Consider the following 144,179-nt stretch of genomic DNA (forward strand, 5'->3'; position numbering starts at 1 on the left):
GGAGATAGAAAAGGCGTGTAAGAAAGGCAAGGTTACAGTGATCATGGGGGATTTCAATATGCAGGTAGACTGGGAAAATCAGGTTGGTAGTGGATCCCAAGAAAAGGAATTTGTGGAATGTCTACGAGATGGCTTTTTGGAGCAGCTTGTGGTGGAGCCCACTAGGGAACAGGCAATTCTAGATTTAGTGATGTGTAATGAGGCAGATTTGATAAGGGAGCTTAAGGTGAAGGAACCCTTAGGAGGAAGTGACCATAATATGATAGAATTTACCCTGCAATTTGAGAGGAAAAAGCTGGAATCAGATGTAACGGTATTACAGTTGAATAAAGGCAACTACAGAGGCATGAGGGAGGAGCTGGCCAGAATTGACTGGGAGATGAGCCTAGCAGGAAAGACAGTGGAACAGCAATGGCAGGAGTTTCTGGGAGTAATTTGGGAGACACAGCAAAAATTCATTCCTAGGAAGAAGAAGCATACTAAAGGGAGGACGAGGCAACCATGGCTGACAAGGGAAGTCAGGGACAGCATAAAAGCTAAAGAGAAAGCATACAATGCGGCGAAGAGCAGTGGGAAACCAGGGGATTGGGAAGCCTACAAAGACCAACAGAGGACAACTAAAAAAGAAATAAGGAGGGAGAAGATTAAATATGAGGGTAAACTAGCTAGTAATATAAAAGAAGATTGTAAGTTTTTTTAGATATATAAAGGGTAAGAGAGAGGCAAAAGTGGACATTGGGCCGCTGGAAAATGACGCTGGAGAAGTAATAGTGGGGAACAAAGAAATGGCGGAGGAACTGAATAGGTACTTTGCATCAGTCTTCACAGTGGAAGACACAAGTGACATCCCCAAAGTTCAAGAGAGTCGAGGGGCAGAGGTGAGTATGGTGGCCATTACCAAGGAGAAGGTGTTAGGAAAACTGAAAGGCCTGAAGGTGGATAAATCACCTGGACCAGATGGATTACACCCCAGAGTTCTGAAGGAGATAGCTGAAGAGATAGTGGAGGCGTTAGTGGTGATCTTTCAGGAATCACTGGAGTCAGGGAGGGCCCCAGAGGACTGGAAAATTGCTAATGTAACCCCCCTGTTTAAGAAGGGAGTGAGGCAAAAGACGGGAAATTACAGGCTGATTAGCCTGACCTCGGTCGTTGGTAAGATTTTAGAGTCCATTATTAAGGCTGAGATTTCAGAATACTTGGAAGTGCATGGTAAAACCGCGCAAAGTCAGCATGGTTTCATCAAGGGTTTCATTGAGGAGGTAACAAGTAGGTTAGACAAAGGAGAGCCAATGGATGTTATCTACTTGGACTTCCAGAAGGCCTTTGACAAGGTGCCGCACAGGAGGCTGCTCAGTAAGATAAGAGTCCATGGCGTTAGAGGCAAGGTACTAGCATGGATAGAAGATTGGCTGTCTGGCAGGAGGCAGAGAGTCGGAATAAGGGGGTCCTTCTCAGGATGGCGGCCGGTGACTAGTGGAGTTCCGCAGGGGTCAGTGTTGGGACCACAACTTTTCACTTTATACATTAATGATCTAGATGAAGGAACTGAGGGCATCCTGGCTAAGTTTGCAGATGATACAAAGATAGGTGGAGGGGCAGGTAGTATTGAGGAAGCGGGGAGGCTGCAGAAGGATTTGGGCAGGTTAGGAGAATGGCCAAAGAAGTGGCAGATGGAATACAATGTGGGAAGTGTGAGGTCATGCACTTTGGTAGGAAGAATAGAGGCATAGACTATTTTCTAAATGGGGAGAGAATTCAGAAGTCTGGAGTGCAAAGGGACTTGGGAGTCCTAGTCCAGGATTCTCTTAAGGTTAACTTGCAGGTTGAGTCGGTAGATAGGAAGGCAAATGCAATGTTGGCATTTATTTCGAGAGGACTAGAATATAAAAGCAGGGATGTGCTGCTGAGGCTTTATAAGGCTCTGGTCAGACCACATTTAGAATATTGTGAGCAATTTTGGGCCCCATATCTCAGGAAGGATGTTCTGGCCCTGGAGAGGGTCCAGAGGAAGTTCACGAGAACGATCCCAGGAATGAAAGGCTTAACATATGAGGAACGTTTGAGGACTCTGGGTCTATACTCGATGGAGTTTCGAAGGATGAGGGGGGATCTGATTGAAACTTACAGAATACTGAAAGGCCTGGATAGAGTGGACGTGGGGAAGATGTTTCCATTAGTAGGAGAGACTAGGACCCGAGGGCACAGCCTCAGAGTAAAGGGAAGACCTTTTAGAACAGAGATGAGGAGAAACTTCTTTAGCCAGAGAGTGGTGAATCTATGGAATTCATTGCCACAGAAGGCTGTGGAGGCCAGGTCATTGAGTGTATTTAAGACTGAGATAGATAGGTTCTTGATTGGTAAAGGGATCAAAGGTTACGGGGAGAAGACGGGAGAATGGGGTTGAGAAACTTATCAGCCAGGATTGAATGGCGGAGCAGACTCGATGGGCCGATTGGCCTAATTTCTGCTCCTATATCTTATGGTTATGGGTGTCCGCTCTGCTGAGGAGTCCGTTCTGTCTGTGTGTCCGCTCTGCGTCCAGACACCGGGCACCATCCAGCCCTCTACGTGTTGTGAATGAAGCTGATTTTCCGCCTCCTGCAGTTTTGTTTTCTCACTCTTCATGTATAACCTCTCCATCCCGCTGGGCACGGTGGCGGGAGGGCACATTGTAGAGTCACTTGAATCCTGTGCCTGGTATAACACCAGGGGTGCAGCATTGTCATTGGGACTGTGCCTATCCTGCACCATCTCAGGGCCGGACAGGAAGACACTTTGACCCTCAGAGTCAGCAGCAGTGCTGGGGAAACTCCCTCCAAGTTTGTTTAAATTTTTGGATTAACGAGCACCAAGAACTGGAGAAAATGAAAGTGAAAATAAAAGTGAAACAGAGCCCGAGGGAGACTGAGAGAGAGAGAGAGAGACTGATGGAGAGAACAGAGAGAGAGATCCTGATCTAAAGGTAAGATATTGAGGCATCAGAAATTCAGTCCCTGGATTATATTTTAAATGTGTTAAAAGTACAGAACCCTCTACAGGAAGTGGGCCTCGTAGTGACAACAATGAGCCTAAACTCTGAGATCTCTGAACTGTGCTGAGGAAACACAGTAATCACATTTTAAAAATTCTTTCTTGGGATATGTGGGTGTCACAGGCTAGGCCGGCATTTAGCGCCCATCCTATCTCTGCAGGGCAGGGGGTGGCTGTGTGCCACCTTCTCAAACTGCGAGCAGGTTTGTCAGGCCTAAGAGAGCAGTTCAGAGTGAAACATGTTGGTGTGGGCCCGGAGCCACAGACCGGCCCAGGCTGGGGAAGGACGGCAGGTTTCCTTCCCTAAGGGGCATTAATGAACCATTTGGGCTTTTACAACAATCTGACTTCACGGCCACTTTGACTGAGACCAGCTTACGTCCAGAATTTTTTAAAATGGAATTTGAATTCACAGCCCGCCCAAGTGCTGTGCCCTCACGCCCTCCAGGTTATAGTCCAGATCTCCAGATTATAGTCCAGATCTCCAAATTAGTTCAGCAATGTAGCTGCTACACTTCATACCTTGTTACTGTGTGTGACTCTGCTTTGTAAGTTTATATAAGTGCACACACTTATACGAGTGTGTGCGTGCGTCTGTGTGAGACATGCTGGCTGTGAGCAGATGTGCAGTTCAGTGTGAATAGTGCATGAGTGTGAGTATTAACGGTAATGTATAGGTGTGAGTGTGTGTGAGTATATGTATGTGTCAATGTCTATATGTGTGTGTGTTTTTATACACTTGCATGCTGCTATGTCCTGATATCTGCTCATCCTGTTTTGTGCTGCTTGGTGTCAGGTTCTGATTGTGTGACCAGTGCCTCCAGTGTGTCACAGTGCAGCTGAGAACGATGATGGTGGTGGAAGATAAGGAGACAGTTTTCTGCAGCAACTGGTAAGGAGGTAGATTGATTCAAATTCTCACCCATTACCTGTGACACTGTGCGACTCTAATACCCTCTCACAGTGTCGCCTGTGAAAACCAGCCAGACCTTTCTCATTTCCCCCTCTCAGTCAATAATATCACTGCCAACATCTGGAGACCGGATTCATCAGCTCGATGATGGCATAGATTATCAAATGCTTTGAAAACCTGGAATTGTGTGTGTATTGAAAGTACCAGAATAGGAACGTTGCGGAGTTAGAATTAGCAGGCGGTGTGATGCTGTTTCTGTGACATAACCTCTCCCTCCGACTGTCTGCTGCCTGTATCCTAACTCAAACCAAGTCTCATTCACCCATTACCCCTGTGCTCGCTTGACCTACATTAAATCCCAGTTAAACGATGCCCCAATTTTAATATTCACATCCTTGTTTTCAAACCCCTCCATGCCCTCACTCCTCACTATCTCTGTAATTTCCTCCAACCTCTGAAATCTCTGCGTTCATCTCATTCTGGCCTGAGCATCCCTGATTTTAATCGCTCCACTGTTGGCGGCCGTGTCTTCAGCTGCCTGGGTCCCCGCTCTGGAATTGTCTCCCTAAACCTCTCCTGCTTTATGTCGTTCTTTACATTCTATCTCTCTGACCATGCTTTGGGTCATCTGTCCTAATATTACCTTGTGTGGCTAGAGATTTTGCTTTATACTGCTCCTGTGGAGCATGTTGGGACATTTATACATTAGAGGTGCTATATAAATGCGGCATGTTCTATGAACAAGCAATGATTGCCTGTCAATGGGCACTTGTTCCATATTCTGTCTCCAAGAGATTAACAGTTCCCACAATTACAACCAGAACCTTTACACTGTCTTAACAGACCAGAGGGGGAGATGAGAATTATTTTTACAGCGAGTTGCAGTGATCTGGATCACGATGCCTGAAAGGGCGATGGAAGCAGGTTCATTAGTAATTTTCAAAAGAGAATGTGATAAATTCTTGAAGGGGAAATATTTGCAGGATTATGGGGAAAGAGCTGAGGTTTAATTGGACAGTTCTTTCAAAGAGCTGGCACAGGTACAATGGGCTGTATCATTCTCTGATTCTTAATACTCTGGGACATTCTGAGAAACGTATTGACTTAATTTTGAATTGTAGTCAGTGTTGTTATGTTGATCAATGTGGCAGACATTTCGTGCACAGCAAGCTCCCAGAAACAGGAAATGAGTGATCAATCATTTTTCAAGCATTTGGTCAGGTGAACTCTCTATTCAATGAGCAAGAGCTCGAGATCCCTACTGTGAACTGGAGCCAGTATTACTCTGACCAAGAGCCAGCAGAGTCATAGAACAAAAACAAAAATACCTGGAAAAACTCAGCAGGTCTGACAGCATCTGCGGAGAGGAACACATTTGACGTTTCGAGTCCTAATGACTCTTCATCAGAGTCATGACAGATGGCCTCCCAAGATTGACATCACTGTGTTTACTCTGTTGTTCTGTCTCTCACTCTTCCTGCATGTGTATCTTTGTCAATATGGTTCTCTCCCTGTCTCTCTTTCACTCTTTCTGACTGTCTCTCAAGCTCTATCTCTATATGCTTCCCTCTTTAGGTCTTATGTCTGTATCTTCACCCTCCCTCTCTGTCCTGCTTTCTCTCTCTCTTTCTCTCTCTGTCTGTGTCTCTCTCACTGCCTGTCTGTCTCTTGCTGTCTGTCTGCCTGTCTCTCTCTTACTGTCTCTCTCTCGCTGCCTGTCTTTCTCTTTCCGTGTGTCTCTGTGTGTATGTATGTGTGTGTGTCTCTCTCTCTCTCTCTGTATCTCCTTCCCCCTCTTGGTCTCTCTCTCTCTTGACTGTCTCTCTCTCTCTCTTTCTGTCTCTCTCTCTCTCTCTCCTTTTGGTCTCTATGCGTGTGTGTCTCTCTCTCGCTGTGTCTCTGTGTGTATGTCTGTCTTTTTCTCTCTGTGTATCTCCTCTCTCGCACGCTCTCTCCCTCTCCGCACGCACGCACTCACTCTCACACGCTCGCTCTCTCTCCTGCTCTCTCGTAGGGGTTCCCCTTTGCCCTCAGAGAACCTCCCCATACTCAAATTTGTGACACCAGATTCACACGTGTATGACTTGAACAGAATGACCAGCAAGACAAGTTTCTTCTGATAATTCACAATTGCTTTACTGAATCACCCACAACACCACAGTACAAATCCCAAAATTTAAAACAACCTGTTCCCAGTACCCAACACAAAGACACCATGACTCGGTTAAAACTTAAAAAAACACAGACAAAACACCACGTCCTGTCCTGAAACCTTAAGAAAAAAATCTTCAGACCAATATCACCCAAGGTATGGCTGAAACAAGTTACAAGGTACTGGCAAAAAACACCAGATTTTTGCCCCAAACCTTCACAAAACCCTCAGACCAATATCACTACGATTTGGCTGAAACTTACACAGCTGGTCTGTACGGTGTTGACTGTAGGACTGAGTATTTTTTTGGAAAAATATACTTTATTCATAAAATATCTGGAAGAACATTCCAAAACATTTCAAAATCACCATCACAAAAGTACAATCAGATTCAACTTTTACACATGGATCACGAGGTGCGTCAATACAAACTGTAGGACTGAGTCAAGGTGACCAAACTCAACCCTTCTTCCAACTGCAGCCCAGATGCTCAGATCTGCTCTCCTTTTATAATAATTTAACTCAGACATGTCAAAACATATTTCCTGTTGTTCCAATGTCCATTCAGCTGATTCCATGCAAAGCCCAGACAAATGTCATCAGCTCCTGCTGGTTGAAACAATACAGGGTTTTCCTGTACTGCAAACTGGGCGACCGCTTTGCAGAACACCTGCGGTCTGTCCGCAAGAAAGACCCAAACCTCCCTGTCGCTTGCCATTTTAACACTCCACCCTGTTCTCTTGCCCACATGTCTGTCCTTGGCTTGCTGCATTGTTCCAGTGAAGCCCAACGCAAACTGGAGGAACAACACCTCATCTTCCGACTAGGCACTTTACAGCCTTCCGGGCTGAATATTGAATTCAACAACTTTAGATCTTAAACTCCCCCTCCCCCCATCCCCACCCCGTTCCTCCCCCCTCCCTTTTTTTTCAATAATTTATATAGATTCTTCTTTTCCCACCTATTTCCATTATTTTTAAATCTAAAACTAAAACTTTGTTAGTCTTTCCACCCCACCCCCACTAGAGCTGTACCTTGAGTATCCTGCCATCCATTCTTAATTAGCACTTTTCTTAGACAATATCACCACCTTCAACACCTCTTTGATCCTTTTGTCTGTGACATCTTTTGATTATCTGCTCCTATCACTGCTTGCTTATCTCCACAATCACCACACCCTCAACTTCTCTCTCCCCCCGCCCCCCCACCTTAGACCAGCTTATATTTCACCCCTCTCCTAACTATACTCAGTTCTGCCGAAGGGTCATGAAGACTCGAAACGTTAACTGATTTCTTCTCCACCGATGCTGCCAGACCTGCTGAGTTTTTCCAGGTAATTCTGTTTCTGTTCAGAGTTTTCCATGGAAGATGTATCCAGAAGGATATTATCAGTTCTCATTATATGAGCAATTCTCCTGCTGTTTGAAGTGGCATGGTAACAGCACAGTGACAGCACAGTGACAACACCTGGCTCCAAAGTTAATGAGGGTTTGAATGACCCTATTCCAGTTCTATTGTCTGTGGTGGTTGAATAATTCTTTGAGTGTAAAAGTAAAAAAACTGCGGATGCTGGAAATCCAAAACAAAAATAAAAATAAAAATACCTGGAAAAACTCAGCAGGTCTGGCAGCATCTGCGGAGAGGAACACAGTTAACGTTTCGAGTCCATATGACTCTTCAACAGAACTAAGTAAAAGTAGAAGAGAGGTGAAATATAAGCTGGTTTAAGGGAGGGTGGTGTGGGACAGGTAGAGCTCGATAGAGGGCCAGTGATAGGTGGAGATAGCCAAAAGATGTCATAGACAAAAGGCCAAAGAGGTGTTGAAGGTGTGTTGCATTGATGATATGCCCTTTGTGCCATTGTATTGTGTAGTCAGACTTTCTTGATCGCATTAGTCAATGACCAAACCCTTTTGATGAGTCACTCTGTTTTCACTAAATGTCTAAATTAACCTCTTGCTGTTCAGCCCTGTACTGCTGACTGCAGCTTGTCTTTTTGAAAGTTATAGTTCCAATCATGAGGTCAACACATGTCCATGGGTTTGAAATGATGTTCCATAAATTACCCAGTCGGTGGGGATTTTGATCCTACACGCTCTCTGTGTGTCTCTCCCGCTCTCCTTCCCTCTGTTCCTGCCTCCCTGTCTCTTTCTCCCTCACCCTCTTTCTCCCTCGCCCTGTAAGTATGTCCCTGGGAGTGTTACCAGATAGGAGACAGATGCTCTCTCAATCAGTGGGAGATTCAGCTCAGGTTCCACAGATGCTGATGGTCAGTTGCAGGGTGTCTGGGTCAGTGTCACACACAATTCCTGCCCGAGTGAGTCTGGGAGTTTCACAGGAGATCGAGCTGTACCGGAATGTGATGACCAGTTAACCTGTGTTTTCACTCTGCAGTAAGAAGGATGTGGCCGCCTCGAATTATCCCATTCACGAGATTCACTGCAAGCGATTCATCCAGCTGTGTCCACTCTGCAATGAAGCAGTGCCGACAGCAGAGTTACAGGAGCACAGAGAGAGAGAGCACAGACAGGTCAGAGACCAATAACACACACATGGCCAGCGAATGACAGCTGACCAGTACTCAGGCCAGAATTTTATGTCTCGTGGGCGGGCGGGCAGGCGGGCACACGCCCTGAACAGATGTGCAATAGCGTGAGAAGACGTTGGGCAAGCGTCCTGATGTCATCCCATATGCAAACAATCTTCAGGTCGGTGGGCAGGCGTGGGTGTCGGAACTGTGCCCGCCAACAATTAAAAGGCTATTAAAAAGCCAATTGTACTCGATTTTAGGCTGCCCACGCGATTTCACACTCGTCTCATGGGCAAAACAGGCAACCCGCTTTTAACAAAACCTCGTCCAAGGGCGGGATAAAAAGGGTCAGCAGCATTGCTATTTTGAGTAGTGAGGAGTTTGGGAGATAGTTTGCTGCTGGTTGCTTATTTGAACTTGACAGCTTCTTGTCTGTTTTGAGCTTCATTCCTAGGCTTCATTTCAGGACTCATTGGTGTCTCCAAGCCCCCCGGAGAATTTTGACCATGTGGATCCTTCCAGGTATCAGACAGCTTTCTGTTATCCTGGTAATGGGGATTGCGGTCTCCACTAGTGGCACCTCCTCTGAGGAGGAAGAGAGGGGCAGAAGGGAGAGGAGGCCAGGTGCCCCTATGCGGCTTCCAGGGGAGCGACCTGTGGGAGGAGAGGCGCAGGCACAAGGGGCACAGGGCCAGCAGGTAGACCAAGGCAGAAGGGGCCGCAGAAGACGCCACTATCCTGCTGCCAGGGTTTACAGGCGGCAATGCAGCTATCTCAATTTGTTTGAAGTAGGGTGGAAACCCTAGGCCAGTGGCTCTGAAGGTCACAGTGGCCCTCAACTTCTATGCCTCCGGCTCTTTCCAGGGGTCAGTGAGGGATCTGTGTGGAGTGTCCCAATCAGCTGTCCACAGTTGTGACAAGCTGGTGACTATGCTCTGTTCAGGCGGATAATGACATTTATTCATTTCCAAACGGACGAGGCCAGCCAGGCTGAGCGAGCCGAGGATTTGTAGTGATTGCTGGGTTCCCCGGCATCCAGGGTGCAATCGACTGCACAGATGTGGCCATCAAGGCGCCAACGGGTCAGCCGGGTGCCTTCGTCAATGGGAAGTGATTCCACTTGATGAACAAGCAGATAGTTTGTGACCACAAGACGCAGATTCTGCAAGTCTGTGCAAGGTACCCTGGCAGGTCCCATGACGCTTATGTCCTAAGACACTCACAGGTGCCAAGGCTGCTCTCTGCTCCAGCCCAACTGGATGGATGGCTGCTGGGTGACAAGGGTTATCCATTGAAAAGGTGGCTTATGCCGCCTCTCTGTCACCCAAGAACAGAGGCAGAGCAGCGTTATAATAAAAGTCATACATCCACAAAGGCGGTGATAGAGAAGGCCATAGGTCTTCTGAAAATGTGCCTCCGACGTCTAGACCATTCAGGGGGAGCATTACAATACCCCCTAGAGTGGGTATTACTGATAGTGGTTGCATGCTGTGCTCTCCACAATCTAGCTGTGGCAAAGGGGGACCCACTGGAGGAAGAGGCAGCTCCACAGGCCACACAGGATGAATCCAGTGGTGAGTCAGAAGAGGAGCATGGTGAGGAGAACACTGAGGGCATGGAGGCAGTCCTCTGGATTCTTCAAGGAGGCAGGGAAACCAGGGATGCCTTGATCCAATGCTTCTTCAGCTAGGCTGCCAAAGATCTGCTTCCACCTCATACCAGGGGTGCCGTCTCCATCCCAGATGTCTGAAATGACCCTTTCATTTGAATCCAAAGTCCACTCAGTGCCTGTGCAATAAAGTTTAGAGCCATTCATGTCTAGCATGAGATACTGGCATGCCCTGCATCTACAAAACAAGTGAAGCATGCTCAGGCCATTAAGACAAAAGCAAATTCATATCAAATGAACAGAACTATATATGGTGTTAATGGCCACACCAGTAAACATATCTACAAAACATGGCAGAACAGAAGGTCACCTGTGACCAATCCCTCTTATGCTCATGGTGCCTTAAACTTGCGTTTGCGAGTGCTGCGTCTTGGTGACCCCGACACCCCCTCGCTGGCAGCGGCATTGGAGGCAGCCTGCTGATTGTGCTGTCCTGTTGGCCTTGATGACTTTGGCAGTCGTCCTCTGGCCAGTGGAGCCTGTGCTGGCCCTGCCTGGGAGGGAGCAGCCAGTGCCACGGCTGGCATCTCCCCAGTCATCGCAGCTTCATCAGATGCCACGGTCACTGGCAGAGGGGTAGAGGAGGTACTGCTGTCATCCAGGGCACCCTGAGAGGAGCCTGCAGAGATGACAAACAACTTGTGCACCAACGTGAAGTTGCTCTGGACCTCCCTGCTTGCCGTTGATGGACAGGCACCTAGCTGGGATACTGGGTGCCTCATCCATCTCCCACACTGGCACTGACCACCTGAGGTCATTGCCTGTGTGAGGGCTTACAGGTCCAAGGACAACCCCAGGAACCCCTGATTCTGTCCCTGGAGCTGCCTCTCCATGAGTGTCGTCACTCTCTCAATGAAGGAGGCAGTGGGCTCAGCCACGAGGGTCAACACAGTGCTCATGCTCCGCATAGACTCCTCCAGAGACCATGGCACACAGACCCTCATGGATCTCCGTAGATCCTCCCGCGCATCTGCTGGACATCCAGCATCTGCCACCTAACGGATGACTCCAGAGGCTCATCATCTACCTTCGGTTCAGCATGGTCCTGGTCTCCAGCAGTCCTCCGACTGCCGGCACACTGGGCACTCACTGCCTTTGCCTGCTCCTCGAGTGAGTGTGAACTGCCCTCACCACTGTGCAATGACATTCTAGCCAACAATCAAATGTCTACCGAGGTGCTGCTGTCTGCGCTGGTGCCTGGTTCAGAGAAAGGGTGTGACGCAGGTGCATCAAAAGCCCTGTGGTCCTCTGGTGTCAAGGGTAGCTCTTCGGGGTCCTGCTTTTGAGTGCATGCTGGCAAATCTAAGGGAGAACAACGACATGTCATTAGTTTAAGTCATCACACTGTCACTGTGCATGCCAGGCATCTTGGTGGCACAATGGAGATCTGCATCATGATGCCATCATCTTTCAATGATCAATGGGGAATCCAGGTTTCAGGCTCCCATTGATGATGAGATTACAGAAGAATATTTGCACAATCCGACACTCTCACCTCTGTGCACTGCACTGTTACCTTCGTCAGGGACCCCTGCCTCTCCACGACCGACTGAACAAGGTGGGTGGTGGATTTCCAGCTCCAATGCATCTATTTCATACCTCATCAAGATTAGGAGGTTTGGGGAGCCTCCACTTTATCTTGACCTCTCGATGGCGTTATGGCTCTTCTTCTCCTAAAAGGACAGAGGAGCATTGATTAGTCTACTCTCTACCTGCAGCGCCATTGCAGCCTGGCCAACCCCACCTGAGGAACACCTTGCAAGGCACATCCAAATCGTGGCCCTCAACCCGAAAGGCACTCAGTCCAAGCAGCCAGAGCTCACCTCCTTGGCTGGCGCCAGTGTCTGTGACAGTTGCCGCTCAGATTCTAACAACCCTGAGCTCCACTGGGGGGGTGGCCAGTCCTTAAAGCTTCTCCACACTGATCCATGCCAACTCGCAGCCAATCGTTGAACCTTTTGCAGCACTGCACCCATGTGCGCTGCACAACATGTGGCCACTGGCCTCAGCTGCCACCTCCTCCCAGGCTTTTTTGATCAAGTGTGGTGGCCTCCTCCTGCCATCCCTGGGTATGCGAGAGTCCAGCCTGACACCCACTTACTCCATGAGGACCGCGAGGCACTCGTCCGAGAAACGGGGAGGGCAAAGTGCCCACTCGACTTGCCCTCCCGCCTGATGACTCCAGCCACTGGTGAATGAAATGATTTCCTGGACAGACGCCAAAGATTCTCCCCTAGCAGCCTTCAGGGAGCTGCCTCTGCCAGTTTTAAAGCACCCGCCGGGTCGCCATTGGACCCGGCACCCGACAGGCCCCCTCCCCCGCCCCCACCCGGCCTTCCCGACCATTGAGAAGACACGTTTCACGCTGGGCGGACCTTAATTGGCCACCCAGTGTGAAATCACGTTTGCAATGCGACTGCGGCTCAGGAGCAGATTCCACGTCCACTCCTGCTCCCGCCGACTTGGCGCACACGCCAAGCGTGAAATTCAGGCCCCTCTGGGTCTGGGATTGGCAGGATGTGTGTCCATGTCTCACTCTGATTTCCTTGTTCACTGCAGGTTCAATGCTCCCAGTGTCACAAAAAATTGGAACAGTGCAAACTGAAGACTCACGAGGTGAGGGATGGTTTTCTGCTCTCTTTATCTGTGATGTATCTGTCCTGGGAGTGTTTGATGGGGACAGTGTAGAGGGAGATTTACCCTGTATCTAACCCTGTGCTGTACCTGTCCTGGGAGTGTTTGATGGGGACAGTGTAGAGGGAGATTTACTCTGTATCTAACCCTGTGCTGTACCTGTCCTGGGAGTGTTTGATGGGGACAGTGTAGAGGGAGATTTACTCTCTATCTAACCCCGTGCTGTACCTGTCCTGGGAGTGTTTGATGGGGACAGTGTAGAGGGAGATTTACTCTGTATCTAACCCCGTGCTGTACCTGTCCTGGGAGTGTTTGATGGGGACAGTGTAGAGGGAGCTTTACTCTGTATCTAACCCTGTGCTGTACCTGTCCTGGGAGTGTTTGATGAGGACAGTGTAGAGAGAGCTTTACTCTGTATCTAACCCTATGCTGTACCTGTCCTGGGAGTGTTTGATGGGGACAGTGTAGAGGGAGCTTTACTCTGTATCTAACCCCGTGCTGTACCTGTCCTGGGAGTGTTTGATGGGGACAGTGTAGAGGGAGCTTTACTCTGTATCTAACCCTGTGCTGTACCTGTCCTGGGAGTGTTTGATGAGGACAGTGTAGAGAGAGCTTTACTCTGTATCTAACCCTATGCTGTACCTGTCCTGGGAGTGTTTGATGGGGACAGTGTAGAGGGAGCTTTACTCTGTATCTAACCCCGTGCTGTACCTGTCCTGGGAGTGTTTGATGGGGACAGTGTAGAGGGAGCTTTACTCTGTATCTAACCCCGTGCTGTACCTGTCCTGGGAGTGCTTGATGGGGACAGTGTAGAGGGAGCTTTACTCTGTATCTAACCCTATGCTGTACCTGTCCTGGGAGTGTTTGATGGGGACAGTGTAGAGGGAGCTTTACTCTGTATCTAACCCTGTGCTGTACCTGTCCTGGGAGTGTTTGATGAGGACAGTGTAGAGAGAGCTTTACTCTGTATCTAACCCTATGCTGTACCTGTCCTGGGAGTGTTTGATGGGGACAGTGTAGAGGGAGCTTTACTCTGTATCTAACCCCGTGCTGTACCTGTCCTGGGAGTGTTTGATGGGGACAGTGTAGAGGGAGCTTTACTCTGTATCTAACCCCGTGCTGTACCTGTCCTGGGAGTGCTTGATGGGGACAGTGTAGAGGGAGCTTTACTCTGTATCTAACCCTATGCTGTACCTGTCCTGGGAGTGTTTGATGAGGACAGTATAGAGGGAGCTTTACTCTGTATCTAACCCCGTGCTGTAGCTGTCCTGGGAGTGTTTGATCCTCAGTACTGAATGGTATCTGGGATCTAAATGCAGAGCGAGGTGTTAGAATTGTGTATAAATTGGTGTAAGACACAGTCTGGTGCCCAGGGGGAGGAGAACCTTCCCTAGCTTGTGTCTAGCCCTCGGTGTAAAGAGGTTCCACTGCCATTTATATCGTGTCTTAAATATTTTTTCATGTCCCAAGTGATAATCGCTTCACTGGAGCGATTATCAAATAAAACTTGACACTGAGTCACAGAAGCAGATATTCGTACAGGTGACCAATATCTTGGTCAAAGAGGAAGTTTTATATTGTTACGATCGGTCCCCGGGCGAGGTCCCCAATTTGTTTTCTTTCTGAATGGGACCCCAATTTCGTTATGTTCCCGGCTGAGGAGGAATGAGCTGACTCCCCCTCTTTATTCAAATCAATACCCCCCCACCCTCGGTTGGTCACAACAAGGTTAATTTAAAAGATCCCTTCCCCCTTGGATACCTTTTCCCAGTCCATATGTATTCTTTCTTAAGAGGAGCCAATTTAACCAGGTTTTCTTGAGTCAAAGAAAGAGTAAGTTTATTAATTATTAAAGACCCCAGAAAAATAATAATAACACAACACACATATACACGGATCAGAAATGAGAAGTCCAAATAAAAGTTTTTTAAAAGATATACAAATCAGTCTTTGGCTTGTCCGTGAGGCTTAGATAGCGAAACGCTGTGGCCACTAAGCTGGGTGATTCCAGTAGAGCTGGCTTTGTCAGTTTCACAGTGGGCTTGGAGACACTTGGTTCTGCAGGTTGGCTGAAGAAGCTGTCCTATTTCCTTTCTGATTGTGGCTTCCGCTGCCTTGCCTCCAGCAACAGACAAAGATAGAGAGAGAAAGAGAGAGAGAGAGAGAGACTTCACCTGCACCTGCTGGGGTGACTAGTTGGTCTTTTCCTTGCTGTCACACACACAGCACACCACCACTTAGCACACTAGCACTGCTCTGCAGATAGCTTTTAAATCCATTTTCCCCCTGTGTATTCCCGTAAGAGAAAAAAACCACATCCTGCTGCCAGAATCTGTTTCCTTTGCTCTCCAATCATTTTACACATTCTGAGATGTGAATCAACAAGAGATGAATTTTAGATGACTGCTGAGACGTGGTAATCAGTCTTTTGTCTCTGCAACCACAGGAGATTAAAGTTCAGTCTTTTGCATCTTTTCTATCCTTCTTTCAACTGTCTCTGCTTGAAGAAGGCCATGACACCTTTTCAGGTGCGACATTCCATGTTCTGTCAGGACAGGTCTGTCAGTATAATCCACACAGGAATTTTCCAGAAAGTGGTCACTTTACATTATCAGCCACCTTTAGCTCCGTGTCCTTGCTTGTATTTCTTTAAAAACACACACGTCTTCCTTAAAAGTTCAATATGCCCATTTGTGGCTGTAATCGGCTTTCCCTGACAGTATCTTAAAGGAAGAGAGAGTTGTCTGCAGGCTTCGGAAAGGAATTCCAGAGCTTAGGGCCCAGACAGCTGAAGGTACAACTGCCGATGGCGGAGTGATTAAAATCAAGGATGCAGAAGAGGCCAGAATTGGAGGAGTGTAGAAATCTCAGAGGGTTGTGGGGCTGGAGTGGATTACAGAGATAGGGTGGGGTGAGGAGGGATGACCAGGTGTCTTGCTTCCTCAGGATGAAGAATGCGCCGAGCGACTGCTGAGATGCCGCTTCTGTGATCTGGAGACTCCATGTCGCACTTTACCTGAGCATGAAGAGGCATGTGGGAGTCGGACTAACCGCTGCCCAGACTGCGGCAAGTACATCATGTACAGAGACCAGGAATCACATGAGCAAAGTTGCCCGGGAGTGCAGAACGCAGGACAGGGTACGCAAAGAGTTTACATTTCTATAGCGCCTTTAACAACTAAGGGACATCTTGAAGCATTTTCCAGCCAATGAAGTATTTTCAAAGTGTAGCCACTGTTGTAATGTAGGAAACACAACAGCCAGTTTACTCATAGCAATCTCCCACAAACAACAACATAATAATGACCGGATAACCTGTTTCTTCGTGATGTTGATTAAGGGATAAACATTGTTCCAGACAGTAAGGTGAACTCCCTGTGCTCCTCGTCGAAATAGTGACCACGGGAACTTTTACAACCACCTGAGAGGACGGACAGGGTGTCAGTTTAACACTTTATCTGAAAGATAGCACCTTCAACAGTGCGGCACTCACTCAGCACTGACCCTCTGACAGTGCGGCGCTACCTCAGCACTGACCCTCCGACAGTGTGGCACTCCCTCAGCACTGACCCTCCGACAGTGCGGCGCTCCCACAGCACTGACCCTCCGACAGTACGGCGCTCCCTCAGCACTGACCCGCTGACAGTGCAGCACTCCCTCAGCACTGACCCGCTGACAGTGCGGCGCTCCCTCAGCACTGACCCTCCGACAGTGCGGCGCTCCCTCAGCACTGACCCTCCGACAGTGCGGCGCTCCCTCAGCACTGACCCACTGACAGTGCGGCGCTCCCTCAGCACTGACCCTCCGACAGTGCGGCGCTCCCACATTACTGCACTGGGTGTGTCTGCCTAGGCCATGGGCTCAAGTCACTGGAGTGGGATTTGAAACCACATCGTTCTGTCACAAAGCTGAGAGACGGCTACCCACTGAGGCCTGGCTGTCACCCTCACAGGGAGTTGCCATCAGGGTCTGGGAGCTTGAACGCCTCCTGGAGGAGTCTGCGGGGAGCTGCTCCTGTTCCAGTAGGAAGCTGAGAGAGCCACTTGCCTTGTGGAGCTTGAGGCTCCCGCCAGCCTGTCACTGCCCATTTCAAACACAGTCGCAGCAGATTTCAGTGAAGTTGAAATGCAGCTCCTAATTGCCCTGTGGGTGTCCCATTTGAAATGAAGGTTAAGCATCCTGTCTCCCCACGGCGGGACACTCCGATTCTCACTGCTGTTAAATCGGACTGCGCTCATGCGGTAGATTGAAGCCACTGTCTATCCCACTCAGAGCCTCTCCTGACCACCGCCACAGGCGTTAATGCAACACAGAGGGAGAGCAACAAAGGTTCGCCTGACTCTTTCCTGGGACGAAGGGATTGTCCTCTGAGAATCACGGACTCTTAACGGCACAGAAGGAGGCCATTCGGCCCATCATGTCTGTACCAGCTCTCCAAATGAGCGTTATGACCCAGTGCCACTGCCCTGCCTTTTCCCCGTACCCCTGCACATTGTTTCTATTCAAACAATCATCTAATGTGAATATTTGGAATTCTGTAGCCCAGGGAGCTGTGAATGTTCAATTGTTGAGTATATTCAGGGGAGAGATGGATGGGTTTTTGGACATTAAGGGAAGCAGGGATATGGGGATAGCGAGGGAAGGTGGAGCTGAGGTAAAAGATCAGCCCTGATGTTATTGAAAGGCGAGCAGACTTGGGCTGAATGGCCTCCTTCTGCTTCTAATTCTGATGTTTTTACGGCTTCTGCCCACATTTAATTTGTCTGTGATAAAAGCAAAAGACTACAGATGCTGGAAAAAAGAAATAAATCCACTCCAAAGAAGGGTCATACGGACTCGAAACGTTACCTCTGTTTCCGTCTCCACAGATGCTGCCAGACCCGCTGAGTTTCTCCAGCATTTCTTCTTTTTATTTAATTTGCCTGTGTTTCCTCTGTTTTTAGTTTCTGCCCCTCTGACGGGGGAAACCTCCAAAATTCCATGCGAGTTCTGCACAAAGATGTTTCCTGAAGATAAGATCCTACATCACCAGGTGAGAGAGGCTGCAGCCAAATAGCAGGGCCAGAATACCCGGGGCAGTGAGACTGGACATGGCCAGAATACCGGGGGGAGTGAGACTGGACATGGCCAGAATACCCGGGGCAGTGAGACTGGACATGGCCAGAATACCGGGGGGAGTGAGACTGGACAGGGCCAGAATACCCGGGGCAGTGAGACTGGACAGGGCCAGAATACCCGGGGCAGTGAGACTGGACAGGGCCAGAATACCCGGGCAGTGAGACTGGACAGGGCCAGAATACCCGGGGCAGTGAGCCTGGACATGGCCAGAATACCCGGGGCAGTGAGACTGGACATGGCCAGAATACCCGGGGCAGTGAGACTGGACATGGCCAGAATACCGGGGGGAGTGAGACTGGACAGGGCCAGAATACCGGGGCAGTGAGACTGGACATGGCCAGAATACCGGGGGGAGTGAGACTGGACATGGCCAGAATACCGGGGCAGTGAGACTGGACAGGGCCAGAATACCGGGGCAGTGAGACTGGACATGGCCAGAATACCCGGGGGGAGTGAGACTGGACAGGGCCAGAATACCGGGGGAGAGTGAGACTGGACCGGCCCAGAATACCCGGGGGGAGTGAGACTGGACAGGGCCAGAATACCGGGGGAGAGTGAGACTGGACAGGGCCAGAATACCAGGGGAGAGTGAGACTGGACAGGGCCAGAATACCCGGGGGGGGGGGGGGAGTGAGACTGGACATGGCCAGAATACCCGGGGGGCGGGAGTGAGACTGGACAGGGCCAGAATACCGGGGGAGAGTGAGACTGGACAGGGCCAGAATACCCGGGGGGCGGGAGTGAGACTGGACATGGCCAGAATACCCGGGGGGGGGGGGGAGTGAGACTGGACAGGGCCAGAATACCGGGGGAGAGTGAGACTGGACAGGGCCAGAATACCCGGGGGGGGCGGGAGTGAGACTGGACATGGCCAGAATACCCAGGGGGGGGGGGGGAGTGAGACTGGACAGGGCCAGAATACCGGGGGGGACGTGAGACTGGACAGGGCCAGAATACCAGGGGAGAGTGAGACTGGACAGGGCCAGAATACCAGGGGAGTGAGACTGGACAGGGCCAGAATACCCGGGGCGAGTGAGACTGGACATGGCCAGAATAGCAGAGGAGTGAGACTGGACATGGCCAGAATACCGGGGGGAGTGAGACTGGACAGGGCCAGAATACCCGGGGGGAGTGGGACTGGACATGGCCAGAATACCCGGGGGGAGTGAGACTGGACATGGCCAGAATACCCGGGGGGGGGGGAGTGAGACTGGACAGGGCCAGAATACCGGGGGGGACGTGAGACTGGACAGGGCCAGAATACCAGGGGAGAGTGAGACTGGACAGGGCCAGAATACCAGGGGGGACGTGAGACTGGACAGGGCCAGAATACCGGGGGAGTGAGACTGGACAGGGCCAGAATACCAGGGGAGTGAGACTGGACAGGGCCAGAATACCCGGGGCGAGTGAGACTGGACATGGCCAGAATAGCAGAGGAGTGAGACTGGACATGGCCAGAATACCGGGGGGAGTGAGACTGGACAGGGCCAGAATACCCGGGGGGAGTGGGACTGGACATGGCCAGAATACCCGGGGGGAGTGAGACTGGACATGGCCAGAATACCCGGGGGGAGTGAGACTGGACATGGCCAGAATACCCGGGGGGAGTGAGACTGGACATGGCCAGAATACCCGGGGGGAGTGAGACTGGACATGGCCAGAATACCGGGGGGAGTGAGACTGGACAGGGCCAGAATACCGGGGGGAGTGGGGTTGGGCCTAGCAACAGGATAAGATTTGTCAAAACTCCAGGTTTGTCCTGGAGTCTCCAGATATTGAAGGTTAATCTTCAGGACTCTGAAAACAACCCAGGAGAAACATGGTAGGGGCTTTAAAAAATATTTTTAAATAGTTTAATTTTTAGTTACTAAATACTGGCACTGGGAGAAGACTGAGAGTGGAGAGTCAGCCAATCAGGGAGCGGAAGGTCTGTCGACAGTTGACCCTGGGAGGTTGGAGCAGGATGATCAGAGATTTGAGGCAAGGGCAGGTGAACAAGCTTTAGTGAGAGGCTATGGATGGCGTGACCTGTGATCCAACTCTCTCTCTCTTCACAGGATGGATGCCGGCCTCTCTCGGGGTTGGTGGAAAGGTTTCGAACTTCCCTATGCCAAGACCCTCCATCCTACACCCCCTCTACCTCCTACTCCCACCTCCCCTCTACCTCCTACTCCCAACTCCCCTCTACCTCCTACCCCCAACTCCCCTCTACCTCCTACTCCCACCTCCCCTCTACCTCCTACTCCCACCTTTTTGATCCCCCTTTCTTTAGCCCCTTGCCCCCTCACCAGCTGGGTGCTCTTCCCCTCTCCTCACCAGGTAGCACCACCTTTGGCGAGAGTGAAGATTTGGATGAGATCGGTTGCTGCCAGATCTGTGACTGTGCTCTTCCGTTGGAGCTCCTTAAACAACATGAGGTAAACAGTTATCGGGGCTCCTATATCACTTTGATACTGTTTATAACTCTACTTTAGAGGAATACATTTAATCTCCAAAATTACTCAAATCCCTGAAAACTGGTAAAGGTGAAAGAAAGATTTGCATTTTTATAGCACCTATTGCAAGCTTGGAATGTTCCAAAATGCGTCACAGCCAATAAAGTATGTTTGAAATGTAGTCATTGTTATAAAGTAGCAAAGGCAACAGTCAGTTCATATAGAGCAAGATCCCACAAGCTGCAATGTGTTAATGACCAGCTAGTGTTGTCCTCTCAAGGATAAATATTGACCAGGGAGATCTCCCCGCTCCCCCTGCTTTTCTTTAAAATTGTAACCGTGGGGTTTTTACTGACCCTTTAACAGTGCGGCGCTCCCCTAGTACTGACCCTCCGACAGTGCAGCACTCCCTTAGTACTGACCTTCCTCTGACAGTGCGGCACTCTCTCGGTACCGACCCTCTGACAGTGCGGCGCTCCCTCCGTACTGACCCTCCGACAGTGCAGCACTCGCTCAGTTCTGCATCGGAAGGAATCCCAGTCACCCAGTAACTAGGAATTTCTTCAGTAGGTTCAGGGCAATGAATTTCTGGCTCTGATTACCTGTCACACATTCACTTCATATTTTCTCTCTCTCTCTTTCTTTCATGAAGAAAAAGTGTCGATTTTTTGATCAACAGCGGAAGAAAGGAATGAGACAAAAACCGATTAACGAAAGCGACCTCCTTTAAGGTTGGACGGTTCTCTGCATCTGCTCAGTATTATTGCTGCTGTTGGCACTTTTACCAAAATACATCATCTCTACCCACATCTTATCAACATCTCTCTGGCTGTGGATTCTTGGGGGATGAGCCAACACATTCCAGGAGATTCTCCCTGTTCAGTCATCCCCACTTTCTGGGGTCATTACTGGGAGTGTTTGTGCTATGTATTCTCTCCCACACACCAGCAAACCGCTTAACAGAGTTGGAGCAGCTCTGCAGGCGAGCTGTAGATTTTGGAGAGCTCTGTATCCATTGATGACAGTGCAACTTCGAGAAATTGTAGATGTTAGAAACGCCAACAGGGCAAAGGGGATAAAACTTTAGAGGCAATTAAGGCCAACGAGTTCTTAGTTGGATAGACTCAGCCTGTGAAGAATAAAATCCAGGAAAGTGGATGACTTGGGGAGTGGAATTTGAAGAGTTAGAAGGGAAAGGCTGGTTCCCAAGTCCTGATACTAGTTCATTAATGCACTTAAACATACTCCGCCTTGGATCAATAAACCCCACTTATTCTAAGCACTGGTCACCCTGTCTAATTGACCACTGGGAACAGGTGGAGGCCATTCAGCCCTTTGAGCCTCCTACATAGGAACAGGTGGAGGCCATTCAGCCCTTCGAGCCTGTTACACAGGAACATGAGAAGGCCATTCGGCCCCTCAATGGCTGTTACAAAGGAATAGGAGGAGGCCATTCAGCCTCTCAAGCATGTTACACAGGAACAGGAGGAAGCCATTCAGCCCCTCAATGGCTGTTACAAAGGAATAGGAGGAGGCCATTCAGCCCCTCAAGCATGTTACACAGGAACAGGAGAAGGCCCATTCAGCCCCTTGAGCCTGTTACACAGGAACAGGAGGAGGCCATTCAGTCCCTCCAGCCCCACCATTCAATAGGATCAGGGCTGATCTTCTACCTCAATAACAGCTTCCCACACTATCCCCATATCCCTGATTCCTCAGTCTCCAAAAATCCATCGACCTCTCAGTCTTGAATATATTCAATGACTGAGCATTCACAGCTGTCTGGGGTAGAGAATTCCAGAGATTCACAACCCTCTGAATGAAGAAATGTATCGTCATCTCAGTCCAAAATGGCTGACCCCTTATCCTAGACTGTCCGGCCGAGGGGAAATGACCTCTCAGTACCTACCCTTAAAACTCCTTAAGAATTTTACATGTTTCAATTAAATCAGCTTACCTTCTTCTAAACCCTAGGGAATATAGGTCTCGTCTCCTCAATCTATGAACATATGAAATGGGAGCAAAAATAGGCCAATCGGCCCCTCGAGCCTGCTCCGCCATTCAATAAGATCATGGCTGATTTGTTTGTGTTTCGAATTCCACATTCCTATCTACCCCCGATAACGTTTGATTCCTTTGCCTAACAAGAATCTATCTACCTCTGTCTTAAATACATTCGCTGACCCAGCCTCCACTGCTCTCTGGGGAAGAGAGTTCCAAAGACTCTCGACCCTCTGAGAGAAATTATTCTTCTCATCTCAGTCCTAAATTGGAAACCCCTTATTTTTAAACCATGACCCCTAGTTCTAGTCTCTCCCACATGGGGAAACATTCTCTCAGCATCCACCCTGGCAAGCCCCCTCAGGATCTTATAAGTTTCAAAAGGATCACCTCTCAGCCTTCTAAACTCCAATGGACACAGGCCCAACCTGTCCAACCTTTCCTCGTAAGATATCTCCCCTATCACCAGTATCAGTCAAGTGAACCTTCTCTGAACTGCTTCTAATTCAATTATGTCCTTTCTTAAATAAGGAGACCAAATCTGTGTACAGTGCCCCATATGTGGTCTCACCAATACCCTGTACAACTGTGGCAAAACTTCCCTGCGTTTATATTCCATTCCCCTTGCAATAAACAACAATATACTAACTTTTTGTGATTCATTTACCAGACACCCAGATCCCTCTGTACTGCAGATTTCTGCAATCTCTCGCCATTTAAATAATTTGCTGCTTTTCTATTCTTCCTGCCAAGGTGGACAAGTTCACATTTTCCCACATTATACTACATCTGCCAAATTTTTGCTCACTTAACCTATTTAAAAGCTTTGTAGACACTTTATATCCTCTACCATAACTTACTCTCCTACCTATCTTTGTGTCATTGGCAAACTTAGCAAACATACATTCGGTCCCTTCATCCAAGTCATTGATATAAATTGTAAAAAGTTGAGGCCCCAGCACTGATCCCTGTGGCACGCCACTTGTCACATCTTGCCAACCAGAAAACGACACACTGACACCCAGGTCCCTCTAAATGCCAACATTTCCCAGACTCTCAGCATTGAAAAAATATTCTACTTTTCTATTTTTCCTACCAAATTAAATAACTTCACACTTCTCTGCCTTATCCGGCGTACTTGTCCACTCCTTTAACCTCTTTGTGAGTTCCTTACAGTTTATTCTCACATAACTTTGTTTCATCAGCAAACTTAGATACATTACATCCTGTCCCTTCATCAAAATCATAGATATAGATTGTAAATAGCTGACGTCCCAGCTTGATCCTTACAGTACATCATTGATTCCAACCTACCAGCCTGAAAATGACCTGTTTATTCCTATTCTGTTTTCTGTCTGTTAACCAATCCTCAATCCATGCTAATATATTACCCCCGATCCCATGAGACCTAATTTTGTGTAATAAACTGCTGTGTGGCACCTTATTGAATGTTTTTTGAAAATCCAAGTATACCACATCTACTGATTCCCCTTTATCTACCCCATCCTCAAATATACTCTAATAGATTTGTCAAACTCAATTTCCTTTTTATAAATCCACACTGACTTTGCCTGCTCACACTATGATTTTCTAAGTGCCAATCACCACGTTACTAATAAAATATTCCTGCATTTTCCCTGCTACTAATGTGAAGTCTACTGGGCTCTAGTTCCCCATTTAGTGTCTCCCTCCTTTCTTGAGTAACATGATTATGTTTGCTACCTTCAACCCACAAGGATCATTTCTAGAATCTAAGGAAATCTGGAAGGTCACATCCAATGCATCCACTTTCCCTGCATTTACCTCTTTCCAATCTTATGAAGTAGGCCATCAGTGTCCCAGGGACTTTGTCAGCTTTTGGTCTTGTTAATTTTGCCAGTGCTATTTAGTTATTTATACTGATTATTCCAAGTTCCTCAATCTCACTAGACCATTAGTTCCCCACTATTTTAGAGATGTTTTCTACCATGAAGACTGATACAAAATTATTTGGGATTTTTAAAAATAACACTTCTATGAAGCCTTGGAATGTTTTAACACGTTTAAGGCACTAACTATGTAAATATAAGTTCTTGTGATTTAATGTCTGCCATTTCTTTATTCCTCATTATGATTTCTCTGGCCTCTAAGGGACCCACATTTATTTCCACTAACCTTACATAACCGTAGAAGCTTTTACAATTTGTTTTTATGTTTCTTATTAGTTTACGTTCATATTCTCTCCCTTTATCAATTTCTCGGTCATCCATTGCTGAATTCTAAAACTCTCCTGAATCAATTACTGACCTATCGATTATCCCCAGTGCAGGGTTACCATGTGGAACTACGCCGAACACTATCGGAACTTCTCACCATTTGGAGAACGTGGAAGAACATTTGTACAATGCAAAAGAAAGATGATGGAAGGTCTAATGTTCCACATTTAAAACCGTAGCTGCAACTTTAGTGAAACTTTTCATCATTGAAAGATGAAGTTGCAGTTGTTAATTTTGTCCAGAGTGATTCTAATTCTGCTGCTACTGAATAGATTCTGATCACAATGTTTTGCATTCCAATGCTCCCCTGGTCTGCCTCCCAACCTCCATTAACTTCAGCTCATCGGAAACTCTGCTGCCCCCACCCTAACTCACACTGAGTCTCATTCACCTGTGACACTCTGGCCCCTGGTCTAGCCGCAACTTAATTTAAAAATTCTCAACCTTGTGTTCAAATCCCTCCACGACTCTTCCTATCTTGTAATCTCCTTCAGCCCCAAGACCCCCCCAAGATCTCTGCGTTCTTCCAATTCTGGCCTCCTTCCCCCACCTTCCTCCCTTCCCTATTGGCAGCTGTGCCTTCAGCTGCCTGGGCCCCAAGCTCTGGAATTCCCTCCCTAAACCTCTCCACCTCTCTCTCCTCCTTTAAGATGCTCTTTAAACCTGCTGCTTTGACCAAGCTTTGATTGTCTGTCCTAATCTCACCTTGTGTGTCTCAGCCTCACATTTTATTTGAAGTTGCTATGAAGTGCCTTGGGACTTTTCTTCTATGTTAAAAATGCTATATAAATACAAGTTGTTGTTTGCCATCGGACTGACTGATGTAAGGGGCACTGAATAATGGAAATCTTGATATGAATGTGAATACTTCCTGCTCCCCCCTAATCGTTTTAACTGAAGGATAGACAGGGATTTGAATGCCTTTACAAATTGCAGTGAAGGTGATGGGGGGAGAAGAGTCAAGAGAAGTCAGACACTTGCCTGGGATGTAGTAGGTAAAACTGGCAGATAATTCTCATTCAGTAAATCACCCGATCTATAGCATTTCTGGAACTTAATGTGTGAAAATGTAACCTGTTGATTGGGCGAAAGTGTTCCTGTGTCTAAGGGACAGTGAGTTTGTTCAGATATCTTTGTCATCTACTCGATTCCATTTTCTTCAAAGTGGAAATTAAATGCGAGCCCAACTTGAATCCAGCCATTTCCTGCCAACTGGGGTGGGTTAAAATGGTGGGGTGGGGGCAGGGTTGGTCTTGGAGTGATTATGGCACAAAAGGAGACTCTGTGTCAGAAGAGCATTGCTGCTTTCAGTGTTCCATTTTTCATCACTTGTAATGAGTAATCCTAAATTCAAGAGAGGGAGAAAGCTCCAAATAAAACAGTTCCAGTCCCATTATCACTGAAGGATTTAGAAGGAAGAGTTGAAAATAGAAGGAGGCTATAAGGAAGTGGAAATCTGTCCATGTAGAATTCATCTTGTGCTTTGTGTCCTTAGATAACTAAGATTTTTTTTTCTCTGAAGAAAGAAATTCAATCATACCAGGCTAGTACTTTAAGGGATCTTTAATAGACATCATTTCCTACATGCATGAAAATATTGCTGGCTGCATACCTTATTCTGTGTATTTTTTAAAGCTAAATAAATACAAATTGTGATTTTAGCCTGAATCAGTTTGGTTCTCAGTTATATTTCAGGAGTTGAATTGACAGGTGATGTGGGAATCCTTCATAAACTCCAGCTAATGGGGCTACTGCACTCTAGGGGACCTTGAGAGCCCCTGGAATATTGAACTGAGCAGCTGGTGAGGTGGCTGACCGGCTGATACAGATGTCGAATGGAAAATAGTCAGGAAAACAGGTCACCAAATCATTTTCCTGGGATTCTTCCATAGTTAAACCAGACAAGCAGCAGAACCACCAACAGAAATTAGCTCCGGGGTAACGTTGTCACCTCTGAGTCAGAAGGTTGTGATTTCAACCTCCACTCCAGAGACTCAAGCACAAAAACTAAGATGTACTGAGGGAGTTCTGCACTGTCAGATGTGCCATCTTTCAGATAAGATATTAAACTGAGACCCTGTCTTCCCTCTTAAGTGGACATAAAAGCTCCCTTGCACACTATTGGAAGAAGAGCAGGGGGATTGTCCCCAGTGTCCTGGCTAATATTAATACCTTAATCAACAGAGATGGTGGTGTAATGGTACTATCACTGGACTAGTACCCAAAGGCCCAGGCTAATGTTCAAATGAACAAGGGTTCAAATCCCACCACAGCAGCTGGTGCAATTTAAATTCAATTAATAAATCTGGAATTGAAAAGCTAGCCTCAGTAATGGCGACTATGAAATCATTATCGATTAACATAAAAACCCATCTGGTTCACTAATGTCCTTTAGGGAAGGAAATCTGCCATCCTTACCCAGTCTGGTCTACATGTGACTCCAGACCCACAGCAATGTGGCTGACTCTTAACTGCCCTCTGAAATGGTGGGGTAAGCCACTCAGTTCAAGGGCAATTAGAGAAGGGCTACAAATGCCTACATCCAAGGAAAGAATAAAGAAAAAGAAAATCACAAAAAGAGATTTTCTGGGCGTTATTACATTGCTGTTTGTGGGATCTTGCTGTGTGCAAAATTGGCTGCTGTGTTTCCTACATTATAAAAGTGACTACACTTCAAAAGTACTTCACTGTCTGGAAAGACCTTTGGAATGAGTTGTAAAAGACACCATGGAAATGCAGATTCTAATGTATTTGCTATTCTAAATTCACCCACATGGTTTCAGAGTTCCCCGCAGTGTAAAGGTCATTTCACTGCTCTGGGCAGGTTTGGAAGATTCTGTTTGTGGGAGGAACAAAGTTCCTCATTGCCATATTGATGTCACAGTGACTAGCAACCAGAGGAAGTCTTACCTGGTTTATCTGCTGGTTCTCCTAACTGTGAATTCAGACTGGCATGTTTGTTTGTGTATTCATCTGCACTGAGTATCCCACAGAACATTATGCTGTTCCCCAAGTAACTCTCTCTGTTCTTAAAAGTCCAAATTACTTTCTTCTCTCTGGTCTAAGATAGGGTTAAATATTGGCTGGCCCAGTTTAAAACACTTTGTGCACACTGGATTTTCCAGTCACATTACGAGTGGGATGGTGCAGGGTCGTGGAGGGTGGGGGACAGAGGGGTGGCTGTTGACTGGAAGCCCAGTGATTTCCTATGTGAGAGTATTGGTCAGCTATTTTTGCGGGGGTTGGGGGGGACAGATATAGGCAGAGGCAGGCTAGGATAGAGGTTGCCAACCCTCCAGGAATGCCTTGGGGTCTCCAGAAATTAAAGACTGAGAACACTACTGGGAGCAACACCTGGGAGAAATATATCACAGGGGGGGAATTAAACAAAGCCTTTCAACAAATTTTCTTTGAATAGTTTTGCTTATTCATTTGGACAATACCAGAGATGGGGGAGAATTACTGGTTGACTGTATTAAAGAATCGTCCAATTAGGACAGCTTAAATGTGCAGGCTGTGCAGCCACTGTTGAGATTGTGGAGACGGGCCTCCATGTGGATTGGCAGGTCAGATGACCAATAGCAAGAGTGAGGGCGGGGTAGTTAGAGGCAGGAGATCATGTGATGAACTCCACCCCTCCCGCCAGACAACCAGAGTTGCCAACTCTTCTACACAGGGCGGAATCATCCCAGATTTGTTCTAGGTGCAGTCTTGAGCGGGAACTGCTGGCCACAATGGCGGCTTTTCACATCATATCGTCCCAAACCCACCGCATTAATTATGCATTCCCGGGAAACACACCATTTCCATGCCGGGCAGGCTCCAATTCCCCTGCCATGCCGTCACCTCATTGCTTCATCACGCCAGGCGCCGTATTTAAAACACAGTCACGTTCAGTGCTCCCAGCCCAGGATCGCAGCAAAGAAATGGCCCCGAAAGACAAGAAGACTGCAGCCCTCGAGCACCTTTTGGATACTGTGGAGGCTGCTGCGATGTCCTCTACCCCCACTCTGGCCACAGGAGGGGCAGCAACGTTATCACTCCAGCTTGGTAAGCAATAGTAGTGGGATCAGTGTCAATGCTGCACAGAAGAGGTTGGCCATCCAATGCAGAAAGAGGATGAATGATCTCATCCGTGCAGCCAAGGTATGGCAACCATCACTCTAAACTCACACATTCACTGGCATCTCACTCACTGCCAGCTCAAGGGACATCACTATCCATTCCCACACACATACCCTCACATCTCCATCTGGCCTCATCTCCTCTGGAGACTGCTTTCTCAGCCCTCACCATCTTGAGGCCACTTGCACAGATGAACATGTGCCCCCACACCCACCCTGGGATACCCCCCTTCCCCAGTACAGCTCTCGTTCTGCAGCCTCTTCCCTTGCCTGAGGCCACTTCTCCCCTTTTCCCAAGCAAGACCTTGCCCTGCAGCCATTGAAAAGCCACACACATACGGCTGATCTGGTAGGTAGAGACCTGCCCGTGAGCCCCCCTAACAGTGATGTGGTGCTGCCTGTGAAGCCTGGCGCTGATGACTGAGTTCTGCCCGAAGCAAGGTAGGCAAACAAACCTCAAAGTCCAGAGTGAGGTGCAGCCAGCCAAGTGCGTGCCTTCTATATACTGTTGTGAAACACATCAGCGTGTTTTCCCGGATGAGTCCAGCGGGCTGGCCTTATAATAAAATGCTGATGTTTTACAATGAGGTTCCCAACATCCGACATCGGGAAATGCAGCCCGGCATCAGTGGGCAGAATGGACCATCGCTAACTGGTTTTACGATGTTGTGAAACCGATTTTTGGCCTTCTCGCCATATTGTCCACTCACGCCACTCAACACGCCCAACGCCGGGGGGGGCACGGAAAGTCCCGGCCACAATATCAGTTTGACTGGAGACTGTGGCCACGAACAAGAATTAAAAAGTCGTGAAATAATTTTATTTTAAATGGATTTATTAATATTTCTGACAGTTTTACATAGATACATTAGGAAGCGGTGTAGCCAACAAGCAAAGGTAAAGAAATAAAAGTAAAAGCCAACCTCACTGTGTTATAAAGTGTTATTTATGGTACATTAAAGCAGTTTGCCTGCACAAGCAGTCCCGACAATCTCACAGAGCTGTGCGGTCCTGTATTGCTAGAAGTGATTGATGGAAATGGAGTTCCTCAGATTCATACACTGAACATCATCGATGTACAAGCTGTTAGTCTTGACTTCAATCTCCTCCTCTAAAGCCAACTGATTCCGTCTCAGGCCCCTCAGTTCAGCCTCAGCCTGTGCCAGAGTCTCTCGTAGCCTGTACAGCAAAACACTCAGTCCCACCATTGTGTTTTAAGAAAGTGAGTAATTCCCTCACAAGACAACACCTCAATTCTCGAAATTAAACCCTGATCCACTTTAATTCCAGCACGGGGTTAGAGACAGAGTAAAGCTCCCTCTACACTGTCCCCATCAAACACTCTCAGGACAGGTACAGCACAGGGTTAGATACAGAGTAAAGCTCCCTCTACACTGTCCCCATCAAACACTCCCAGGACAGGTACAGCCATGGGGTTATATACAGAGTAAAGCTCCCTCTACACTGTCCCCATCAAACACTCCCAGGACAGGTGCAGCACGGGGTTAGATAGAAAGTAAAGCTCCCTCTATACTGTCCCCATCAAACACTCCCAGGACAGGTGCAGCACGGGGTTAGATAGAAAGTAAAGCTCCCTCTATACTGTCCCCATCAAACACTCCCAGGACAGGTGCAGCACGGGGTTAGATAGAAAGTAAAGCTCCCTCTATACTGTCCCCATCAAACGCTCCCAGGACAGGTGCAGCACGGGGTTAGATAGAAAGTAAAGCTCCCTCTATACTGTCCCCATCAAACACTCCCAGGACAGGTGCAGCATGGGGTTAGATACAGAGTAAAGCTCCCTCTACACTGTCCCCATCAAACACTCCCAGGACAGGTGCAGCACGGGGTTAGATACAGAGTAAAGCTCCCTCTACACTGTCCCCATCAAACACTCCCAGGACAGGTACAGCACAGGGTTAGATACAGAGTAAAGCTCCCTCTACACTGTTCCCATCAAACACTCCCAGGGCAGGTGCAGCACGGGGTTAGATACAGAATAAAGCTCCCTCTACACTGTCTCGAACACAGGAAACATTTACAGCATTATGGGGAAAATGCACAGGAGAACAGGACTAATAGGAAAGCTCTTTCAAAGAGCTGCCGCATACAGGAGGGGCCAAATGGCCTCCTTTCTGTGCTATGTGATTGTAGCCGACTGCCAGTAATGGTGCAGAGCTTTTTACGTTTCACATCTGTTTCTGCAGTATGGGGGCGAATCAGAATGTTCTCTCCCCCTCTGAACCCCACGCCTATACTGTCAAATTCAACAAATCTTCATCTGATGCTTGCTGCTCAGCCCCCACCCAGCCCCCCACCCACCCCACCCGCATCCAAAGTTCTGTAACTCACCTGTTCACATTATCTGTGATCTCTTTCACCTCACTGATCAGCCGATACTGTGCCGAGTCTCGGACTAGCTCCACATTCGGCCGTTTAGTCCGTGTGTCCAGGCGTGTCTGAGCCACCATCATAGGTCCTTCCTCATCCATGATAGCCTTTTTCAGCAGGTCAATGTTCTTTTCCTGAGATGAAATCTCATCCAGCACCTGCGGGAGAGTGAAAGCTCCATAAACACAAATAGCATGGAAGCTCAGAAGTGAATAAAATTGTTCAGAACATCACTGCATATCTATTAATGACCTGCACTTGGTCCCGCATCACTTCAAAAGTTTGCAAATAACTCAAAACTTGGAAACATAGTAAACCTCAGGAGGACAGAGACAGACTGGGGAAATGGGCAGACACATGGCAGATACAGTTTAACACAGAACTGTGAAGTGGTACATTTTGGTAGGAAGCATGAGGGTACAATGTTAAAGGGGCGCAGGAACAGAGAGACCTGGGGGTGTATGGACACAAATCTTTGGAAGTGGAAGGACAAGTTGAGAAGGCTTTTAAACAAGCAAACTGATCCTCAGCTTTATTAATAGTGTCACAAATATGTATTTGTGATATTATAGGTATTATAAAAAAGCTAATATTTCTTATAAATGGACAGTTTGGAACCTTAAAAATTGCTGCCAAAATTCACCTGGCCTTCTATAGCTGCAATGTGGTCAAGCTTGTAGAAGGCTCCAAGTGGATTGCAAGCAGACATATCCAGACATTTGAAATTCAGTGAGCATGATGCCGTAACGGTATCATCGCTGGACTAGTAATCCGGAGACCCAGGGTAATGCTCTGGTTTAGGTTGACCTGGGTTCGAATCCCACCATGGTAGATGGTGGAATTTGAATTCAATAAAAATCTGGAATTAAAGTCTAATGATGAAACAATTTTGTAAAAACCCATCTGGTTCACTAAGTCCTTTAGGGAAGCAAAACTGCCGTCCTTACCTGGTCTGGCCTACATGTGACTCCAGATCGACAGCACTGTCTCTTAACTGCCCTCTCAAATGGAGACTTTGTATGCCATCAAATGAAACCGGATGGACCTAGGCACTGGAAACAACAATGGCAAACTCAGCCTTGTTGACCCTGCAAGTCCTCCTTACAAACATCTGGTGCCAAAATTGGGAGAGCTGTCTCACAGACTAGTCAAGCAACAGCCTGACATAGTCATCCTCACGGAATTATACCTCACGGATAACGTCCCAGACACCACCATCACCATCCCTGGGTATGTCCTGTCCCACCAGCAGGGCAGACCCAGCAGAGGTGGCGGCACATTGGTATACAGTCGGGAGGGAGTTGCCCTGGGAATCCTCAACATTGACTCTGGACCCCATGAAGTCTCATGGCATCAGGTTAAAGCAGGGGCAAGGAAACCTCCTGCTGATTACCATGTACCGCCCTCCCTCAGCTGATGAATTAGTGCTCCTCCATGTTGAACATCACTTGGAGGAACCACTGAGGGTGGCAAGGGTGCAGAATGTACTCTGGGTGGGGGACTTCAATGTCCATCACCAAGAGTGGCTGGCCGAGTCCTAAAGGTCATAGCTGCTAGATTGGCTCTGCGGCAGGTGGTGAGGGAACCAACAGGATGGAAAAACATACTTGACCTTATCCTCACCAACCTGCCTGCCACAGATACATCTGTCCATGACAGTATCAGTAGGAGTGACCACCGCACAGTCCTTGTGGAGATGAAGTCCCATCTTCACATTGAGAATACCCTCCATCAAGTTGTGTGGCACTACCACCGTGCTAAATGGGATAGATTTCGAACAGACCTAGCAGCTCAAGACTGGGCATCCATGAGGCGCTGTGGGCCATCAGCAGCATCAGGATTGTACTCAAACACAATCTGTAACCTCATGGCCTGGCATATCCCGCACTCTACCATTACCATCAAGCCAGAATATCAACCCTGGTTCAATGAAGAGTGCAGAAGGGCATGCCAGGAGCAGCACCAGGTATACTTAAAAATGAGGTGTCAACCTTGTGAAGCTATAAAACAGGGCTACTTGTGTGCCAAACAGCATAAGCAGCAAGTGACAGACGGAGCCAAGCGATCCTACAACCAACGGATCAGACCTAAGCTCTGCAGTCCTGCCACATCCAGTCATGGCTGATGATGGACAATTAAACAACTGACTGGAGGAGGAGGCTCCACAAATATCCCCATCCTCAAAATTGGCGGAGCCCAGCACATCAGTGCAAAAGATAAGGCTGAAGCATTTGCTACAATCTTCAGCCAGAAATGCCGAGTGGATAATCCATCTCGGTCTCCTCCAGAGGTCCCCAGCATCACAGATGCCATTCTTCAGCCAATTCGATTCACTCCACATGATATCAAGAAACAGCTGAAGGCACTGGATACTTCACAGGCTATGGGCCCTGACAATATTCCCGCAGTAGTACTGAAGACTTGTGTTCCAGAACTTGCTGTGTCCCTAGCCAAGCTGTTTCGGTACAGCTACAACACCGGCATCCACCCGGCTATGTGGAAACTTGCCCAGGTATGTCCTGTACACAAAAAGCAAGACAAATCCAAACCAGCCAATTACCGCCCCATCAGTCTACTCTCCATCATCAGTAAAATAATGGAAGGGGTCATAAACAGTGCTATCATGCAGCACTTGCAGAGCAAAAACTGCTCACTGACACCCAGTTTGAGTTCCGCCAGTAACTCAGTACAGCCTTGGTTCAAACATGGACAAAAGAGCTGAACTCCTGAGGTGAGGTGAGAGTGACTGCCCTTGACTTCATGGCAGCATTTGACCGAGTGTGGCATCAAGGAGCCCTAGCAAAACTGGAGTCAATGGGAATCAGGGGACAGCTCTCCACTGGTTGGAGCCATACCTAGCACAAAGGAAGATGGTTATGGTTGTTCGAGGTCAATCACCTCAGTCCCTAGATGTCGCTGCAGGAGTTCTTCAAGGTAGTGTCCTCGGCCCAACCATCTTCAGCTGCTTCATCAATGACCTTCCTTCCATCATAAGGTCAGAAGTGGAGATGTTTGCTGATGATTGCACAATGTTCAGCACCATTCACAACTCCTCAGATACTGAAGCAGTCCATGCCCAAATGCAACAAGACCTGGACAATATCCAGACTTGGGCTGATAAGTGGCAAGTAACATTCACGCCACACAAGTGCCAGGCAATCACCACCTCCAACAAGAGAGAATATAACCATTGCCGCTTGACATTCAATGGCATTACCATCACTGAATCCCACACTACCAACATCCTGGGGGTTACCATTGACCAGAAACTGAACTGGACTAGCCATATAAATACTGTGGCTACAAGAGCAGGTCAGAGGCTAGGAATCCTGCGATGAGTAACTCACCTCCTGACTCTCCAAAGCCTGTCCACCATCTACAAGGCACAAGTCAGGGGTGTGATGGAATGCTCCCCACTTGCCTGGATGAGCGCAGCTCCAACAATACTCAAGAAGCTCAACACCATTCAGGACAAAGCAGCCTGCTTGATTGGCACCATATCCACAAACATTCACTCCCTCCACCATCGACATACAGTAGCAGCAGTGTGTGTACCATCTGATGCACTGTAGGAATTCACCAAGGCTCCTTAGACAGCACCTTCCAAACCCACGATGACTACCATCTAGAAGGACAAGGGCAGCAGAAAGATGGGAACACCGCCACCTGTAAGTTCCCCTCCAAGTCACTCACCTTCCTGGCTTGGAAATATATCGCCGTTCCTTCACTGTCGCTGGGTCAAAATCCTGGAACTCCCTTCCTGACAGCACTGTGGGTGTACCTACACCACATGGACTGCAGCGGTTCAAGAAGGCAGCTCACCACCACTTTCTCAAGGGCAACTAGGGATGGGCACTAAATGCTGGCCCAGCCAGCGAATCCCACATCCCAAGAATGAATTTAAAAACAGGTAAACTGCAACTCAATTACAACGGCTTTCCAGGAGATGTGGATAGCTTTTTCCTATCTTACCTAACCTGGAAGAATGGGAACCATTAAGTTAATGGCTGAGACATTGAGAATGTTAATGACCTCGGCTAAAAGACAATGGATGGAACTATGCCCCCAGACCTGGGCTAATCCAATACCTAATATGGAGGTATGATTTGAAAGTTTAGGATACTAGCCATTTTGAGTATAAAGTCTGGCTGAAAACAGCAATTTTGTGCAGAGAACCCAGGGGGCCTCCAGAAGACAGTTCCAGCCACAGTTCTCAGCTGAACTGATTGTGAACAGCATGTGAGAGCTGGGTTTCTCTCTACCACTGGGAGTCACACAGAAGTAGTCCAGAAATCATCACTGTTCTGCTGAAGAAGAAAGCCAGGCCATCGTCAAGTGTCGTGCTGGCAGAACCAATAAAAAGGGGCCTTCACTCGCTCCCCAAAACTGCTCTACTAACTGAGTCAACCTCAAGAGGCAAATACTGACTAATTACTACAGAAGCCATTACAGCTGCTGAACCAACTCTTCAACTTCGACCCTTCACTCCAGACAACTAAAACTTCAACTGCAAGCTACTGAGACTGATTTAAAATCTCACCTTTATAAGTATCTTCTATCCTTCTCTGCATTTGTATTTGTATCTCAGTTGATAACTTTATCGCTTTTACTTAAGTCACTTACAGCAGTCTATTTGCAATGAATGAACATTTATCTTGTTTAAGGGTAAAGCTTTGCTACTGGTTATTTCAAAATGTAATCACTCGCAAGTTAAACAAGGGGCCACATGTAAACACACACAAATATTTGGCTCACAGAGCACTTTGAGGAAATGCCTTTTACGTGGTCATGACAAGAGGCCTAGAATACAAAAATAAGGAAGTTGCACTAATAGATATCTGCCTGAGCGCAGCAACCACATGGTGTAAAGTGTAAAGCGATCTGCCTGAGGGCACCTCCTCTGTTAGTTTCTCCTCTCCTCGTGGTCTTGCGCTTTCCTCTTCAGTTGCTTGCAGGAGCCTCCTACTTCCAATTTCAAGTTGTTTAACATCATCATTCTCTTTCTCCCTCTTGGTCTCCATCCCTCTAATCTTCCTTCAATCACCTCCTTCAGCAAGTCCTCATGCCTTAGAAATGGCCAATCGAACCTCGTTGCCTGTTCTTGATGATGTTTCACTGACGATCTTTCCTCCTCCACCATCCTGAGAATTTCTTCACTGCTCTCATGTTCTCGCCAACTGACCCGCCCCATCCTGCCATGGGTCAAGGAAGTAAACCACTAGTTAGACCTAAGTTATTGTGTTCAACTCTGGGCATTGCACTGTGGAAGGATGTCAATACCTTAAAGAGGATGCAGAAGAAATTTACTAGGATGGAGCAGGGATGAGATTGGAGAAGTTGGAATTGCTCACCTCAGATGGAGATGGTTAAGGAAAGATTTAATAGATGCATTTAAAATGATGAAGGATATTGATAGTGCTTAGAGGGAGAAGCTGTTTCCACTGGTTCAATGGAGAGTGCAGGAGGGCATGCCAGGAGTAGCACCAGGCACATCGGAAAATGAGGTGTCAACCTGGTGAAGCTACAACACAGGACTACTAATGTGCCAAACAGTGGAAGCAGCAAGTGATAGACAGAGCTAAGCGATTCCACAACCAACCACCTGGAGGTTCCCCTCCAAGTCACTCACATCCTGACTTGGAAATATATCACCATTCCTTCACTGTCGCTGGGTCAAAATCCTGGAACTCCCTCCCTAACAGCACTGTGGGTGTCCCTACAGCACACGGACTGCAGCGGTTCAAGAAGACAGCTCACCACCACCTTCTCAAGTGCAACTAGGGATAGACAATATATGCTGGCCTAAACAGCAACGCCCACTGGGGGCGGGGAATCAGTAGCATAGCGGGGTTGTTACGGAACTAGTAATCCATAGGTCTGGATTAATGCTCTAGAGGCATGAATTCAAATCCCACCATGGTAACTGGGGAATTTAAATCAGTATTGCTGAAAAAGTAGACAGGCTGTCGAAACTTTTCAGCTCATCAGGACAGATGCAAGAATGCCAAATCTCAAAGGGAACAACAATTTATACTGCATGAGAAAAAGGTGCTGAATGGTTGGCAAGTCGACTCTGATTGGTTGAGGCATTGTCATGGGGAATGAAATTTGATATTTAGTATTCCTGCGATTCTGTCCTGATGAGTGCAAGATAAAAAGCTTTGACAGCATGTCTCTTTTTTCAACAATGCTCAAGTTCTTTATTGCCAAACAACTATTCTAGTCAAATCTGGAGGTGACAAGAAAGAATGGATGAGGATTTCAGGTGAGCTGAGGCAAGGCTGTTTATAGACAATGTTACAGAGGTGGAACTAGATGGTCATAGCGATGGAGAGAATATGAGCTGCACCCTCCTCACCCCCACCATGTCAGGAGTTGCTATGATTGGTGTCTCCATGACAACAGAGACGTTACAGGCACCTGCCTTATTGAGATGCTTTTCCAGTTTGCATTTTGCATCTCTTGTTTCTTGAATGCGGAATTTAAAGGCACGATTCACGGCCTCCACTTGTTTCTGCATATCGTCTGTTGTTTGTGATAAGATGCCATCAATCAGGGAGCGCATTGCAGTTGAGTTATTTTTCTGTTTGTCAGCATTCACGATATTTGTGTTGGTGAAATCTTGCCACTCCTGAGGGGTGACCGAGCTGTAAAAACAGAGTAAAGATATTGAGGATGGAACACCAAAACAGAAGGCAGCCATTCAGCCCCTCGCTCCTGTCATGTAAGGACAGGTGGAGGCCAATCAGCCCCTCAAGCCTGCTCCATCATTTGGTTAGATCATGGCTAATCTGTCCCTCAACCCCAGCCTGCTTGCTCCATGTCCTTTGATACCCTTGCCGAATGAAAATTTAATTTAATTCAATTACTTTTATTATCTATACAGGAATTTGTTTTGGATATGTTGATCATTAATTTTAAAAAATGTAAATTAATAATAACAATAAAAGAAAGAAAGTTACCCTATCACAGAGATCTAGCTTTAATTAAATATGTATTAAAAACTATTCCAATGCATTAAAATAATCAGTCAGTGAGTCCCACCCTAACTGCCCGTCTTCGACCATACGTCAAAATCCTCTTCAAAATTCTCATACAGAATGGCACAAACAAGTTCAAGAAGCGATATGTCCTGCATCTGAGGGATTGTAGCCTTTTCTCTGAACACATCCAACAGTAATACTGAGACAAGGAGTATCCCTCATTGTTCATGACCCTTTCAACTTTCATCAAAATTCTTCGAGAGCAGGTTTTGTCAAGATCTGCTCATCAAATACCCTTCCCAATCTTAAAATCTCTCTTAAAAGCTCCCACTGAGCCTCAGCATCCACAGAGAGTTCCAGGTTACCCCTTGTGTGAAGAAGTGCTTCCTGATTTTGCTCTTAAATGGCTTGACTCTAATTTTAAGATTTTTCCCCCTTGTTCTAGATTCCCTCACTATTATCCCGCTTTACCCTTACTTCCCTGAAGATACTGACATGTTGGGGCAATGAATGCAATGAGTTATAGAATTGTACAGCGGTGAAGGAGACCATTCAGCCTACCATGCCTCTGCTGGCTCTTTGACAGAGCTATCCAATTAGTCCCACTAACCCCTGCCCTTTCCCCACCCCTGCAATTTTTTTTCATTTTCAATTATTTATCTAATTCCCTTTTGAAAGTTCCAACTAAATCTGCTTCTACCGTCCTTTCAGGCAGCACATTCCAGATTGCAACAACTCGCTGTGTAAAAAAATTGTACCATCCCTCTGGTTCTTTTGGCAATGATCCTAAATCTATGTCCCTCTGGTTACCTACTGATCCTTCTGCCATTGAAGATAGTTTCTCCTAATGTACTCTGTCAAAATTAAATCTTCAATGTCCTGCAATACAAGACAAACGGTAACCTGAAAATGGGACCTTTCATGAAATTTGCATCTTTCTTCAGTTGAACACTCACCTCCAGCAGCAGCGGAACAACCACCATTATCCCTGTGTCTTTGTCAGGAAGATATAATAATGTCCATAGCAGCTGGTCTGAAGGCTTTGATGTAAACATGGTAAATATGGGGGAAATTTAGAATGTAGAGTATAAAGGGAAATTTGCAGTTTTTAATAAACTAAACTAGATTGTTTTCAAATGAGGGGTGAAATGTGTCACCTAGCCAGGTGAAGTTTAGAAACAGTATGTTTATTTTTCCCAAAGATTACTGCTAAAACTTAGTGCTATGAGAGATTTTTATTATCAGGGAGGTAAAGTCCAAAGACATAGTAAAACAATGGGTATTTGCATTCAAAGAGGAAAATATGTATAAAGGAGTGAAGGCTGTGTGTAAGGGTAGGCAGTCTATGATTCAACAAGTGTGAAACATCTTCAGCCTGTATGTATCAAACTGCTGCCTTCAGGGACTGAAGTTAAGAGAACACACTTTGCATTCGACTGTTCAGGGTATTGTTCACTTTGCCTGGGTCTTTTAAAAATGTGTCTTACTGTTGCCTTAACAAAAGTATAACTGGGAGTCAGATTAAGTAGGGGATTTAGAAGTTATCAAAGTAGTAATTTTTAGATCTATGTATGTATTTAAAGTCATTCTTCTATTAATAAATGTTTAATCTAGTTTTGTAAAAACCTTTAAGACCTGGTGGTCTTATTACTACTGAATTCAAGGCACGCATCTCGAAATTTATGCAATTGGAAAACAAGTTGTGGCAGTTGTTTCAAGTTTCCCTTTGGGATTTGAACAACTCAGCATTTACCATCAGCTGTGCCATAACAGTCTTGCCAATGACCAGTGCATGTGACTGAGAGTGATGAGCTGGTAATAGGTTGTTTAGTGGTTAACCCACCTTACGTTAATCAGGAAGGTATTCAGTCTGATGCCAGCTAAGAGACATTTGTCAGGAGGAATCATCCCTCCTTTCTATTGCAGAGCTGGCAATTCCACATTACTGGAAGGAAGGGATCATTACAGCTGCTGGGGGAAGCAACGCCTCTGGGAACCAGTGTTTCTGGCCTTTTACAGGCACCTGTGTGGAATGTAGAGCTTGGTATCAATGGGATGGATTCCACAGCCTAGATCCCCTGAACACCAGATCAAATACAAGTCACCCTCCAAAAACATAGTTATCACAGACATTACCACACACCATCCTGACTTGGAACTATAATCACTGTTCCTTCACTGTCGTTGGGTCAAAATCCTGGAACTCCCTCCCTACACCACATGGACTGCAGTGGTTCAGGAAGGCAGCTCACCACCACCTTCTCAAAGGCAATTATGGACGGGAAATAAATGCTGGCTCAGCCAGCAAAGTCCAAAGAATAAAAAAGGTCACTCTGTCTAGAGTTCCAGCTCATTAACACAGGTTTATATTTCATGCTATTGCACAGTAAGAACATGAAGCATGCTTACTTGCCCTCGATCCTGACCACATTAGGCGAGTAGTCAATGTTTGAAGAGTTGTTGGTCAGGTTGGCAGTGAATTTGTCCACTTTCAGAGCGGTGGACTTGTCTTTCAGATCCTTCTCCAAGTAAAACTTAGCGGAACGATTTAACCTGCAGGTTGAACGAAAAGAGAGTTTAACAGAATTTTTTGCAAGTTATTACAGATGAGGAAAGAAAGGACTCATTAGGAAACAAGGCAGCCAATTTGTGCACAGCAAGATCTCACTAACATAATGCTGGTGATCAGATCATTTGTTTCTCGTGAGGTTGGTTGAGGGATAAATGCTGGCCACAGGACTGTGGGGGAACTCCCCTGCTCTTCTTCCAATAGCAGCTGTAGGAACTTTGACGTCCACCTGAGAGAGCCAAGAGCCTTGCTTTAACAGTTCACCCAAGAGACAGCACCTCTGACAGTGAAGCACTCCCTCAGTACTGCACAGCGAGTGCCAACCTGGATTATGTGCTCAAGTCTTTGGAGTGGGACTTGAACCTACGACGTCGTGGCTCGGAGGTGAGAGTGCTACCCACTGCACCACAAGCCGACACCTTCAAAACATTTTGGAGGCAAAACTTTTTGCTTCCTGCCCACTTCCCCAATTATTCTTTTGTCAATCCCAAAACCTACTAGCCTGAAATGGAGAAGAATTTCCAATCAGTAATCAGGCCACTGTTTTTGACCAACATATTTCTTGAATAATCCCTCTGGGTTATTATGTTCTCCCAGAGGCCCTCCCTCTCTCCCTCTCCCCCATAATATGGCCTGTAAATCCAGAACATCCTGTCACAGGCCACTGTTCATCGACCAGCAAGGGTTCACTGACCTGAGCTGCTCCTCTGTTTGATCAATGGTGCGTTTCAGCAAAGCCATGATACCCTGGATAACCTCAACTTCCTTCAGCAGTTCCCTCTCCACCTCATCATGCACCAGATCGATCCCAACTCGCTTCTCTCTGCAAAAACCATCCAAAAAATATACAGCTTATTGGCAAAGTTGAATTAGAAAATTCCTGCCCTCTACCAGCTCCAGGATCTGGAGCTACACTAGTTCCAGGCCAGACCCGGGATTTCATTCGTATTGTATCTGAATGAGTGCAGCTCCAACAATATCCAAGAAGCTCAACACTATCCAGGACAAAGCAGTCCACTTGACTGGGACCCCGTCCACTACCTTCAATATTCACTTCCTCCACCGCTGACGTACAGTAGTACCAGTGTGTCCCATCTACAAGATGCACTGCAGGAACTCACCAAGGCTCCTTAGACAGTACCTTCCAAACCCACGACCACTACCATCTAGAAGGACAAGGGCAGCAGACACATGGGAACACCACCGCCTGGAAGTTCCCCTCCAAGTCACTCACCATCCTGACTTGGAAATATATCACCGTTCCTTCACTGTCGCTGGGTCAAAATCCTGGAACTCTCTCCCTAACAGCACTGTGGGTATACCTATACCACATGGACTTCAGCGGTGCAAGAAGGCAGCTCACCACCACCTTCTTAAGGGCAAATAGGGATGGGCAATAAATGCTGGCTCAGCCCAGCGACGCCCACATCCAGAGAATGAGTTAAAAATACCTCATGGCATGGGATCTAACCCTCACTGCTCCTGATCCTGAATAACATTCAATACCTCCACTAAGAACTATGTCTGTGGACTTTGGATGTTGAGTGAGAGTCTAAGAAAGGAAGAAGTGATGACTGATCTGTATCTTTACTCTATCTGCACTCTCTGGGGTCCATAATCCTAAAACCCCTTACCCAACAAAAAAAAATCTCGGTTTTGAAATTTTCAATTAACCCCCAGCATTAACAATATTTTCAGAGAGAGAGTTCCAGATTTCCAGTCCCCTTTGTGTGAACAAGTGTTTCCTGACATCACCCCTGAACGGCCTGGCTCCAATTTTAAGGTTCTGCCCCTTATTCTGAAACCCAGCCCCAGAGGAAACTAGTTTCTCTCTACCTACCCCACTGAATCCTTTAAGCATCTTCAACAGCTCAATATGATCACACCTTAATCTTCTATACTCCAAGGAATAAAAGCCTAGTCTATGGAACCTGTCCTCATAATTTAACCCTTTTAGCCCCAGTATCATTCCCCCAAGTCCATTCCATTAGCTTTCTGAATTATTGTCCACCAGTGATTTCTGTACTTGGATCCCTAAATCTCTCTCTGCTCCTCCATAGTTATTAGCTTTTCATCATTTAGAAAATATCCTTGAGCTACCTCTCTTAGGCCCAAAGTAGTCAGGAATTGGCTGCAATCGCCTCATGGTAAGAATATTCTGCTAAAACAGCCTGTCTGTAAAAGAATGGTAACCAGTGCGAAGCGTGGGGTGGGTGGGGGTCTGAGGCTGCAGCCCGATTCTGGAACACGAGACAAAGGGAGAAAGGGATGGGTACAGGTTTTGATTGTGGTCTCCAGATCAGCTGAATATTTCCAGGATCCAGATCAGGTTACGGCCTTACAGCTCTCTACCTCCCTCACCAAACACATCCTCCATTCCTCCGGCTGATTATGGGCCAGCTGGCAGTCCGTACCGATTGAGAAGACACTGCTGAGCAATGCAGAGAAGAGCATAGTAACTGTCCAGAGCCTTTTCCAGACGTGTCCTTTGTCCCTGTAGGAGTTCTGTCTCATCTGAGAGCTCATCGAGTTTGGTGCTGAGCTCTTTCTCCCAGTAAGTGACCTCCTCAATCCTCTGATCTACAGCAACAACAACAGTGTGTATTTATGTAGCACCTTTACATCATAAAATGTCCCAAACTGCTTCACAGGAGCATTAATCAGGCAAAATTTGAACCGAGCCACATAAAGAGATATTAGGCGAGAAGACAGGTGACCAAAAGCTTGGCTTTAGGGAGTGTCTTAAGGGAGGAGAGAGAGGTGGTGAGGTTTAGGGAGGGAACTCCAGAGCTGAGGGTCCAGGCAGCTGAAGGTGTGGCCGACAATGGAGGAAAGATGGAAATCAGGGATGCTCAAGCAGTCACAATGGGAGCAGTGCAGAGATCTGGGAGGATTGTGGGGTTGGAGGAGGTTACAGGCTTAGGGAGGAGTGAGGGCATGGAGGGATTTGAAAACAGGCTGTGAATTGTAAAATCAACGCATTGCCGGAGAGTGAGCCAATGTAGGTCAGTGAGTGCAGGGTGATGGGTGAACAGGTCAAAAGGGATGAAGACACATGAGACTCAGTCCCAGGCAGTCCTCAGGCCCAAGGTACTCAGAATGAACTCAGAGTTAACTTAATCCCACACAGAATTGTGATAGCGAGAAAGGGAAAACATTTCCATGCTGTACAGAGCAGAGTGTCCCATATCAGGATGAAACTGAGAGCTCCCTGGTCTACTGATCAAACAAGCCACCCTCATTGGTACAGTGCTGCAGTGGCTGTTTTACTGGAATAATAAACAAGAGAATGTGAGTTCAAAGCCAACCATGGCGGTTTGAGAATTAGAATTCACTTCAATAGATTCTGGAAATAAAAAGCTGGTCTCAGAACAAGTGACAATGAAGGTGTTGTAAAAACCCATCTGGGTCACGGATGTCCTTTAGGGAAGGAAACGTGCCGCCCTTACCCTGTCTGGGCCGATATGTGGCTCCAGACTCACACTAACATAGTTGAACCTGAAGTTGCTTTGCTACGCGATAAGATTGGAAATACTAGGAGACTGTCTATGGGTCTGTACTTGCCCGCGGGTCAGTGTAGTAAGGAGTGGACATACAGAATGCAATACTACTAAAACAGTGATCAAAAAGGACATACCGAGCTTTTTGTTGACATCTCGCTGAGTTTTCCTCGTGGAGTTCTCGATCTGGTCCACCAGTCTCTCGCTCTCCAAGACCAGACGCTCCGATCGTGAGCGCTGAACCTCTGCATTGTTATAGCGGCTTTTGTTTGACAAGTGCCATTCTTGGGGCAGGAACTTGGTTCGTGTCTGGACCAGTTTGGCCATTGTCACCTGCTAGGTGCTGAAAACAAGCGATTCACTCTCTAATTATTATTCAATCAACAATAATCATTCTTTACATTTATTATTTATCCACGGTTTTATTTTTGGTGAATGGGGGGGAGGGAGATGTCATGAATCTTCTGCTAGAAACACCAACAATAACTTGCATTTATATAGTGCCTTTAACAGAGTTAAACATCCCAAGGCATTTCGGAGATGTAATTATCAGCCAGAGTTTGACAGCGAGAGACATTAGGAGAGATCAGGACAAGAAGTAACTGGTAGCACAACCTGGGGGTCAGGGGTTTAGGCCAGGCCCTAGGGTGAGAGGTCAGGGGAGGGGGTGGTCCCCAGGTGTAAAGGGAAGGAAGCAGCCTCTCTGGTATGAGGGACAGTCCCGGGGGTCAGGGACAGCGAGTATCAGTCTCCAGGGTGAGGAGCGCTTGTCCCTGGGAGCGGGGAGGGGCGGGGAATCACCTGCCCCTAGGGGTGGGGGGGGGATCACCTGCCCCTAGGGGTGGGGGGGGGATCACCTGCCCCTAGGGGTGGGGGGATCACCTGCCCCTAGGGGTGTGGGGGGGGGATCACCTGCCCCTAGGGGTGGGGGGGGGGGAAATCACCAGCCCCTAGGGGTGGGGGGGGGATCACCTGCCCCTAGGGGTGGGGGGGGGGGAAATCACCAGCCCCTAGGGGTGGGGGGGGGATCACCTGCCCCTAGGGGTTGGGGGGATCACCTGCCCCTAGGGGTGGGGGGATCACCTGTCCCTGGGGCGGGGGGGGGTCCCCGGGAGGGGGGATGGGGGAATCACCTGTCCCCGGACTGGGTGTTCCCCCCAACCCCCAACCCCCTGTCCCCGGGCCTGGGTAGCCCCCTGTCCCCGGGCCTGGGGGTAGCCCCCTGTCCCCGGGCCTGGGGGTAGCCCCCTGTCCCCGGGCCTGGGTAGCCCCCTGTCCCCGGGCCTGGGGGTAGCCCCCTGTCCCCGCGCCTGGGTAGCCCCCTGTCCCCGGGCCTGGGGGTAGCCCCCTGTCCCCGGGCCTGGGTAGCCCCCTGTCCCCGGGCCTGGGGGTAGCCCCCTGTCCCCGGGCCTGGGTAGCCCCCTGTCCTGCTGAAACTTGCCTCGGGAGCCGCTCTCCTCCTTCTTTCCCTTCTCCAGGTTCGCGCAGCCGTGGTCGCCACCGTATCAACAAAAAGTGTCGCCTAGCAACCGTATCCAACGCCGCAACCGCCGCCATGATAACCGAGCAAAGCCAGTGGGCGGGGCCTCACCACCGACCAATAGAGATGAGGGGGCGTGACTTGCTGACAAGGTGGGAATTTTGAATCTGAAAGGGACGGAGTTCAGCTTTGGGACATTTTAATTTTCTATTTGTTGACTGTCCCCAGCATTGCAGCTTTACACAGCTCACAGTAGCTTCATCTCTAATTCAACTCTGAATCAATTAATGATGATTACTCTGACTCCAGACTCAACCATTTCAATTCTTTCCTGACTGAGATCCAGCTGTACAATCTCTAAACATGAGGACATCCAAAATTCTGCAGCCCTTGTTCTGACTCACATTAAGACCAGTTCACCAATTAATCCTGTACTCACCGACCTGCACAGCCTCCCAGTCTGGCACCCTCACAATTTTAATATTCTCACCTTCACGTCCAAATCCCTCTATGGCCACGCCCCTCCCATCTCTTCCATCCCTACAACCCTCCGAGATCTCTGCGCTCCACCAATTCTCACCACTCAAGCATTTCAATCACTCCACCACTGGCAGCCATGCCTTCAGCTGCCTGGGCCCTAAGCTCTGGAATTCCCTCCCTAAACCTCACCGCCTCTCTCCTCCTCCTTGAAGGTGCTTCTGAAAACCTGCCTCTTGTCCACCACCCCCCCTTCCCCACCCTGAACCCATTTCAGATTAAAGAAAACATTTTTGGAAAGATGTGGTTGATACCCAGCCTTAGGATCAATTGTCATGTAACAAGCTGGAATGGTTCTGCATATGATTCAACCGCCAAAAATGTTACTAGCCATCACTGCATCAGATATTTTGAGCAGGAAGAAGTTCCAGTTTCTTTTTTTTAAAGTTTGTTAAACAGAACCCAACTTCATTTCATTATTGAATTGAATTGATAAAATATGCATTTAATGTTTGAAATTAATTTAAATTGGAAGATAACAATTAGGACTACAAGTAAAAAACTTCTGAATAATTTCAGTAAAGAAAGCTTTCATAATAATGGCAAAAACACTTTTTGGTCTGGTACCAATCTAGAACAAACCATCATCTGTGCTGAGTTAGCTGCCTGAACATCAGTGGGCTCTCCAGCACTGCTCATCAAAGTTGCAACTTTCATTATTACTATGGCTCCCTGAGCTACAGGGGAACTGTGTTAAGAACATAAGAAATAGGAACAGGATTTGACTACATGGCCCCTGGAGCCTGCTATTCAAAATGATCATGGCTGAACTTGGGCTTCAACTCCATTTTCCTGCCCAATCCCAAATCCCTTAATCCCCTGACAGACCAAAAATCTGTCTCTCCCAGCCTTAAATGTATTCAACGATGAAGCATCCACAACCTTCTGGAGTAGAGAATTCCAAAGATTCACAACCCTTTGAGTGAAGAAATTTCTCCTCATCTCAGTCCTAGATGATCAGCCTCTTAACCTGAGACTGTGCCCCCGTGTTTTAGATTCCCCGACCCAGTGGAAACAATCTATCAGCGTCCACCCTCTCAAACCCCCTCAGAATTTTGTATGTTTCAATGTGATCACCTCTCATTCTTCTAAACCCCAGAGAATGTAAACCCAATTTACTCAGCCTCTCTCATAGGACAACTCCCTCATCCCAAGGACCAATTTAGTGAATCTTCACTGTACCGCCTTCAATGCAAATATATCCTTTCTTAAATGAGGAGACCAAAGCTGCACAAATTATTCCAGATGTGGCCTCACCTAAACCCTGTACAGCTGTAGCAAGAATTCTTTATTCTTGTACTCCAACCCCCTTGCAATAAAGGCCAACATGCTGTTTGCCCTCCTAATTGCTTACTGCACATGCATGCTAACTTTCTGCATTCCTTGCACCAGCACACCCACGTCTCTTTGAATGTCAATGCTTACAAGTTTCTTACTTAAAAAATAAAATTCTGCTTTTTTATTCTTACAACAAAAGTGAATAACTTCACACTTCCCTACATTATACTCCATCTGCCATCTTGTTGCCCACTCACTTACCCTGTCCATATCTCTTTGCAGTCTCTCTATGTCTTCCCCACAGCTTACCTTTCCACCTAGTTTAGTATTATCAGCAAACATGGATACATTACTCTCTGTCTCTTCACATAAGCCATCAATATAATTTGTAAATAACTGAAGCTGCAGCACTGATCCTTGCAGCATTCCTCTATTCACTGCCTGCCAACTTGAAAAAGCCCTGTTCATGCCCACTCTCTGCTTTCTACCCGTTAATCAATCCTCTATCCATGCTCATATATTACCCCCAACTCCATGAGCCCTTATCTTGCCTATTAACCTTATGTGCAGCACCTTATCGAATGCCTCTTGGAAATCCAGGTATACTACATCTACTGGTTCCCCTTTATCTTCCCTACTAGTTACATCCTCAAAAAACTAATAAGTTTATCAAACAGGATTTTCCTTTAGTAAAACTATGTTGACTTGTTCTAATCATACTAAGCTTTTCTAAAGTGCATTGTTAAGACTTCCTTAATAGTAGATTCCAGCATTGTTCCAACAGTTAGTTAGACTAATTGGCCTGTAGTTCAGTGTTTTCTCTCTCCCTCCTTTCCTGAAAACTGGTGTAACATTTGCCAACTTCCAATCTAATGGGGCCATCCTGAATCTAGGGAATTTTGAAAAATCACAGCTAGCACATCTCTATCTCTAATATATTTATTGCACCTTGCATTATCTCGTATTGAAATAACCTATTGCAACTTGTATTGTTGAAATTATTGATTAAACTCTCCATTGTGTTGCATTATATTTATTTATTTAACTCACTCAGCATTGTGTTATGTTGCTTTAATTTATTACATGATAAGTTTGCCTTTATCTTAAACGCTCTACATTGCACTGTGTTGCACAGAATTATAACACTGTTATGGGCTATTCAGCCCATTTGGTCTATGCAATAGACTGCATACACAAATTACCTTTTTTTAATTCATTTACAGGATGTGGGCATCGCTGGCTAGGCCAGCATTTATTGCTCATCCCTAGTAGCCCTTGAGAAGTTGATGGTGAGCTGCCTTCTTGGTCCGCTGCAGTCCCTGTGGTGTAGGTACACCCTTATCCCTCTCTACCTATATATATCCATATCTCCTTCATATATGAATCAAACCTCCCATTAAATGGGTCATTACTCTCTGCTCCAACCATCCTGTGTGGCAGCAAATTCCACATTCTCATCACTCTCTGGGCAAAGAAATTCCTTCTGAATTGTTCCCAGCAAAGCCTCTTTAATAGAGAAAAGGACTCCAGCCTGCTCAAATAAAAGCAAAATACTGCGGATGCTGGAAATCTGAAACAAAGCAGAAAATGCTGGAAAAGCTCAGCAGGTCTGACAACATCTGTGGAGAGAGAAACGGAGTTAACGTTTCGAGTCCCTATGACCCTTCTCCAGAGCTGTTTTTCTCTCCACAGATGCTGACAGACCTGCTGAGTTTTTCTAGTGTTTTCTGTTTTGTTCCAGCCAGCTCAAGCTTTCCTGACCCACTCAGTTCTGTTATCATACTTGTGAATCTTTTCTGCACTTTCTCCAGTGCTTCAAAATCCTTCTCTGCATTATGGAGACCAGAACGGTGGAGACTGAGTACTCCAAATGTGGTCTAGAAAACTTTCCATCTAATAATGCCTTCACTGCATTGTGTATATATTTGTACCCTGCATGGTGTTTATTTATTTTACCCTGCATTGTGTTTATATTTTCCACCCTGCATTGTGTATATATTTGTACCCTGCATGGTGTTTATTTATTTTACCCTGCATTGTGTATATATTTTCCACCCTGCATTGTGTATATATTTTTAACTGCAGTGTGTTTATTTACTGCACCCTACATTGTGTTGTTTTATTGCATCCTATTTTGTGTATGGTTTTTGCAGCCTGCATTGTAAACATTTTTTGTACTTCACATTGTGAATATTTTTTACACTTTGCATGGTGAATATTTTTTGCACTTTGCATTGAGTATTTTTTGCACATTTCATTGTGAATATTTTTTACACATGGCATTGTGAATATTTTTTGCACTTTGCATTGTGTTATGAGCCTTGGCCAGACCCTGGGATGTGGGGGGTAGATCTGGTTAGGGGGCCAGTAACATTTTGTTTCAAGTAGATAAAGGTTGAGATTCAAGACACATGCTTTTGGTATAAAGCCACAAGATTCCACAGATTTTTTCTAACATTCAGAGTATGTATGAGGTACATGTGAATTAATAGACGAACCGTGGTCGAAAACACCACACAACAGAGTAAATGACAGATGCAACCAAGACAGAGTCCATGGATTTCTCAAGAACCCACCCAGACATCAGTAAAAACCAACTCAAACAATTTTATTGAAACTCTGCCTCACTCTGATTCCCAGCTTCACTTTCAAAGATCTCTCCTTGGAATTCTCTCCAAAAGTCACTCCCACACCGACGGCTTTAACAATGGCCCACCTCAGAGGGTTTCAATCTCACCTTCCGAGATCCCTTCTCCCTGGATTCCCGAGTACACTCAACACTATCTTATAAGCACACTTTCAGATATATGGCCGTGCCAAGCAGAACACCACTGCTCCAAAGAGGTACCTTTTCCCATTGGCCCTCTTTACTTAAAATCTGCTCCCCGCAGCACTTTCTCTAACTTTTTAACCAACTTAACTGGGACCTCTGCCTGTCCCTGACTCTGTGACACGTATTGGCTGGCAGACTGCCTCAAACTGGCTGACTGCCTTCTTGGGTCTTCAGGGCTTCTTATACTTGGTTACTTGAGCTTCCCCTGAGCTCTCTTCTCAGCTCTTCAGAGGTAACAGTAACAATTTGGCTGCATGGAACTTCCTTCCCCTGCTCCTGATTCCCCCGAAACTGACTGGTTCAAAGAGGAGCTGATGGTGACCCTTGAACTGATCTGGGGAGGTATCAAAACACTCCCAGAGGGTCCCACCCTTGTTACTAGCCAGGAACCAATGTAACAAGCATTGGAACATCCTGTACCTTAGATGTTACAATCTCCACAGGCTGCAAACTTTTTTCACTTTACATTGTGGATATTGTTACACTTTGCATTGTGAATAATCATTGCAGTCTGCATTCACTATGCTTTTGCACCCTGCATTGTGAATATTTTTTGTACTTTACATTGTGAATATATTTTGCACTTTGCATTGTGGATGCTTTTTTTAAAATTTGCATTGCGAATATTTTTTACACACTGCAATGTGACTATTGAGATTTAAGGAAAATACTTCAGATGCAGAAAATGCTGGAAGAACTCAGCAGGTCTGATGGCATCTGTGGAGAGAGAAATAGAGTTAACGTTCCGAGTCCGTATGACCCTTCTTTAGAACTGAAGAAATCGCACTGTGAATGTTTTTCCAATTTGCACTGTGAATGTTTTTCCGATTTGCACTGTGAATATTTTTACAATTTGCATTGTGAATGTTTTTCCAATTTGCACTGTGAATGTTTTTACAATTTGCACTGTGAATGTTTCTCCAATTTGCACTGTGAATGTTTTTACAATTTGCACTGTGAATGATTTTACAATTTGCACTGTGAATATTTTTCCAATTTGCGCTGTGAATGTTTTTACAATTTGCATTGTGATTGCTTTTACAATTTGCACTGTGATTGTTTTTACAATTTGCACTGTGAATGATTTTACAATTTGCACTGTGAATATTTTTCCGATTTGCGCCGTGAATGTTTTTCCAATTTGCACTGTGAATGTTTTTCCAATTTGCATTTTGATTGTTTTTCCAATTTGCATTGTGATTGTTTTTCCAATTTGCAATGTGAATGTTTTTCCAATTTGCATTATGAATGTTTTTACAATTTGCACTGTGAATGTTTTTCCAATTTGCACTGTGAATGTTTTTACAATTTGCACTGTGATTGTTTTTACAATTTGCATTGTGAATGTTTTTACAATTTGCACTGTGAATGTTTTTACAATTTGCACTGTGAATGTTTCTACAATTTGCACTGTGATTGTTTTTACAATTTGCACTGTGAATGTTTTTACATTTTGCACTGTGAATGTTTTTACAATTTGCACTGTGAATGTTTTCTCCAATTTGCACTGTGACTGATTTTACAATCTGCACTGTGAATGTTTTTACAATTTTCACTGTGAATGATTTTACAATTTGCACTGTGAATGTTTTTCCAATTTGCACTGTGAATGTTTTTACAATTTGCATTGTGAATGTTTCTCCAATTTGCACTGTGATTGTTTTTACAATTTGCACTGTGAATGTTTTTACATTTTGCGCTGTGAATGTTTTTCCGATTTGCACTGTGATTGTTTTTACAATTTGCACTGTGAATGTTTTTACATTTTGCACTGTGAATGTTTTTACAATTTGCACTGTGAATGTTTTCTCCAATTTGCACTGTGAATGATTTTACAATTTGCACTGTGAATGTTTTTACAATTTGCACTGTGAATGATTTTACAATTTGCACTGTGAATGATTTTACATTTTGCACTGTGAATGTTTCTCCAATTTGCACTGTGAATGTTTTTACAATTTGCACTGTGAATGTTTTCTCCAATTTGCACTGTGAATGATTTTACAATTTGCACTGTGAATATTTTTCCGATTTGCGCCGTGAATGTTTTTCCAATTTGCACTGTGAATGTTTTTACAATTTGCATTTTGATTGTTTTTCCAATTTACACTGTGAATGTTTTTCCAATTTGCACTGTGAATGTTTTTACAATTTGCATTGTGAATGTTTTTACAATTTGCACTGTGAATGATTTTACAATTTGCACTGTGATTGTTTTTACAATTTGCACTGTGATTGTTTTTACAATTTGCACTGTGATTGTTTTTACAATTTGCACTGTGATTGTTTTTCCAATTTGCACTGTGAATGTTTTTACAATTTGCACTGTGAATGTTTCTACAATTTGCATTGTGAATATTTTTTCAATTTGCACTGTGAATGTTTTTCCAATTTGCACTGTGAATGTTTTTCCGATTTGCACTGTGAATGTTTATCCGATTTGCGCTGTGAATGTTTTTCCGATTTGCGCTGTGAATGTTTTTCCGATTTGCACTGTGAATGTTTTTACGATTTGCACTGTGAATGTTTTTACAATTTGCACTGTGATTGTTTTTACAATTTGCAGTGAATGTTTTTACATTTTGCACTGTGAATGTTTCTCCAATTTGCACTGTGAATGTTTTTACAATTTGTGCTGTGAATGATTTTACAATTTGCACCGTGATTGTTTTTACAATTTGCATTGTGAATGTTTTTATAATTTGCACTGTGAATGTTTTTACAATTTGCACTGTGATTGTTTTTACAATTTGCGCTGTGAATGTTTTTACAATTTGCACTGTGATTGTTTTTACAATTTGCACTGTGAATGTTTTTACATTTTGCACTGTGAATGTTTCTCCAATTTGCACTGTGAATGATTTTACAATTTACGCCGTGAATGATTTTACAATTTGCACCGTGATTGTTTTTACAATTTGCATTGTGAATGTTTTTATAATTTGCACTGTGAATGTTTTTACAATTTACGCTGTGAATGTTTTTACAATTTGCACTGTGATTGTTTTTACAATTTGCGCTGTGAATGTTTTTACAATTTGCACTGTGATTGTTTTTACAATTTGCACTGTGATTGTTTTTACAATTTGCAATGTGATTGTTTTTACAATTTGCACCGTGAATGTTTTTACAATTTGCACTGTGAATGTTTTTACAATTTGCATTGTGATTGTTTTTACAATTTGCACTGTGAATGTTTTTACAATTTGCACTGTGATTGTTTTTACATTTTGCACTGTGAATGTTTCTCCAATTTGCACTGTGAATGTTTTTACAATTTGCACTGTGAATGTTTCTCCTGTTTCTTGGTGACTCCACTCCTCAGGTTATCTCTCTCCTTATCTTCGTCAACCAATCAGATGTCGGAGACATCCAATCAGATGTCGGAGATAGCCAATCAGATATTTCATATCAGTACACCAGAATTAACCAATCATAGGTCCCCGATCTAGCCAATTGCATCGCAGGATTTCAGGAGCCAATCAGACGGGAACTGGGATTGGCCAATGGCAAGCGGCGGAGGGTGGGGCCGACCCATAGTTTTCATTCGGCGCCGAATTTGAGGCGAATTTTACCCCGGCCCATGTCCCGGGAGCGGCCTCCGCGCCGCCGACATGTCATCGAGAATCGGGCCTTTCACTGTCAGCGGCTCTTGTCCCGTCAGGATGAGGCGGCCGGGCAGCGGCTCCGGAACGGCCACGGCTTCGGGCCCGGAGGCGGCGAGGCAGAGGCCGCTCTGGGCGGCAGCGGCACCGGCACCGGCACCGGCAGGCGGCTCCAAGAAAATCACTCACCCGGTGAAAGCCATCCTGGCAGGTGGGGCGGGGCGAGGGGAGGGAGCGCGGGGGGAGGGAGGTGGTGAGGGAGGAGGGGTGGCAGGGGTGAGGGGTGGCAGACGGGGGAGGGGGAGGGAGGAGGGGTTGGCAGACGGGGGAGGGTGAGGGAGGAGGGGGTGGCAGACGGGGGAGGGTGAGGGAGGAGGGGGTGGCAGACGGGGGAGGGTGAGGGAGGAGGGGTTGGCAGACGGGGGAGGGTGAGGGAGGAGGCGGTGGCAGACGGGGGAGGGTGAGGGAGGAGGGGGTGGCAGACGGGGGAGGGTGAGGGAGGAGGGGGTGGCAGACGGGGGAGGGTGAGGGAGGAGGCGGTGGCAGACGGGGGAGGGGGAGGGTGAGGGAGGAGGGGGTGGCAGACGGGGGAGGGTGAGGGAGGAGGGGGTGGCAGACGGGGGAGGGTGAGGGAGGAGGGGGTGGCAGACGGGGGAGGGTGAGGGAGGAGGGGGTGGCAGACTGGAGGGGAGGGTGAGGGAGGAGGGGTGGCAGACTGGAGGGGAGGGTGAGGGAGGAGGGGTGGCAGACTGGAGGGGAGGGGGGAGGGTGAGGGAGGAGGGGTGGCAGACTGGTGGGGAGGGTGAGGGAGGAGGGGTGGCAGACTGGAGGGGAGGGTGAGGGAGGAGGGGTGGCGGGGGGAGGGAGGAGGGGTGGCAGACTGGGGGGGAGGGGGAGGGAGGAGGGGTGGCAGACTGGAGGGGAGGGTGAGGGAGGAGGGGTGGCGGGGGGAGGGAGGAGGGGTGGCAGACTGGGGGGGAGGGGGAGGGAGGAGGGGTGGCAGACTGGAGGGGAGGGTGAGGGAGGAGGGGTGGCGGGGGGAGGGAGGAGGGGTGGCAGACTGGGGGGGAGGGAGGAGGGGTTGGCAGACGGGGGAGGGTGAGGGAGGAGGCGGTGGCAGACGGGGGAGGGGGAGGGTGAGGGAGGAGGGGGTGGCAGACGGGGGAGGGTGAGGGAGGAGGGGGTGGCAGACGGGGGAGGGTGAGGGAGGAGGGGGTGGCAGACGGGGGAGGGTGAGGGAGGAGGCGGTGGCAGACGGGGGAGGGGGAGGGTGAGGGAGGAGGGGGTGGCAGACGGGGGAGGGTGAGGGAGGAGGGGGTGGCAGACGGGGGAGGGTGAGGGAGGAGGGGGTGGCAGACGGGGGAGGGTGAGGGAGGAGGGGGTGGCAGACGGGGGAGGGTGAGGGAGGAGGGGGTGGCAGACGGGGGAGGGTGAGGGAGGAGGGGGTGGCAGACGGGGGAGGGTGAGGGAGGAGGGGGTGGCAGACGGGGGAGGGTGAGGGAGGAGGGGGTGGCAGACGGGGGAGGGTGAGGGAGGAGGGGGTGGCAGATGGGGGAGGGTGAGGGAGGAGGGGGTGGCAGACGGGGGAGGGTGAGGGAGGAGGGGGTGGCAGACGGGGGAGGGTGAGGGAGGAGGGGGTGGCAGACGGGGGAGGGTGAGGGAGGAGGGGTGGCAGACGGGGGAGGGTGAGGGAGGAGGGGGTGGCAGACGGGGGAGGGTGAGGGAGGAGGGGGTGGCAGACGGGGGAGGGTGAGGGAGGAGGGGGTGGCAGACGGGGGAGGGTGAGGGAGGAGGGGGTGGCAGACGGGGGAGGGTGAGGGAGGAGGGGGTGGCAGACGGGGGAGGGTGAGGGAGGAGGCGGTGGCAGACGGGGGAGGGGGAGGGAGGAGGGGGTGGCAGACGGGGGAGGGTGAGGGAGGAGGGGGTGGCAGACGGGGGAGGGTGAGGGAGGAGGGGGTGGCAGACGGGGGAGGGTGAGGGAGGAGGGGGTGGCAGACGGGGGAGGGTGAGGGAGGAGGGGGTGGCAGACGGGGGAGGGTGAGGGAGGAGGGGGTGGCAGACGGGGGAGGGTGAGGGAGGAGGGGGTGGCAGACGGGGGAGGGTGAGGGGAGGAGGGGGTGGCAGACTGGAGGGGAGGGTGAGGGAGGAGGGGTGGCAGACTGGAGGGGAGGGTGAGGGAGGAGGGGTGGCAGACTGGAGGGGAGGGGTGAGGGTGAGGGAGGAGGGGTGGCAGACTGGTGGGGAGGGTGAGGGAGGAGGGGTGGCAGACTGGAGGGGAGGGTGAGGGAGGAGGGGTGGCGGGGGGAGGGAGGAGGGGTGGCAGACTGGGGGGGAGGGGGAGGGAGGAGGGGTGGCAGTCTGGAGGGGAGGGTGAGGGAGGAGGGGTGGCGGGGGGAGGGAGGAGGGGTGGCAGACTGGGGGGGAGGGGGAGGGAGGAGGGGTGGCAGACTGGTGGGGAGGGTGAGGGAGGAGGGGTGGCAGACTGGAGGGGAGGGTGAGGGAGGAGGGGTGGCAGACTGGTGGGGAGGGGGGAGGGTGAGGGAGGAGGGGTGGCAGACAGGAGGGGAGGGTGAGGGAGGAGGGGTGGGAGGGGGGAGGGAAGTGAGGGGGAAGGGTGGGAGGGGAGGGAGCGAGTGGAGGGGGCAATGGGAAGGGAGGGGACGGAGCGAGGGGAAGGAGAGGAGTTGGGGCAGAGGGAAAGGAGGGGGCAGAGGGAAGGTAGCGAGGGAGGTGAGGGGGAAAGGATGGAGAGGGATGGAGATTTGTGGGTATGGTAGATGTAACAGGACTGGGGGGTTGCTGCTGAAGGAGGAGTGGTGGTGCTTAAGGGGCTGTGAAGGCTGGGGAAGGGGTGTGAGGATGGGGCAGTTTGGGCTACGAGGATGGAGGGAGTGTGCGAGTACTTGTGGGGGGTGTCAGGGAACTAAGAAGGGAGCACCGGGGTGTTAGTTGAGATTATCTTTAATTTGTGTGGTCACATCAATGAATCGTCTTTGTGTGGTGTAGGTGGACTGGCTGGTGGAATTGAAATCTGTATCACGTTTCCGACAGAGTATGTGAAAACACAGTTACAGCTTGATGAGAGAGCAAATCCTCCACGCTATAAGGGCATTGGTAAATACAGTTCCTTGTTATCAGGACGTAAACACTATATGTTATAAAGGGAATAGGTGAGAGATGCCTGCAAATTTTTACTGGCACAAAGACTCCCCCTCCCCTGTACTATGATGACACTGAAAATTAACCTCTCACTCTGCGACTGGAACTCTGAAGCCACAGGCTCCACACTAATATAGAGCTGTAGCTCCTTGTTCTACAGGGCCATCAGGAAGTAATGCTCACATTCCCACGCTACACAGGGCAGCCTGGTTAAAAATCCTGACACTGGCAGGTTACTTTGAGTTCACCGAGACAGGAGATGTACAGATTGTGGTTTCCTCTCTGCCTGCAGGGGAGCATTTGGGATGAATAGTTGGAATCCACTTCTCCCGGAGTGTGGGGGGTGGGGGAGAGGGACTTGTCAGTCTGTGGTATGATCATTCACTCAAGTAGCTAACTAGAGCAGTGAGCCAGACAATGGTATGTGGAACTGGAAGTGACAGTCAACCTCAGGAGGCAGGGATTGTCATTTGACAGGGATTGACCGAAAACAGACTGGGTGACCGCTTTGCGGAACACCTTCGGTCTGTCTGCAAGCATGACCCAGACCCTCCTGTCGCTTGCCATTTCAACACACCACCCTGCTCTCATGCCCACATGTCCGTCCTTGGCCTGCTGCAATGTTCCAGTGAAGCTCAACGCAAACTGGAGGAACAGCACCTCATTTTCCGACTAGGCACTTTACAGCCTCCCGGACTTAACATTGAGCTCAACAACTTCAGACCATGAACTCTCCTCCATCCCCACCCCTTTTTGAGCCCCTTTTTTCTAATAATTATTATATATTTTTTTAATATATTTTTTCTTTTCCCACCTATTTCTATTATTATTTTAAAAATTTATTTCCATTTATTGTTTTATCCCCACCTTTTAGCCTATTTCCATCCACTCCCCACTAGAGCCATCTGTCACTTGCTCATCCTGCTTTCCACCCTTAATGTCACCATTAGCACATCCTTTAGCTAATTTCACCACCGTCAACACCCCTTCGACCTTTTGTCTATGCAATCTCTCCTTTGCCTCCACCTATCACTGGCCCTCTATCCAGCTCCACCTGTTCTCCCCCCACCCCCCCAAGCAGCTTATATTTCACCACATTTCTATTTCTCTTTAGTTCTGAGGAAGAGTCATACGGATTCGAAACGTTAACTCTGTCTTTCTCTCCACAGATGCTGTCAGACCTGCTGAGTTTTTGCAGCAATTTTTGTTTCAGATTTCCAGCATCCGCAAAAAGTGTTTTGCTTTTATATTATTGTCATTTATAAAACTGTGAGCAGGGAGTGGGTTGAACGGGAGTTGATTGCCCACTTATGAGCTCCAGGAACTAACAATCTGCTCTCTTGGCAGTTGACTGTGTGCAAGTGACTGTTCGGGATCATGGAGTTAAAGGACTGTACCGAGGTCTTAGCTCTCTGCTCTATGGTTCCATTCCAAAATCAGCCATCAGGTAAGGGAATGAAACATCAGTCCAAGCAGAAAAAGTTAAGAGATGGAAAATAAAGGCCAGATAAGGAGCATGTATGTGGGCAAATATTTGAGATCAATGATATTGTTCAGTTTGATGAACAGTGGGGGTTTTCTGCCGCTGTACTTGCTGAGCGATGCTTTGCTTCAACATACTGAGAAATTCTTGAGTGGGTACCACTGCTTTCTGCTCAAAAACATAGAAATAGGAGCAAGAGTAGGTAGGCCATTTGGCCCCTCAAGCCTGCCCTGCCATCCCATAAGAACATGACTGATCAGATTGTGACCTCAAATCTACTTTCCTGGCTGCAGCCCTACATCCCACCCCCGGCCCCCATAATACTGTCGGGCAGCTTGATTCCATTTCTCCACCCCCCCACCCCCATATTTCTCTCTCTCCCCCCCCACCCCCATATTTCTCTCTCTCCCCGACCCCCATATTTCTCTCTCTCCCCGACCCCCATATTTCTCTCTCTCCCCGACCCCCATATTTCTCTCTCTCCCCGACCCCCATATTTCTCTCTCTCCACCCCCCCCCCATATTTCTCTCTCTCCACCCCCCCCCCATATTTCTCTCTCTCCACCCCCCCCCCATATTTCTCTCTCTCCCCCCCCCATATTTCTCTCTCTCCCCCCCCCCCCAAATTTCTCTCTCTTCCCCCCACCCCCATATTTCTCTCTCTCCCCCCCACCCCCATATTTCTCTCTCTCCCCCCCACCCCCATATTTCTCTCTCCCCCCCACCCCCATATTTCTCTCTCTCCCCCCCACCCCCATATTTCTCTCTCTCCCCCCCACCCCCATATTTCTCTCTCTCCCCCCCACCCCCATATTTCTCTCTCTCCCCCCCACCCCCATATTTCTCTCTCTCTCCCCCCCACCCCCATATTTCTCTCTCTCTCCCCCCCACCCCCATATTTCTCTCTCTCTCCCCCCCACCCCCATATTTCTCTCTCTCTCCCCCCCCACCCCCATATTTCTCTTTCTTCCCCCCCCCCTTTCTAATTCTATTTTAATCCATACCCCCTGGTTATTCACCTCACTGCTAAGGGGAATAGGTCCTTCCTTTCCCCTCTATCTAGACCCCTCAGAACGTTATACACCTCAATTAAATCTCCCTCAGCCTCCTCTGTTCTGTGTAAGGATCGAAAAGAAATGACTTTCATTTCTGTAGTGCCTTTCACATCCTCAGAACATCAACCAATGCGGTACTAAGTGTAGTCAATGTTGGATTGTAGGCAAGTATGGCAATCACTGTGCACAGCAAGCTCCCACAAGCAGCAAAGAGATAAATGGCACTGCCACCAGGCTTGACACTGTCTAAATGATCTTATTTGTCTTTCCTTTATTTTGTCCTCAGGTTTGGAATGTTTGAATTTCTGAATAATCGGATGATTGATGAGAAGGGGGTGCTGACTATGTGGCGGAGCTTTCTGTGTGGCCTGGGAGCTGGGGTGGCTGAAGCTGTGTTGGTTGTATGCCCCATGGAGACGGTAAAGGTAATGTCACGTCCTCACACTGTGCCCAGGAGTGAAAAAGTCCCATCAGAGAACGATGGCAGAGTATTTATGTGGAATCATTAACAAAAGAACATATCTTAATATTTGGATTATTTCAACTGAACTCATTTAGGTAAATTTTTTGGCGCTTGTGAACCAGGCTTGGTTTTGGTAACTCGGTAACCAGTGAATCTCTTATATATTCTGTGCAATATAACTTTTTTTATACATTCATGGGATGTTGGCTTCGCTGGCTGGGCCAGCGTTTATTGCCCATCCCCTAATTGCCCGTGAGAAGTTGGTGGTGAGCTGCCTTCTTGAACCTAAGTCCTTTCTCTCAATCCCTTTGTTCATTGTTGAAATTGATTTGAGCTCTTATCCTTGTTTTTTCTCTTTGTAGGTGAAGTTTATTCATGACCAGAGTTCACTTAGTCCGAAATACCATGGGTTTTTCCATGGTGTCCGGGGGATTATTCGAGAACAAGGTAGGCCAGTCAGTCTGATCTCAGTGGTGGGGAAACTATTGGAAGTAACTCTGAGGGACAGAATTAATCTACACTTGGAGAGGCAGATCTTAATCAAGGACAGTCAGTATGGTTTTGTTAAGGGGAGGTCATGTCTGACCAATTTGATTGAATTTTTCCATGAGGTGACCAGATGTGTAGATGAGGGCAATGCATTTGACATAGTCTACTTGGACTTCAGCAAGGCTTTTGATAAGTCCCGCATGGGAGACTGATAACGAAGGTAAGAGCCCAAGGCAATTTGGCAAATTGGATCCAGAATTGGCTGAATGGCAGGAAGCAGAGGGTGATGGTCGAGGGGTGTTTTTGTGACTGGATGCGTGTGTCCAGTGAGGTTCCACAGGGATCGGTGTTGGGTCCCTTGCTGTTTGTGGTATATATAAACGATTTAGACTTGAATGTAGGAGGGTTGATTAGTAAGTTCGCGGATGACATGAAAATTTGTGAGGTGGTAAATAGTGAGGAGGGTAGCCTTAGATTACAGGAGTATATAGACGGGCTGATCAGTGGCAAATGGAATTTAATCCGGATAAGTGAGAGGTGATGCATTTGGGCAGGACAAACAATTCACGGGAATACACGATGAATGGTAGGACCCTGGGAAGTACCGAGGATCAGAGGGACTTTGGTGTGCATGTCCACTGGTCCCTTAACGTAGCGGGACAGGTAGATAAGGTGGTTAAGAAGGCATATGGGATACTTGCTTTTATTAGGCGAGGCATAGAATATAAGAGCAGGGAGGAACTGTATAAAATGCTGGTTAGGCCATAGCTAGAGTATTGCGTGCAGTTCTGGAATCCACATTATAGAAGGATGTGATTGCACTAGAGAGAGTGCAGAGGAGATTTACCAGGATGTTTCCTGGGATGGAGAGTTTTAGTTATGAGGAGAGATAGGATAGACTGGGGTTATTTTCCTTGGAGCAGAGGAGATTGAGGGGGTACATGATTGAGGTGTATAAAATTATGAGAGGCATAGATAGGGTAGACAGGAAGGAACTTCCCCTTGGTGGAGGGATCAATAACCAGGGGGCATAGACTTAAGATAAGGGGCAGGAGGTTTAGAGGGGATGTGAAGAAGAATTTTTTCACCCAGAGGATGGTGGGAATCTGGAACTCACTGTCTGAAAGGGTGGTCGAGGCAGAAACCCTCATAACGTTTAAGAAGTATTTGGATGTGCACTTGCAATGCCATGGCATACAAGGCTATGGGCCTAGTGCTGGAAAATGGGATTAGAATAGTTAGGTACTTGTTTGGCCGGCACAGACTCGATGGTCCGAAGGGCCTTTTTCTGTGCTGTAGACCTCTATGACTATGACTTTTCACGTAGTCTAATACCTCCTGAGAATGTAGGCCTGTCAAATGCCAAAATCAAACAATACAGTAAGCACTATGAGAATTTCCTACTGTCTCTCGTTATTATTCATTCTTGAGGTGTGGGTAGTACTGGCACAGCAGCATTCCCTGCCCATTCGTAGACTCTGGGGCTAAAGGCCAGTGTAATGTGTGACTGTAATCATTAATAGGGGCTGAAGGATTAATGAGCTAGCTGATGGGTTTTGATGAGTGGGTTCAGTTCCACAGCTTGTAATGGTGAGTTTTGAATGTGCACCCTCTGGATTTCTAGTCCTGTGCCAGCGCCATTGCATTACTATAATAAAAGCAAAAAACTGCAGATATTGGAGATCGGAAATAAAAACAAGACAGGAAAATCTCAGCAGGTCTGACAGCATCTGTGGAGAGAGAAAAACATTTCAAGTCGAATATGACTCCTCTTCAAAGCTTATCTTCTGAAGAAGAGTCATACATTGGAATCGAAATATTAACTGTTTCTCTCTCCACAGATGCTGCTAGACTTAGAGTTTTTCCAGCACTTTGTGTTTATACTGCTGCATTACTGTCTCTCAACCCACCCCAGACACCTGTCATAAGAACATAAGAATTAGGAGCAGGAGTAGGCCACTCGGCCCTTTGAGCCTGCTCCACCATTCAATAAGATCATGGCTGATCTAACTTTAGCTTCAACTTCATGTTCCTGCCTAACCCCTATAACCTTTCACCCCCTTGCCTATCAAGAATCTATCTGCCTCTGCCTTAAAAATATTCAAATAATAAAATAAAAATATTCTGTCTCCACTGCCTTTTGAGAAGAGTTCCAAATACTCCCAACCCTCAGAGTGAAAATTTCTCCTCATCTCTTGTCTTAAATGGGTGATTCCTTATTTTTAAACAGTGACCCCTAGTTCTAGATTCTCCCACAAGAGGAAACACCCTCTCCACATCAATCCTGACATGACCCCTCAGGATCTTATATGTTTTGATCAAGTCACCTCTTACTCTTCTAATCTCCAATGGATACAAGCCTGGTCTGCCCAACCTTTCCTCATAAGACAACCTGTCCATTCCTGGTATTAATCTAGTAAACCTTCTGTGAACTGCTTCCAACGTACTTGCATCCTTTCCCAAATAAGGTGACTAATACTGTACACAGAACTCTAGATGTGGTCTCACCAATGCCCTGTATAACTGAAGCATAACCTCCCTACTCTTGCATTCAATTCCCCTCGCAATAAATGACTTGCTTCCCTAATTACTTGCTTTACCTGCATACTAACCTTTTGCGATTCATGCACTAGGACATCCAGATCCCTCTGCATCTCAGAGCTCTGCAATTTCTCACAGTTTAGATAATGCTTTTTTTATTCTTTCTGACAAAATGGACAGTTTTGCATTTTCCCACATTATACTCCATTTACCAGACCTTTGCCCACTCACTTAACCTATCTATATCTGTTTGTAGCCTCCTTGTGTCCTCTTCTCAATTTACTTTCCTCCCTATCTTTGTCATCAGCAAATTTAGCGACCATGCCTTTCTTTCATCCAAATCATTTATATAAATTGTAAAAGGTTGAGGCCCCTGCACTGACCTCTGACACACCACTCATCACATCCTGCCAACCAGAAAATGACCCAATTATGCCAACTTTCTGTTTCCTGATAGCTAGCCAATCTTTTATCCATGCCAGTATGTTACCCCCTACACCATAAGCTTCTATTTTCTGCAATAACCTTTGATGTGGGACCTTATCAAATGCCTTCTGGAAATCTAAGTAGAATACATCCACTGGTTCCCCTTTATCCACAGCATGTTACTTCAAAGAACTCCAATAAATTAGTTAAACATGATATCCCTTTCACAAAACTATGTTGACTCCTTAAATTTATCTAAGTGCCCTGTTATAATGTCTTTAATAATAGCTACTAACAATTTCCCTATGACAGATGTTAAGCTATAGTTTCCTGCTTTCTGTCTCTCTCCCTTTTTTGACTAAGAAGTTACATTTGCTACTTTCCATTCTAATGGAACCCTCTCCAAATTTAGTGAATTTTGGAAAATTTAAACAAGTGCATCAACTATCTCACTGGCCACTTCTTTTAAGACCCCAGAATGAAATCCATCAGGTCACAGGGACTTATCAGCCTGCAGCTCCAAAAATTGCTTAGTACTGTGAGTAACTAAGTTTCTGGTGATTGTAATTTTCCTGAGTTCCTCCCTCCCTTCCAATTCCTGATTTACAGCTATTTCTGGGATGTTACTTGTATCCTCTGTAGTGGAGACCAATGTAAAATACCTGTTCAATTCATCTACCAGCTCCTTATTTTCCATTATTGATTCCCCAGGCTCTCTTTTTATAGGACCAACTGTTAACTCTTTTTAAAATATCTGTAGAAACTCTTACTATATGTCTTTATATTTCTAGCTAGCTTTCTCTTGTACTCTAAATTTTCCCCTCTAGTTAATCTTTTAGTCATTATTTTTGCTGTTTTTATATTCTGTCCAATCTTCTGACCTGCCACCCATCTTTGAGCGATTTATATGGTTTTTCTTTGAGTTTGATTCTATCTTTAACTTTTTTATTAACCACGGATGGTGGGTCCTCCCCTTGGAAGTTTTCTTTCTCGTTGGAATGTATCTATTCTGTGTTTTCTGAAATATCCCATGTCTGCCACTGAATCTCTATTGACCTACCCCTTAATCTAATTTGCAAGTTCACTTTAGCCAGCTCTGCTTTCATGCCCTCATAATTGCCCTTATTTAACTTTAAATATTAGTCTTAGACCCACTCTTCTCTCCTTCAAACTGTATGTAAAATTCAATTATATTAAGTTTATTGCTACCTAGGGGCGCCTACACGGAGGTCATTAATTAATCCTATCTCCTTGGTCAGTACCAGGTCTAGTATAGCCTGATCTCTGGTTAGTGCCAGAACATGCTGTTCTAAAAAACTACCCTGAAAACATTGTATGAATTCCTCATCTAGGCCACCTTTAAATCTAGATTTTAAACTCAATCATCAAGTTCCAAACCTAGTTCAGAGTCTTGGTCAGTGTTGTCCAGTAGAAATTGCCAACGAACCCTCACATAATTTTAGCCACATGTGCTAATTTCAGTAGAAAACACCTCTCGCATACTCACAATAAACCTAATTCACACTAGGCCATATTCCAGAAATCTAGGTGGTGAGGGATGGAACTGGAGCCAATCTTTACACACTTTCATTAGCCTTTATCTCAGTTTCGTCTGTTCTTTATACAGGAGCACAAGTGAATCCCCAGTTAATATCCACCACCTCCATACAATTAAATATAATGGATATACAATTAACACACTGCTTTTCTTGCTGTTTTACCAGCAAATGCACAAACAGGTTAAAGTTCACACACACACCGAGTATTTGTGTATTGAGATCATGTGATCAGCAACAGTGCCTGTTGCCCATTTTCCTATTCAGAAATGCAGTTAGCCACATCCGGATTCTCAGACAGACACATGTGGCTAACATATTGGATAACTCTGGTCTAGTGTCCAATGGACAGGGTACTGAGGACCAGTGAACCTCATCGAGTCACTGCCTTTGTGGTGGGGAAAGGAATGGCATTGAGAGAGGAAGAGGGAGGGTCTCCCCAGCACCCCCACGGAATCCCTGTTTATTCAGAGATAATTGAGGAAATTCTCACTGAGGTATTTTGTTATCTCTCTCAGGTCTTCGAGGAACATACCAGGGGTTGACAGCCACTGTCCTCAAACAGGGCTCGAACCAAGCAATCCGCTTCTTTGTGATGACAACACTACGCAATTGGTATAAAGGTGAGCGGTCAGTGAGGGACATCATCCCATCCCCTTTACCCATTGGGAGTTAGAGAGGGAGGGGAGGGGTCTGGGGCATTACTTCCTGGGGTCGGCACTGGGTGAGAGCCCATTCCCCAGGTGAGGAGGATGTTGAATCTCTGTCCCTTTTACATTGCAGGCTTTGGGTCTTTGTGGAAAGCCTAGGGCAGTCGGTACAGATAAAGCATTACTGTGGAAATGAGATGGTTGGGAGCATTCCCAGCCCCCTTGCCTCACTTTTCTGCCGTTGCCCTGGAAGTTGCTCAGACCTAAGGGGGTGTCCGAGGAAGCCAGCATTGGGTCTTGGACCAATGGTACATTCTGAATGCGATCAAAAATGTGATGCAAGTTGGCTCGATAATGCAATTGGAATTGAATTACTGAGAGGTTCTGTGTTTTCAGGTAATGATCCAAATAAACCAATTAACCCATTTATCACGGCTGCATTTGGAGCTACTGCTGGTGCGACCAGTGTCTTCGGGAATACCCCACTGGATGTGGTGAAGACGAGGATGCAGGTGAGACGCAGGGCATTGTAGGGGGTGAGATCAGTACTTGATGCAGATTAAAATGCTTAACTACATGTGCTGCAAATAAACAAAGACTTGCATTTCTATAGCGCCTTTCGCCATCTCAGGATGTCCCAAAGCACTTCAGACCAAGTCCTTTTGCAGTGTGGTCACTGTTGTGATATCGGAAATCTTAGATAAAGACAGAGGTGGGGTTGGGACCCACTCTGCCCTGTGGGAAGGAACCGGGTGTGCTGGTAAGACTGGTTCCTGGAACTGACTGCCATGTTCCCATTTGATTGCTGCCACCCTAATGGGGCTGTTTCCTTATGTGACTCTGGGTGCTGCCTGACTCGAGTGGGAGCCTCATTAATCAATGCAAATTGGGCGCCTATGATTTCTTCCAGACCCTGAGGGAAATTTAACTGCTGACTGATTTGGGTGCCTACCACTTTGTAACCTGGTGAGGAAGGAAGAGGAGGCTTTCTTGGATAAAGCAAAAATCTTACAATGAGTTCTTAGTCCCAACAAGAAAAGTCTCCACTGCCCATCTTTTTCCCCCCCACCAACCCTGTAGCACTAACCATGAATGGCCCCTCATGCCCTCCTCCCATGACGTACCGCTGACTCTGACCCTGCCTGAATCTGGTCAGCTTGCTCCTTTGGCCCCTTTCGGTTGGGCAGCTTTTGCTGCAGGAGGCAAACGAGATCCAGGTAAGGACTATTCTTCCTCATCTCTTCAAGGAGAACCTACAGTCCCAACATCACAGTGCCTGTTTCTCTTAGCTGATTCCAGGGCTTTCTCCTACTCTGAAATCTGTCCTGGGTTTTCGTCATGCTTTCTGTGAATAATGTCTTGATGTTAGCCCTCTCCTTGAAGCTTGGTCCTGGTGTCTAGTGAGACAGTGTTCTAGATCTAGATCTTACCTTTTCTGCACTGTTTATTGTCGAATATACTTCAATAAGGGACCCTCTCAGCCACCTCTCATCAAGATTCTTCTTGTAACTCTGGTGCCAGGGTTCAGCCTTGTCACTGCCTTCTGGTTTAACTGTCTCCCTGTGTCATGCTGACCTGAGCTGGACATAGTGTTCAACGTGGTTCGACTGGACCAGAGCCCTCTGCTGCTTCAACAAGAGCTGCTCTGACACTTACTCTGCCATTGAGAGTAATAGAGGTCAGCTTCCAATGGAGGGGGCCGGAGAGCAGCTAGCAAGCAATATCCCTCAAATATTTCAATTGTTTGCACAAAGCTTTATCTGTTTGTGTACTCTTCACCCCACACCCCCCCCCCCCCCCCCCCCCACCACCACCAACTGTCGATGCCCACTGTGCAGTACTGAGGGAGTGCAGCACTGATGCAGGTACCACCTTTTCAGATGAGCCACTAAACCAAATCTGCCCTTTTGTGTATACGAAAGATGAGCAAGGAAGTTCTTTTGTCTGTGACATCTTTTGGTGGTTATCTCCTCCTATCACTGCTTGCTTGTCCCAACAACCACCCCACCCCACCCCCCCAAACCAGCTTATATTTCACCCCTCTCCTATTCTTTCTTAGTTCTGTTGAAGGGTCATGAGGACTCGAAACGTCAACTGTACTCTTCTCCACCGATGCTGCCAGACCTGCTGATTTTTTCCAGGTATTTTTTATTTTTTGTTTTGGATTTCCAGCATCCGCAGTTTTTTGTTTTTATTTTAGTTCTCCCCCGAGTTTATCCATCGCCCAACGTCATTAAATACAGATGATCTGGTTGTTTATCACTGCTGTTCGTTGGCTCTTTGAGTGCCCATTGGCTGCTGCATTTCTTACATTAAAACAGTGACTTTATAAAGTGTTTTAGGGCGCCCTGAGATTGTGAAAGGTGCTATAGAAATAGCCTTTTCCTTTGCCATGGTGTGTACTGCAGCCTGGTGTATTTGGGAAATTACTATGTTCTTATTTCCATACCCCTTTTCATTGTAGAGTCTAGAGGCCTCCAAGTACAAGAACACACTGGATTGTGCATATCAGATCCTTAAAAATGAGGGATTATTTGCGTAAGTATTGACATGTTAAAATTTTTCTGCCTGCTCTGGACTGGGAGAGTCCGAATGCCCTTGCATTTTTCCTAAAAGGCCATCCCCTTGTGTGCTGCAGGTTTTACAAAGGAACGGTTCCACGTTTGGCCAGAGTGTGTCTTGATGTGGCCATTGTCTTCGTCATTTATGAGGAGGTTGTCAAAATTCTCAACAAGATCTGAAAGACTGACTAAGGAGAGTCAGCACCTGCACGGCGTAGCCTCTGTCTTGCATCTGTCTGTTTCTCTGACGTTCAGTATTGCACAATCCAGGCCAGCTTTCCTATCAACTCCAGTTGCCAAAGAAGTGCATCATAACTAAGTTAAAATGGACTCATTGTCAAAACTGCCTTAGTGACTGCGGACATTTGGGGAGGTACTCAACACCCTCAGCTGCTTGTTTCTGAAAGGAGTGCAAATGGGCCACTTATTCCCTCTTGCTACCTGTTTTGACGGTTTCCATGCCATGTCCTGTTTCCAGTGGAACATGTTTGCAAAGTCTCCGTTCTTTAACCCTTTTTGGATACTTTGCTAATCACAGAGCTTGATCCCAGGGGCTGGGGGTGAGACAGCATGTCAATCCATGCTGAAACAGCTCCACTAGGATTAAGCTGCTTTTCTCGCTAACACACAGTGCCAGGCCTGTTACCTTTATTTAAAAAAAAAAGCCCAAAATAGTTTTTGGGTAATTGTATTCTTAATCTCCTTGTAGTGTTTGTTTTAAATGTTGTTTTTCCGGATTCTCAGGTTACTGTTCTGTTAAAATACATGTGAATATTTAATTTTGTTTCTAGAATTGGAGTTTTGTGTCTCTGAAGGTCCAGCCTATCCCGTGCCACTCCCCACTCCTGGTGTTTCAGGCTGGAATGTCTCATGTGATGCGTGCCTCCAAAAATGTAGAACCTCGAGCCTTATTTTGGCATCTGGACATAAGCTTTGCAGCTGGGATTACCAGCGAGAGGTCAGGATCAGGAACCCTGTCCGACTCTTATCTTTCCCCTTCTCCCTTGTTTGTACGCTGTTGATTGAAGCTACTGTGGTTGAGGTCAGCTTACCAGGCACAGATGAAATGCAAGCATTCCCAAAGGCACAGGCTCGGGTGGCGCTGTGCTTGCCTGGCTGAGCCCCATGGGGGAGCCCTGGCCTTGTCTGAGGCAGTGTTGTGCCCTTTCTCAATCGGGTGTTGGGCGACGGCAGGAGTTGGAATTCCAGGGATGGTAAACACTCCCCTGAATAGTTGAAATGCTCACTGCTGTAGAGATTATGTTATCTGCACTGTTTACAAGCCACAGTGGGTTGCGAGGGATACCCAGTGTTGTCAGAATAGCACCACTGAGTGCAGTGATTCTGCAGGGTTTGACCAATAGAAATCAGTCTATCTACTGTGTTGCTATGGTAACCTTGTTTTAGACAAGTACTAATTTTAGATGAAAATGCCTCTCAATTCGGGTGCATTTGATTCATACATGAATATTTACTAAATAAATATCACCCACTATTCAATAACTACACAAATAATAACTGATCAAAATACATAGAATGTTCTTCACAGAAACGGGCCATTCGGCCCAGCTGCTCCATGCTGGTGCTTATGTTCCACACGAGTCTGACACTGCCCGTGCACTGCTGATGGAGTGCTGCAGTGTTGGAGGAGCTGTCCTTCGGATGAGACGTTGAACTGAGACCCTGTCTGTACTTTTAGGTGGATGTCAAAAACCTCATGGCAAAATTTGAAGAGCAGGGGAATTATGTAGCACCCAATTAACGGCTGACTAGATCAGCTTCAGCAGCGAATTGCAGTGTTAGCTACGATGCCCTGGCCAATATTTATCCCTAGACCACACAGCCAGAGAAAATCAGAGAAAAACCCTGGGCTAATTTGGGGAGAAATAATCTGGGAAATTTGAAACGCGTGCAGGCGATTGTTCTGGCTCTGAGTTTCCTGCAGTACCTCCCAGCCAGAAACTGGTCTAAGCCTCACTTGGAGGAATTCAGTGAATCAGCACCCACCACACGAGACAGCAGTGATTCATTATTCTCTGGAGAAAAGAACAACCTCCTGACATCTAACCTGGATCTGGCCTGGTGCATCCCTGGTCCTCCCCTAATCAATTTAATTGGAGTTGGTGACATAAGTTGAAGAGGCAACTGTCTGGACTTTACAGCACAGAAACAGTCGCCGCCCTCAGCCCTAATCCCTCCGGCCGCGCCGCTCTGGGCCCTGACCCCCTGCCCTCGGCCCTGCACTGGGAGTATCTGCCTGGATTGTGAACTTGAATCTCTGGAGTTGGACTTGCCTCTGAAGCAGAAGGTCAGGGGTTGGGAGCTCCCCGCTGCCCACTGACCCACAGCTGACAACTAGTTTCATTAACCATACTGAATTCCGACGCTGAATCTGGATTCCCCGTGAAAAGCTGGCCTATTAAGAAAGATTTTTCCACAATACGGTTAAACTCTTTTTATTTTAATCTTAAGTGAGCTGCTACATCTGTGTAGGTGGCCTTTATTTTTCTGCTGTGAACACTGAAAATGGTGTGGTTTATATTCGCTGAGGATGCCTCCTCTCCGATTGCTGCAAAACATTGGTGCTGCCACCTGCGATGCTGCTCTTTGACTCTGCCAGGCTGGGAGAGTGGGCAAGGCACTGAGCCCACTGTGCCTCTCCCTCCCCAGTCTCGACAGTCGAGAGGAAGGGGGATTTACTCGTAACGCCGCAGGTGGTTGTAGAGCGACTGGACATAGGTGAACACGCACATGGGGTCCGGTTTGTTCCCCATCACCATCATGTCCTCCACTTCAATCAGCCTGTCGCATTGGGCCATCTTCCTGTAACATCAAGAACAAAGATAAAACTTGCATTTATGTCGTGCCTTTCATCACCTTGCTACTTCAGAATGCTGCTTCACGGGCAACGTTGCACTTATGTCAGAAATGCAGCAGCCAATTTACACACAGCAAGTTGTTGGCCAGGGCACTGGTGAGATCTCTCTTCTTAGAAATGGGGGCCATCGGTTAACATCTCATCTGAAAGGCAGCACCTTGAAAGAAGTTGACCGATTGAGATCTGTAAGTGTGAACAGGGACCTGGGATCTGTGGAGCTGAAGATACTGCTGCCCTGTGCCATTTCCTGGGGCCTCCAGGCAATCAAACTCTCAAAGCTTCGTTTTTAAAAAATATTCTTTCAGGTGGATATGGATGACCCTGCAAGACCGTCATTTATAAGCCCAGCCTTCCCAGATAGCCTTGAGCTCTCGACCTGCTGCTGTACACAGGCGCAGTTCAGAAAAGGTTCACTAGGTTGATTTCCTGGGATGAAGGGGCTTGTATTATGAGGAAAGGTTGAGCAGGTTGGGCCTGTACTCATTGGAAGTCGAGAAGAATGAGAGCTCTTTTGAAACACACAATATTCTCAGGGGATTTGACAGGGTGGATGCTGAGAGGATGTTTCCCACACGTGGGGGGAATCTAGAACCAGGGAGCATGGTTTCAGAATAATGGGTCTCCCATTTAAGACTCGAGATGAGGAAGAATTTCTCCTCTCTGAGGGTCATTAGTCTGTGTGGAGTTCTCTATCCCAGTGGACAGTGGAGACTGAGTCACTGTATGTTTTCAAGGCCGAGTTAGAATTTTGATCGACGAGAGGATCAAGAGTTTGGGGACCGGCAGGAAAGCGCAGTTAAGGCCACAATCAGATCAGCCATGATCTTATAGAACTGTGGAGCAGGCTTGATGGTCCAAATGGTCTGCTCCTAATTTGTATGCTCTTACATAAAAGTAACATGGAACCTGCGATACTGAGGGATTCTCAGTTCAGGCAGCTGTACCTGTTGTCCAACCTGGACATTGATTTCTCTTCACCCCCACCCCAGCCCCCTTCCCAAGGTCTCCATGTTCCTAACAGTGACAGGACCTTGTTATGAATGGGCTGTTTGTGGAAGGGTCGTACTCACTCAGCCATGCCGAATGCGAGCTCGAAGTTCTGTTTGCGGTTATTGGGGCTCAGCTCGTTGTAATCAAAGGCTTCAGGGAAGAAAGAGTGGACGAGAGCACAGAACGCCATCCCATTGCTCCAACTCGAGGAGAAATTCTGGATATCAATCAACTGCAAGGAACAGAGAGAGACTTACAATCTGGAGTCACAGCAGTTTTTCCCCTTTATTGGCGAATTCCATGCCCCTAAAGTGATAAACATTATATTGCTCCCAGAACAGGCTTAGATACAGAGTAAAGCTTCCTCTACGCTGTCCCCATCAAACACTCCCAGGACAGGTACAGCACGGGGTTAGATACAGAGTAAAGCTCCCTCTACGCTGTCCCCATCAAACACTCCCAGGATAGGTACAGCACGGGGTTAAATACAGAGTAAAGCTCCCTCTACGCTGTTCCCATCAAACACTCCCAGGACAGGTACAGCATGGGGTTAGATACAGAGTAAAGCTCCCTCTACACTGTCCCCATCAAACACTCCCAGGACAGGTACAGCACAGGGTTAGATACAGAGTAAAGCTCCCTCTACACTGTCCCCATCAAACACTCCCAGGACAGGGTATATTTCTATCTTGCCTGTAATGAACCTCAGAACATCCCGAAGTGCTAATAAAGCATTTTTGAAGTGTAGACACTATTGTAGGAAATGTGGGTGCACAGCAAGATCCTGCAATAAGTTGCAGCTTTTGTCCGAACGACTGTTTTGATCGGTCAGTTTAAGGGGCGAATCTATTGGGTTTATTGTTGGGCAATGCCTGGTGCTCGCTGAGACACATGGGGCAAGCGAAGGACCTGAGCGTGTTACATACCTGCTGCTGCCAGTGATTCAGTGGTTACTGGGGGTGGGTGTTGTGGGGCTGGTGTTGGTGGAGAACAAAAATAGCAGAAGGTAATGGGAGCCCAACAACAAGTTACCCTGGCTGGAGAGATTGAGGTATGGGATGGGAATGCCATGAGGAGGAGGGAAGGCATGGGAAGGGTAGATGCGATGATGGAATTGGTTAAATGTGGCAAAATGGCAGGGAAAATTATTTGATACAACTTATTTTTTGAAAGCTATTCTTTTGCTAAAAATGAAGATTCACTAAATTTGAATGAAAATGTATTAGAAAAGCTGACAGGTGAATTAACGAGTACATCAGATAACAGTATAGCACCTGCAGAGCTCTTACACAGTCTCAATTCAACATGCATATCAGTGCGTAAGCTTAGACTCGAGGAAAATGCTGTTATAATGTTGCTACAAAAGTTGAATCTTAAACAAGGAATCATGGAACAAGACTGGTATTTAGGAAGCTGTTTTCTTCAATGCTGAAATTATAAGAGGCAGATTTTAAGGAAATCGAGTGTTGGCTCAAATTAATGAGCAAATCAGGTGTAAATCTGCCTTTTCAACACAGGAGAATAGTCTCCAGTTCAACTTTTCTATTCTGTGACCATAAACAAGTCACAAGGTTGTGTTTGACAAAGTTTGTATTTATATTCCTAGGACATATGGACAAATTTATGTAGTTATTTCCAGAGTGAGAAGACTGTTCAAGTCTTTGGTGAGAGAATAGTTAGAAATCCTGTATTTAAAGAAGTATTTTTGCAATAATGATACTTGACTCGAAATGTTCTGACTGAGGTGCTGTTACCAAGGCTGCTCTTCAATAGGCCACCAGGAGGCACACACGAGCTGTCCAGTGTGGGTAAAGAATGATGGGCTACAGTTCTCTGCCTTTCTTTCCGGTATGGTAGCCGCTAGCCTTAACTTTCTGCAGAATACAGCTGAGATCAGAAACTGTGCAAAGCGAGGGATCAAACATGCTCCCCACCCCCCACAACACCCCATTCTATCTTTTTTTTTCTCTGCCCTCTAATTTTCACAAGTCATTCCCTTTTTGAAGTACCAGTGGTGTCTCCATGTGAGTATTGTTAGCATATTCCATTATGGAAAGTCAGCCTAGCTCTAACCTGTCCTCACCCAACATCCCCACATGAGGACGGGTCATTTGGAGCGCAAACCACACAGGATGAACTCCTCCTCTCTAACTAAATATAGGACCAGGAGTAGACCATTCAACCCCTCGAGCCTCTTACACAGGAACAGGAGAAGGCCATTCAGCCCCTCGAGCCTGTTCTACTATTCACTGAGATCATGGTTAACACCATAGAGCCGACTCCCCCCCCCCCCCCCCCCCCCCCCCCCAACCCCTTCGTATCTTTGGTTAACAAAAATCTATCAATCTTAGATCAAATATTAAATTTAAATCCAGTATCATCTTTAGACTCTGCCCCCTAGTCCTAGACTGTCCAACCAGTGGAAATAGTTTCTCAACTCCCCTATCTGTTCCCCTTATTATCTTGAAACTGATCTAATCACCCCTTAACCCTCTAATTCCCAGGGAATACAACCCTAGTTTGTGTAATTTCACCTCGTAATTTAATCCTTTGAATTCCACTTCCAGCCCTGATGAAGACTAGCTAATTAAACACAGATTGAGTTATGGACCTTGGCCTATACATCGGTAAAGTTTGTTCTAATCATCACCTTTGCCAGCTGCTTGCTCCCTCTGTCTCTGGGTAGGTCGTTAGGCATTAGTCCCTCGCTTACCTTGTATCCTATTGTCTTGGAGCGACACCACTCCAGAAGGATCTGCTTGATACTACTTGCACTGGCAACGCCGAAGCTTTGGGATCTTTGGAGCTTTCCCTTTGAAGCCCCAACTTTGCCCCTGAAAGAATGGGTTAACACATTGTAAAACATCTGTCCTGGGGTTAGACTGCAAACCACAGTCATCACCATACTCAGAAACACACAGTGAAAATAAAGATGTTAATGAATTGGACAGACAGACCCATAGGAGGCTATTCAGGCCATCATGCCTGTGCTGATATTTGAAAGTTATTCAATTAGTCCCCATTTCTTCCAACAGTCCTGCAAATTTTTCCTTTTCAAATATATGTCCAACTTGATTTAAATTTCTTTCTAATTGGCAGATGCCCCCACTGGTTCAGTGGGTTAATGTATTGCCAAGGGCAAGGCTTCAGAATCAATTCTAGGTCACAGCGCTGAGCTGAGACACCACACTTGGCCTCAGTGCTCTGGGACAGAGAGGGAGATTTAGTCAGGGATTCACATCCTGAGAATCGTCCATTTACCAGTGCTTCAAAAGCTCATGATGGGGTCATTGGGCAGAGTCGGGGCTGAATGTAGCTGCAATGCCCTCAGTGATGGAATATTCCAGAAACACTCACTGTGCCTGCTTCAAAGATGGAGAATGAGCTCTTGGGTGAAGTAACCAGTGGAACTGTACCACAGCGAGAGTTCACAGCATAAGGGAGGGGAACGAAAGAGGGATTAAAGTATCTTTATTGGAAGCAATTAAGACTGCACATTTCTACATTTCTGTCGTACCTTTCATAACCTCAGGATGTCTCAAAAGGGCTTTACAGACGATGATGTACTTATGAGGTGCAGCCACTGTTGTAATGTAGGAAACACAACAGCCAAGTTGTACACAGCAAGATTCCACAAACAGCCACATTATATGGCCAGGTGATCACTTTTTAGTGTTGGTTGAGGGATAGATATCGGCCCTAGGACACTGGAGAGAACTCCCTCCTCCCCCCCTCCAAATCTGTTCTTCATTGCACTGTGGCCATGGGGTCTTTTTATGTCCATCTGAGAGGGCAGGCAGGGCCTTGGTTTACCATCTCATTGGAAAGATGGCATCCCCGACAGTGTGGCTTTCCCAGTACTGACCCTCCGACAGTGCAGCGCTCCCTTGGTACTGACCCTCCGACAGTGCAGCGCTCCCTCGGTGCTGACCCTCCGAAAGTGCAGCGCTCCCTCGGTGCTGACCCTCCGACAGTGCAGCGCTCCCTCGGTGCTGACCCTCCGACAGTGCAGCGCTCCCTCAGTGCTGACCCTCCGAAAGTGCAGGGCTCCCTCGGTGCTGACCCTCCGACAGTGCAGCGCTCCCTCAGTACTGACCCTCCGACAGTGCAGCACTCCCTCAGTACTGACCCTCCGACAGTGCAGCACTCCCTCAGTACTGACCCTCCGACAGTGCAGCACTCCCTCAGCACTGACCCTCTGACAGTGCAGCACTCCCTCAGCACTGACCCTCCGACAGTGCAGCACTCCCTCAGCACTGACCCTCCGACAGTGCAGCACTCCCTCAGTACTGACCCTCTGACAGTGCAGCACTCCCTCAGTACTGACCCTCTGACAGTGCAGCACTCCCTCGGTGCTGGCACTGGGAATGTCAGCCTGGATTTTGTGCTCAAGCCTCCGGAGTGAAGCTTGAATTAATTCATTTTTGACTGAGTGCTGAGTGTGCTGCCCACTGAGCCATATTGGAAATTGGTTTGTGCCATCAGTGTGGATAATCCCTGTCCTCTCATAGTCTGTAAGATACGGGAATCAGAGGGATAGCCTTACCTTGTGCCTTCCTGTTCAAACTTTTCGAAGAGAGCCTTCCTGGATTGGGGTCCAGATGTCCGGGGCAGTGTCTGTGACCTCATCAGCAGAGGGCGCTTCTCGCCCTGGCGAGGCAAGGTAGGAGGGGGAGATCGGGATTTGGTGGATGGGTCTGGATAAAGATTGAGTACACTGCAGGGAAACAGGGTTATAAGTAAGTAACAGCATGGAAAAACAGCAGATATTCCAATCTGGGGATGAGTGATATATGGTTACAGCACTGAAGGAAACCATTCAGTCCATCGAGCCTTTGCTGACTCTCTGCAAGAGCAATCCAGTTAGTCCCACTTCCCCGTCCTTTCCCTAGAGTCCTCAAATTCTTCTCCCTTAAAGTAATTATCCAATTACCTTTTGAAAGCCATGATTGAATCTGTCTCCACCACACACTCAGGCAGTGCACTCCAGATCCTAACCACTCGCTGCGTGAAAACTTTTTCCTCATGTCGCCATTGGTTCTTCTGCCAATTACCGTAAATCTGTGCCCTCTGGTTCTCAATCCTTCCGGCAATGGGAACAGTTTCTCCCTATTTACTCTGTCCAGACCCCTCATGATTTTGAACACCTCTATCAAATCTCTTAATCTTCTCCAAAGAATACAGTCCCAACTTCTCCAACCTACCTTCATAACTGAAGTTCCTCATGCCACAAACCATTCTCATGAATCTTTTCTGCACTCTCTCGAATGACGCCACATTCTTCCTACCTTCCTAAAATCTGCCTGTAGGATGTACAGGATGCTTTATTTTATTCATTCATGGGATGTGGGTGTCGCTGGCTAGGACAGAATTTATTGCCCATCCCTAATTGCCCTTGAGAAGGTGGTGGTGAGCTCCCTACTTGAACTGCTGCAGCCCATGTGGTGTAGGAACACCCACAGTGCTGTTAGGAAGGGAGTTCCAGAATTTTGACCCAGTGACAATGAAGGAATGGCGACATATTTCCAAGTCAGGATGGTGGGGTGGCTTGGAGGGGAAATTCCAGGTGGTGGTATTCCCGTCTGTCTGCTGCCCTTGTCCTTCTAGATGGTAGTGGTCGTGGGTTTGGAAGGTGCTGTCTAAGGAGGCTTGGTGGGTTCCTGCAGTGCATCTTGTACATGGTACACACTGCTGCCACTGCGCATCAGTGGTGGAGGGAGTGAATGTGGATGGTGTGCTGATCAAGTGGGTTGCTTTGTCCTGGTTGGTGTCCAGCTTCTCGAGTGTTATTGGAGCTGCACTCATCCAGGCAAGTGGGCAGTATTCCATCAGACTCCTGACTTGTGCCTTGTAGATGGTGGACAGGCTTTGGGGAGTCAGGAGGTGAGTTACTCACCACAGGATTCCTAGCCTCTGACCTGCTCTTGTAGTCATAGTATTTATATGGCTAGTCCAGTTCAGCTTCTGGTCAATGATAATCCCCAGGATGTTGATAGTGGGGGATTCAGTGATGGTAATGCCATTGAACATCATGGGGCAATGGTTAGACTCTCTCTTGTTGGACATGGTCATTACCTGGTACTTGTGTGGCGTGAGTGTTACTTGCCACTTATCAGCCCAAGCCTGGATATTATCCATGACTTGTTGCATTTGGACATGGACTGCTTCAGCGTTTGAGGAATCACGAAAGGTGCTGAACATTGTGCAATTATCAGCGAACATCCCCACTTCTGACCTTATGATGGAAGGAAGGTCATTGATGAAGCAGCTGAAGATGGTTGGGCCTACCACACTACCCTGAGGAATTATGGGTTGTGTCCTAGAATATTAAGCTACCTGAAAAATCTCTGCAAGAGTGAGCTCTCTAGCTGAATAGTTTAATGTGCCAGATTTGTGCCCCTCACTCCACACAGATGCCAGCTTTCATTCCTGGTTGTAGTATAATGGGTTAATAGAACAGTTATGCTGCTGAGTGATGAAGATCATGATGTAGCAATGACATCAGTCATGTGTGTGAGATTGTACAGCAGATGGAATATTCAAAAGAGGTGTGACTACCTAGTCCCTCACCCTGTATATAGCGTACATAACATAAACCATCTTGAAGTAACGACCTGACTCAGACCACAAGTTGCTCCAGATAAGATAGGCTTTTTAACCAGTATAGAAAAACACTGGTCTCTGGGCATTTAACAAGACAGAAGGCAGCCAGTCCCATCAAAATTGGCCTTAGTGTCCCACAGAGCCAGGATAAATGAACATTTGAATTCGGAGCAGGAGTAGGCCCCTCGAGCCTGCTCCGCCATTCAATAAGATCATAGCTGATTGAATTGCAATTTCAAACCCCACGATCCTGCTTACCCCTGATAACTGTTCACCCCCTTGTCAATCAAGAGTCTATCTAGCTCTACCTTAAAAATATTCCACGACTCTGCTTCCACTGCCTTTTAAAGAAGAGAGTTCCAAAGACTCATGACCCTCTGAGAGAAAAAATTTCTTCTCATCTCTGTCTTAAACGAGTGACCCTTTATTTTTAAACAGTGACCCCTAGTTCTAGATTCTCCCATGAGAGGAAACATCCTCTCCATATCTACCCCTCAGGATCTTACATGTTTCAATCAATCTTACTCTTCTAAACTCCAGTAGATACAAGCCTAACCTGTCTAGCCTTTCCTCATGAGACAACCCACCCTTTCCAGGTATTAGTCTAGTAAACCTTCTCTGAACTGCTTTTAACGCATTTCCATCTTTCCTTAAATAAGGAGACCAATACTGTACACGCTACTCCAGATGTGGTCTCACGAGTGCCCTGTACAACTGAAGCATAATCTCCCTATTTTTGTATTCAATTCCCCTCGCAATAAAAGGCAACATTCTATTAGCTTTCCTAATTACTTGCTGTACCTGCATACTAGCCTTTTGTGATCCATGCACTAGGACACCCAGATCCCTCTGAATCTCAGAGCTCTGCAACCTTTCACCATTTAGATAATAAGCTTCTTTTCTATTCTTCCTGCCAAAATAGACAATTTCACATTTTCCCACATTATACTGCATTTGCCAGATCTTTGCCCACTCACTTAACTATATCTATATCTATATCCCTTTGTAGCCTCCTTATGTCCTCTTCACAAATTACTTTCCTACCTATCTTTGTGTCATCAGCAAATTTAGTAACTATATCTTCAGTCCCTTCATCCAAGTCATTTATATCAATTGTAAAAAGTTGAGGCCCCAGCACAAATCCCTGTGGCACACCACTCATCACACCCTGCCAACCAGAATAAAGACCCATTTATGCCAACTTTGTTTCCTGTTAGCTAGCCAATCTTCTATCCATGCCAATATGTTACCCCCTGCACCATGAGCTTTTATTTTCCGCAATAACCTTTGATGAGGAACCTTATCAAATGCATCCTGGAAATCTAAGTATAGTACATCTACCAGTTCCCCTTTATTCACAGCACATGTGACTATTCAAAGAACTCCAATAAATTGGTTAAGCATGATTTCCCTTTCACAAAGCCATTTTGACTCTGCCTGATTCCCTTGAATTTTTCTAAGTGCCCTGCTCTTTAATAATACTTTCCAGCATCTTCTTCAGGACAGATGTTAGGTTAATTGGCCTATAGGTTTCTGCTTTCTGTCTCCCGCTCTTTTTGAATAAAGGAGTTACATTTGCTACTTTCCAATCTAATGGAACTTTCCCCGAATCTTGGGAATTTTGGAAAATTAAAGCCAATGCATCAACTATCTCACTAGCCACTTCTTTCAAGACCTTAGGATGAAATCCAACAGGACCTGGGGATTTGTCAGCCCGCAGCTCCAACAATTTGCTCAATACCACTTCTCTGGTGATTGTAATTTTCCTGAGTTCCTCCCTCCCTTCCATTTCTTTATTTACAGCCAATTTTGGGATGTTACTTGTGTCCTCTATAGTGAAGACCGAAGCAAAATTACCTGTTTAATTCATCCGCCATGTTCCTATTTTCCATTATTAATTCCCCACACTTTTGATAGAACCAACATTCACTTTGTTAACTCTCTTTAAATATCTATAGAAACTCTTACTGCCCGTCTTTATATCACTAGCTAGCTTTCTCTCAAACTCTGATTTTCCCCTCCTTATTAACCTTTTTGTCATTCTTTGCTGTTCTTTATATTCTTTCCAATCTTCTGACCTACCCGTATTTGTGCAATTATATGATTTTTCTTTATGTTTGATACTGTCTTTAACCTTTTCAGTTAACCACGGATGGTGGGTCCTCCCCTTGGAATTTTTCTTTCTCGTTGGAATGTATCTATTCTGTGTTTTGAAATATCAGTTTAAATGTCTGCCACTGAACTTCTATTGACCTATCCCTTAACCTCATTTGCCATTTCGCTTTAGCTAGCTCTGCTTTCATGCCCTTATAATTGCCCTTATTTAAATTTAAAATGCTAGTCTTGGACACACTCATCTCTCCCTCAAAATGAATGTAAAATTCAATCATAATATAATTGCTGCTACCTAAGGGTGCCTCCACTAGGAGGTTATCAATTAATCCTATCTCATTGCTCAATACCAGGTCTAGTATAGCCTGCTCTCTGGTTGGCTCCAGAACATGCTGTTCTAAGAAACTATCCTGGAAACATTCTATGAACCCCTCATCAATGCAACCTTTGCCCATCTGATTTTTCCAGTCTACATGTAGATTAAAATCCCCCATGATTATTGTTGCACCTTTCTGACAAGCTCCCATTATCTCTTTTATACTCTGTCCTCCTGTATAGTTACAATTAGGGGGCCTGTACACCACTCCCAGAAGTGACTTCTTGCTGTTATCATTCGTCATCTCAACCCAAACTGCTTCTACATCCTGCTTTCCTGAACCTAGGTCATCCCTCTCTAATGTGCGAATACCATCATTAATTAACAGAGCCACCCCTCCACCTTTTCCTAACTTCCTGTCCTTACTAAATGTCACGTACCCTTCAATATTCAGGTCCCAATCTATGTCATCCTATAGCTAAATCTCTGTAATGGCTATCAGATCGTACTTATTTATTTCTATTTGCCCTATCAGTTCATCTGTTTTGTTTCGAATGCTATGTGTGGTTAGATACAGAGCCTTTAGTTTTGTACTTTTATTATTTTTGTAGTGTCTAGCCTTATCTGTTGACTTGCTCTTACATTTGTATTCTGCTGATTTACTCATGGATTTATACTCTGTCCCTTCCTGTCATGTTCTGTTTATCATTTCCCATATTAATACCTTTCCCTCTTGCCTTGTCTCTACTCTTTGGTTTACCACATCTTCCCTAATATGATTCCTTGCCCCTCTATTCAGTTTAAAACCCTCTCCACTTCCCTAGTTATGCAACTCGTGAGGACACCAGCCCCAGCACGGCTCAGGTGTAGACCATCCCAACAATACAGATCCCACTTTCCCCAGTATTGGTGCCAGTGCCCCACAAACTGGAACCCACTTCTCCCACACCAGTCTTTGAGCCACGCATTCGTTTCTCCAATCTTATTTATCCTATGTCAGTTTGCACGTGGCTCAGGTAATAATGTAGAGATTATTAGAACCTTTGAGGTTCTGCTTAATTTGGTGCCTAGCTCCTCATATTGACTATACAAAGCCTCCTTCCTCATCCTGCCTATGTCGTTGGTACCTACATGGACCACGACCATTGGATCCTCCCCATCTCACTGCGGGTTTCTCTCCAGTCCTGAGCAGATGTCCCAAACCCTGGCACCGGGCAGGCAACATAGATGTCTGGACTCTCATTGTTTGCTACAGAGAACTGTGTCAACCCCCCTCAGTATACTATCCCTTACTACCATTACATTCCTTTTTGCTCCCCCCACTTGAATGACTTCCTGTACCACAGTACCATGGTCAGTTTGCTCATCCAGCCTGCAGCCCCACTCTCATCCAGCCTGCAGCCCCACTCTCATCCAGCCTGCAGCCCCACTCTCATCCAGCCTGCAGCCCCACTCTCATCCAGCCTGCAGCCCCACTCTCATCCAGCCTGCAGCCCCACTCTCATCCAGCCTGCAGCCCCACTCTCATCCAGCCTGCAGCCCCACTCTCATCCAGCCTGCAGCCCCACTCTCATCCAGCCTGCAGCCCCACTCTCATCCAAGCAAGGTGAAAGAACCTCAAACTTTTTGGACAATTGCAGAGGCTGACACTCCTGCCCTCTGGGTCCCTTTACCTACCTCAGCAACAGTCACACCCTCCTGTCCATGACCACCTTCCAAATCAGAATACCCTATCCTAACGGGTATGACTGCCTCCTGGTACAAATTGTCCAGGTAGCTTTCCCCCTCCCTTATTTGTCGCAGTGTCTGCAGCTCAGCCTCCCGCTCAATGACTCTGAGCCGAAGCTCTTCAAGCCGCACACACTTACTGCAGACGTGCTTGTCCTGGACAACACTGGTATCCAGGAGCTCCCACATGCTGCAGCCATGACACATCACCTGTCTTGTCATACCTATGTGCTTTAATTAATTACCTAATTATTTTATTCAATTATTTATTTTCTTTTATATATTTATTAATCTTATCACAAATTTCTGTACTATTTTAAACCTTAGGAATAGAATAGACCTTGACCACTTACCAGATACTCACCAAATGTCTAGCTTCTTCCCCTGTAGTAGAGCCAGTTCCTCAGGGGTGAAAAAGTTAGAAAAAGCAAAGGAGCAACTCCCTCCCCTCCTCACAGAACTCCCTCAGCTCACCAAACCCTCACTGGTTGCATAGAGAATGTCTGAATTTATATGTTCTAAACAAAGAGACTAGCTGAGCTCAGGTACAGCAAAACCAGTTCAACCTAGTTTCCTTAATTAACTATTTCAGCTACTGCCAGTGGATAGCTTCTATCTCCCTGCTTAGGCCCCTGGATGAGACTTTGAATTTGAACAGTACTTGCAGTTAAATGGGTCATTTTCAGATTGGCAAGCTGTAACGAGTACTGTGCCACAGGGATCAGTGCTGGCGCATCAATTATTTACAATCTATATCAATGATTTTGATGAAGGGAATGTATGGTAGCTAAATTTGCTGATGACACCAAGATAGGTAGGAAAGTAAGTTGACAAGAGGAGGTTAAGAGCCTATGAAAGAATTTAGAAAGAATTAAGTGAGTGGACAGAAATTTGACAGATGGAGTATAATATGGGAAAATGAGAACTGTCCACTTTTTAGGAAGAATAAAAAAGCAGCATATTATTTAAATGGAGAGAGATTGCAGAACTCTACAGTACAGAGGGATCTGTTGTCCTGGTACATTATTCACAAAAAGTTAATATGCAGGTACAGAATGTGATTAAGAAGGCAAATGGAAGGTTGGTGTTTATTGCAATGGGAATGGAATATAAAAATAGGGAGGTTTTACTGAAGCTGTACAGGGCCTTGGTAAGACCACATCTGGAGCACTGTGTACAGTTTTGGTCTCCTGACTTGAGAAAGGATATAATTGCATTAAAAGCAGTTCAAAGAAGGTTCACTTGACTGATCCCTGAGATGAAGGAGTTGGCTTATGAGGAAAGATTGAACATGTTGGGCCAATACCCATTGGAGTTTAGAAGAATGAGAGGTGACCTTATTGAAACATATAAAATCCTGAGGAGACTTGACAGGGTAGATGCTGAGAGGATGTTTCCCCTTGTGGGGGAATCTAGAACTAGGGGACACAGTCTCAGAATAAGGGGTCTCCCATTTAAGACAGAGATGAGGAGAATTATATCTGAGGGTCGTTGAGTCTCTGGAATTCTCTTCCCCAGGGAGCAGTGGAGGCTGGATCATTGAATATATTCCAGGCTGAGTTAGACAGATTTTTGATCAACAATGGAGAAGCGGGTTATGGGAGACAGGCAGGAAAGTAGAGTTGAAGCCACAATCAGATCAGCCATGATCTATTGACCGACGGAGCAGGCTCAAGGGGCCGAATGGCCTACTGCTCCTAACTCTTGTGTTCTGACCTCTGGAGGATTCTGAGGTCAAACAACAGCCTTGAAAGTGAGCGTATGGATGTTGCATTAGGACATGATGAGGCTCATCAGGCACAATGTTTCCCATCTCCATGTAACCCACTGACAGAGTGGTGAGTCCCTGGGGAGCTGCACCCATCAAGAGTCAGCTCCATCGGAGAGAAAGGGAAAATAGATAGAACATTTCCCATATTTCTGCAGCAAGCAGTGGGTGTTAATGCCTGTGCTAAAGTCCCATCGTCTATAAACAGGATCCCCATTCAACACAGCCCATCCAAACCTTTAATATCCCACCCAGTCTAATCCCACTCTCCCCTCATTCCCACACCCTTTAATATCCCACCCAGTCTAATCCCACTCTCCCCTCACTCCCACACCCTTTAATATCCCACCCAGTCTAATCCCACTTTCCAGTCACTCCCACACCCTTTGATATCCCACCCAGTCTAATCCCACTCTCCCCTCACTCCCACACCCTTTAATATCAGACCCAGTCTAATCACACTCTCCCCTCACTCCCATACCCTTTAATATCCCACCCAGTCTAATCCCACTCTCCCCTCACTCCCCACACTCTTTAATATCCCACCCAGTCTAATCCCACTCTCCCCTCACTCCCATACCCTTTAATATCCCACCCAGTCTAATCCCACTTTCCAGTCACTCCCACACCCTTTAATATCCCACCCAGTCTAATCCCACTCTCCCCTCACTCCCATACCGTTTAATATCCCACCCAGTCTAATCCCACTCTTCCCTCACTCCCCGCACCCTTTAATATCCCACCCAGCCTAATCCCACTCTCCCCTCACTCCCAGACCGTTTAATATACCACCCAGTCTAATCCCACTTTCCAGTCACTCCCATACCCTTTAATATGCCACCCAGTCTAATCCCACTCTCCCCTCACTCCCATGCCCTTTAATATACCACCCAGTCTAATCTCACTTTCCAGTCACTCCCATACCCTTTAATATGCCACCCAGTCTAATCCCACTCTCCCCTCACTCCCATACCCTTTAATATACCACCCAGTCTAATCCCACTTTCCAGTCACTCCCAGACCCTTTAATATCCCACCCAGTCTAATCCCACTTTCCAGTCACTCCCCACACTCTTTAATATCCCAACCAGTCTAATCCCACTCTCTCCCTCACTCCCACACCCTTTAATACCCCACCCAGTCTAATCCCACTTTCCAGTCACTCCCCACACTCTTTAATATCCCAACCAGTCTAATCCCACTCTCTCCCTCACTCCCTCACCCTTTAATATCCCACCCAGTCTAATCCCACTTTCCAGTCACTCCCCACACTCTTTAATATCCCAACCAGTCTAATCCCACTCTCCCCCTCACTCCCCGTCCCCTTTAATATCCCACCCAGTCTAATCCTACTCTCCCCTCACTCCCCGCACCCTTTAATATGCCACCCAGTCTAATCCCACTCTCCCCTCACTCCCATACCCTTTAATATCCCACCCAGTCTAATCCCACTTTCCAGTCACTCCCCACACTCTTTAATATCCCAACCAGTCTAATCCCACTCTCTCCCTCACTCCCACACCCTTTAATATCCCACCCAGTCTAATCCCACTTTCCAGTCACTCCCCACACTCTTTAATATCCCACCCAGTCTAATCCCACTTTCCAGTCACTCCCCACACTCTTTAATATCCCAACCAGTCTAATCCCACTCGCTCCCTCACTCCCACACTCTTTAATATCCCAACCAGTCTAATCCCACTCTCTCCCTCACTCCCACACCCTTAAATATCCCATCCAGTCTAATCCCACTTTCCAGTCACTCCCCACACTCTTTACTATCCCACCCAGTCTAATCCCACTCTCCCCCTCACTCCCCGTCCCCTTTAATATCCCACCCAGTCTAATCCCACCCTCCCCTCACTCCCCACACCCTTTACTATCCACCCAGTCTAATCCCACTTTCCCCCTCACTCCCCGCACCATTTAATATCCCAACCAGTCTAATCCCACTCTCCCCCTCACTCCCCGCACCATTTAATATCCCACCCAGTTTAATCTCGCTCTCCCCTCACTCCCTGTACCCTCTAGTATCCCAGCCAGTCTAATCCCACTCTCCCCCTCACTCCCACACCTTTTAATATCCCACCCAGTCTAATCCCACTTTCCCCTCACTCCCACACCCTTTAATATCACACCCAGTCTAATTCCACTCTCCCCCTCACTCCCACACCTTTTAATATCCCACCCAGTCTAATCTCACTCTCCCCTCACTCCCACACCCTTTAATATCCCACCCAGTCTAATCCCACTCTCCCCTCACTCCCACACCCTTTAATATCCCACCCAGTCTAATCCCACTTTCCAGTCACTCCCACACCCTTTAATATCCCACCCAGTCTAATTCCACTCTCCCCTCACTCCCACACCCTTTAATATCCCACCCAGTCTAATCCCACTCTCCCCTCACTCCCCGCACCCTTTAATATCCCACCCAGTCTAATCCCACTCTCCCCTCACTCCCCACACTCTTTAATATCCCACCCAGTCTAATCCCACTTTCCAGTCACTCCCCACACTCTTTAATATCCCACCCAGTCTAATCCCACTCTCTCCCTCACTCCCACACCCTTTAATATCCCACCCAGTCTAATCCCACTCTCCCCTCACTCAAACACCCTTTAATATCACACCCAGTCTAATCACACTCTCCCCTCACTCCCATACCCTTTAATATCCCACCCAGTCTAATCCCACTCTCCCCTCACTCCCCGCACCCTTTAATATCCCACCCAGTCTAATCCCACTCTCCTCTCACTCCCCACACTCTTTAATATCCCAACCAGTCTAATCCCACTCTCTCCCTCACTCCCACACCCTTTAATATCCCATCCAGTCTAATCCCACTTTCCAGTCACTCCCCACAGTCTTTACTATCACAACCAGTCTAATCCCAATCTCCCCCTCACTCCCCGTCCCCTTTAATATCCCACCCAGTCTAATCCCACTCACCCCTCACTCCCCACACCCTTTACTATCCCACCCAGTCTAATCCCACTTTCCCCCTCACTCCCCGCACCATTTAATATCCCAACCAGTCTAATCCCAATCTCCCCCTCACTCCCCGCACCATTTAATATCCCACCCAGTTTAATCCCGCTCTCCCCTCACTCCCTGTACCCTCTAATATCCCACCCAGTCTAATCCCACTCTCCCCCTCACTCCCACACCTTTTAATATCCCACCCAGTCTAATCCCACTCTCCCCTCACTCCCACACCCTTTAATATCCCACCCAGTCTAATTCCACTCTCCCCTCACTCCCACACCCTTTAATATCACACCCAGTCTAATCCCACTCTCCCCTCACTCCCATACCGTTTAATATCCCACCCAGTCTAATCCCACTTTCCAGTCACTCCCACACCCTTTAATATCCCACCCAGTCTAATTCCACTCTCCCCTCACTCCCACACCCTTTAATATCCCACCCAGTCTAATCCCACTCTCCCCTCACTCCCCGCACCCTTTAATATCCCACCCAGTCTAATCCCACTCTCCCCTCACTCCCCACACTCTTTAATATCCCACCCAGTCTAATCCCACTTTCCAGTCACTCCCCACACTCTTTAATATCCCAACCAGTCTAATCCCACTCTCTCCCTCACTCCCACACCCTTTAATATCCCACCCAGTCTAATCCCACTCTCCCCTCACTCCCACACCCTTTAATATCACACCCAGTCTAATCCCACTCTCCCCTCACTTCCCACACCCTTTACTATCCCACCCAGTCTAATCCCACTTTCCCCCTCACTCCCCGCACCATTTAATATCCCAACCAGTCTAATCCCACTCTCCCCCTCACTCCCCGCACCATTTAATATCCCACCCAGTTTAATCCCGCTCTCCCCTCACTCCCTGTACCCTCTAATATCCCACCCAGTCTAATCCCACTCTCCCCCTCACTCCCACACCTTTTAATATCCCACCCAGTCTAATCCCACTCTCCCCTCACTCCCACACCCTTTACTATCCCACCCAGTCTAATCCCACTCTCCCCTCACTCCCACACCCTTTAATATCACACCCAGTCTAATCACACTCTCCCCTCACTCCCATACCCTTTAATATCCCACCCAGTCTAATACCACTCTCCCCTCACTCCCCACACCCTTTAATATCCCACCCAGTCTAATCCCACTCTCCCCTCACTCCCATACCCTTCAATATCCCACCCAGTCTAATCCCACTTTCCAGTCACTCCCACACCCTTTAATATCCCACCCAGTCTAATTCCACTCTCCCCTCACTCCCACGCCCTTTAATATCCCACCCAGTCTAATCCCACTCTCCCCTCACTCCCTGCACCCTTTAATATCCCACCCAGTCTAATCCCACTCTCCCCTCACTCCCCACACTCTTTAATATCCCACCCAGTCTAATCCCACTTTCCAGTCACTCCCCACACTCTTTAATATCCCAACCAGTCTAATCCCACTCTCTCCCTCACTCCCACACCCTTTAATATCCCATCCAGTCTAATCCCACTTTCCAGTCACTCCCCACAGTCTTTACTATCACAACCAGTCTAATCCCAATCTCCCCCTCACTCCCCGTCCCCTTTAATATCCCACCCAGTCTAATCCCACTCTCCCCTCACTCCCCACACCCTTTACTATCCCACCCAGTCTAATCCCACTTTCCCCCTCACTCCCCGCACCATTTAATATCCCAACCAGTCTAATCCCAATCTCCCCCTCATTCCCCGCACCATTTAATATCCCACCCAGTTTAATCCCGCTCTCCCCTCACTCCCTGTACCCTCTAATATCCCAGCCAGTCTAATCCCACTCTCCCCCTCACTCCCACACCTTTTAATATCCCACCCAGTCTAATCCCACTCTCCCCTCACTCCCACACCCTTTAATATCCCACCCAGTCTAATTCCACTCTCCCCTTACTCCCACACCCTTTAATATCACACCCAGTCTAATCCCACTCTCCCCTCACTCCCATACCGTTTAATATCCCACCCAGTCTAATCCCACTCTCCCCTCACTCCCCACACCCTTTACTATCCCACCCAGTCTAATCCCACTTTCCCCCTCACTCCCCGCACCATTTAATATCCCACCCAGTTTAATCCCGCTCTCCCCTCACTCCCTGTACCCTCTAATATCCCACCCAGTCTAATCCCACTCTCCCCCTCACTCCCACACCTTTTAATATCCCACCCAGTCTAATCCCACTCTCCCCTCACTCCCACACCCTTTAATATCCCACCCAGTCTAATCCCACTCTCCCCTCACTCCCACACCCTTTAATATCACACCCAGTCTAATCACACTCTCCCCTCACTCCCATACCCTTTAATATCCCACCCAGTCTAATCACACTCTCCCCTCACTCCCCGCACCTTTTAATATCCCACCCAGTCTAATCCCACTCTCCCCTCACTCCCCACACTCTTTAATATCCCACCCAGTCTAATCCCACTTTCCAGTCACTCCCCACACTCTTTAATATCCCAACCAGTCTAATCCCACTCGCTCCCTCACTCCCACACTCTTTAATATCCCAACCAGTCTAATCCCACTCTCTCCCTCACTCCCACACCCTTTAATATCCCATCCAGTCTAATCCCACTTTCCAGTCACTCCCCACAGTCTTTACTATCACAACCAGTCTAATCCCAATCTCCCCCTCACTCCCCGTCCCCTTTAATATCCCACCCAGTCTAATCCCACTCTCCCCTCACTCCCCACACCCTTTACTATCCCACCCAGTCTAATCCCACTTTCCCCCTCACTCCCCGCACCATTTAATATCCCAACCAGTCTAATCCCAATCTCCCCCTCACTCCCCACACCATTTAATATCCCACCCAGTTTAATCCCGCTCTCCCCTCACTCCCTGTACCCTCTAATATCCCAGCCAGTCTAATCCCACTCTCCCCCTCACTCCCACACCTTTTAATATCCCACCCAGTCTAATCCCACTCTCCCCTCACTCCCACACCCTTTAATATCCCACCCAGTCTAATTCCACTCTCCCCTCACTCCCACACCCTTTAATATCACACCCAGTCTAATCCCACTCTCCCCTCACTCCCATACCGTTTAATATCCCACCCAGTCTAATCCCACTTTCTAGTCACTCCCACACCCTTTAATATCCCACCCAGTCTAATTCCACTCTCCCCTCACTCCCACACCCTTTAATATCCCACCCAGTCTAATCCCACTCTCCCCTCACTCCCCGCACCCTTTAATATCCCACCCAGTCTAATCCCACTCTCCCCTCACTCCCCACACTCTTTAATATCCCACCCAGTCTAATCCCACTTTCCCCCTCACTCCCCGCACCATTTAATATCCCAACCAGTCTAATCCCACTCTCCCCCTCACTCCCCGCACCATTTAATATCCCACCCAGTTTAATCCCGCTCTCCCCTCACTCCCTGTACCCTCTAATATCCCACCCAGTCTAATCCCACTCTCCCCCTCACTCCCACACCTTTTAATATCCCACCCAGTCTAATCCCACTCTCCCCTCACTCCCACACCCTTTAATATCCCACCCAGTCTAATCCCACTCTCCCCTCACTCCCACACCCTTTAATATCACACCCAGTCTAATCACACTCTCCCCTCACTCCCATACCCTTTAATATCCCACCCAGTCTAATACCACTCTCCCCTCACTCCCCACACCCTTTAATATCCCACTCAGTCTAATCCCACTCTCCCCTCACTCCCATACCCTTTAATATCCCACCCAGTCTAATCCCACTTTCCAGTCACTCCCACGCCCTTTAATATCCCACCCAGTCTAATCCCACTCTCCCCTCACTCCCCGCACCCTTTAATATCCCACCCAGTCTAATCCCACTCTCCCCTCACTCCCCACACTCTTTAATATCCCACCCAGTCTAATCCCACTTTCCAGTCACTCCCCACACTCTTTAATATCCCAACCAGTCTAATCCCACTCTCTCCCTCACTCCCACACCCTTTTATATCCCACCCAGTCTAATCCCACTCTCCCCTCACTCCCACACCCTTTAATATCACACCCAGTCTAATCACACTCTCCCCTCACTCCCATACCCTTTAATATCCCACCCAGTCTAATCCCACTCTCCCCTCACTTCCTGCACCCTTTAATATTCCCAATTCCTTTTCAAGTACCAATGTGAAACTCTTTTACAAGAGTCTACTGATTCTAGTTTAACAGAAGTTTGTCATCAAGAATTTCATACACTAATTACCCTCAGTGTCGACCTTTTCCTAACCCTCTCCTTCAATTCTTGCTGCGATTATCTTAATCATTTTAGTGGCCGGGCAGTGAAGTGTGAATGGTTTTCATGCTTCAAACAGATTTGGTGATCAGTTTAATAACAACTGACAAGGCATTGCGTGGGAGTCGGGTTCAAATCTTCAGAAAAACCCAGCTCTCCTGTTCTGTTGTCGAGCTGAGTTAAAAGCAGCCCTTAAAATTCTGCTCAGTTAGAAGGAGGAAAAAGCCCATCTCTTGTAAGAAGCAGTAAATGTGGAGAATTAGTTTTCATTCTTTGTGGAGATATTTGTGGCTTTCTCTTTATTTTTGTGTCCACTCTGGTCTTTTCCTTTACGGTTGTGAAGTTTATGAGCTCAAACCGAATTCCCAGGAGGTGCCAGGAATTTCTTAGCCCTCACTCTTGCCTGCACCTCTTTTTGGACCCCAAAGTGATCTGAAACCACCACTCTTAAATTTATGTAGGGCCTTGAACATAGCCCCAAAGCTCTTCACAGAAACATTATCAAACAAGTTTTGCCACATAAAGGAGAACTTTGGACAGCTGAACAAAAACCTTTAAGGAGCGTCTTAAAGGAGGAGAGAGAGGTTTAGGGAGGGAATTCTAAAACTTAGGGCAGCTGAAGGCATGACTGCCAATGGTGGAGCCATTAAAATCAGGCATACTCCAGAGGTCAGAATTAGAGGAATGCAGAAATCTCAGAGGGTTGTAGGGCTGAAGGAGATTATAGAGGGAGGGGGAGGTCATGGAGGGATTTGAAAACAAGGGTGAGAATTGTAAAAGTGGCCAGGTCTTGAGCCCAGTGTAGGTCAGTGAACACAGAGGTGATGGGTAAAAGGGACTCGGTGCGAGTTATGACGTGGGCAAGAGGGTTTTGGATAAGCTCATCTTTCCAGAGAGTGGAAGGTGGGAGAGTAATCAGGAGAATGTGGACAAAGAAAAATCAGAAAGTTGGACAGACCTGAGTGGTGAGTCTGTAACAAGTAGGAGTTTGGATCACAGGGGTCAAGTTGATCAGAACGGAATGTGTTCGATTGCTTGGGATGGTTTCCCCGAGTCATTACCTGGATGGAGAGTGAACATCACTGGACATCGAGTAACTGATAGAAGAGGCGGTCTTACTGACACTGACATTCTTGTCTGAAAAAGAGACAATGAAGTAGCAGCAATGAGGACCTGCAGAAACACATCACAAACACGCGGCTCTACTCTCCTTACCCACCATTCATAGCCTCAGAGAGCTTTGTAGCCGGTCTACAAGTGATGCATGTGCAATGTCACTGATTCGATTTGTATCTCAATGTGAAGAGTACAGCAAGTGCAACTATGGTAGCAGAGTGGCCCAGTTACTGAACTAGTAATTGAGAAACCTGGATGAATGATCCAGAGACATGAGATCGAATCCCACAGCTGGCGAATTAAAATTAATTAATGTGGAATCATCTCAGTAACATTGACCATAAACCTACAGGATTCTTGTAAAAACCCATCTGGTTCACTGATGCCCTTTAGAGAAGGAAATCTGCCATCCTTACCCAGTCAGACTCCAGAATCAATGCGGTTGACTCTTAACTGCCCCCTGAAATGGCCATTCAGCTGTATTGTGGTGAGCTATAGCGGCTCACCATCACCCCTCAGGGGAAATGAGAGATGAGCAATAAATGCTGGCCCTTGATAGCAACATCCACATCCCACGAATGAATAAAGATTTCTAAGTCACCTCCAGTGTACCTGGAAATCAGGCAGTGTGTCCCTGATTTGAAACAATTGACATTGCTTCATCCATTAACTGAGTTTAACCTTGTGAAACATGAGTGAGCAGGCTGCCAGCATCTGCTCCCTGCAGTGACCCATGCCAATGGGAAGGGGACAATTTTCCTGAACACGGTTGCCTCAAGTGCCCCTGTTGCTGGAATGTGGCAGCTGTTGTCTGTGTCTGAAACTCAATGAAGGGATAAAAATCTCCCAGTGTCCCTCGGGATCAGCAAGGCCTTTCTTCCCTGGAGTGTGGCAGATTTCAGGGAGGAAAAACACTCCGAGCGAGTCACTGCGCCATTTCCCAGTGTTTGAAGCAAGGCTTAGAATCCAAACTAAAGAGCTATCAGTGCAGCACTGTCTAAATCAGATGGTCATAGATTTAAACCCTAAAGCATTAAACCCCATAATCTGGGCAGACATTCCCAGTGCAGTACTGAGGGAGTGCTGCACGGTCAGAGGGTCAGTACTGAGGGAGCGCTGCACGGTCAAAGGGTCAGTATTATGGGAGTGCCGCACTATCGGAGGATCAGTACTGAGGGAGCGCTGCACGGTCAAAGGGTCAGTACTGAGGAAGCGCTGCGCGGTCAGAGGGTCAGTACTGAGGAAGCGCTGCACGGTCAGAGGGTCAGTGCTGAGGGAGTGCCGCATTGTCGGAGGGTCAGTACTGAGGGAGTGCTGCACGGTCAAAGGATCAGTATTATGGGAGTGTCGCACTATCGGAGGATCAGTACCGAGGGAGTGCTGCACGGTCAAAGGGTCAGTATTATGGGAGTGCCGCACTATCGGAGGATCAGTACCGAGGGAGTGCTGCACGGTCAGAGGATCAGTACCGAGGGAGTGCTGCACTGTCGGAGGGTCAGCACTGAGGGAGCGCTGCACGGTCAGAGGGTCAGTACTGAAGGAGTGCCGCACTGTCGGAGGGTCAGTACTGAGGGAGTGCTGCATGGTCAGAGGGTCAGTACTGAGTGGGCGTTGCACGGTCAAAGGGTCAGTATTATGGGAGTGCCGCACTATCGGAGGATCAGTACCGAGGGAGCGCTGCACGGTCAGAGGGTCAGTACTGAGGGCTCGCTGCACGGTCAGAGGGTCAGTATTGAGGGAGCGCCGCATTGTTGGAGGGTCAGTACTGAGGGAGTGCTGCACTGTTGGAGGGTCAGTACTGAGGGAGTGCTGCACTGTTGGAGGGTCAGTACTGAGGGAATGCCACATTCTTTGGACCGTCAGTACTGAGCGAGTGCCCCACTGTCGGAGGGTCAGTACTAAGGAAACGCTGCCCTGTCAGAGGTGCTGTCTTTCAGATAAGACATTAAACTGTTTCTTAGGTCAATGTGAAAGATTCCCTTTCACTTTTTTAGAGGTGCAGGAGAGTGCTGCTTGGTGAACTGTTCAATATCTATCCTTTAACCAAAATCACGAAATACAAATTATCTGGTCATTAACATATGGGTGTCTGTGGGATCTTGCTGTGCTCCGATTAGCTGCTGTGTTTCCCTTTTACAACAGTGGCCACAATTCAAAAGTACTTCATTGGCTGTAAGCAGTTTGGGACGCCCTGAGGTTGTGGAAGGAGCTTTCATGAAACAAGGCCCAGAACGGGACGAGCCAGGGGCGATTAGCGAATATTTCTGCCTGTTGAACCCGTGTCACTTGCCTGATTGGTGCACAGTTTGACTGATGCTCTCCGTCTGTTGCCTGCTTTCAGCCAATTGGCTGAGATTTTCCGATCGCGAGGTCGTGCTCGTTGACATTTCCGCGGAGAATTTCTCCCCAGATTTGGTAACCGCGGTGATGGGCAGGTGAGCGAGGCCCACTGCTGCAGGCTCATGTTCCTGTAACGCAGTGGCTGGGCCCTGCCGGCCTGTTGTCAGTTCCTTCCCTGCTTTGGGTGAAAAGTGAAATTTTATTCAGGTTGCGTTCCATTGTAAATAAGGGACAACCCAGAATTCGGGGTCCCTGATCTCATACCCACCCCCAACTCTTCATAGAGAAAGCAAGTCCTACATTTTGGCAGCAAGTATGAGCAGAGGCAATATAAATTAAATGGTCCAGTTTTAAAGAGGTTGGAAGGAAAAGCTGAGAAGACTGTTAAAAAGTACATGGGATCCTGGTTTTTATTACTAGAGGAATAGAGTAGAAAAACAAGGAAATTATGCCAAACTTTTATCAAACATTGGTTACAGCTGGGGTACTGTGTCCAATTCTGAGTTTGTGCGAAGACTGGAGGAACTAGGGTTGTTTTCCTTCAAGCAGATGCACTAAGGGTAAAGTTAATTGAGTGATTATGAGGGGTTTTGATAGAGTAAATAAGGAGAAACTGGTTCCATTGGCAGGACAGCCAGTAACCAGCGGAGATTTATCTATTAAACAGTGAGTTGTGATCTGGAATGCGCTGCCTGAAAGGGCACTGGAAAGGCCACTGAAAAGGCAGTGGAAAACTCAATAAAGGAACTTCCAAATTTGCAGGGCTATAGGGAAAGGGCAGGTGGAGTGGGAGTAATTGGTTAATTCTTAAAAGGGCTAGCACAGGCATGATGGGCCAAATGGCCTTCTGTGCTGTATCATTCTATGAAGATTGGAATGGAGCTGGTGTGTGTCTCTCCATGCACATTGACTCTTTGATTGATCTCGCTCAGCTTCAGGCAACAGCTCACTGCCTGTGGTTAGAGTAGTCTTCGATTCTGCCCCACACCAAGGTTCAGTGTACATAGCATGGGCCAACTCTCCAGTGCAGTGCTGAGGGAGAGCTGGATTGTCGGAGGTGCTGTCCTTTGGGTGTGAGGTTGCTTCTGCTTGCCTGTTCAATTGGGCTAAAGACCTCCCCATGGCCCCTATTGGAGCTTTCTTACTAACCTGGTCCAACTTTCACCCCTTAATCAACACCAATGGAAAATAAGGATCATTCGTTTTATTGTGGGATCTTCCTGTGCAAATTCGCTGCCATGTTTGCTGCATAGCAGCAGTAAATGCACTTCAAAGTATAATCACTATACGTGAAGTACCTTGGGACATTTCTAGATAAATACAAGTTCCCCTCAGTCTCAACTATAAAATGGAACACCCCAAGCTCCATCCATCAGCTTCACTGATTCCCTGTTGGCATTTCTATAGCACCTTTCACAATCTCGGCACATCCCAAAGCACTTAACATCCAATGAGGTATTTTTAAAATCTAGTCGCTAGAGGAAACGCAGCAGCCGGTTTGCGCACAGCAAGATCCCACAAACAGCACTGTGATAATGACCAGTACATCTGTTTTTAATGATGTTGATTCAAAGATAAATATTGACCCCAGGGAATGAAGGATAACTGCCCCGCTCTGCTTCGGGATAATGCTGTGGGTTCTTTTCTGCCCAACTTGAGAAGGTTTAACATTTCATCCAAAAGACAGCACCTCCAACCATGCTGTACTCCCTCAGTACTGCACTTGGGAGTGTCAGCATGAATTTTGTATTCAAGTCTCTGGCGTGGGACTTGAACCCAGAACTTTGTGACTCTGAGGTAAGAATGCTACACCCTGGACCACGACCAGCAGCTGGAAGTGAGGCGCAGATGGAAGGAGAGACAAACCACTCCTCCAGTCGACGGGGACAGAGGAAGGGGAAAAGGACTGGAAATCACCTTAGAAAACCCAAGAAATGAAAACATCCACATGCAAAGAATGCTGTTAAAGGGGAAGGATTATCGCCTGTCTTGCCTCTTGTGGAGTGCAACATGTTCACTTCTGCACTGAGTTTTGTTAATTTGCCGCCTTGTGCCTCGTTCTGCTCTGCCGGCTGTTCATCGGGCTGAAATAAGGAAGAGAAAGGAAATGGGTTAAACTTCAGAAACCCAGCGAGTCAAACACTTCCCATCTCCTCGGATTCAAGGAGTGGGGAAATTCAACCCCTCCTAAAACATAGATTATCGAGAAAATGCAACTGAGAACAGGTCATTCAATCGGTCGTCACTTGTATCATCTCCCGCTCGTTTTATCAACCGTGAAAGAAAGTGGTTAATGCAGCTCCACATTGAGACACATCAAATATGAAATGGTACAGAGAGGTGGGGCCAGAATTATCTCTTCAACATATGCCAGGTCAGCAAAACAAGAGGATTTAAACATAAATGAGTAAGTTTCCAAATAAATCAAAGGAAAAACTTTACATAAAGAATGGGAAAAGCTGAATTTCCTGGGGTCATTAAAAATGGAGCTTAATGTGAATTGGAGGGATGGTCAGGAACTGGGTAAAGAGAGCTCCCACCCAATTCTCAGCATCCAGCCCCTGGTACATTCCCAGTTAGTGTTGAGGTCACTGAACCAAACTGAGATGGTGGCCGAGTTGGGTTGAGAAGGGGCTGGCTTTCTGGGGGAGGGTGTGAGTAGGTGGGGGTGCGGGCTGGATGTGGGTGGGGGAGGCCGAAGGAGGGAATAATTACACAGGATTCCTACCTCTGACCATTGGTGCAACCAGCCATGTGGCTAGGATCGGCCTGTGGCACTAGCCGAAGATTAGCGTTTGGTTAATCTACGGGACAGCAGGTGAAATCACATACATGCCAGGTGTCAGCCGTGGGCAGCGCTCTCATCTCCCAGTCAGAAGGTTGTGCGTTCAATCCCCACTCCAGAGACTTGAGCACAAAATCCCAGCTGAGGGAGTGCTGCATTGCTGAAGGTGCTGCTTCTCGGATGAACATAAAAGATCCCACAATCATTAATTGGAAGAAGAGCAGGGGAATTGTCCCCAGTGTCCTGGGCAATATTTACCTCTCAATCAACATCACTAAAACAGATTACCTGGTCATTGTCACATTACTGTTTGTGGGATCTTGCTGTGTGCAAATTGGCTACTGCATTTCCTACATTACAACAGTGACTACACTTCACAAATATTTGATTTGCAGTAAAACGCTTTGGGACACCCCGAGGTTGTGAGAGGCAATGCAGTTCCTGGCACGCTATAGTTCAGTAAAAGCCCCTTCCAGCTGCAGTGAAGGAACTCAGAACCGGTGGGACAACCCCGTGTGATAATTCATCAACAAGTTAGGAACAAAAGGAGGCCATTCAGCCACTCAAACCTGTTCTGGCATTCCGTTTGATCCTGGCTCATCCGTACTTCAGCTCCAGTTAACCCGTCTTTGATCCCATTTCACTCGATACCCTTACCCTACAAGAATCAGTTGATCTCAGGTCACAGATTCCAAGCTTTGCCAACTTTTAAAAAGGTTACTTTGAAGCAATGTGGCTGATGCTAACTCCAGGGTGCGGAGCCTCACCCACACTCCCTGTCAATGTTTACTTTCTAACACTTTCACTACAGCATCGAAAGCTCTCAGTTTTGGTCTGTACTGTGACCTGTTTATAACGTTGGGTCCCGCGTGATGACAGAGAGGGAGAGAGAGAAAGATGAGCTTGTTTTAAGTGCCGATCCCTGACAGATGGAGCATAAACAATGATCTTTAAATAGAATGACACCATGAGGCCCTGGGAGCTGAGCTGTGAGGCCCCGACAAAAATGGAATTAAGGTTAGAGGGTGAGCCTGCAGAATCTGTTACAGAGGCCAGCTCAAACTGAGAGACTGGGGATTCCATCTTCATCCCCACTGCCTGGCTGGTAACCTAGAGGGATCGGTTAACACATGCCCTTTACAGGAGCTGCCTAGTTTTCATACTGTGACAATTAATGGGAGGAATAGCTGGCTGATCCTGGAGCAGAGTGTGTTCCCTTCTCCCCTCCATTAGATCAGTGACGTGGGGTGGGGTAAGGTTGCACTGGGAGGGAAGACAAAAATCTACCCCCATTAAGTCTACAAAATTTCAGATACTCTTCAGAGGTCACTGGGCAAGATCATTGGGTAAATCCATCATCTGCTGTGGTGCTGAACGAAACAGAGCTGGGAAGATCGCAAATAACGACAGAAAATGCTAGAAATACTCCCAAACTTGCTGAGCAGAGCGATCATCGAGGTGAAATAGTCAGCCTCATACGTAGTGCTGGTAATATAGCGGTGTCGTAGTGGTATTGTTGCCAGGCTAGTAATCCAGAGACCCAGGTTGGTGCTTTTGGGGACCTGGGTTCAAATCCCACCATGGCAGATGGTGAAACTTGAATTCAAAAAAATTCTGACTCTGAAACCATTGCTGATTGTTGTAAAAACCCATCTGGTTCACTAATATCCTTTAGGGAAGGAAACCTGCCGTCCTTACCTGGTCTGGCCTACATGTGACTCAGCAATGTTGTTGACCTTTAAATTAGGGATGAGCAATGAATGCTGGTCTAGCCAGCATGAACAAATAAAAAGAATGCACAAGTATGGAAACTGGACCCCAGTGTTGTTCCCCAGAGGAGACAGAGTAACAGGAGAGGATGGGAATGATATGTACAATAAGGTGATTGGGAGTAAATTGTAGAGAGGTGTTTCCCTGTTTGAAACATTTGTTGTGATTTGGAATTCTTTGTTGGGAGAGGGAAGGAAATTTGGGGGTGGTTGACAATAGGATGAGGAACCTGTAAACTAAATATACCTATGTGCTAACTCGCTGACCTAAGTTAGCTCCTGGCCCAGTAACACCTCGATTTTAAAATTCTCTTCCTTGTTTTCAAACCCCTCCATGGCCTCACCCCCTCCCTATCAATGTAATCTCGTCCTGCCTTATAACCCTCCGAGATCACTTCACTCATCTAAATCTGGCCTCTTGTGTCCATGGCTCCACTATTGGCAGCCATGCCTTCAAGCGCCTGGGCCCTAAGCTCTGGAATTTCCTCAACTTCTCCATCTCTCTGCTTCTCTTTCCTCCTTTAAGACACTCCTTAAAAGCTACCTCTTTCACCAAGCTTTGAGTCACTTGACCTAATATCTTCAGATGTGCCTCAGTGTCAAATTTTGCTTGAATCGCTCCTGTGAAATCTTAGGAGGTTTTACTATGTTAAAGGGGCTATATAAATGCAAGTTGGCATTGTTGTGAACATAACTTAAGGCATGACAACATCACAACTTTTCCCTAATGGATTAGTGGGTGAATTGACCAGGTGACATGATCCTAATTAGAAAGCCCTGGATGGGATTCCTGGTCTGTCTTAAGTTTGGTGATTTGGGTCATGGTTTAGACACCACAATTAGTCAGATGGTGCTTGGTTTAGGGAAGGCAGACTGGTTGCTCCAGATTACTATTCAATCATCCCCAACTAGCTGGTGGGTGGGGATATATTCAGGCTCAGTTATGATTCCCAACATGGAAGCCTAGAATATCCCCTTGGATGATGACCATAAATCCAACGCTATCTACTTCCTGTCACAACACCCCATCTTAAATTATAACTGATCAATCTTCTTGACTCTTTTTCCATTAACCCGGGTTCCAAGGACCAAGAGCCCTCTCACATTCTCCCTCTTCACCAGGTAAGGATCTCCACCTCTCTTCATTAACCCTATCCAAGCTTTTACTGATGGTTCACTCATCACCTTTCTTCAGATAACAGTTCTCACAAACTCCAATCCTCAGGGTAATGGTTGAATCACTGAATCTTCACCCCTTCATTGAATGGTGAAAGCTCCTCAGCTTCTTTCGATTCTCCAAAGACAGTTTCATTGTGTCATTCACAAGTCTCGCCAACAACTTCCAATTTCTTACCTCTTTAACCTCTCAATCCTCTTGTATCTAATGATTGACATTCCTGGCCTCATCTGCCCTGGTTTTAAACGGAGCTCCCACAACTTGTCCATCAGCCCCAGGGAACTGTCCCCTTATTGCTCTCAAACTTGTCTTCTTAACAAGTGTAAAACCTAACAAGGCCGTGCTGTTTAAAACTTGGACACAGTTCCCATGACAGGGGAGACTCCTCGAATGCCACTCACATTCCTGGTCACAGAAAACAGCTTGTTGCCTGATAAGCAATTTCATTCTCACCTGTAAAGAGACAATTTGCATTTATATAGCACCTCTCATGACCTCAGGATGTCCTAAACCATTTCACTGCCTTAGACTGAAGCCTAGTGCCTGGTGAGAAACGTGACAGATTGCCTTCAATCTCTTGCTCTTTGTCGCAATCTTGTTTTCTCTTTATCAATATTACTATTGTCAATTAAAGCAAAATACTGCAGATGCTGGAAATCTGAAATAAAAACAGAAAATGCTGGAAAAGCGCAGCAGGTCTGGCAGCGTCTGTGGAGCGAGAAAAAGAGTTAACGTTTCGAGTCTGTTAACTCTGTTTCTCTCTCCACAGACGCTGTCAGTCCTGCTGCGTTTTTCCAGCATTTTCTGTTGTTATTGCTGCTGTCAATGCTCTCTCGTGTTCCTCCTGAATCCAGACCCTCAGTCCCACACCATCTTCTACCTCCCTGGATTGTGTGAAGTTCAAGATTCACCACACCATCTCCTACATTCACCCCATCCTGAAACTGTTGAATCTTCACCGCCAGTAATCTTCTCTTTCTCCCTCTAATCTTCAGGCTTTAAAACCCAAGCTATTTCCTGACTTATCTTGTTTTGTCCTTTCTGCTCTTTGGTCTCAATGCGGTCTTACATCCTAAACAAAAACAAAAATACCTGGAAATACTCAGCAGGTCTGGCAGCATCTGCGGATAGGAGCACAGTTAACGTTTTGAGTCCGAATGACCCTTCAACAGAACTAAGTAAAAATAGAAGAGGTGAAATATAAGCTGGTTTAAGGGAGGGTGGGACAAGAAGAGCTGGATAGAGGGCCAGTGATAGGTGGAGATAACCAAAAAATGTCACAGACAAAAGAACAAAGAGGTGTTGAAGGTGGTGATATTATCTAAGGAATGTGCTAATTAAGGGTAGAAAGCAGGACAAGCAAGGCTAGGACTACCCCCACTAGGGCTATCTGTACCTTGCTCGTCCTGCTTTCTACCCTTAATTAGCACATTCCTTAGATAATATCACCACCTTCAACACCTCTTTGTTCTTTTGTCTGTGACATCTTTTGGTTATATCCACCTATCACTGGCCCTCTATCCAGCTCTTCTTGTCCCACCCTCCCTTAAACCAGCTTATATTTCACCTCTTCTATTTTTACTTAGTTCTGTTGAAGGGTCATTCGGACTCAAAACGTTAACTGTGCTCCTATCCGCAGATGCTGCCAGACCTGCTGAGTTTTTCCAGGTGTTTTTGTTTTTGTTTTGGATTTCCAGCATCCGCAGTTTTTTGCTTTTAGCTTCGGTCTTACATCCTGCCTTTCTCACCTTAGCTTTGCAAAAAGGAATGCACCTTCATAAGGAGCAGGAGGCCATTCAGCCCCTTGATCCTGCTGCACCATTCAATAAGATTATGGGTGATTGTCTGCCTCAACTCCGTATTCCCACCCACTCCCCATATCCCTTGATTCCCCTAGAACCCCAAAATCCATCACTGCCTGTCCTGAATGTACTCAACAACTGACCACCCACAGCTCTCGGGGTAGAGGGTGCCAAAGATTTACAGCCCTCTGAGTGAAGAAATGTCTCCCCATCCCAGTCTTATATGGCCAACCCCTTATCCTGAGACTGTGACCCCGCATTCTAGCCTCTTTCATCCTGAATAAAATGTGATGCTGTACAGTTGCTGAGCAGAGGTGCAGGGGAGATTAAAGGTGTTCAAAATTACGAGTGATTTTTGATAGAGTGAGTAGGAGGAAACTATTTCCACTGGCAACTGGTTAACAGCAGGCACAGATTTAAGATAATAGGTAAAGAAACCTGAGAGGAAATGCATTTTTGTTTCACACAGCGAATTGTTGTGATCTGGAATGCACTGCCTGAAAGGGTGATGGTAGCAGATTCAATAATAACTTTCAAAAGGGAAAAAAACAAAAAGCTAAAAGCTACTGCGGATGCTGGAAATCCAAAACAAAATAAAAACAGAATTACCTGGAAAAACTCAGCAAGTCTGGCAGCATCGGCGGAGAAGAAATCAGTCAACGTTTCGAGCCCTCATGGCCCTTCAGCAGAACTGAAGCATAGTTTCAACAAGGGAGAAATATAAATTGGTTTAAGGTGGGTGGGGTCTCTTCCCCCCCACCCACCTTAAACCAATTTATATTTCTCCCTTGTTGAAACTATGCTTCAGTTCTGCTGAAGGGCCATGAGGGCTCGAAACGTTGACTGATTTCTTCTCCGCCGATGCTGCCAGACTTGCTGAGTTTTTCCAGGTAATTCTGTTTTTATTTTACTTTCAAAAGGGAATTGGAAAAGGAGAAATGTGGGGAGGGGATAGAGTGAGAGACTGGGACTAATTGGATAGCTCTTTCAAAGAGCCAGCACAGGCATGATGGACCGAATGGCCTCCCTGTGCTGTGTGATTCTGAGAGTAAAAGGACTTCCATTTACATATACCCAATAGGAAATAACAGTTTGGACCAGTCAGTACTCTTATTTCCAAGTTTTTCCTGTTCTGGGTAACTGTCTTTCACCCTATAGTCAGTAACTTGGCAAAATTAGACAGCAAATAATTCTACCCATGAGAATTGGAAGAAAAATATTCTTGCAATAAAAGATCCCACAGCTGGTGTTCATGATGGGGTGCACTGTTGACAAACTGGATTTTGCTTTTAAAAAAGCACAACTGTGTAATGTGATTTTATGTGAGGCAGCTGTGAGTTGGGGAGGGGGAGGGGGATAGGGTAGAGGTGAGGTGAGGGCGAGGAATAGGGTGAGGGGCTCGAGCCAGGAGTTGGGAGGAACGCAGAAACAGAGGAAACTGCAGGAGAAAAGCTGCTGGAGCAACCGGTGACATCAGCTGCTCAGAATGTTCCGGCTGCTCTGCGGGGGAGGGGTACAAACAGCCGCCACAGGCTGATAGACATGGATCAGCAACAGATGGTTCAGTCAAACAGATTGGCCAAAGGGTTACATCCTGGTTCTTTGACAATGCTGAACTCCCATCTCTGTCTCCCTCTCTGCCTCTCCCCCTGTCTCTCTCTCTGCCTCTCCCCCTGTCTCTCTCTCTGCCTCTCCCCCTGTCTCTCTCTCTGCCTCTCCCCCTGTCTCTCTCTCTGTCTCTCCCCCTGTCTCTCTCTCTGCCTCTCCCCCTGTCTCTCTCTCTGTCTCTCCCCCTGTCTCTCTCTCTGCCTCTCCCCCTGTCTCTCTCTCTGTCTCTCCCCCTGTCTCTCTCTCTGTCTCTCCCCCTGTCTCTCTCTCTGCCTCTCCCCCTGTCTCTCTCTCTGCCTCTCCCCCTGTCTCCCTCTCTGCCTCTCCCCCTGTCTCTGCCTCTCCCCCGTCTCCCTCTCTGCCTCTCCCCCTGTCTCTCTCTCTCTGCCTCTCCCCCTGTCTCTCTCTCTGTCTCTCCCCCTGTCTCCCTCTCTGCCTCTCCCCCTGTCTCTCTCTCTGCCTCTTCCCCTGTCTCTCTCTCTCTGTCTCTAGCTATCTCTTCATTTCTGTCTTTGTCTCTGGCTCTCTGCGTTTGTCACTTCTTCTTCCTCTCTCCTTTTTTTCCTCTCTCTCTCTCTCTCTGGACCTCTCTTTCTCTCTAGCCAACCCCTCCCCCTCTCTCGTTCTTGTCTTCCTTCTCTCACTATATTTAGCCTCCTCCCTTGACCATTTGTTCCATTGACTTCCCCCAGTCAAGTTTGTTAACAACTGCAAACTGTGAATTCATTTGGACAGATATCCCTATCCTTCCTTTGGGAATTTGGAATCAGCTCTGCAATTTCCACCTTCGCAAGTAAAGGTTTGTTCACCGAGTTGGAACTACTTTAGAAATTTTCCCAGGATAGGAGGAGGCCATTCAGCCCCTCAAGCCTGTTCCACCATTCAGTTAGCTCATGGCTGATCTCTATCTTAACTCCGTTTACCCACCATGGCTTCATTTGCCTAAACACCCTTACCCAATAAAAATCTACGTCAGTTTGAAACTTTTTTGCTCACCCTCAGCCTCAACAGGTTTTTGGAAGTGAGAGTTCCAGATTTTCACTACCCAACATGCGACAAGCCCATTTGAAGCCTGTTCCTTATCTCTGTCATCTCCTCCGACCCTAACCCTCTGAAATCTCTGCCACTCCGACCCTAACCCTCCGATATCTCTGTCACCTCCTCCAATTCCTGCCTCTTGTATGTCCCCCATTTCCAACGCCCCAGTCTGGGGGCCATGCCTTCGGTCGTCTGAAAACAACTCAGACCCTGGAAACCTCTCTCCCCTTCTCCACATCACTTTCCTCCTTTAAGACACTCCTTAAAACCTACCTGGTTGACCAAGCGTTTGGTCGTCTGCCATAAAATCTCCTTACGTGGCTCGGTGTTGAAATTAGTATGATTACATTCTTGTGAAGCGCCTGAAGATGTTTTATGACGTTAAAGGCACCAAGAACATAAAAATTAGGAGGAATTGTAGGCCATTCGGCCCCTCGAGTCTGCTGCAAAATTCAATAAGATCATGACTGCTCTGATTGTGGTCTCAGCTCCACATTTCTGTCTGCCCCCCCCATAACCTTTGACTCCCTTGTTATCAAAAATCTTTCTAACTCAGCCTTGACTATATTCATTGACCCAGTCTCCACTGCTCTCTGGGGTGGAGAATCCCACAGACTAACGACCCTCTGAGAGAAAAAATTCTCCTCATCTCTGTGTTAAATGAAACTGTGTTCCCTGGTTCTAGATTCCCCCACGAGGGGGAAACATCCTCTCAGCATCCACCCTGTCAAATCCTCTCAGAATCTTACCTTTCGATAAGATCACCTCTCATTCTTCTAAACTCCAATGGGCACGGGCCCAACCTGCCCAACCTTTCCTCATAAGACAAACCCTTTCATCCCAGGATGCAGCCTGGTGAACCTACAGTGAACCTAATACGCTATATAAATGCAAATTTTTATTGTTATTTGGGCCATGACCTGGGATACGGACCATGTCAGGCAGAATCGTTCCTTTAGCCTCTAATCATTAACAGTCTGTGGCTCCTCTCACATTCCTGCTTGTTCCCTCATGTTCCTTTTCCTCTTCTACTCCACCCTCAGTCCCTCAGTCCCTTGTCTGGGTCCAGCTCCCGCCTACACCATTACCAAATGGCTATTCCTCGCAGCAGTGTGTTGTGACGCTGATGGTCGACAGCTATTCAGCTGTGTGGACCAGCATTTCAAATTCCAATCCTATCCTCACCCAACTTTCTCATCCCTTCAGAGGAGGTTTACCAGAATGATTCCAGGGATGAGGGGATTTAGCTACGAGGGTAGGTTGGAGAATCTAAAATTGTTCTCCTTGGAGAAATTAAATTGAGGGAGATTTGACACAGGTGTACAAGATTATGACAGGTTTAGGTGAGGCAGACAAGGAGAAACCATTCCCATCAGTTGATGCTACAAGGACCAGGGGACATGGATTTAAGGTTTTGGGCAAGAGATGCAGGGGAAATGTGAGGAAGAACTTTTTTTGCCCAGCGAGTGGTAATGAGCTGGAACTCACTGTCTATGAGAGTGGTGGAAGCAGAGACGATAAATAATTTCAAAAGGAAATTTTATATTCAGGGAAATAAACTCACAGGGCTACAGGAATAGAGCGGGGGAGTGGGACTGACTAGATTGCTGGCGATGGGCCAAAGGCTTCCCTCTGCGCCCTAGAGATTGGGAGGAGGAGCCTTCATTTTAGTTATTCATTCATGGGACATGCGCATCACGGGATGTGAAGGCCAGGAATTAGTGCTGTCAGGGAGGGAGTTCCGGGATTTTGACCCAGCGACAATGAAGGAACGGCGATATATTTACAAAATCGGGATGGTGAGTGGCTTTGAGGGGAACTTCCAGGTGGTGGTGTTCCCATGTGTCTGCTGCCCTTGTCCTTCTAGATGGCAGAGGTCATGGGTTTGGAAGGTGCTGTTGAAGAAAGCTTGGTGAGTTTTTTTCCCAGGGCCACTGCAGGCAATTATAGAAAGGATCTCATTTCTGAAGCGACCTCGTGCTGTCCCAAAGCCAATGCAGAACCGTTTGAAATGTAGTCGCCATAGTAACAAAGGAAACAGGGCAATCAATTTGTGCACAGCAAAATCCCACAGACAGCAACGTGATAATGAGCAGATCATCTGTTTTTATGATGTTGATTGAAGGATGAATATTGGCTGCTGGACACTAGAGAACTCCCCTGCTCATCTTCGAAAGAGTGACTATGAGATCTTTTCCATCCACCTGTGAGGGCAAACAGTTTTAACCATCACATCCAAGAGATGGATGTACAGTGGCCCAATTGTTAACCCTGGTCGAGAGCGGCACAGGCTGGCTTAGGGCCGTCCATTCTGGCCCACTCCCAACCACATTGAATCACCCAATGAATAACATGGGCTTAAGTTACTGTCCATGCTGCTGGGATTGGGGTGCATGAGGTGTCAGGGCCGCCAGAAGAGACTGGGAGCTGGCAAGGGTGGAGCTGTAAACCTGACCACTACATTAAACATTAACCCTCACTTTATCCGCCGCAGTTTGAAAGCACTGGCCTGTTACCCAAACCACAGTCTCCCCCTTGCACCCCTCGGACACTTGCTTCAATGTCCAGTCAGATGAGATGATTAACTGCTACCTTATTAAAGCATTGGATAGTCTATGGCCTGGAGTCAATAGGGGAGGCTGCAGACAGGGATCAGCCCAATAAACAGGGTGTCTGTGAAATCAGCCTCTCTCTTTCTCTCACTATCTGTCCTCAGTGACTGCATCTGTTCCCACTTGTCAGGATCCGGTTCCCAGCTCTCTCCCCAGAGTCTTGTTCCTGTGGTGTAAACTTGGCAATATTATCAAGATAGAATCTACAGCAAAAATACAAACCCAACCACAACAAACTGTCAGTATAGATCACCACAAATATAGTGAAAACGCTCCAAGATGCTATCAAATAAATGTTGACACTGAGGCAGAAAAGCAAATTTTAACATAGGTGTTCAAAGTCCTGGTGCAGCGCTCCCTCAGTACTGACCCTCCGACAGTGCAGCACTCCCTCAGTACTGACCCTCCGACAGTGCGGCACTCCCTCAGTACTGACCCTCCAAGAGTGCAGCGCTCCCTCAGTACTGACCCTCCGTCAGTGCGGCACTCCCTCAGTACTGACCCTCCGTCAGTGCGGCACTCCCTCAGTACTGACCCTCTGACAGTGCAGCTCCCCTTCAGTACTGACCCTCCAACAGTGCAGCACTCCCTCAGTACTGACCCTCCAACAGTGCAGCACTCCCTCAGTACTGACCCTCTGACAGTGCAGCACTCCCTCAGTACTGACCCTCCGACAGTGCTGTGCTCCCTCAGTAGTGATACTCCGACAGTGCGGCACTCCCTCAGTACTGACCCTCCGACAGTGCAGCATTCGCTCAGTAATGACCTTCCGACAGTGCAGCTCTCCCTCAGTACTGACCCTCTGACAGTGCGGCACTCCCTCAGTACTGACCCTCCAACATTGCGGAGCTCGCTCAGTAAAGACTCTCCGACAATGCAGCTCTCCTTTTAATACTGACCCTCCGACAATGCAGCTCTCCTTTTAATACTGACCCTCTGACAATGCGGCACTCGCTCAGCACTGACCATCCTGCAGTGCAGCACTCCCTGAGCACTGACCCTCTGACAATGAAGCACTCCCTCAGCAGTGTCCGTCCAACAGTGCAGTACTTCCTCTACTGACCCTCCAAGAGTGTGGTACTGCCTCTGTACTGACCCTCTGAAAGTGTAGCACCCTTTCAGTACTGACCCTCCAACAGTGCAGCGCTCCCTCAATACTGACTCCATCTGTGCCTGTCCTGCGAATGTTTGATGGGGACAGCATAGAGGGAGCTTTACTCTGTATCTAACCTCATGCTGTACCTGTCCTGGGAGTGTTTGATGGGGACAGTGTAGAGGGAGCTTTACTCTGTATCTAACCCCGTGCTGTACCTGTCCTGGGAGTGTTTGTGCTGACCTTGGGTAAGAAGTGAGTGTGTTCTCATTCCCAGCACTGACATTACTCACCTGAAACAGCCTGACCTATTTTCACTCATATCCTGCCTGAACTGAGATGTCTTGCAGACAGTCAGTAATTCACTCTGGATTCAGGTTGGTCACTCCTGTAGCTGCAGTGCTTCTGAGAATGTCTTTCTATGACTGAGGTTTTATTGCTGTGAAAATGTACTCTGTTTGCTGAAGTTTAGTAAGCTTTGAATTTGAAACAAAACCATCATTACCCCTTCCATCCTCTGGGACCTTGTCTCAGTCTGTCTCTCTGCTCCTCTCTCTGTCTCTGTCTTTCATCCTCCAACACTCTGTGTGCCTTTGCACTTGTCGATATCTCTTTTAGCCTGTCTATGTCTTACTGTCTCTCTGACTATCTCTCTGTCTCTCACTGTCTCCCTCCCTCTCTCCAGGAGTAGGTCCCTGTGTGATAGTGTAGAGTGAGTGACGATGAGTTGAAAGCCAGTTTTACATCTCTCCCCATGTTACCAGCTTGAACAATGTTTATCTCACATCCCAAGGACCATTCAGCTCGATGATGTCAAACACTCCGTTTTTTTTAATCAAGTGTGGGCTATTTTCCCTAAATAAGAAGAAAGACTTGCATTCATATAGCATCTGTCACGACCTTAGCAGGTCCCAAAGCAAGGTGATAATGATCAGAGAATCTGTTTAGTGATGTAGTCCAGGATACCAAAGAAAAGGCTCTTTGCTCTTCTGTGAAATGGTGCCATGGGATCTTAACTCCTCGTAGACTGGAACCCCCCCCCCACCCCCGCTCACCCTAAATGCTCCTGTGCCTGCTCTGATTTCACTGCCATCCTGGCTGAGCCTGAACTCTGGCGCCTCGATCCCCCACAGTCACAAGGTGACATGGCTCCGGCTCACCAAGCAGGCGGAGAAGGGAGTAAAATGGGAGGCTGATGGAAATGATCGAAGCGTCAATCCTGATAATTGCTTCGCTGCAGAAAACACTAAACAGACTGCTCCACAATACCACAATGAGAGATCGTGTGGGTACAGTACTGGTGGGGACAGGTCTGTCACTGTATAATACTGGGGTACAGTACTGGTGCGGACAGGTCTGTCACTGTATAACACTGCGATACAGTACTGGTGGGGACAGGTCTGTCACTGTATAACACTGGGGTACAGTACTGGTGGGGTCAGGTCTGTCACTGTATAACACTGGGATACAGTACTGGTGGGGACAGGTCTGTCACTGTATAACACTAGGATACAGTACTGATGGGGACAGGTCTGTCACTGTATAACACTGGTGTAGAGTACTGGTGGGGACAGGTCTGTCACTGTATAACACTGGGGTACAGTATTGGTGGGGACAGGTCTGTCACTGTTTAACACTGGGGTACAGTACTGGTGGGGACAGGTCTGTCACTGTATAACACTGGGGTACAGTACTGGTGGGGACAGGTCTGTCACTGTATAACACTGGGGTACAGTACTGGTGGGGACAAGTCTGTCACTGTGTAACATTGGGTTACAGTACTGGTGGGGACAGGTCTGTCACTGTATAACACTGGGGTACAGTACGGGCGGGGACAGGTCTGTCACTGTATAACACTGAGGTACAGTACTGGTGGGGACAGGTCTGTCACTGCATAACACGGGGATACAGTACTGCTGGGGACAGGTCTGTCACTGTATAACACTGGGGTACAGTACTGGTGAGGACTGGTCTGTCACTGTATAACACTGGGGTACAGTACTGGTGGCGACGGGTCTGTCACTGTATAACACTGGGGTACAGTACTTGCGGGGACAGGTCTGTCGCTGTATAACACTGAGGTACAGTACTGGTGGGGACAGGTCTGTCACTGTATAACACGGGGATACAGTACTGGTGGGGACAGGTCTGTCGCTGTATAACACTGGGGTACAGCACTGGTGGGGACTGGTCTGTCACTGTATAACACTGGGGTACAGTACGGGTGGGGACAGGTCTGTCACTGTATAACACTGGGATACAGTACAGGTGGGGACAGGTCTGTCACTGTATAACACTGGGGTACAGTACGGGTGGGGACAGGTCTGTCACTGTATAACACTGGGGTACAGTACTGGTGGGGACAGGTCTGTCACTGTATAACAGTGGGGTACAGTACTGGTGGGGACAGGTCTGTCACTGTATAACACTGGGGTACAGTACGGGTGGGGACAGGTCTGTCACTGTATAACACTGGGGTACAGTACGGGTGGGGACAGGTCTGTCACTGTATAACACTGGGGTACAGTACTGGTGGGGACAGGTCTGTCACTGTATAACAGTGGGGTACAGTACTGGTGGGGACAAGTCTGTCACTGTATAACATTGGGTTACAGTACTGGTGGGGACAGGTCTGTCACTGTATAACACTGGGGTACAGTACTGGTGGGGACTGGTCTGTCACTGTATAACACTGGGGTACAGTACTGGTGGGGACAGGTCTGTCACTGTATAACACGGGGATACAGTACTGCTGGGGACAGGTCTGTCACTGTATAACACTGGGATACAGTACAGGTGGGGACAGGTCTGTCACTGTATAACACTGGGGTACAGCACTGGTGGGGACTGGTCTGTCACTGTATAACACTGGGGTACAGTACGGGTGGGGACAGGTCTGTCACTGTATAACACTGGGATGCAGTACAGGTGGGGACAGGTCTGTCACTGTATAACACTGGGGTACAGTACGGGTGGGGACAGGTCTGTCACTGTATAACACTGGGGCACAGTACTGCTAGGGACAGGTCTGTCACTGTATAACACTGGGGTACAGTACTGCTGGGGACAGGTCTGTCACTGTATAACACTGGGGTACAGTACTTGCGGGGACAGGTCAGTCACTGTATAACACTGGGGTACAGTACTGGTGGGGACAGGTCTGTCACTGTATAACACTGGAATACAGTACTGGCGGGGACAGGTCAGTCACTGTATAACACTGGGGTACAGTACGGGTGGGGCCAGGTCTGTCACTGTATAACACTGGGGTACAGTACTGGTGGGGACAGGTCTGTCACTGTATAACACTGGGGTACAGTACTGGTGGGGACAGGTCTGTCACTGTATAACACTGGGGTACAGTACTGGTGGGGACTGGTCTGTCACTGTATAACACTGGGGTACAGTACTGGTGGGGACAGGTCTGTCACTGTATAACACTGGGGTACAGTACTGGTGGGGACTGGTCTGTCACTGTATAACACTGGGGTACAGTACTGGTGGCGACGGGTCTGTCACTGTATAACACTGGGGTACAGTACTTGCGGGGACAGGTCAGTCACTGTACAACACTGGGGTACAGTACTGGTGGGGACAGGTCTGTCACTGTATAACACTGGAGTACAGTACTGGCGGGGACAGGTCAGTCACTGTATAACACTGGGGTACAGTACGGGTGGGGCCAGGTCTGTCACTGTATAACACTGGGGTACAGTACTGGTGGGGACTGGTCTGTCACTGTATAACACTGGGGTACAGTACTGGTGGGGACAGGTCTGTCACTGTATAACAGTGGGGTACAGTACTGGTGGGAACAGGTCTGTCACTGTATAACACTCGGGTACAGTACTGCTGGGGACAGGTCTGTCACTGTATAACACTGGGGTACAGTACTGGTGGGGACAGGTCTGTCACTGTATAACACTGGGGTACAGTACGGGTGGGGACAGGTCTGTCACTGTATAACACTGGGGTACAGTACGGGTGGGGACAGGTCTGTCACTGTTTAACACTGGGGTACAGTACTGGTGGGGACAGGTCTGTCACTGTATAACACTGGGGTACAGTACTGGTGGGGACAGGTCTGTCACTGTATAACACTGGGGCACAGTACTGGTGGGGACAGGTCTGTCACTGTATAACACTGGGGTACAGAACTGGTGGGGACAGGTCTGTCACTGTATAACACTGGGGTACAGTACGGGTGGGGACAGGTCTGTCACTGTATAACACTGGGGTACAGTACGGGTGGGGACAGGTCTGTCACTGTATAACACTGGGGTACAGTACTGGTGGGGACAGGTCTGTCACTGTATAACACTGGGGCACAGTACTGGTGGGGACAGGTCTGTCACTGTATAACACTGGGGTACAGAACTGGTGGGGACAGATCTGTCACTGTATAACACTGGGGTACAGTACGGGTGGGGACAGGTCTGTCACTGTATAACACTGGGGTACAGTACGGGTGGGGACAGGTCTGTCACTGTATAACACTGGGGTACAGTACTGGTGGGGACAGGTCTGTCACTGTATAACACGGGTACAGTACGGGTGGGGACAGGTCTGTCACTGTATAACACTGGGGTACAGTACGGGTGGGGACAACTCTGATTTTATTTTCTTTATTGTGCCTGTTGCTATATTTTATCATTGTTTCTGCTGTCACTGAATCTTCAGGGTATTTTTTCCCAGTTCCTGATCAGGTTGGTTTGATGACATCAAATGAGGGCCTTATGAGAGCCTCACTTCTATCGGATCAAAGATCAATCAGCTACTTCATATTGTACATTACCAGAATCCATGTGTGAGAGCAAATAACTGCCCGTGCTGGGAGTCCCTGAATTAGGGCCAGTGTCAGATTTTTAGGGCTGGAATGGCGATGGATGTGGGATTGTTGCCGGAGTGTAGGGTTGGGATGGACAGTTGGTGGTTGACAGCCTCTGTCTCCCCCACAGAGGTCAGTGTTACCAGACTATTTCACTGTGGGGCATCAAGGTTTTGCTTTCTGTCCACACCCACCCACCATGCAGGCAGGATGCTGGGTTCTCGTGGTGGAATTGCTGGGAGGTGAGCAGGAGAAGGGAAGCAGGTAATCTCCTAATCAAGCTTGCCTCAGACTGAGGGTGGTTTCAGTTCAGCAGCCACAGCTGCAGCTAAGGACAGTTCCCTCGGCACAAACCAGACACCGAGCCCTTCCCCAAAGTTACCTCATCGAGCATCCGGAATAACCTGAGGTTGTAGGCACGCAGCCCAGCTCCAGGTGGAGTTAATGCAATGTTCCTTGTGGCATTGAGCAACTCACAGTCTGCAGCAGGTTACAGCACAGTCAGGACTCCAGTGTCTCGAGTTGCTGGAGTCAGCATGTGTGGAACCCGTACCCCAGTGAGAGTCAGTGTGTGTGGAACCCGTACCCCAGTGAGAGTCAGTGTGTGTGGAACCCGCACCCCAGTGAGAGTCAGTGTGTGAGGAACCCGTACCCCAGTGAGAGTCAGTGTGTGTGGAACCCATACCCCAGTGAGTGTCAGTGTGTGTGGAACCCGTACCCCAGTGAGAGTCATTGTGTGTGGGACCCGTACCCCAGTGAGAGTCAGTGTGTGTGGAACCCATACCCCACTGAGAGTCAGTGTGTGTGGGACCTGTACCCCAGTGAGAGTCAGTGTGTGTGGAACCCGTACCCCAGTGAGAGTCAGTGTGTGTGGAACCCATACCCCAGTGAGTGTCAGTGTGTGTGGAACCCGTACCCCAGTGAGAGTCATTGTGTGTGGGACCCGTACCCCAGTGAGAGTCAGTGTGTGTGGAACCCATACCCCAGTGAGAGTCAGTGTGTGTGGAACCCATACCCCAGTGAGAGTCAGTGTGTGTGGAACCCATACCCCAGTGAAAGTCAGTGTGTGTGGGACCTGTACCCCAGTGAGAGTCAGTGTGTGTGGGACCCGTACCCCAGTGAGAGTCAGTGTGTGTGGGACCCGTACCCCAGTGAGAATCAGTGTGTGTGGGACCCATACCCCAGTGAGAGTCGGTGTGTGTGGGACCCGTACCCCAGTGAGAGTCAGTGTGTGTGGGACCCGTACCCCAATGAGAATGTACTGCCCCAGCAGGACCAGGATTCCCGGGAAAACTCCTGTGCTGCTGAGTTTCCTTCACAGCGAGATTTTAAACAGTATGTATATGCCACAGTTCCCAGCAGCCTTATGCATTACTTACATTGATTCTAGTCGAGGATCTGAGGGGAGCTGACCAGATTGTGGTTCCATCCGGAGCTTGCTGGCTAGTCTCAGCTCTTTCTCCTGGCCACTGATTGCCGCTGGCACTGGCTGTCGTTGTCAAGCGTTCTACCTGTTGGGAAAGCTGTTGCACCTGGTCCCGCAGCTCTTGGTTCTCCTGCTGGAGGTGGTTCAGTGTCTGCGAGAGGGGGCTCAGCATTTTTAACATGTCCTCAATGCGCTGTTTGACCTCCCTCTTCAAAGCGCTAATGTCCACGTGCACCTCCTTGATCGCCTCCTGCAAAGTCCCCTCAAAGTAGCCCACAGCCTGCCTGAGAGACGCAGGCTCAGAATCCAGCGAGGTCTTAGACTCCATGGAGTTGTCTGTGAATCCCCGTGGAACCCAAAGAGCCAGAACTTACTTGTACAAATTGTTGGTGTTTTGTATGGTGGAAGCTTCTCTGAGATATTCGAGCTCCTCTTCCCTCTCCTTTCTCGGACTCTTATCTAGATTAGCCCTTCATGCAATCCCTGCAGATTGATCCTGACTGACTCTCACTGTCTCTGCTGCTCTCTCGCACTCTGCCTCTCTCTCTCTCTCTCTCTCTTCCTCCTACTCTCTCCACATCTGCTGTCTAATCTCAATTAGAGAAGAATAGAGTCAGAGGCACCAGGAGAAAGGCTGCCAAACTCTGTCGTGGAGCTCGTTTGGGTGAGTGGGGTGTGGGGGGGGGGGGCTGGAGAGAGCGGGGGGGGACGGTTGGTTGTAGGGAGCAGCTGGACCAGAGCTGTCTGTCAGAGGGTGAGAAGGATAGGGGGAAGGGTGACTGTTGATTGGTGGGGGGGGACGGTGGTGTGGGGGGGTGTGGGAGGTGTTTCTGTAATCAGACACTGTCACTGTACTCTGAAGCCGTTCAGGCATTCCTTATCAGTGTAGCTGGAGGCGTGGAGATCGATCTGTGCTGGGAGACGGAGTTACCTCAACACACACACACACACACACACACACACACTCTCACTCTCACACACACGCTCACACACTCACACACACTCTCACACACACTCTCACTCTCACACACGCTCACACACACACACACACACACACGCTCACACACACTCTCACTCACACACACACACACTCACACACACACACACATACACACACATGCTCACACTCTCTCACATACACACACACTCATACACACACACTCACACACACACACACACGCTCACTCTCACACACACACACATACACACACACACATGTTCACACTCTCTCACATACACACAAACACTCACACACACACACTCACTCACACACACACACTCTCACACACACACGCTCACTCTCACACACACACACATACACACACACACATGCTCACACTCTCTCACATACACACACACACACACACACACACACACGCTCACTCTCACACACACACACACTCTCACACACACACTCTCACACACACACGCTCACTCTCACACACACACACACTCACACACACACACACACACACTCTCACACACACACACTCACTCTCACACACACACACACACACTCTCACACACACACGCTCCCTCTCTCTCACACACACACACTCACACACACACACACACACACACATGCTCACACTCTCTCACATACACACACACACACTCTCACACACACACACACACACACACACACACACTCTCTCACACACACACACACTCTCTCACACACACACACTCTCTCACACACTCTCACACTCTCTCACACACACACACACTCTCTCACACACACACACACTCTCTCACACACACACACACACTCTCTCTCACACACACACTCTCTCACACACACACACACTCTCACACACACACACTCTCTCACACACTCTCACACTCTCTCACACATACACACACTCACACACACACACTCTCTCACACACACACACACACTCTCTCTCACACACACACGCTCTCTCACACACACACACACTCTCTCACACACACTCTCTCACACACACTCTCACACACACAGGGACTTGGAGTCCAGAAACTTTGAGAAATCGATTTCTCATTTGCAGTGTGGCACTGAGTGATCCCTTCAACTGGGGGCGTTGGGGAGTGGGGCAGTGGGACAAGGGGGAGCCCAATAGCTCCCAAGGGGGTGGTCTGTATTCTCTCTCTGTCTCTCGCCCACCTTCCTGACTCTCTCTTCTTTACTAAGCGCATTATCCACTGGCACTGATGCCCTGTTGACCAGCTGGCCACTCTTGTGTGTTGGTTGAATGGTGTACAGGCAGGAGGGAAAGGGGGCCGGGGGTTTCTCTCAATATTTTGCCAATGCTGCTTCTCTGGGAGGACTGCAGATCCCGTATGAAAGCCTCACCTCCTCACTTTCGTCTGAAAATATCAGGCATCGCAGCCAAACCCAATCCCTGACTTGAATCGTGACCAGGAGCAGGAAACCAGATTTGTTTTCGCCCGCTGCTGACCCAGGTCTCCCAAGGCTCTGGCACTGCACCCCAGTGATGGCCCATGCAGGGGCTGGGGCACTGCACCCCAGTGATAGCCCATGCAGGGGCTGGGGCACTGCACCCCAGTGATAGCCCATGGAGGGGCTGGGGCACTGCACCCCAGTGATAGCCCATGGAGGGGCTGGGGCACTGTAGCCCCGTGATGGTCCCAGCCTCTCATGGCAGTGGGACTATACCACAGGAAGTGGCAAAACCCTCGTTTGTGTTATTCCACAGCACACAGGGATCTGCCCACAAACCATTCCCCATACGCGAGTCCAGGACCAAGACCCACTGCCAGTCCTGATGAGTAGCAGGCGCACACGAGCAACGTGGATCAGCCAGTCACAGATTGGATTATTCCTTCCCTCAGGCTGTAACAACAATAACTTACATTTATATAGTGTCTTTAACACAATGAAACATCCCAAGGTGCTTCACAGGATCAGCCTAAAAGATTGACACGGTGTCACATAAAGAGGTATTAGGGCAGGTTACTAAAAGCTCAGTCAATGAGGTTGTTTTAAGGAGTGTCTTAAGCGAGGAGAGAGAGGTGGAGAGGTTTAGGGAGGGAACTCCAGAGCTAAGGGCCCAGGCAGCTGAGGGCACACCCGCCAATGGTGGAAAGATGGAAATCTGGGATGCACAAGAGGCCAGAATTGGAGGAGCGCAGAGATCTCGGAGGGTTGTGGGGCTGGAGGAGATTACAGAGATAGGGAGGGGCGAGGACATGGAGGGATTTGAAAACAAGAATGAGAATTTTAAAATCAAGATGTTGCTTAACTGCGAACCAGTGTAGGTCAGCGAGTACGGGGCTGATAGGGGAACAGGACCTGGTGTGAGTTAGGAAACAGGCAGCAGAATTTTAGATGAGATAACATTTGCAGAGAGTTGACTTATTTTTATTCTTTAATGGGATGTGGGTGTCACTGGCAGCCGCCTTCTTCAACCACCGCCTTCTTCAACCGCCGCCTTCTTCAACCGCCGCCTTCTTCAACCGCCATCTTCTTCAACCGCCACTGCCTTCTTCAGCTGCCATCATCTTCAACTGCCATCTTCCTCAACCACCGCCTTCTTCAACCACCATCTTCTTCAACCGCCATCTTCTTCAACCGCCATCTTCTTCAAACGCCACCGGCTTTTTCAACCGCCATCTTCTTCAACCACCACCGCCTTCTTCAACCACCACCTTCTTCAACCGCCACCGCCTTCAACCGCCACCACCTTCAACCGCCATCTTCTTCAACCGCCACCTTCTTCAACCGCCACCGCCTTCTTCAACCGCCACCTTCTTCAACCGCCACCTTCTTCAACCGCCACCTTCTTCAACCGCCATCGCCTTCTTCAACCGCTGCCTTCTTCAACCGCCGCCTTCTTCAACTTCCACCTTCTTCAACCGCCGCCTTCTTCAACCGCCGCCTTCTTCAACCACCATCTTCTTCAACCGCCACTGCCTTCTTCAGCTGCCATCATCTTCAACTGCCATCTTCCTCAACCGCCGCCTTCTTCAACCGCCATCTTCTTCAAACGCCACCGCCTTTTTCAACCGCCATCTTCTTCAACCGCCACCGCCTTCTTCAACTGCCATCTTCTTCAACCACCACATTCTTCAACCGCCATCTTCTTTAACCGCCACCGCCTTCAACCCCCACCACCTTCAACCGCCATGTTCTTCAACCGCCACCTTCTTCAACCGCCACCTTCTTCAACTGCCATCGCCTTCTTCAACCCCCACTATCTTCAATCGCCACCGCTTTCAACCACCACCTTCTTCAACCGCCACCTTCTTCAACCACCGCCTTCTTCAACCGCCATCTTCTTTAACCACCACCGCCTTCTTCAAACGCCATCTTCTTCAACCGCCACTGCCTTCTTCAGCTGCCATCATCTTCAACTGCCATCTTCCTCAACCGCCACCTTCTTCAACCACCATCTTCTTCAACTGCCATCTTCTTCAACCGCCACCTTCTTCAACCACCATCTTCTTCAACTGCCATCTTCTTCAACCACCATCTTCTTCAACTGCCATCTTCTTCAACCACCATCTTCTTCAACTGCCATCTTCTTCAACTGCCATCTTCTTCAACCGCCAGCTTCTTCAACCGCCACCTTCTTCAACCGCCACCGCCATCTTCTTTAACCGCCACCGCCATCTTCTTCAACCGCCACCTTCTTCAACCGCCACCACCTTCTTCAACTGCCATCTTCTACAACCGCCAACTTCTTCAACCACCATCTTCTTCAACTGCCATCTTCTTCAACCGCCACCTTCTTCAACTGCCACTGCCTTCTTCAACCGCCATCTTCTTCAACCGCCACCTTCTTCAACCGCCATCTTCTTCAACCGCCATATTCTTCAACCGCCACCGCCTTCTTCAACTGCCATATTCTTCAACCGCCATATTCTTTAACCGCCACCTTCTTCAACCGCCACCTTCTTCACCGCCATCTTCTTTAACCGCCACTGCCTTCAACCCCCACCACCTTCAACCACCACCTTCTTCAACCCCCACCACCTTCAACTGCCATCTTCTTCAACCGCCACCGCCTTCTTCAACCGCCACCTTCTTCAACCGCCATCTTCTTCAACCGCCACCGCCTTCTTCAACCGCCACCGCCTTCAACCGCCACCGCCTTCTTCAACCGCCACCGCCTTCTTCAACCGCCACCGCCTTCAACTGCCACCTTCTTCAACTGCCACTGCCTTCTTCAACCGCCATCTTCTTCAACCGCCACCTTCTTCAACCGCCATCTTCTTCAACCGCCATATTCTTCAACCGCCACCGCCTTCTTCAACCGCCATATTCTTCAACCGCCACATTCTTCACCGCCATCTTCTTTAACCGCCACCGCCTTCAACCCCCACCACCTTCAACCGCCACCTTCTTCAACCCCCACCACCTTCAACCGCCATCTTCTTCAACCGCCACCGCCTTCTTCAACCGCCACCGCCTTCTTCAACCGCCACCGCCTTCATCCGCCACCTTCTTCAACCACCACCTTCTTCAACTGCCACCGCCTTCAACCGCCGCCTTCTTCAACCACCGCCTTCTTCAACCGTCATCTTCTTCAACCACCACCACCTTCTTCAACCGCCACCGCCTTCTTTAACCACCACCTTCTTCAACCGCCACCACTGCCTTCAACCGCCACCACCTTCTTCAACCATTGCCTTCTTCAACCGCCACTGCCTTCAACCGCCATCTTCTTCAACCACCACCTTCTTCAACCGCCGCCTTCTTCATCTGCCACCACCTTCTTCAACCACCATCTTCTTCAACCAACACCTTCTTCAACCGCTGTCTTCTTCAACCGCCGCCTTCTTCATCCGCCACCACCTTCTTCAACCACTATCTTCTTCAACCGCCGCCTTCTTCAACCACCATCTTCTTCAACCGCCACCTTCTTCAACCGCCGTCTTCTTCAACCACCACCTTCTTCAACCGCTGCCTTCTTCAACCACTATCTTCTTCAACCACCACCTTCTTCAACCACCACCTTCATCAACTGCCGCCTTCTTCAACCACTATCTTCTTCAACCACCACCTTCTTCAACCACCACCTTCTTCAACCGCCACCACCTTCTTCAAACACCATCTTCAACCATCGCCTTCTTCAACCGTTGCCTTCTTCAACCACCACCTTCTTCAACCACCACCTTCTTCAACTACCACCTTCTTCAACCGCCGCCTTCTTCAACCACCACCTTCTTCAACCGCCGCCTTCTTCAACCGTCGCCTTCTTCAACCACCACCTTCTTCAACCGCCGCCATCTTCAACCGTCGCCTTCTTCAACCACCACCTTCTTCAACCGCTGCCTTCTTCAACCATCATCTTCTTCAACCGCCGCCTGCTTCAACCGCCGTCTTCTTCAACCACCACCTTCTTCAACCGCTGCCTTCTTCAACCGCTGCCTTCTTCACCCGTCATCTTCTTCAACCGCCGCCTTCTTCAACCGCCGTCTTCTTCAACCACCACCTTCTTCAACCGCTGCCTTCTTCAACCATCATCTTCTTCAACCACCACCTTCTTCAACCGCCGCCTTCTTCATCCGCCACCTTCTTCAACTGCCACCGCCTTCAACCGCCATCTTCTTCAACCGCCACTGCCTTCTTCAAACACCATCTTCAACCACCACCTTCTTCAGCCACCATCTTCTTCAACCACTGCCTTCTTGAACCACTGCATGTGGGGTCGGTGCACCCACAGTGCTGTTAGGGAGGGAGTTCCAGGATTTTGACCCAGTGACAGTGAAGGAACGGTGATATATTTCCAAGTCAGGATGGTGAGTGACTTGGGGGGGAACTTCCAGGTGGTCGTGTTCCCATCTACCTGCTGCCCTTGTCCTTCTAGATAGTAATGGTCGTAAGTTTGGAAGGTTCTGTCGAAGGAGCCTTGGTGAATTCTTCCAATGCATCTTGTAGATGGTACACTCTGCTGCTACTGTGTATCGGTGGTGGAGGGAGTGAATGTTTGTGGATGTGGTGCCTATCAAGCGGGCTGCTTTGTCCTGGATGGAGTCAAGCTTCTTGCATGTTGTTGGAGCAGTACTCATCCAGGCAAGTGGAGAGTATTCCATCACATTCCTGACTTGTGCCTTGTAGACAGTGGACAAGCTTTGGGGAGTCAGGAGGTTAGTTAGTCACCGCAGAATCCCCAACCTCTGACCTGCTCTTGTAGCCACAGTATTTATATGGCTAGTCCAGTTTAGTTTCTGGTCAATGGTAACCGCCAGGATGTTGATGGTGGTGGATTCAGTGGTGGTAATGCCATTGAATGTCAAGGAGTGATTGTTAGATTCTCTCTTGTTGGAGATGGTCATTGCCTGGCACTTGTGTCGTGCACATGTTACTTGCCACTTATGAGCCCAAGTCTGGATATTGGCCAGGTCCTGCTGCATTTGGACATGGACTGCTTCAGTATGGTGCTGAACATTGTGCAATCATCAGCGAAAATCCCCACTTCTGACCTTACGATGGAAGGAAGGTAATTGATGAAGCAGCTGAAGATGGTTGGGCCGAGGACACTACCCTGAGGAACTCCTGCAGTGATGTCCTGGAGCTGAGATGACTGACCTCCAACAACCACAACCATCTTCCTTTGTGCTAGGTATGACTCCAACCAGCGGAGAGTTTTCCCCGATTCCCATTGACTCTAGTTTTGCTAGGGCTCCTCAATTCCACACTTGGTCAAATGCAACCTTGATGTCAAGGGCAGTCACTCTCACCTCACCTCGGGAGTTCAGCTATTTTGTCCATGTTTGGACCAAGACTGCAATGCGGTCAGGAGCTGAGTGACCCTGGCGGAACCCAAACTGAGTGTCAGTGAGCAGATTATTGCTAAGCAAGTGCTGCTTGATAGCACTGTTGATGACACCTTCCATCACTTTGCTGATGATGGAGAGTAGACTGATGGGGCAGTAATTGGCCGGGTTGGATTTCTCCTGCTTTTTCTGTACAGTACATACCTGGGCAATTTTCCACATAGCCGGGTAGATGCCAGTGCTGTAGCTGTACTGGAACAGCTTGGCTAGGTGTGTGGCAAGTTCTTGAGCACATGTCTTCAGTACTATTGCCGGAATATTGTCAGGGCCCATAGCTTTTGCAATATCCAGTGCCTTCAGCCATTTCTTGATATCACTTGGAGTGGCATCTATGACACTGGGGACCTCCAGAGGAGGCTGAGATGGATCATCCACTTCTCTGCTGATTGTTGCAAATGCTTCAGCTGTATCTTTTGCACTGGAACTCCCTCCCTAACAGCACTGTGGGTGTACCTACAACACCTGAACTGCAGCGGTTCAAGAAAACAGCTCACCACCACCTTCTCAAGGGCAATAGGGAAGGGCAATAAATGCTGGCCCAGCCAGCGACGCCCACATCCCAAGAACGAATTTAAAAAAACTGCTGTACTGGGCTCCCCCACCATTGAGGATGGGGATATTTGTGGAGCCTCCTCCTCCAGTGAGTTGTTTAATTGTCCACCACCATTCACAACTGGATGTGGCAGGACTGCAGAGCTTAGATCTGATCCGTTGGTTGTGGGATTGCTTAGCTCTGTCTATCACTTGCTGCTTAAGCTGTTTGGTATGCAAGTAGTCCTGTGTTATAGCTTCACCAGGTTGACACTTCATTTTTATGTATGCCTGGTGCTGCTCCTGGCATACCCCCCGTACTCTTCATTGAACTAGGGTTGATCCCCTGGCTTGGTGGTAATGGTAGAGTGGGGTATATGCCGGGCCATGAGGTTACAGATTGTGGTTGAGTACAATTCTGCTGCTGCTGATGGCCCACAGCGCCTCATGGATGCCCAGTCTTGAGTTACTAGATCTGTTTGAAATCTATCCCATTTAGCACGGTGGTAGTGCCACACAACACGATGGAGGGTATCCTCAATGTGAAGGTGGGTCTTCATCTCCACAAGGCCTGCGTGGTGGCCATGGACAGACGCATCTGTGGCAGGCAGGTTGGTGAGGATGAGGTCAAGTATGTTTTTCCCTCTTGTTGGTTCCCTCACTACCTGCCGCAGACCCAGTCTGGCAGCTATATCATTTAGGACCTGGCCAGCTCAGTCTGTGGTGGTGCTACTGAGCCACTCTTGGTGTTGGACATTGAAGTCCCCCACCTAGAGTACATTCTGCACCCCTGCCACCCTCAGTGCTTCCTGCAAGTGGTGTTCAACATGGAAAAGCACTGATTCATCAGCTGAGGGAGTGCGGTACATGGTAATCAGCAGGAGGTTTCCTTGCCCATGTTTGACCTGATGCCATGAGACATCATGGGGTCCAGAGCCGATGTTGAGGACTCCCAGAGCAACTCTCTCCCAACTGTATACCACTGCGCCACCACCTCTGCTGGGCCTGTCCTGCTGGTGGGACAGGGACATACCCAGGGATGGTGATGGTGGTGTCTGGGACATGATCTATAAGATATGATTCCATGAAGATGACTGTCAGACCGATGCTTGACTAGTCTGTGAGACAGCTCTCCCAATTTTGTTAGTAAGGAGGACTCTGCAGGATTGACAGGGCTGAGTTTGCCGTTGTTGTTTCCGTGCCTCAGTCAATGCCAGGTGGTCCGTCCGGTTCCATTCTTTTTAGACTTGTTTGCGGTTTGATACAACTGAGTGGCTTGCAGAAGGCATTAAAGAGTCAACATGTAACTTAGACCAGGTAAGTACGGCAGATTTTATGACAATGGGTTATCGATAATTGATAATGGTCATCATTAGACTTTTAATTCCAGATTTTTATTGATTGAATTCAAATTCCATCATCTGCTATGGTGGGATTCGAACCCAGGTTCCCAGAAGCTTGGGCCTCTGGGTTACTAGTTCAATGACAATGCAACTACACCATTGCCTCCCACTATTGGTGCAAATGTGTAGCCAGAAGATGATCTCGGGGTCAAATATAACCCCCAGATTGTAAACAGACTAGTTTGACCTCAGCAGGTCATCAGGGAGGAGGATGGAGTCAATGGTGAGGTAATGGACACAGACTGACTCACACTGACACACATGTACTGACTCATACAGACACTCACACATGCACTAACACACACACACACACACACACACACATAAACACACACACACACACACACAAACACAAAAGTAAAATACTGCAGATGCTGGAAATATGAAATAAAAACAGAAAATGATGGAAAGGTTCTGATGAAGTGTCACAGATCAGAAACATTAACTCTGTTTCCCTCTACAGATGCAGCCAGACCTGCTGATTATTTCAAATATTTTCTGCTTGTTTCTCACACACTCAAACACTGATAGACAGACACATAGATACATAGAAAAAACTGCATTTCTAAAGCACCTTTCTTGACATCAGCATGTCCCAAAGCACATTACATCCAATAACTGCCACAGAAACATACAGAAACTAACAAATGCACCAACTATTGGCTGGGATGTTGTTGGACCTACAGGGGTGATGCACAATGGTGGGAGAACCAGTGAGGCCCCCCATCAGTTCCATGGGGGTGGTGGTGGGGGGAGCTGTGGGCCTGACAGAATCAAGTTCCCAAAGCACTGAATTGACCCCCATCACCCCTTCCCCACATCGAAAGACCCTGGCGGCAGAGGCTGGTCATGAAAACGTAATAATTTTCATAATATTATTGTAATTTATTGTAAAGGTGGGTTAATAGTGGGGTTTGGATTAGTTTGTGCATAGGTGTGTGTGTGTGTGGGTTTTAATTGAATTATAGACAGCTGGTTTGGGTGTTTTGATGTATCAGAAGAGAAGTTAGGTTTGAAATTATAAATACGTAAACATGGCTGAAGTTTTAGAACGGGAGGCGTGAAGAACATCTGCGTTTTTAGATAAACCCGAGTCGTGTGTTTCAAAGAGATGGTAAAATGTTACACCTAGCCAATAGAAGCTAAGCCAAACAGTGTGTTTATTTTTCCCAAAGATTACTGATAATATGAGTGCTATGAAAGATTTATATTGAGGAAAAAGTAAAGTTGCAAAGACATATTGGAACAATGGGATTTACATTAAAAAGGGAGAAACCTGTACAAAGGAGATGAGGTTGTGTGTAAGAGGAAGGAATTCTAAGATCCAACAAGTGTGAAAAGCCTCCAGCCTCTATGTACCAAGCTGCTGCCTCCAGGAACCGAAGCTAAGAGAATTCACTTTAGATATCACTGTCCAGGGTACTGTGTGCTTTGACTGGGTCTGTTGAAATCTATTTGGTTTTACTGTTGCCTTAACAGGGGTGTAACTAGGAGCCAGATTAATTAGGGGATTTAGGAGTTATCATAGTAATAATTTGTAGACCTATGTATGTGTTAAAATTATTCCTTTTATTAATAAATTTTTTAGTTTTGTTAAAAACCTCTAAGACTCAGTGGACTTATTTCTACTGAATTCAAGGCACACATCTCGAGATAAAAAATACAAATTGCAAAAGAAATTGTGGCATCTGTTTCAAGATTCCCTCTGGGATTTGAGCAGCCCAGCATTTACCATCCACTGTACCATAACAAGGTTCCACCTGCCAAGAACTGGTGGCCAAACAGGGAGTGCTGCACTGTCAGAGGGTCAGTACTGAGGGAGTGCTGCACTGTCGGAGGGTCAGTACTGAGGGAGTGCTGCACTGTCAGAGGGTGAGTACTGAGGGAGTGCTGCACTGTCAGAGGGTGAGTACTGAGGGAGTGCTGCACTGTCGGAGGGTCAGTACTAAGGGAGTGCTGCACTGTCAGAGATTCAGTACTGAGGGAGTGCTGCACTGTCAGAGGGTGAGTACTGAGGGAGTGCTGCACTGTCAGAGGCTCAGTACTGAGGGAGTGCCGCACTGTCAGAGGGTCAGTATTGAGGGAGTGCCACACTGTCAATGGGTCAGTACTGAGGGAATGCCGCACTGTCGGAGGGTCAGTACTGAGGGAGTGCTGCACTATCGGAGAGTCAGTACTGAGGGAATGCTGCACTGTCGGAGAGTCAGTACTGAGGGAATGCTGCACTGTCGGAGGGTCAGCACTGAGGGAGTGCCGCACTGTCGCAAAGTCAGTACTGAGGGAATGCCGCACTGTCGGAGGGTCAGTACTGAGCTAGTGCCGCACTGTCGGAGGGTCAGTACAGAGCAAGTGCTGCACTGTCAGAGGGTTAGTACTGAGGGAGTGCTGCACTGTCAGAGGGTCAGTACTGAGGGAGTGCTGCACTGTCAGAGGGTCAGTACTGAGGGAGTGCTGCACTGTCAGAGGGTCAGTACTGAGGGGGGGGTGCACTGTCAGAGGCTCAGTACTGAGGGAGTGCCGCACTGTCAGAGGGTCAGTATTGAGGGAGTGCCACACTGTCAATGGGTCAGTACTGAGGGAGTGCCGCACTGTCGGAGGGTCAGTACTGAGGGAGTGCTGCACTATCGGAGAGTCAGTACTGAGGAAATGCTGCACTGTCGGAGAGTCAGTACTGAGGGAATGCTGCACTGTCGGAGGGTCAGCACTGAGGGAGTGCCGCACTGTCGCAAAGTCAGTACTGAGGGAGTGCCGCACTGTCGGATGGTCAGTACTGAGCTAGTGCCGCACTGTCGGAGGGTCAGTACAGAGCGAGTGCTGCACTGTCGGAGGGTTAGTACTGAGGGAGTGCTGCACTGTCAGAGGGTCAGTACTGAGGGAGTGCCACACTGTCCGAGGTGCTGTCCTTTGCGTGAGATGTTAACCTGAGGCCCCGTCTGCCCGCTCAGGTGAACATAAAGATCCTACAGTCACTATTAGAAGATGAGCAGTGGGATTCTGGCTGCTGTTGTGGTCAATATTTATCACCCAATTGATAATGCTGAAACAGATTCACTCATTGCTGTTCATGGGATCTTACTGTATGCAAATTGGCTGCCCTGTTTCACTATTATGCGACACTTCAATGGTACTGTAATGGCTGTAAAGCACTTAGAGACATCTCAAGATAGTAGAGGGTAATTGGACTCTGGGTTTGAACCTGGCCTTTTCCAGCTCCACACAAGCAGGTACATTTCTGCACAGAGACACTGTGGAGTTGCTGGCAGTGAAGGAGTTAATAGCTACAGGTATGACTCAGTGTGCTGGCATCTGACAGAGGCACAGAATGGCTGAGTATAAATCTTCATCTGTTTGACAAGATCAGGCACTCAGAGCGTTTGTGCCAGTAGGCTGGAACGGGGGTGGGGAATTGGGGGAGCGGAGGGGGAGATTGACTTCACATCTCGGCTCCTGCACCAACCTGTTCCACATCTGTCAAAAGGAAATATATTCAATACACTGTGGAACACAGGCAAGACACCAGGCACATCACAGCTCTCTAATCCTTGTCACACTGCCCTGCAAAAGCAATTTTACATCCAAAAATCCATCCTCATTCTCAACAACACTCTCATTGGGGTACGGGTCCCACACACATTGACTCTCACTGGGGTACGGGTCCCACACACACTGACTCTCACTGGGGTACGGGTTCCACACACACTGACTCTCACTGGGGTATGGGTTCCACACACACTGACTCTCACTGAGGTACGGGTCCCACACGCACTGACTCTCACTGGGGTACAAGTCACACAAACACTGACTCTCACTGGGGTACGGGTCCCACACACACTGACTCTCACTGGGGTACGGGTCCCACACACACTAACTCTCATTGGGGTACAGGTCCCACACACACTGACTTTCACTGGGGTATGGGTCCCACACACACTGACTCTCACTGGGGTACGGGTCCCACACACACTGACTCTCACTGGGGTACGGGTTCCACACACACTGACTCTCACTGGGGTATGGGTACCACACACACTGACTCTCACTGGGGTACAGGTTCCACACACACTGACTCTCACTGGGGTACGGGTCCCACACACACTGACTCTCACTGGGGTACAGGTTCCACACACACTGACTCTCACTGGGGTATGGGTCCCACACACAGTGACTCTCACTGGGGTATGGGTTCCACACACACTGACTCTCACTGGGGTATGGGTCCCACACACACTGACTCTCACTGGGGTACGGGTCACACACACACTGACTCTCACTGGGGTATGGGTTGCATACATGCTGACTCTCACTGGGGTACGGGTTGCATACATGCTGACTCTCACTGGGGTACGGGTTGCATACATGCTGACTCTCACTGGGGTACGGGTCACACACACACTGACTCTCACTGGGGTATGGGTTGCATACATGCTGACTCTCACTGGGGTACGGGTTCCACACACACTGACTCTCACTGGGGTACGGGTTCCACACACACTGACTCTCACTGGGGAGCGGGTTCCACACACACTGACTCTCACTGGGGTATGGGTTCCACACACACTGACTCTCACTGGGGTACGGGTCCCACACACACTAACTCTCATTGGGGTACAGGTCCCACACACACTGACTTTCACTGGGGTATGGGTCCCACACACACTGACTCTCACTGGGGTACAGGTCCCACACACACTGACTCTCACTGGGGTACGGGTTCCACACACACTGACTCTCACTGGGGTATGGGTACCACACACACTGACTCTCACTGGGGTACAGGTTCCACACACACTGACTCTCACTGGGGTACGGGTCCCACACACACTGACTCTCACTGGGGTACAGGTTCCACACACACTGACTCTCACTGGGGTATGGGTCCCACACACAGTGACTCTCACTGGGGTATGGGTTCCACACACACTGACTCTCACTGGGGTATGGGTCCCACACACACTGACTCTCACTGGGGTACGGGTCACACACACACTGACTCTCACTGGGGTATGGGTTGCATACATGCTGACTCTCACTGGGGTACGGGTTGCATACATGCTGACTCTCACTGGGGTACGGGTTGCATACATGCTGACTCTCACTGGGGTACGGGTCACACACACACTGACTCTCACTGGGGTATGGGTTGCATACATGCTGACTCTCACTGGGGTACGGGTTCCACACACACTGACTCTCACTGGGGAGCGGGTTCCACACACACTGACTCTCACTGGGGTACGGGTCACACACACACTGACTCTCACTGGGGTATGGGTTGCATACATGCTGACTCTCACTGGGGTACGGGTTGCATACATGCTGACTCTCACTGGGTACCTCACACACTGGGCAGAATTTTTCACTCGTCGGGCGGGTTTGTGCCTGCCCCAAATGAGTGTAAAATGAAGCGACTCGCGTGATATTTCACTTGGCGCGTGCAGGAGTCAGGGCCACGCCCACCATTAATTAAGAGGTCAGGGAAGGACCTTGGCAACCCAACTGACAGCAATTTAACTTTGCCCGTGCGATTTTTCACTCATCGCATGGGCAAAACGGGCAGGCAGGCTGCCCACAATTTGCAAAACCTCATCCACAGGCAGGATGAGAAGGGTCAGCAGCATTGCCAATGTGAGTAGTGTGGGGTTTTGGAGATAACTTGCTGTTGGTGGCCTATTGAGACTTGGCAGCTTAATCTCTGACCGGGGCTTCATTCTTAGTATTTCCAGGCTTTATTTCAGGATTTATTGGTGCCTGCAAGGTCTCCTGAGGATTCAGACCATGTGGATCCTTCCTGGTACCAGACAGCTTTCTGTTACCCTGGTAATGGGGATTGTGGTCTCCGCTGGAGGCACCTCCTCTGAGGAGGAAGAGAGGGGCAGAAGGGAGAGGAGGCCAGATGCCCCTGTGCAGCTTCCAGGGGAGGGACCAGTGGGAGGAGAGGCGCAGGCACAAGGGGTGCAGGGCCAGCAGGTAGTCCAAGGCAGAAGGGGCTGCAGAAGACGCCACTATCCTGTTGCCAGGGTTTACAGGCGGCGATGCAGCTACCTCAACAAGTCCGAGGTGCAATGCCGAAGGAGGTTCTGCCTCTCCAGGGAGACTGTGACCTCCATTTGTCAGATGATTGGACCTGAGATCAGCTCCAATTGTGTGGGTGGACACCCCATGCCAGTGGCTCTGAAGGTCACAGTGGCCCTCAACCTCTATGCCTCCGGCTCTTCCAGGGCTCAGTGGGAGATCTGTGTGGAGTCTCCCAATCAGCTGTCCACAGTTGCATCAATCTGGTCACAGAAGCTCTGTTCAGGTGGGTACTGATCTTTCAATTCTTTACCATACGGACGAGGCCAGCCAGGCTGAGTGAGCCAGAGGGTTTGCAGTGATTGCTGGGTTCCCCCACATCCAGGGTGCAATTGACTGCACACATGTGGCCATCAAGGTGCCAGCGGGTCAGCCGGGTGCCTTCGTCAACAGGACGGGCTTCCACTCCATGAACGTACAGATAGTGTGTGATCACAGGATGCTGATTCTGCAAGTCTGTGCAAGGTACCCTGGCAGCTCCCATGACGCGTACATCCTGAGATACTCCCAGGTGCCGAGGCTCTTCAGTGCTCCAGCCCGACTGGATGGATGGTTGCTGGGTGACAAGGTCTATCCCTTGAAAAGGTGGCTCATGACCCCTCTTTCCCACTCAAGAACAGAGGCAGAGCAGCGGTACAACAGGAGCCACGCCTCCACAAGGGCGGAGAGAACCAACGGTCTTCTCAAGATGCACTTCCGATGCCTGGACCATTCAGGGGGTGCACTACAATACCCCCCAGAGCGGGTGTCACTGATAGTGGTTGCATGCTGCACTCTCCACAATCTGGCACTGGCAAGGGGGGAGCCACTGGAGGAAGAGGATCCTGCTGCAGCTGCACAGGCCCCAGAGGATGAATCCAGTAATGAGTCGGAAGAGGAGCACGGTGAGGAGAATGCTGAGGGCGTGGAGGCAGACCTCAGTAACCTGCAGGGAGGCAGGGACACCATGGACACCTTGATCCAATGCTCCTTCAGCTAGGCTGCCAAATAAGTGCTACCACATCATGCCAGCGCTGCTGCCTTCATCCTGAATTGCAGAAATGACCCTGTCCTTGGCCCCCAAGATACAGTCAGTGTCTGTGTAATAAAGTTTCGAGCCACCCACATCCAGCATTACATAATGGCCTACCCTGTACCTACAAAACAAACGAAGCATACTCAGGCCACAGACACAAAAGCAAATGCAATTTAATGTTGGAGCTCACATAATGTTGAACGGAACAATATCCGGTGTTGGTGATCACACCATTAAAAAAATAAAAATGAAATGGGGAAACAAAAGATTACCTGTGACCAGTCCCTCTTGTGGTTAAGGTGCTTTAAACTTACGTTTCCGGGTGCTACGTCTCGGTGCTCCCCCCTCACTGGCACCGGCATTGGAGACAGCCGGCTCACTCTGCTGTCCGGGTGGCTTTGATGACCTTGGCAGTCGTCCTCTGGCCAGTGGAGCCTGTGTTGGCCCTGCCTGGGAGGGAGCGGCTAGTGCCACGTCTGGCATCTCCCCAGTCATCGCAGCTTCATCAGATGCCACGGTCACTGGCAGAGGGATGGAAGAGCTGCTGCCGTCATCCAGAGTGCCCTGAGAGGAGCCCGCAGAGACGGAAAGCAGCTCATGTGCCAATATGAGGTCGCTCAGGACCTCCCTGTTTGCCATTGATTGATGGGCACCTGGCTGGGATACTGGGTGCCCCATCCATCTCCCACATGGACACTGATCAGCTGAGGTCATTGCCTGTGTGAGGACTTGCAGGTCCGAGCGTAACCCCAGGAGCCCCTGATTCTGTCCCTGGAGCTGCCTCTCCATGAGAGTCGCCACTCTCTCAATGGAGGAGGCAGTGCACTCGACCACGAGGGTCAACGCAGTGCTCATGCTCCACATGGACCCCTCCACAACGGAGACCATGGCACGCAGACCCTCATGGATCTCCGCAGATCCTCCCACACATCCTGCTGGACATCCAGCATCTTCTGTCTAATGGACGACTCCAGAGACTCATCATCTGCCTTCGACTGAGCATGGTCCTGATCCCCAGCCCTCTGACTGCCAGCGCCCTGGGCACACTCTGCCTCTGCCTGCACCTCATGCCAGTGTGAAATGCCCTCACCAATGTACACCAACATTCTAGCCGCCGAAGTAATGCCCACTGAGATGCTGGTATCTGCTCTGGTGCCTGGTTCAGAGAGTGGGTGTGATGCAGGTGCTGGGGGAGCATGGTGGTCCTATGAGGTCAAGGGTGGCTCTTCAGGGTCTGGAGAGAGAATGCCTGCTGGTGAACCTAAAAGGGAGCAGAAGGACATGTCATTAGTTTAAGTCATCAGACTGTCACTGTGCATGCCAGGTACCCTGGTGAGACAATAGAGATCTGCATCATGATGCCCTCATCTTTCAATGATCAGTGGGGACTCCAGGTTCGAGGCTCACATCAATGAAGAGACTACACTTGGATGGTTGCACAATCTGAAACTCTCACCTCTGTGCGCTGCAGTCTTTCCTTCATCTGACACCCCAGCCTCACTGCGGCCAGTTGACCGATGTGCATGGCGCCTCTCGAGCTCCAAGGCCTCCTGCTTGTACCAGGAGAGGATGAGGAGGTGAGGGGACCCTCCGCCAATCCGCCACCTCTCAATACTCAATATTGTTATGGGATGTGTTCTCCTGAAAGGACAGAGGAGCATTGCTAAGTCCACTCTCTACCTGCAGCGCCATTGCAGCCTGGCCAACCCCACCTAAGGAACACCTCCCAGGGCACATCTGAGTTGTGGCCCTTGAGCTGCAAGGCACTCAGTCCAAGCAGCCAGGGCTCACCTCCTTGGCCAGTGCCGGTGTGATTGACAGTTGGCCCTCAGACTCCAACATGCCAGTGCTCCACAGGGGAATGGCCAGCCCTTAACACTTCAACACACTGACCCATGCCAACATGGTGCTCACCCTTCCTGAGCACACCAGGTCATTGAAGCGCTCCTGGCACTGGACCCAGGTGCACTACATAACGTCGTGAGTGGCAGCCCGGGCTGCCACCTCCTCCCAGGCTTTCTTTGTGAGGTGCGGTGGCCACCTCCTCCCATCTCTGGGGACATGGGTGTGGCTTCTGGCAGCCACTCCCTCCAGGAGGGCAGTGAGGCACTCGTTGGAAGAACTGGGGGGCCAAGTGCCCACCCAACCAGCCCTCCCACCTGGCGTTTGCTGCCGCACTTGAGTCCATCTTTACCATGGCAGACAGACGCCCTTCCCTGCCAGCCTTTCTGAGGCTGCCTGGGCTGTTTTAAAACCGGCCTCCAGGTTGCCATTGGAACCAGCAGCCAACAGGCCCCTGTCCCCACTCGGTCCTTCCTGGCCAGTGACGAGCCATGTTTCACGCTGGACGGCCTCTATTGGTTTGTCAGGGTGAAATCACAGTGCGGCCCCGATCGTGGTCTGCAGACGGCTTCCTGACCACATCAGCCCACCCCTGCTGAGCCCACACAACGAGGGAAAAATCCTATCCAATGACTCTCACTGGGGTACGGGTTCCACACACACTGACTCTCAATAGGGTACGGGTTCCGCACACACTGACTCTCATTGGGGTACAGGCCCCACACACACTGACTCTAACTAGAGTATGGGTCCCACACACACTAACTCTCCCTGGGGTACGGGTCCCACACACACTGACTCTCACTGGGGTACGGGTCCCACACACACTTACTCTCCCTGGGGTACGGGTTCCACACACACATTGACTCTCACTGGGGTACGGGTCCCACACACACTGACTCTCACTGGGGTACGGGTCCCACACACACTGACTCTCACTGGGGTACGGGTCCCACACACACTGACTCTCACTGGGGTACAGTACCACACACACATTGACTCTCACTGGGGTATGGGTTCCACACACACTGACTCTCACTGGAGTACGGGTCCCACACACACTGACTCTCACTGGGGTGTGGTTATATTGTACATAATTCAAATAGATGCGCATACATTTCCACTGAATGAGGTAACTGTGTTTAAGTTACCCATTCCTGGCCAAGGGACATCAAACACACTACCCCCTGAGGGAAGGAAATGTAGGTAACATGGAACTGATTTTCCCGTTGGATGTAGCTGAGTGCAACTGGCTGGAGGCTGTAAGTGAGCACGTCACCTGGTTGTGTTTGGGAAGGATCAAGATGGAACAAGATTCTCTGTAATCTGCCTTGATTCCGAGTTTACCCACTGTGTGTATTCAGTGAGCAGAGAGATTGACATATAAGGTGGAAATAGGAGAGGAAAAGCCGTGTGCAATTTTGGAACAGTGGACTGGTGATTTCAGGCTCTGCAACAGGACACACATTAATATCCAGTGTGTGTGAACGGACTCAGGGCTTTAACAACAGCAACCTGATAAATTGTCTGTGGATACAAATGTTTTATCATGAATTTGGATCAGAGGCTGCTTACTGAGCGGAACAATGCAGGCTCTTTAACTCAAACACACTGCCGGCTGATAGATAGCTCTGTTCGTCTCACTCTCTCTCTTTCTCTCTCCTAAAAGCTTTGACCAAGCTCTTGCTAACCTTTTTTTATTTATTCATGGGATATGGGCTTCGCTGGCTGGGCCAGCATTTATTGCCTATCCCTAGTTATCCTTGAGAAGGTGGCGATGAGCTGCTTTTTTGAACCGCTGCAGTCCATGTGGTGTAGATACACCCACAGTGCTGTTAGGGAGGGAGTTCCAGGATTTTGACCCAGCGACAGTGAAGGAACGGCGACATATTTCCAAGTCAGGGTGGTGAGTGACTTGGAGGGGAACTTCTAGGTGGTGGTGTTCCCATCTATCTGCTGCCCTTGTCCTTCTAGATGGTAGTGGTCATGGGTTTGGAAGGTGCTGTTGGAGGAGCCTTGTTGAGTTCCTGCAGTGCAACTGTAGATGGTACACACTGCTGCTGTCCGAATATCTCCCTTATGTGGGCTCAATATTAATTTTTGTCTAATTCAACGCTGGTCAGGAGCTTTCGGGTGTTTTACTATGTTAAGGGTACTATGTAATGCAAGATGTTGATGCATATGGAGTGTAGTCACATTCTCTTGCTCCACTCAGCTCTCTGGGTACTGGCCACTGCCCCCTGTCCCAGGCTCAGCTTCAAGAACTCGCTGTGCCTCTCAGTGCAATGTAGGAATGGTGTGTTAGTTTCTAATTTTAATACAATTCTATTTCACCTTTCTTTTAATCCCCTGTTCAACACTTCCTGTTACCTGATGAATTTTTTGTCTAATTTTGTTGCTACATGATTGTTACATATTTGCATGTTTTTATCCTGTATTACTTATGGCATTTCAAAGAATTTTTCAATATAAGTCATACTGCAATTCAGCCCACAGCTCCCAGCTTCCTGTTTGTTAGCCACTCTCCTCACTTGCCCAAAGTGACCCTGTTGTTGGGGGCAGGGTAGGGGTTCAGGATTCCCTGGGCCCCTGCTCCCCATCCAACCCCAGTCCAGTTTCAACCCACCTTTCAAGACAAGGTGCCCCACTTGCGTGCAGAAGTGACAAGACATTGAGAAATCTGATGGCACAGAGGCCGCTTTTCTCAAGGGCATGGGCATTGCCCACCATGTTGCTTGAGTTGTCCTGTAACCCCTCTAGATCATGCCTAACTGGGGTTGACAATAGTGAGGCCTGGGGTTAGGCCTGGTGATGGAGTTGGACCTGGTGAGGCCTGGGGTTTGGTTGGTGATGGGGTTGGGCCTGGTGAAGCCTGGGGCTTGGCTGGTGATGGGGTTGGGCCTGGTGAGGCCTGGGGCATGGCTGGTGATGGGGTTGGGCCTTGTGAGGCCTGGGGTTTGGCTGGCGATGGGATTGGGCCTTGTGAGGCCTGGGGTTTGGCTGGTGTTGGGGTTGGACCAGGTGAGGCCTGGGGCTTGGCTGGTGATGGGGTTGGACCTGGTGAGGCCTGAGGCTTGGCTGGTGATGGGGTTGTGCGTGGAGTCGATGTGAATCTGGGAGCCTAGTGCCTGTTTTCAGCTGCTTTTGGAAATTGGTTTCTGATTGGCTGACAGAGTTTGGCGGGACCAGGCCTGGCACAGGGACTCATTAACATAACACCAGCCAGTTGACTGCAGGGGTGTGGGCTAGGCCTACACAAGGGCTAGAGGTCAACCAGGTAAGAAAAACGTGAATCTATACAGCACCTTTCACAATCTCAGGACCTGCCAAAACTCTATATAGCCAATGATGAACTTCTTTAGCGTAGTTACTGTTATAATATAGGAAGCAGAGCAGCCAATTTTCACACAGGAAGATTCCACAAATTTCGATAAAATAATGACTGGATCAACTGTTTTAGTGACATTAGCTGAGGGATAAATATTTTCCCCCTGCTCTTTTCCCAATAGTGGCAAAGAAATCTTTTGCATCCACCTGAGAGAGCAGATGGGGCATTATTTGAACATTTTGTGAGAAAGATGGCACCTCTGACAGTGCAACACTACCTCAGTAATCACACTACTATAGTGCATGGCTCCCTCAATCCGGACTCTCCAACAGTGCAGGACTCCCTCAGTACTGACCCTCCGACAGAGCAGCACACCCTTGATACTGACCCTCCGACAATGCAGCGCTCCCTCATTACCAACCCTCTGACAGTGCAGCTCTCCCTCAGTACTGACCTCCTGGCAGTGCAGCACTGCCTCAGAACTGCATGGAAATATCAGCCTGGATGTTTGTACTCAAGTTTGTGGAATGATCTTCAAACCCACAATCTCTGACTGCGCTGAGAATGACGGAGAGACAAAGACTTCCACCAAATGATGGCTGATAACTAAGAAGTGAAGTGGGACTGTTTGCATGAACTGGTGCAGGAACAGTTGGGTGATCTGGACACTGTCCATGTAACTTGCCAAGGTGAATGAGGAATAAGTGTCACGACTCACTGGGGATAGTGCGCTGTAATATCAAGCCCCACTGCTCCCTGAGCCATGATAAATATGAAAACAATTGATCAATCTACCAGATTGCCCCAATTCTACCGAGCTGTCTCATTTAGGCTAACAGAATATGAGCACCAGATTGTAAACTTAATAAGTAAATAACTGTTTATTGAACAAGCTGTTGTTAACCAGTGGCAAAAGAAAGAAATATGAACTGCTAATTTCTAACTCCATAACCTAAACTCTATCCCTTTCTTAAATCCCCAAACACACACATACAAGACACATAAGACACACAAAAACATGGATTTTAAGGGTGGGATAAAACAGTTCAATAGCACCAATTCCGGAGAACAGGATTCGATGGGTTGATTTTGATCGATGGCATTCAAATTCCTTTCAGTTCTTGTTGATGACATGAGGTGGTCTTCCTGCACTTTCAGTATTTAGTTCACTGGTTGAGAACTTGCCTTTCAATATCTCCAACAGTGATTTTCCCCTTTGCCTCTTGACAGGGGTTTTCAGAGAGAGCAGGTTATGGAGATATGAAGGGGAAAAAAAACAGCTAGCCATTATTGTGGAATTACTGGAATCTTCCACACACAGAAGAGAGAGGTTTTAGGTCTTGTTCCTTACATGCTAGGAGCTATTCGGCTGCCCTGCTCTTCACACAAACCGTGGTCACTTAAGAACATAAGGAATAGGAACAGGAGTAGACCATTCGGCCTCTCAAGCTCCACCATTCAATAAGATCATGGCTGATCTTCTTGTGTTTCGATTTCCACATTCCCATCTAACCCCGATAACATTTGGTTCCCTTGCCTAACAAGAATCTATCTACCTCTGTCTTAAAAATATTCAATTACCCCTCCTCCACCATCTTCTCAGGCAGAGAGTTCCAAAGTCGCACAACCCTCTGAGAGAAAAAACTTCCTCATCTCTGTCCTAAAAGGGCAACCCCTAATTTTAAAACAGTGCCCCCTAATTCTGGACTCACCCACAAGACGAAACATCCTTTCCACATCCAGCTTGTCAAGACCGTTCAGGATCTTATATACTTCAATCAAATCACCCCTCACTCTTCTAAACTCCAGTGGAAACAAGCCCAGTCTGTCCAACCTTTTCTCATAAGACCACCCATTCATTCCAGGTATCAATCTAGTAAACCTCCTCTGAACCGCCTCCAGTGCATTTACATCCTTCCTTAAATAAGGAGACCAAAACCGCACACAGTATTCAAGATGTGGTCTCACCAATGCCCTGTATAACTGAAGCATAACATCCTTACTTTTATGTTCAATCCCTCTTATAACAAAGAATAGCATTCCATTAGCCGTCCTAATTACTTGCTGTATCTGCATACTAACTTTTTGTGACTCATATACTAGAACACCTCAAGCTCTCTGCACCTCAGAATTATGCAGCTGTTCCCCATTTAAATACTCTGTTTTTTTGTTCTTCCTGCTACATTAAACTCCATTTGCCAGATTTTTGCCCACTCATTCAACCTATCTATATCCATCTGCAACCTCCTCATGTCCTCTTCACAGCCTACTTAACTACATATCTTTGTGTCGTCTGCAAATGTAGCTACCATGTCTTCACTCTCCTCATCTAAGTCATTGATGTAAATCATAAAAAGCTGAGGTCCCAGTACAGACCCTTGTGGGACTACACCCATCACAGGAGCCAACTAAAATACTATTGTCAGGCAGCTCCCTTGGTCCAGGACTCCTTTCTGGCACCATCCTGTCTTTTATGGCACACTCTGTTCCAGGACTGCAACATTGTATATATCTCGCATCCTGTTCCAGTGGACATGTCTTTCAGCCTGCGGCCATTGTAAGTTAACCCACAATCCAACAGAAAATGAAAAGATATGTTCCTTACATTAGGAAAATGTAACTTGATGACCTTTTCCTAGAGAAATGTCAGTGCTAGGGAGAGAGGTCAGGGGTCAGAATTCCAATCGAGTAAATTACATCATCTCCTTGCCCCCCTTCAAAACTCCTACTCCAACCAAAAACTGAAACTCGGAAACTTTGACTGATTAAGAAGTCAGAAAATAATTGTACATTAATAACATTTAGTCTCTCTAGTCACAAAGAATAGATTCCATTATTCTGGGAGCAATGCAGCTATAGTTACACAGGCACCTGATACTGAAACACGGGCCATCTTTAACTCTTCCTCTGCCAGTGGAAGAAACCCAACTCCTGGCCACTATCCAATGACACCCCTACCCCACCTAGCAGCCCTCCCCCACCCCCACCCCCAAACCCCCAACCAGCACCCCAATGAACACAACACCCCAACCTCTACTTCCCGCACCAACACCCCCACCTCAGCCCCACTTCCCTTCAACCAATACCCCTACCCCCACCCTCCCCACCCCCTCACCCATCCCACCCTCTCCACTCCTCCTTACCCAGCACCCCTCTCCACCCCGACACCCCCTCCACTTCTCCTCAACAACACATACCCCCATCCCCTCACTCAATTCCCCAGCCCCTATACCCTCACGCAACACCACTCCCTCAACCCTTCACCCCCTACCACCATGCCCCACCCTCTCCCTACCCTGCCAATGAATGTGATTGGGTGAGACAGTGTCCAGTTGTGATCCTCATACAACCCATATCCTGCCCTCCCCCCTTCTGTAATCTTAAAATCTGTTACGCCTCAGCTTCTTTTTACTATTGAAAAGAGTTCCAGCCTGTTCACTCTTTCCTGGTAGTTATAACCTCTCAGTTCTGGTCTCATCCCCTTGAATCTGTGGTGCACATTCTCCAGTGCCATGATATCCCCTCCATGGGGACCAGAACAATGCACAGTGCTCCCTGTGGATCTCCAAGCGGGATCTTCCAGTGTGATCTCCCAGTGGGGTCACTGCGTGGGGTCTACCAGTGGGATCTCCCAGTGGATCTCCAAGTGGGATCTTCTATTGGGATCTCCCAGTGGGGTCACTGAGTGGGGTCTACCAGTGGGATCTCCCTGTGGGGTCACTGAGTGGGGTCTACCAGTGGGGCCTAACCAGCTTTTACTGGTCTCATTTCAATAGTTTTGGTGCCATTGTTGACTGGTCAAATATTCACCGGACATTTCACTGGAAACCCTTGATTCCTTATACAGAAATTGACAGGGTCCATCCTCCCACTCCACAATCGCCTCAATCAAACCACTACCCCCATCCCCATCACCCACTCTGCCCATCCCACCCCCACTCCCCCGATCCCCCAAACCCCATCACCCACTCTACCCATCACAACCCCCGATCCCCTAAACCCCATCACCCACTCTGCCCATCCCACCCCCACTCCCTGATCCCCCAAACCCCATCACCCACTCTGCCCATCACACCGTCCGATCCCCCAAACCCCATCACCCACTCTGCGCATCCCACCCCCCACTCCCCCAATCCCCCAAACCCCCATCACCCACTCTGCCCATCCCACCCCCCACTCCCCCGATCCCCCAAACCCCATCACCCACTCTGCCCATCACACCGCCCGATCCCCAAACCCCATCACCCACTCTGCCCATCACAATCCCGATCCCCTAAACCCCATCACCCACTCTGCCCATCCCACCCCCACTCCCCCGATCCCTTAAACCCCATCACCCCACTCTGCCCATCCCACCCCCCACTCCCCCGATGCCCAAACCCCATCACCCACTCTACCCATCACACCCCCCGATTCCCAAACCCCATCACCCACTCCTACCCATCCACACCCCCGATTCCCAAACCCCATCACCCACTCTACCCATCACACCCCCCGATCCCCAAACCCCATCACCCACTCTACCCATCACACCCCCCGATTCCCCAAACCCCATCACCCACTCTGCCCATCACACCGCCCGATCCCCCAAACCCCATCACCCACTCTGCCCATCCCACCCCCACTCCCCCGATCCCCAAACCCCATCACCCACTCTGGCCCATCCATCCCCCACTCCCCCAATCCCCCAAACCCCATCACCCACTCTGCCCATCACACCCCCAATCCCCAAACCCCATCACCCACTCTGCCCATCACACCCCAATCCCCCAAACCCCATCACCCACTCTGCCCATCCCACCCCCAATCCCCCAAACCCCATCACCTTCTCTGCCCACCTCCTACCTGGAAATTACCCTCAAACCAATGTTAGTTATCCTGCTCGCAATCCCTCCACCATTCCTTCTCTCTAATCTCCCTCACACTCTCTCCTTTCCTCTCCTTATTGCCCCTTCACTTTGTCATTCCCTCTCTCGTTCTCTGTTTGTCCCACTCCTTGGGCCCTCTCTGATACTCTGGGTTGTGTTTGAGACAGTTAGTGAGCAGCCACCTTATCTGATGTCAGTCAGCGTTCCACAAATGGCTCCAATTCTTTCCAGATCAAAAATTGATCTGTCCACAGATGAGGAAATTCGACCTCACCACTTGCTGCCAACTGTGGGGGATGGGAAGGGGAGACAGCCCTAGGACAGCCAATGAGGAAAAGGCACAAGGGCAAGTTCTGTATGATTGTGTGTGTCGGGATGTGTGTGCGTTTTGGTGTTTGCGTGTGTGTGCGTGTGTAGGTGTGTGTTGGTGTTTGTGTGTGTGTGGTGTATGTGTACGTTGGTGGGAATGTGCGTGTGTGTGTGTGTGTGTATTGGGGTGTGAGTCTGTATGTGTGTTGCGGGTGTGGATGTGTGTGTTGGGTGTGTGTGTGTTGGGGGATGGATTTATGTGTGTGTGTGTGTGTGTGTGTGTGTGTGTATGTTGCAATCTGTGTGTGCGGGGGGGTGTGTGTTGGAGTTTGTGTGTGTGTGTTGGGGAGTGTGTGTGTATGTTGTGGAATGTGTGTGTGCGTTGGGGTGTGTGTGTGCGTTGGAGTCTTGGAGTCTGTGTGTGTGTGTGTGTGTGTGTGTTGAGGCGTATGTGCGTGTGTTGGTGTGTGTGTTGGCGGTGTGTCTCTGTGTGTCAGGGTGTGTGTGTTGGGGTGTGTAGCACTCCCTCAGTACTGAACCTACGACAATGCAGCACTCCCTCAGTGCTGACCCTCCAACACTGCAGCACTCCCTCACTACTGACCCTCTGACAGTGCAGCACTCCCTCACTGCTGACCCGCCGACAGTGCGGCGCACCCTCAGTACTGACCCTCCGACAGTGCAGCACTCCCACAGTACTGACCCTCTGACAGTGTGGCACCCCCTGAGTACTGGCCCTCCGACATTGCAGCACTCCCTCAGTACTGACCCTCTGAAAGTGCAGCACTCCCATCAGTATTGACCCTCCGACAGTGCAGCACTCCCTCAGTACTGACCCTCCGACAGTGCAGCACTCCCTCAATACTGACCCTCCGACAGTGCAGCAACCGCACAGTACTGACCATCCGACAGTACAGGAAACCCTCAGAACTCACCCTCCGACAGTGCAGCACCCGCTCAGTACTGAACCTCCGACAGTGCAGCACTCTCTCAGTACCGACCCTCCGACAGTGCAGCACCCGCTCAATACTGACCCTCCGACAGTGCAGCACCTCCTTAGTACCGACCCTCTAACAGTACAGCACTCCCTCAGTACTGACCCTCCGACATTGCAGCACTCCCTCAGTGCTGGCCCTCCGACAGTGCAGCACTCCCTCAGTACTGACCCTCTGACAGTGCAGCACTCCCTCAGTGCTGGCCCTCCGACAGTGCAGCACTCCCTCAGTGCTGGCCCTCTGACAGTGCAGCACTCCCTTAGTGCTGACCCACCAACAGTGCAGCACCACCCCAGTACTGACCCCCTGACAGTGCAGCACTTCCTCACTACTAATCCTCCGACAGTGCAGCACGCCCTCAGTACTGACCCCCCGACAGTGCG

The 144,179-nt window shown here is 48.3% G+C and overlaps 4 protein-coding genes across 6 annotated transcripts; 2 read left to right on the forward strand and 2 right to left on the reverse strand.

Moving 5' to 3' along the window:
• Positions 1-2,409: 2,409 nt before the first annotated feature.
• On the forward strand, positions 2,410-26,405 carry xaf1 (XIAP associated factor 1). Of its 2 annotated transcripts, XM_078548295.1 has the most exons (10): positions 2,410-2,962; positions 3,827-3,922; positions 8,490-8,625; positions 12,854-12,910; positions 15,875-16,067; positions 17,872-17,960; positions 20,104-20,210; positions 20,259-20,463; positions 21,134-21,212; positions 24,791-26,405. In XM_078548295.1, the coding sequence occupies exons 2-9, from the start codon at positions 3,879-3,881 to the stop codon at positions 21,209-21,211; spliced, it is 909 nt and encodes a 302-aa protein (XP_078404421.1). In that variant the 5' UTR covers positions 2,410-2,962; positions 3,827-3,878; the 3' UTR covers position 21,212; positions 24,791-26,405. The 2 variants fall into 2 exon arrangements, with proteins under 2 accessions (XP_078404421.1, XP_078404420.1); XM_078548294.1 differs by having other exon boundaries at positions 2,413-2,962; positions 20,104-20,463.
• A 3,145-nt stretch (positions 26,406-29,550) lies between these two features.
• On the reverse strand, positions 29,551-44,631 carry tekt1 (tektin 1). Its single transcript, XM_078547830.1, has 7 exons — positions 44,442-44,631; positions 43,219-43,384; positions 41,499-41,627; positions 40,645-40,788; positions 37,677-37,899; positions 31,214-31,410; positions 29,551-30,040 (listed from the first exon to the last, which is right to left on the reverse strand). The coding sequence occupies exons 1-7, from the start codon at positions 44,629-44,631 to the stop codon at positions 29,881-29,883; spliced, it is 1,209 nt and encodes a 402-aa protein (XP_078403956.1). The 3' UTR covers positions 29,551-29,880.
• Positions 44,632-53,937: 9,306 nt separating this feature from the next.
• On the forward strand, positions 53,938-69,905 carry LOC144684172 (tricarboxylate transport protein, mitochondrial-like). Of its 2 annotated transcripts, XM_078547831.1 has the most exons (9): positions 53,938-54,248; positions 57,044-57,151; positions 58,544-58,643; positions 60,021-60,159; positions 60,560-60,644; positions 65,728-65,832; positions 66,256-66,371; positions 68,324-68,397; positions 68,498-69,905. In XM_078547831.1, exons 1-9 carry the CDS (start codon positions 54,047-54,049, stop codon positions 68,598-68,600), a joined length of 1,032 nt encoding a protein of 343 aa, XP_078403957.1. In that variant the 5' UTR covers positions 53,938-54,046; the 3' UTR covers positions 68,601-69,905. The 2 variants fall into 2 exon arrangements, with proteins under 2 accessions (XP_078403957.1, XP_078403958.1); XM_078547832.1 differs by lacking the exon at positions 58,544-58,643 and having other exon boundaries at positions 54,234-54,248.
• Positions 69,906-70,860: 955 nt separating this feature from the next.
• Positions 70,861-116,346, reverse strand: smtnl (smoothelin, like). Its single transcript, XM_078548289.1, has 8 exons — positions 115,605-116,346; positions 97,507-97,597; positions 95,464-95,688; positions 93,119-93,194; positions 76,835-77,005; positions 75,002-75,122; positions 72,369-72,520; positions 70,861-71,243 (listed from the first exon to the last, which is right to left on the reverse strand). Exons 1-8 carry the CDS (start codon positions 115,977-115,979, stop codon positions 71,117-71,119), a joined length of 1,338 nt encoding a protein of 445 aa, XP_078404415.1. The 5' UTR covers positions 115,980-116,346; the 3' UTR covers positions 70,861-71,116.
• Positions 116,347-144,179: the final 27,833 nt, after the last annotated feature.

The sequence above is a fragment of the Cetorhinus maximus genome, chromosome 9, assembly GCF_964194155.1.
Source record: "Cetorhinus maximus chromosome 9, sCetMax3.hap1.1, whole genome shotgun sequence".
In the NCBI taxonomy this organism is placed as follows: Eukaryota; Metazoa; Chordata; class Chondrichthyes; order Lamniformes; family Cetorhinidae; genus Cetorhinus; species Cetorhinus maximus.

Coding starts and splice junctions, on each gene's coding strand:
- xaf1 (XM_078548294.1), top strand. CDS start 3,879: ATGATGGTGGTGGAAGATAAGGAGACAGTTTTCTGCAGCAACTG. Junction 12,911..15,874: donor GCAAACTGAAGACTCACGAG/GTGAGGGATGGT, acceptor TTGCTTCCTCAG/GATGAAGAATGCGCCGAGCG. Junction 20,464..21,133: donor AGCTCCTTAAACAACATGAG/GTAAACAGTTAT, acceptor TCTTTCATGAAG/AAAAAGTGTCGATTTTTTGA.
- tekt1 (XM_078547830.1), bottom strand. CDS start 44,631: ATGGCCAAACTGGTCCAGACACGAACCAAGTTCCTGCCCCAAGAATGG. Junction 31,411..37,676: donor TGGAAAAGCATCTCAATAAG/GCAGGTGCCTGT, acceptor ACTCTCCCGCAG/GTGCTGGATGAGATTTCATC. Junction 30,041..31,213: donor ATCACAGATAATGTGAACAG/GTGAGTTACAGA, acceptor TTTGCTGTACAG/GCTACGAGAGACTCTGGCAC.
- LOC144684172 (XM_078547831.1), top strand. CDS start 54,047: ATGTCATCGAGAATCGGGCCTTTCACTGTCAGCGGCTCTTGTCCCGTC. Junction 60,645..65,727: donor GGGGATTATTCGAGAACAAG/GTAGGCCAGTCA, acceptor TATCTCTCTCAG/GTCTTCGAGGAACATACCAG. Junction 68,398..68,497: donor AAAAATGAGGGATTATTTGC/GTAAGTATTGAC, acceptor TGTGTGCTGCAG/GTTTTACAAAGGAACGGTTC.
- smtnl (XM_078548289.1), bottom strand. CDS start 115,979: ATGGAGTCTAAGACCTCGCTGGATTCTGAGCCTGCGTCTCTCAGGCAG. Junction 72,521..75,001: donor CCAAGACAATAGGATACAAG/GTAAGCGAGGGA, acceptor TGTTCCTTGCAG/TTGATTGATATCCAGAATTT. Junction 71,244..72,368: donor CTCGCATTCGGCATGGCTGA/GTGAGTACGACC, acceptor TTGATGTTACAG/GAAGATGGCCCAATGCGACA.